Source organism: Eubalaena glacialis, chromosome 7 (genome assembly GCF_028564815.1).
Source record: "Eubalaena glacialis isolate mEubGla1 chromosome 7, mEubGla1.1.hap2.+ XY, whole genome shotgun sequence".
Taxonomy (NCBI): Eukaryota; Metazoa; Chordata; class Mammalia; order Artiodactyla; family Balaenidae; genus Eubalaena; species Eubalaena glacialis.
Window position 1 is genome coordinate 34,212,753 of NC_083722.1, and position 122,285 is coordinate 34,335,037.

At 45.2% G+C, this 122,285-nt stretch overlaps 5 protein-coding genes across 18 annotated transcripts in view; 3 read left to right on the top strand and 2 right to left on the bottom strand.

Moving 5' to 3' along the window:
- NCR2 (natural cytotoxicity triggering receptor 2) overlaps positions 1-5,708 on the bottom strand; it is a 14,199-nt gene extending 8,491 nt beyond the window's left edge. Inside the window, 2 exon segments of the mRNA XM_061197441.1 lie at positions 3,164-3,215; positions 5,599-5,708. Coding sequence (XP_061053424.1) covers positions 3,164-3,215; positions 5,599-5,708 — 162 coding nt within the window.
- Positions 5,709-35,412: 29,704 nt separating this feature from the next.
- TREML2 (triggering receptor expressed on myeloid cells like 2) lies at positions 35,413-42,447 on the top strand. Its single transcript, XM_061195067.1, has 5 exons — positions 35,413-35,482; positions 37,588-37,908; positions 40,451-40,871; positions 41,945-42,051; positions 42,353-42,447. Exons 1-5 carry the CDS (start codon positions 35,428-35,430, stop codon positions 42,445-42,447), a joined length of 999 nt encoding a protein of 332 aa, XP_061051050.1. The 5' UTR covers positions 35,413-35,427.
- A 17,723-nt stretch (positions 42,448-60,170) lies between these two features.
- On the top strand, positions 60,171-64,652 carry TREM2 (triggering receptor expressed on myeloid cells 2). Its single transcript, XM_061195068.1, has 5 exons — positions 60,171-60,225; positions 61,700-62,050; positions 63,492-63,582; positions 64,338-64,531; positions 64,614-64,652. The coding sequence occupies exons 1-5, from the start codon at positions 60,186-60,188 to the stop codon at positions 64,628-64,630; spliced, it is 693 nt and encodes a 230-aa protein (XP_061051051.1). The 5' UTR covers positions 60,171-60,185; the 3' UTR covers positions 64,631-64,652.
- A 3,985-nt stretch (positions 64,653-68,637) lies between these two features.
- Positions 68,638-73,058, top strand: TREML1 (triggering receptor expressed on myeloid cells like 1). 2 transcript variants are annotated; one of them, XM_061195069.1, is made up of 6 exons: positions 68,638-68,680; positions 68,867-69,199; positions 71,262-71,364; positions 71,753-71,838; positions 72,333-72,385; positions 72,744-73,058. In XM_061195069.1, the coding sequence occupies exons 1-6, from the start codon at positions 68,638-68,640 to the stop codon at positions 73,056-73,058; spliced, it is 933 nt and encodes a 310-aa protein (XP_061051052.1). The 2 variants fall into 2 exon arrangements, with proteins under 2 accessions (XP_061051052.1, XP_061051053.1); XM_061195070.1 differs by lacking the exon at positions 68,867-69,199.
- Positions 73,059-80,422: 7,364 nt separating this feature from the next.
- LOC133095216 (adenylate cyclase type 10-like) lies at positions 80,423-119,538 on the bottom strand. 13 transcript variants are annotated; one of them, XM_061196254.1, is made up of 32 exons: positions 119,382-119,538; positions 118,352-118,456; positions 115,761-115,799; positions 114,901-115,044; positions 110,370-110,575; positions 110,000-110,090; positions 109,815-109,903; positions 109,017-109,091; positions 108,176-108,297; positions 103,422-103,498; positions 103,128-103,317; positions 102,583-102,638; positions 101,729-101,882; positions 101,379-101,568; positions 100,088-100,174; positions 97,807-98,078; positions 97,144-97,283; positions 96,338-96,463; positions 93,874-94,143; positions 92,688-93,017; positions 90,405-90,468; positions 89,000-89,219; positions 88,533-88,658; positions 86,025-86,197; positions 85,336-85,492; positions 83,731-83,935; positions 83,545-83,641; positions 82,974-83,092; positions 82,576-82,693; positions 81,761-81,959; positions 81,033-81,240; positions 80,423-80,511 (listed from the first exon to the last, which is right to left on the bottom strand). In XM_061196254.1, the coding sequence occupies exons 1-32, from the start codon at positions 119,536-119,538 to the stop codon at positions 80,444-80,446; spliced, it is 4,674 nt and encodes a 1,557-aa protein (XP_061052237.1). In that variant the 3' UTR covers positions 80,423-80,443. The 13 variants fall into 13 exon arrangements, 12 of the variants coding, with proteins under 12 accessions (XP_061052237.1, XP_061052233.1, XP_061052232.1 ...); XM_061196250.1 differs by having other exon boundaries at positions 97,144-97,268; positions 109,017-109,208; XM_061196249.1 differs by having other exon boundaries at positions 109,017-109,208.
- Positions 119,539-122,285: the final 2,747 nt, after the last annotated feature.

Genomic DNA, 122,285 nt, shown 5'->3' on the forward strand with positions numbered 1-122,285 from the left:
ACTCTGGACCTGAAGGATGCAGCCCCGCTCGACACGCAGCCCCCGGTCTCTGTAGAGGCTGCTCCTCTCATCTGTGCCCACCTGCCCCTTCCCCACCATGACCTGCCCCTGGGGGAGGAGCTGAGAAGGCCTGGAGGAAACTGCGGTCAGGAGATGGGCTGTCCCCTTTTTCTCGTCTTCCTCTCTCTGTGCACTGCTTGGCCCAGGCTCTGCCCTCCTCTCTGGGGAGTCATGCTGAAGGTGGGTGATGGGCTCAGGGGCACTTAGAGGACTAAGAGACGTCAGCTCCATAGGCCCCCAGGGTGGTCAGAATCTTCATGCCTGGCCGGGCCTGCCTGGTGGGTCGAGAAGGTTTTATGGGTGCTGGAGGGGAAGGGAGAGGGGAGGCAGAGATTGAATTCCAGAAAGAAAGTGTAGGAGCGTCCCTGGCGAAGGAGCAGGAGAGGGGAGCTGGGAGTAAAGAGATCAGGGGTCCTCAGAGGGGCTGGTGGGAGGGATGGATCAGTTGTCATGGGTACGGAGAGGGGGGAACACAGGAGCCAGGGGACCTGGTATCACCTCTGCACCCTCAACTGTCCACCTGGGGACACTAGAGAAACATTGGTGTAATTAATACATAAACAGATGAAAGACCCTAACATCCTTTTCTTTAACAAATGTTAGCACTTTTTTTTTTTTTTTTTTAATTTATTTCTTTATTTTATTTTTGGCTGTGTTGGGTCTTCGTTGCTGTGCACAAGCTTTCTTTAGTTGTGGTGAGTGGGGGCTACTCTTCGTTGCGGTGCGCGGGATTCTCATTGTCGTGGCTTCTCGCTGTGGAGCACGGGCTCTAGGCGCGCAGGCTTCAGTAGTTGTGGCTTGTGGGCTCTAGAGCTCAGGCTCAGCAGTTGTAGCGCACGGGCTCAGTTGCTCCGCGGCATGTGGGATCCTCCCAGGCCAGGGCTCGAACCCATGTCCCCTGCATTGGCAGGCAGATTCTTAACCACTGCGCCACCAAGGAAGCCCCATTAGCACTTTTAAGATTGAATTTTATTTATTTATTTATTTGGCTGCACTGCATGGCTTGTGGGATCTTAGTTCCCGGATCAGGGATTGAACTCGGGCCCTCGGCAGTGAAAGCGCGGAGTCCTAACCACTGGCCCACCAGAGAATTCCCTAAGATTTAATTTTAAAAAGATGCAATTTACAAAGAAAGAGAAAGAGACGAGAGAGACAGAGAGAGAGAGAGAAAGAGAGAGAGAGAGAGAGATTGATAAGGACCACGGACCTGTGCTGTATGGATGTGTAATTCCAGTTGTGGCCACTGGGGGCTCTGCAGCCTAACACCTGCGGTGGGAGCTCTTGGTACAGAGTTAATGACGGATGTGGGAATTTGAACCTGTCTATCAAGAGGACTTGATTCTAAGTCCACTGCTTTGCCTTGGACCCCTGACTCGTGCTCCCCTGCTCCCCACTCCGCCTCGGTGCAGTGGCCTCTTCCTTACAGTAGGAGTGAGCAGAGACCAAGGGCAACGGGACAGACAAAAGGAGGACACAATAGGGACATTGGCTGTGAGTGCCCGAGGTCCACAGGTGGGAAAGCAGGATGGAGCTTTAGAGCTAGGAGAAACCCTGGGAACAGCGCCAAACACCCTCTTGCACAATGTTAGTTTCCAAGTCGTGTTCCTGGGCCCTCTCTCTTAATTCCCACAATAGGTTCGTGAAGAAGGTATTGCTTTTCTTTCTCACATAGGAGGCGCAGAAACACCAGTGATCTGCTCAAAGTCGGATGGTAAGGTAGTGATGTAACCAGACCAGGCCACCTGACTTCCGGCCAGACCTGACTTTCAGCTGAAGTCGGGCCCACAGACAGGACAGGAAATATAATCACATGGCACATGCATCGAACCCCCTCTATGAACCTAATTACACACCACACGGAGGAGGTACCCTCCTGAGGGGAGGAAGGGGGCTCTGGTTGGCATGAAGGTGTGTCAGGGTGTGAAGCAACTCTTTCCCACTCCGATTTTCCCCTTGTCTGGCCACTGTGACCGCTGGGCAGGGCCATCTCCTTCCGCAGCCCCGAGATCACTCTTTGCCCAGGTTCTCCTATCTCTGTGTTCCCCCAGCCTGCGATCGGCTCTGAGCTGTTTTCTGCTGTGTCAGTGTGGGTCCTTGCTCCCCAAAACAGGAAGTTCTCTGAGGGTGGGATCTGCTCTTTCTCTGCACAGTGGCCTCCCCACCAGTGTGAGTGGGGTGAGCACCCTCCGCAGAGAGTGGGGGGCTTGGGCACCCCAGGGAAGGACTCTGCTGGAACAGTCTGAATCCTGGCCCTCCTCTGGCAGCTGGGATCTGGAGCCCCAGGTATGGGAGCTGGAGGGAGGGGAGCCTGGGCTTAAGGTGGGGCTGGCCCCCCTCCCAGGGGCTCACAACAGCCCCCGGCACAGTTTGAACTTCTGCAGAAGGGGCTGGCATGTCACTGTGTGGGATTTGGGGCTCCTTCAGAAGTGTCCTCAGGAGATGGGGGCAAGGAGCCACTCTCACACTATCAGGGCAAGATACAGCCAGAAGTCCTGTCAGAGGGTGTGGGGCTTGGGGGCCTTGGACCCTCTGTCCACCTTCTGAGAAGGGAACTCAGGAGTTCACACCTTCTCCTCCCAACCTCACTGTTCCCCACGCAGGAGCCTGGAGAGATTTCTGGGAGAGCCGATATCATGTTCCCAGGGAGTTCATCCCTACCTATCTCCCAGAACGGGTCTGGGCACAGGTTAGAGCTCAGTTTCTCTGTCTTTAAAATGGGCATATTCTGCCTTTTCTCCCATCCATTTGGGTTACCCACTTACCTCCCTTTGGGGCTTCCTACCTGTGCTCCCTGCTCTGGGGACCCTGCAGGGGACCTCAGCAGCCCAGGACACTGAGGCTGAGTGGATCTAGGTTCCTTTCTCCCCACCCCCCCTCCTTGATCAACACAGATGGTGCTGATCAGGGACAGCTCTGATTTCACTCCAGGTGGACCTGAGCCCACACCCACTAGCTTAGCTCAGCATTGGCTCAGTGTCTTCCATATTCTGGCAGTTAATATTCATCAGCCCTTCCATTCTTCTGAGAGTTCTGTAAGGTGGACCTCGGAAGTCCCATGGTTACCAGTGAGGAAACTGATGGAATGTGTGCCAGGCTCACGTACCCAACTGTCACCCTCACAGCCTGTGCTCTCCAGCACCTGCCCGCAGATGGGCCTCGAGGTGGGAGCTCAGTGTGGGTGGGTCGGATGGGCCCTGATCATGGCAGAGCCACAGGAGCAGGCTGGGAAGCCTGGGCTTCATGGGGGAAGCACTTGGGAGCCACGGTAGTTCTTGAGGAAGGGAGTAAGGCTGCCTGCAGGACAGGTGGCTCTCACTATCTTTGATGAGGACCCAGGGAGGAGGAGGTGGGAAATCCAAGGATCTGACCTGGACACATCTGCAGGACTTGGGGGCAGAGTGAATAGAAGCAATAAAGGAATGATGTATATACAGGTTTGATTGATTGTTTTAGAATGTGAGACAAGACATCCAGGTTCTAGCTCAATCAGCCCCAATCACTCATATATCATAGTGTACAGTCCAGTTTCAAAACTTCTGTTGCTATTGAATGATTAGAGTGTCTATTTAGTATACTTGGTCCCATTAGTCACGTGTTTTGGGGGATGAGAGTGTATAAGCATTCTGGAGCTCTCAATCTATGAGTTAAACTTGTATCTTGATTTCAATTAAAGGAGCCCATTTTGCTCTCCTAAGCAGTGAAGCTGTTCATATAAAGCCAGACGTGTATAGGAAAAGGTTGCAGCATTCCTGCAGTAGATAAACACCATTTAGGGTTTCTATATTTCGCTGTTACTTTTATTAATCTTACATGCCACTCTGAGCAGAGCACAGCCGAACCCAGCTTAGAATAGCTGACCCTAAGCCGACTCACAGATGCATGAGGAAGAATAAATAAAAGTCGTCTCAAGCCCTGAGTTTTGGGGTAGTTTGTTATGTAGCATTATTGTAGCAATAGCTGACTGAAATACCATAGCAGTTTTATCAATTCATCATAGGTTCACCTGAGAGTAACAAATAATAATAATGATGATAATAATAATAATAATAATGTTAGGCAACACAGTTTATCTCTCTCTCTCAAAAAAAAAGATTAGAGAGAGGGAATCCAAGCCTAGCAAGTTAGCTCCAGAACGCCAGCTCCAGAATCCTTCCATCTTATTGCTCGACCATGTGGGACATCTATTCCCAAAGTTACCACATAGCCCTATATGGCTGCTAGGGCTCCAGCCATCACATGTTCATGCTAGGCAGCAGCATAGAGGAAAAAAAGATAAGAGAAAAGAGATTATATCAGGAAGGTTTCCACAGGGTGTTATGGAAAGCACAGAAGACACTTCTGTTTACAAATTATTGCCAGATCTTAGTCACAAGAGCACACCCAGTTTCAAAGGAGGCTGCAGAACTTAGCCTTCGGTGGGGACACATTGCCATAAAGATAAATTCAAGGTTCTTTTACTGGGGGTGGGGGAGAAAGGAAAACACTTTCTTTTTCTTTTCTTTTTTTTTTTTCCTGTTCTTGGTACTCAAATATTCACTCTATCAACTTGCAAAATATTATGTTTTGTTCAATTTGAAAACCCACTATATTGAAAGTACAAGTGTGTGCAAGTGAGAACGTTCCAGTTGCCCATGAATCCCAAGACGTGGAGTGCCTGCAGTTGTGTCTCGGCTGTTCTCCAATGGGATAGACGGATGGAGTGGGGGGGTCCTGGGCTTCCCAGTGTTTAGTTCTGCCAGGTGCCTGGGGGCACAACCAACCGGGTCCAATTTAGGTAAAATCCTTAGTAGCTTTAACACATTGTTTCATGTTTAATGACATCACAGTCGTGCCCACTACAGTGTAGAAGGGAAATGTAATTTGTATCCAACACTATATAGTGCCTTTGCCTGCTGCTCACAAACCTACCCATCAAATAGACTATTAACAATTAAATTATATAGTCATTGGTATTTTGGTATTTAATATTGTGCCATACACCTTGGGGTGGGTTATAGTGGTGGTAAGTAGGGCAGTTGGTTGGTGGCGGGGGTGGGGGGGTGGATGGCCTGGGAATGCTTTACATGTTTGCTGTTTATTATAACGAATCCAAGCTCACGCTATCTGAAAATCGGCACGAGACCCATTCTCAGGAGCAGAGATAGCCAGGGAGGGAGGTGCACCTGCGTCATTTCAACCACACACCCTCCAGGCCGTGAGCTCTCTGCTCTCCCTGGGAACCAGAGGAGGGTAGGGGCTGGTCAGGCCCCCTGAGCCCCAAGCAGCCTTGAACCTGTCCTTTTTCTGGGGTATTGAGGGTGCAAGGAAAGCCAGGGATAGGGAAAGAAGGAGCACAGAGAGGGGAGAGGAAGTACGTGCTTGGGTCGGGGGTGGGGTGGGCAGTGGGACCCAAGAAGCAGCCACAGTGCCTGGGCTGCCAGGCTGGGCAGGGCTGAGGCCCCTGCAGGGCAGAGATGCTCTCAGCAGCTGGAGATCCCCTGGGGGGGCTCCCACTCTCCCTGCTGCCCACAGAACCCGCCCTGCAGACCTCACACTCACTCAGTCAAGGCCTTTCCTTTCTCAATCTTGCCCCTTGATGTGCTGGGGCATCTGGGCAGCATCACCCCGTACTCCACTCTACACAGCCCAGCCCAGGGTGACGGCACCATGGCCCCGGAAGCCTCACACCTGCTGCTGGTCCTGCTGGTGCTCCTGGCCGCGGGCGAGGAGACAGTTGAAGGGGCAAAAGGAGGTAAGGACAGGTGTGATGGGGTGGAGGGAATAGGTGAGCAGGTGAAGTGCTGGCGCCCGAGGGCCATGTGGGGTCAGGTTTGGGGTGAGGGGATGTCCCATCACTCAGCCTGACCTGAGGGCTTATTTCTTCAGGTTCCTGGAGACAGAGACTAGAGGGGTAGTGGATTCGGAGGAAGCTGGTGGGGCAGAGACTCTCCAAGAGCTGCAGGTACTCAAACAAAATAGAACATTTGTATAAAGCCAAAATCTGGCGTAGGAAAAAAGCATCTAAGTGCATCTGGTTAGTCTCCACTTCCAAGCCCAGGACATTGGCCCAGGACTCTCGCTACACGATCCGGGATGACCCTAGCTCTGGCTTCACTAATGTCACCATGGCTGAGCTCAAAGAGAAGGATTCAGGAAGCTACCAGTGTGCAACCAAGGGTTCCAAAGGTGGCACCATTCTGTACAAGAAAATCCACCTGCTGGAGTCCCCAGGTGAGCTCTTTGCTGAGGGAAGAGGCCTTCCTGGGGCGTCCGGGGACATAAAGCCATGTACCCCTTCCCCAGCCTCCCTTACCCCAGATCCCACCAGCTCCCTGCTCCCTCCCATACTGACTGTGGGCAGTTGGGTCCCCAGTCCCCAGATTCAGGCTGGCACCTCCATCCTTGGGTGTCCTGGCCCAAAAGGTAGAAGCTATACTGGGGGCCCACTGGGTGTCCACACGCTGGCTCAGACACAACCTCAAACCCCTCTGGAGCTGGCTATCCCGTGTGGGCACAGTCGGGGTCTGGGTGAGGCCCTACGGCCTAGGGTCTCCTGCAGACTGGACATTCTGGTTGTTTCAGCCCTGGGTCTGAGGTAAGATCAAAAGGAGCTGGGCCTTTGGGACATGTGCCTGTGCTGTCTCTCCACAGGAGCCCCCTGAGCTCTCCCTGCCTTTGGGGGGAACTCAGTCTCGGGCTTCTCTCTCTGCCCTGGCCTCCCCCAGCCCCTGCCTCGCTCTTCCCACCAGCTCTGGGAGAGGGTCCTCCCCCAGGGACCCTGAGGGGCTGGCTCTCGCCCCTCCCCCTCTTCCTCTTAGGACTTTGGGGGCTAGCCCACTCTCCCTCTGGGGACTCTGGGTGGTCATCACCTTCTCTGTGTGGTCATCATTCACACTTGTTTCTCCAGTGAAAACCAGTCCAGTCCCCATCAGCGACTCTGAGCACAGGTAGGTCTGGGGTCTTACCAGAAGGGAGGGGTCTTGGAAGGGCTGGACAGGTGACTTGTATGGCCTCTGACTCAGGAAGGGGGAGACCGGGGGCAGGCATAAAGGTCTGAAAGGGGTCCCAGGTCTCAGCTCAAAGCTGGGCTGGCAGGGGAGAAAGAGGGGCTCTAAACTTCCTGCACGATGGAGCTGGGAAACAGCTACGTGTCAGGAGTGACAGAACTTCCATCGTGCTGATTTCATGCACGAGGGAGATGAGGTTTGTCCCCAGTCACTTGGCTACTTCAGGAAGATTCTCCGTGGGCACCTTGGGTAGTGCCCCCCACCCCCCAGGTTTGCTTATTGCAGATCTGGGTGTCTTCCACCTGTATCCCAACTGGTCTGCTTGTACCTCTGGCCCCAGTGGCTTCTGCTCTCATTCCAGTCCCATCTGTCTGCCACCACCCCTCTTGGCAGGGTCATTCCTGTTCCCATGACCAGTGGACTCTGGTCCCTTCTCGGTCCCTTAGAAGCCTCTGACTCTCTTAGGATGCCGGGTTCCCCCAGACTGGGCTCAAAGCAGCTTATTCCCCACAGGTCGGAGGAACTCTAGATATTGCCCCACATGCTGGCACCTTGAGCCCACTGCTCCTTGACCGTGGTCTGGGCGGGGCAAGTACAGAATCAGGCTCCAGCTCCACGAGTCCCGGGGCCTGGACTCGGGGAGTGCCAGAGGCAGTGATCGTCCCAGCCAGGGTCCTCCCTGCTTCTTCTCCTTCTTCTCTCCATGGATCCAAGACTCCTTCTCCTCTGGCTTGGCTGCCCCCAGACACCTGATCGCCGTGCTGTGTGGACTCCTCGTGGCCAAGAGCCGGCTGCCGTCAGCTCTGCCTGTGCTTCTGTGCTGCGGCTGTCGGGTGAGTGGCGTGGGTTTGGCTTGGGCGCAGAGGGCAGGGTGATGGCCCTGCTGGGAAAGATGGTCGGCAGGAGGGAGCGAGGCTGCAGTCACAGAGGTGAGGTTTCAAATTGTATTAGATCCTGATTGGAATATCCCAGGGCTCTGCCCATCTCTGCCTGCTTGTTTGCTTGTCATAAGCCACCAAGGTCCTTTACCTCCAAACTCTCAGGTCCCTTGTCCAAACGTAGCCACACCCACACAGACACACGCTCATCTGTCGTTCACTCCTTCAGTACAACATCTGTTCAGCAGGGGTCAGCCCCTCAGGGAATGATGGAGAGGCGGAGTGGGCTCAGAAAAGGGGCAGGACCAGGCAGTGCATACACTTGAAGAAATCCCTTCTCATTCCCCAGGGCTGGAAGAACACTTTGGGTTCTGAGGTTTCTGATGCCACCACACCCCCCGCCATGCAGCCCAGGCCCCAGGAGCAACACCCACCTGCCCACATCAGCTCTTGACCTCCATGACGACTGTGATCCTTCCTGAGGAAAGGGCTGTTCCGTGCCTGGGGAAGATGCCTCCCAGCCCCTGGATCCACTGCACTGTAACGCAGACCCACGCCCATTGGGACCACTCCCTGTGCATCTGGTCCCATGCCCCAGCCTCTTTCTCCCCAACGCTAGAATCTTCCTTCTCCAGGGCTCCTTCTCCTGCTTTTAGGTTCAGAAAGCACCCAGACCACCACCTCCATCAGCTCTGGCTCCCCTCTGCCTCTCCCTCTCTTCCCTCCTTTTCCTCCACCCAATTCAGGCTTCTCTACCTCACACCATATACGTGTGTCTCTCCCTTACTGGTCCCTTGCCCTCAGCCTCTACCCCCCTAGGGGGTCTACAAATGGCCACTGGTCCATCCATCCCTCCTGGGCAGAGTCTGACATTGCCCACCCCCCTCCCCTTCCCCTGCAGAAAAAACCTGCTGGGATTTCTGCTCCATAAGAAATCCGTTTCAGCTTCATCAAGGCCTGGCCTGGTGTGGCGTCTCATCTCCCGCCTCCAGCACAAATGAGCCTCTTCAAACTCAGAGAAAACCCCAGTCTCGGAAAGACAGGTGGTGTATGTTTCCCGCACATCCAAGCATGTGGGGGAGAAAGGCCCAGGCCCACTGGTGTTTCTCTCTTCCCACCCCCAATCTTTGAAAATGGCAGAAAACAAATTGAAAAAGAGGGTAAATCCAAGTTAAGAAGACTGACCATCAACAGATTCAATTTCTGAGGGTTAAAAATTAAGATCAGAAAAATTAGAATGTCCAGACCAGAAGGCTCAACAGCCCAAGATACAAGCAAGAGAATATGCCCTCCATTCCCCTCGAGGAAAACCAATAGCATTGCTACCGAGCCCAGGGTCAGTCTGCTCACTGAACAGACAAGGTGCTGGGGTAAGGAATAACGATTTTATTCAGAAAGCTGGGAGTCCAGGAAGAGGGCAGACTAATGTCCTGGAGAACCGTCTTATCCAAGTCATAATTCAAGCTTCTTTTACACTAAAAAAGGGGGGAAGGGTGGCTGGTTGCTGCAAACTTCTTGTCAGAATCCTTCGTTCTTGCAGCTGTGCCCCTAGGTCAGGTCAGGATGTTACTATAAATCTCCAACAAGACAAATGTTATTCTCTGTTCTGCAACTTTTTTTTTTTTAACATCTTTATTGGAGTATAATTGCTTTACACTGTTGTGTTAGTTTCTGCTGTATAACAAAGTGAATCAGCTATATGTATACATACATTCTCATATCTCCTCCCTCTTGCATCTCCCTCCCATCCTCCCTATCCCACCCCTCTAGGTGGTCACAAAGCACTAAGCTGATCTCCCTGTGCTATGCGGCTGCTTCCCACTAGCTATCTATTTTACATTTGGTAGTATGTATAAGTCCATGCCACTCTCTCACTTCGTCCCAGCTTACCCTTCCCCCTCCCCACGTCCTCAAGTCCATTCTCTACGTCTGCGTCTTTATTCCTGTCCTGCCCCTAGGTTCTTCAGAACCATTTTTTTTTTGGATTCCATATATATGTGTTAGCATACGGTATTTGTTTTTCTCTTCCTGACTTACTTCACTCTGTATGACAGACTCTAGGTCCATCCACCTCACTACAAATAACTCAGTTTCGTTTCTTTTTATGGCTGAGTAATATTCCATTGTATATATGTGCCACATCTTCTGTATCCATTCATCTGTCGATGGACACTTAGGTTGCTTCCGTGTCCTGGCTATTGTAAATAGTGCTGCAATGAACATTGTGGTACATGACTCTTTTTGAACTATGGTTTTCTCAGGGTATATGCCCAGTAGGGGGATTGCTGGGTCGTATGGTAGTTCTATTTTTAGTTTTTTAAGGAACCTCCATACTGTTCTCCATAGGGGCTGTATCAATTTACATTCCCACCAACAGTGCAAGAGGGTTCCCTTTTCTCCACACCCTCTCCAGCATTTATTGTTTGTAGATTTTTTGAAGATGGCCATTCTGACCAGTGTGAGGTGATACTTCATTGTAGTTCTGATTTGCATTTCTTTAATGATTAGTGATGTTGAGCATCCTTTCATGTGTTTGTTGGCAATCTATATATCTTCTTTGGAGAAATGTCTGTTTAGGTCTTCTGCCCAATTTTGGATTGGGTTGGTTTTTTTTTTGATATTGAGCTGCATGAGCTGCTTGTATATTTTGGAGATTAATCCTTTGTCAGTTGCTTCATTTGCAAATATTTTCTCCTGGCGCTCCCCTGCTCTGCTGCAGACCAGCCCTGGCTGAGCTCCCTGTCCGGCCCGGGGAGGTACCAGCATCAGAAGGAGCTCTGAGCCCGGAGGCCTGGGCCCTGGTGATGCCACTAATTCACTGGGAAACCTTAAGAGAATCAACGAGACTCCCCGTGCCTCAGTTTCCTCACCGTGAAAGGGGATAGTGACAACTGCTTCACAAGGAGTTTGTGGAAATCAGATTAGACCAGTGGTAAAATAGATAGCTAGTGGGAAGCAGCCGCATAGCACAGGGAGATCAGCTCTGTGCTTTGTGACCACCTAGAGGGGTGAGATAGGGAGGGTGGGAGGGAGGGAGATGCAAGAGGGAAGAGATATGGGGACATATGTATATGTATAACTGATTCACTTTGTTATAAAGCAGAAACTAACACACCATTGTAAAGCAATTATACTCCAATAAAGATGTTTAAAAAACAAAAAACCAAACAGAACCAAAAAAAAACCCAAAAACAAAAAACACTGATGCCTGGTCCCACCCCACTGGGATCATTTCATTGGTCTGGGTCTGGCATTGGCGTTGGCATCTTCTCACACTGCCCAGGTGATTCTAAGGTGCAGATAAGTTTGGGAATTGCAGAGTTAGATACTCAGGTGACCAGGTTTTGGAAACTCTGAAAGCTGAAAGTTTGTTTTTAACTCTTTCTCCTAAGGTCCCTTTTTTTTACTACCTTGTTTTCATAAATTTCAAATTCCGTCTTCTCTCTCTTTGTATCTTCCTAGCTCCTGCATAACCTCTCGAAATGGAAAATGTAGATTTCCCTGACAATCTGAACTCAAATTACTCAACTATGCACTCCTACCACCTATAATGTAAATAAACCTGTGATGTAAAGACACATGAAATCATTAGTTAGCCTGAGCTGAGGGCTTGTTTCCTAGGCTCCTGGGTGGTGTGGGCAGTGCAGAGCCAGAAAGTTGTGAAATGCCAGTTCTCTTCCCAGGAAGGTGAGTATAAGAACAAAACACAGGAAAAAAAAAAAAAAAAAAACAAAACCCAGAGTAAAGAAGTGGTTCTAGGTCATTGTTCCAGATTAGTCACCAGTTCCAGCCCCCAGGAAATGGCTCAGAACTCTCCATATTTTATCTGGGACAACCTTGCTGCTGAGGAGGATGACAGACTCCAGTGGGAAGGAGAGACTTCAAGGAATGAAAAGGGACCTGGGCCAGGAAGAGGGTCTGATGGAGGAGAAGGCATGGAACAGGGAGTGAATGAACTTCACATCCTGAATTCCCCCCTCCTTCCCCTGCTCAAAAATAAACAAATGAGACCTACGGAAAATTAAAAGCTTTTGCAAAGCAAAGATAACTACAAACAAGACAAAAAGACAACCCTCAGAATGGGAGAAAATATTTGCCAATGAAACAACAGACAAAGGATTATCTCCAAAATATACAAACAGCCCATGGAGCTCAATATCAAAAAACAAACAGTCCAGTTAAAATATGGGCAGAAGACCTAAAGGAAGGAAGACATACAGATAGCCAAAAGGCACATGAAAAGATGCTCAACATCACTAATTATTAGAGAAATGCAAATCAAAACTACAATGAGGTATCACCTCACGCTGGTCAGAATGGCCATGATCAAAATATCTAGAAACAATAAAGGCTGGAAAGGGTGTGGTGAAGAGGGAACCCTCCTGCACTGTTGGTGGGAATGTAAATTGATACAGCCACTATGGAGAACAGTGTGGTGGTTCCTTAAAAAACTAAAAATAGAACTACCATATGTCCCAGCAATCCCACTACTGGGCATATACCCTGAGAAAACCATAATTCAAAAAGAGACATGTACCACAATGTTCATTGCAGCACTATTTACAATAGCCAGGACATGGAACCAACCTAAATGTCCATTGACAGATGAATGGATAAAGAAGATGTGGCACATATATACAATAGAATATTACTCAGCCATAAAAAGGAACAAAATTGGGTCATTTGTAGAGACGTGGATCAATCTAGAGACTGTCATACAGAGTGAAGTAAGTCAGAAAGAGAAAAACAAATATCGTATATTAACGCATATATGTAGAACTTAGAAAAATGGTACAGATGAACCAGTTTGCAGGGCAGAAACTGAGACACAGATGTAGAGAACAAACATGTGGACACCAAGGGGGGAAAGCGGTGGGGAGTGGGGGTGGTGGTGTGATGAAGTGGGAGATTGGGATTGACATGTATACACTAATATGTATAAGATGGATAACTAATAAGAACCTGCTGTATAGAAAAATAAAATTCATGAGCAGTCAAAAAAGAAAAAAAAAAAGGCACTAATCCCATTCCTGAGGGCAGAGCCCTCATGACCTAATCATCTCCCAAAGACCCCCACCTCCTAATATCATCACCTTGGAGGTTAGGATTTCAACATATGAATTTTGGGGGGACACAAATATTCAGATTAATAATAGCAGCAATAGTTGTAGGTAGTGGTAGCCTGACCTTGGTAGCGGTAGGTAGTTTGACCCAGCATTACTGTCTAGCCCATTATTTGGTATTCCATGGAGGAAGGTATCCCAGGCCTGGGTGGATAAACTAGTCCCTCAGTAAAGTTATAGAGCCCTGCTGTGTCCAGCTGAAAACACAGACCTGGATCTTCTTACTTCCATTCTACTTGGCCCTCCCATCAGCAAGGCTCCATTGGACCAGACCAGAAAGTCATTCCAATTCTAGGTTCAACACCCAAGAGTGTGATTAAAACTTTTATCCCTGTAATCCAAGGGTTCTCAGCCTCAGCACTACTGACATTTTGGGTGGGATAAATTTTTGTCATGGCGGCCGTCCTGTGCATTGGAGGATGTTTACCAGCATCCCTGGCCTCTACCCATTCGATGCCATTAGCACCCCCCTGCTCCTTGTTATAACAACAGAAAATGTCTCCAAGCATTGCCCAATGTCCCCAGGGGGAAAACTGTCCCCAGTAGAGGGCCACTGCTGTGACTCCTTGACATCCTATAATATTTAGAACTCTTTTGGATGCAAGCAACATAAACCCAACTAAAGTAAAAATAGGAGGGGGGATTTATTGGCTCAGGCAACTGGGAAGTATGAGGGGTGCTGGTTTGGAGCACAGCTGAGTTCCTGCCTCAGATAATGTTGCCAGGTCTCTCTCTGTCTTTCTCTCTCTCTTTTCCCCTTTCTTTCTTTGCCTCTGCTTGGCCTCATTCTCAGGCAGACTATTTCCTCACAGTGGAAATGTAGCAATTGAAGTTTCACATCCCACTGACCAATCAACACAGCCAGAAAGAGCTTTTTTCTCAATAGCTGCAGCAGTCTCAGGGAGGATTCTGATTGGCCCAGCCTCAGTCATGTGCCCATTTCTAGGCCAATCAGCATGGCCAGGATGATGAGCTTCTTTGATAGGCTAAACCTGTGACTGTGTGTCCATCCTGGAGAATAAGGTCAGCCCCATCAGTAAGGCTACATAGGATGAGAAAGGTGAGCACCCTGAGAAAGAGGTGCTCTGCTACCCAAGGAAGGGAGAGAGGAGAACCACACAGCCAGACATCAATGTCCACCATGTCCTTGAGATGGCTTCCTCACCGTTTTTCCAATAGTCTCTTGAACTGATCTCTCTCCCCTGACTTAGATGAAGTTCCTCTAGCTGTTCAGTGGAATTACTCTCTGCTAGTAGCATGTCTCCACATCCACTCTGCACTCTGCACATCCTTCTCTATAATCTTTCCCTCCCATCATGCCCTTGTTACTCATGGTCTTAGCATGCATCCCAAGCTCTGTCTTTATTCAGTAAATTTCTTCCTCTCAAAAACAATCATTTATAAAAGTTGATTTGCACAAACCATATGCAGTCTAGCTCTTGTAGTAAAAAAACCCCCAAAAAACACAAAAGCTCCATAAAACTACTCACAGTGATAAGATCTGGGGTCTAGTGCTAACTTGCAGGGAAAGTTGCATCTTCTCGGGAGATCTTGAGGATCTTGTCTGAAAATTGGGTGATTGAACAAGTAAAAGAGGTGGCTCCTCTTTCTTTTTTTCCAAAGAGAGAAAAGCTATTCTTCACAGAGCCTAACTCTAATTCTCTGCTTACAGAAATCCAAGCTGCCTCTGAACTACCCGAGGAAAAGTGTACTCTAGCAGAGGGGCAGACCTTGAAAGTGGGCTGTCCCGTCACCCACGACACGGATTCCAACAGCCGGAAGGCTTGGCAGAGTCTGAAAGATAAAGGGGAGGTCCAGACGCTGGCAATCACAGAGAGAGTCTCGGGGGAGTTCAGTCAAGTCCAGGTGGGCAGGTACTTCCTATAAGATGTCCCCAGTGAGAGCATGCTGCACGTCCGAATGACCAACCTTCGAGTGGAGGACACAGGACTGTACCGATGTGTGATCTACCAGCCTCCCAAGGACCCCGTCATCCTGTTCTACCCTGTCCACCTGGTGGACCAAGAGTGAGTAACCTGGGGGTGGGGGGTTGAGGGTGGGGAGAGCCAGGACGGGTGGGGGTAGAGCAGTGGTGGTAGCACCAACGGGGCTGTGGCTCAGGATTTCTAGAAGCCTGTGCTCCCCCAGAAGCTCCTTGTCTCTCATTTGAGGTCCTCGAGAGACATTTGGTCCAACAGTAAGAAGGAGCTTCTTTGTATGGGATTCCTCTTGGGGAGTAGAGCCTAACGTGCTGTGCTGTTGTAGGAAGTGGGTGAAAGGTGAGCGGTGGATTTGGGACAATTTAGTCTCATTCTTCAGGTCTTCATGTAGAAGTCACTTCCTTGGGAAGCCTCTGTGAGTCCCCTCCCCCTCCTAAGGATGCATTTGAGGGCCCTCCTGTGTGCTTCCAAAGCAGTGCTCCCCAGACCTCACTGTGGGCATGAATCACCTGGGGATCTTATTTCAAATGCAGACCCCGATGCAAGAGGTCTTGGGTGGGACCTAGATTCTGCATTTCCGATCTCTTTGCAGACAATGCTGATGCTGCTGGTCCATGGCTCCCGTCTTGGGTAGCAAAGCTCCAGAGCTCACTCTATGCCCCCTTTCATAGACAGCACTATTTCACTGGGTTAAGTAGTGGCCAGTTCCCTTATCTGTCTCCCCATTCATATCTGAGAACCATGAGGGCAAGACCTGTGCCTTGTTCGGCTCTACATTCCTAGCAACTAATGAAGTCCCTGGCACACAGTAGGGCCTCCGTAGATGTTGATTGGATGAATTAAGGAAAGCAAATTAGAGGGAGGCAGGTTCAAATTCCTAGCACCTGTGGAATTCTAAGCCTAAGGAAGACAAGATACATATGCAATGTATTAATAAAGATAACTGGTAAAGCAATATGCCACAGGTACAGGTGAGTGCAAGGCAGAGAGAATGGTATAAGGTAATCAGGGAATTATTCTTGAAGAAGGTGGGGGCATATGGATTGGTGAAGAATAGTAGGCAAGTGCATTTCTAAGGACATGAATAGCCTGGAAATTCCTTTCTTGTTCCCTATCCCCCTCCCTCCCTCTTTCCCACTCTTCTTCCCTTCTTCCCTCTCTCCTTCTCTCCCTCTCTTCCTTCTTTCCTTTTTACTGTCTCTGACCCAGACAGATGCCACACTATTTCTTTAATTTTAGCAAAAGGAAACCTTGCTGCATGAATGGCCATGTTCATTTCCCTCCTGAGTTCCATTTACCCTACCACTCATCCATCCATTTGTCCAACCACCCAATGTGCCTTCTTACAGATCCTTCAGGTTCCCCTGCCTCAGGTGAGAATCCTACCCAGAACTTGGCTCAGATTCCCACCTTTCCTCCTATCACCACCAAGAACTGGAGCAAGCTCCATCCCAGCCCCAGGACTGTGACCCAACCCCTCCCCATGTCAACTACCAGCGTCTCCTCTCCTGGCCTCCAAGTCACCCCCCACAAATGTGACAGATGTCACCAGGTATGGTTTCCAGGTCTCTGGGCCCCTGGTTTGGACACCAAGCCCTTTGATTCCCAGTCCATGTGCTGAGAGTGAGGGATGGGAAGGGTGCAAGGCAGGGGTGGACTTGAGTCATCTCAGTTTGGTGGACCTTCCCAGGGGAGGAAGGAGGTGGTGCTGGAGTGAGGAGGCAATGATATGGCTGCCACTCTCCCCATGGTTCCCCTCTGTTTTGCTTCTTGCACGCCAGAGGAGTAAGAGAGGGAAATGGCATCTTTGCTGAATTCCAGTGGCTCAGCCAACCCTTGATGGTGTAGTGGAAAAAGAGATCCTGGATTCTAATGTCAGTCAGACTGACTGAAAGTGTAACTCTGGGCCAGTCAGGAGCCCTCTCTGGCTTCAGTTTCCTTGTCTCTGCAGTAGGGTGGGGTGGAGCTAGAAAAACCAGAGCTGGAAGCGACAATCTAGCCAAACAGCTCTGAGCAGCTGCTACGTGTAAAGATTTCCTGGACTGTTAGCTTTGGCTTTGTTTTTTCTGTTTAATATTGATGCATGTGACCTACTGCAGACCAACAGAATTAGAATTTGTGGAGGTGGGGCCGGTCTCAGTATTTTTTCTGAGATCTTCAGGAGACTTTTTTAATGTGCAGGCAAAGCTAAGAATCGCTACCTTTGCATGCACACCCGTCTATGCAGTTTATTATTAAATGTTGATTTATGTTAGAACATGTTTATCATTAAATATTGAATTAACAGAGAAAGAAATATTCTTCCATATTCCCACTAATCTATCATGTCTTTTTTTCTCCGTCTTCTCTTCTAGTTTTTATTTATGCTTATACATATTTTAACATAGCAATAATTCTAATTATACACATTTTCATTATTTTTCTGTGCTAAAACTGTTCTCCAATGTTGCTACCTAGTCTTTGTAATTAGAATTTCAGCATACTTTTTTATCAATAGAAAGCCATATATAATCATTTGCCTGTTTTTAGACATTGAGATTATTTTCATTTTTTGTAGTATTGATAACTCTGAGATGAACATATATTTGCAGATGTCTTTTTCTTTTTTCTTTTTAAAAACATTTATTTATTTATTTATTTTGGCTTTTATTGCTTAATTTTATTTTATTGCTTTTATTCCTTAATTGTGCTTGATTCTATTTCCTGGTTACTTCTCTATTCTTTCCACTTTATTTTAATCTTAATCCATGGGGGGGGGTGTTATTTTACTTTATGGTATAAATTATAGAACAAATGCCTTTTTCTTCATCTTGTTATCCAGATACCACAAGACTATTTACTAGACAATTCTTGCTTACCTACTGGGCTACCGATTTCCTTAGATGCTAAATTCTTAGATATCCTTAGATCTATATCTGGACTTCTATTTGTTGCCCTGCTGCCGATTTCTCTTTTTGACCCTCTGTCTCTATAGATTAATTGTGCTCGAACCTATTTCCACATCTGCTGAGTCTAGATAGGCCAAGTTTCCTCACTCATTTGCATCTCTTTCTTATGGTACCTACTGACATTTACCCAGGACTTTTAGAATCATGTTGCTAAAGTCTATAAAAATTCATGATGGGATTTTGATGAGGATTGGATTTTTCTCAGTTTATAGATGAGGAAACTGAGGCCAAAGGGGTGAGGTGACTCTCCCAGGAAGTAGGTCCTGATGCTGAGAATGGAAACCAGGTTTCCTTGCTCTGGGAGCCCTCCCTCTCTCTGCTGCATCACAGCAGGAAGGAGCCTCGTCAGCCTGCCCTTTCTCCCTGATGCCTCTCTGGACATGGACCCTATGCTCTCTACTGAGTATATTTCTAATCAGTAGTTTTTTGTTTTGTTTTGTTTTGTTTTAAATTAATTAATTAATTTATTTTTGGCTGTGTTGGGTCTTTATTTATGTGCGAGGGCTTTCTCTAGTTGCGGCAAGCGGGGGCCCCTCTTCATTGCGGTGCGCGGGCCTCTCACTGTCGCGGTCTCTCCCGTTGCGGAGCACAGGCTCCAGACGCGCAGGCTCAGTAGTTGTGGCTCACGGGCCTAATTGCTCCGCGGCATGTGAGATCTTCCCAGACCAGGGCTCGAACCCGTGTCCCCTGCATTGGCAGGCAGATTCTCAACCACTGCGCCACCAGGGAAGCCCTAATCAGTAGTTTTAAGCAATGGAACAAGCTAAATGCACAGGACAGGCCCAGCTAGTACGGGGAAAGGAAGGATGAGAGCAGATGAACTAAGGGGCGTGAAGGACTTTTGCAAACACTCAAGTGTGCAGGAGCATCTGTGCCAACAGCAGCACTGAATCTCCTCTCTTCCCCAGGGCCCCTGGGACCAGCATTGTCATTCCCGTGGCACGTGGACTCCTGAGTAAGAGCCTGGTCTTCATTGCTCTGTTTGCTGTCACGCAGAGGTCATTTGCATCCTAGGCGCTGGAACCCACGAGAATGAACTCTGACCTCCATCCACGTCCATCTGGCAGTTGTGTCCAAAGAGGAGTGTGAGGGGCAGGGGATGGGGTAGGGGGTCAATGACATGAGTTGAAGCTGTAGCACAGGTACTTTCTAAGGCTCAGGATCCCACGTTCTTGGCCCTGCTAACTCCCCTTATTTCACTGATAACCTTGGGTGTGTGCTTTGCCCCCTCACAAGAGAAGCTACGGCCCCAAACGTGCCATTCCACCAGCAGCTCAGGGTGTGCATTAAATACACTGCCCAATGCTTTTCACTGTCAATGTCTTATGGGGGTCGTGAGGCACAGAGGGCACAGCTGCTAACTCTGCCCTGGTCCTTGCCCTGGACCACAACATTTTGGCCTGTATTGGACAGAATTCCCACTAGAGAGCATCCTGTTTGCCCGACTGCCAGGGCCGTCCTCTCCTCTACAATCAGATGTTTACGTTTCTCCCCTTAATTTATGGCCCTTTCCAACACTCCCAGAAAAGACTGTTGAAAACCACGGAACGAAGAGAAGATGAGATGCCACGGTGAGGATTCCATATTTGGGAAAGGGGAATACTGGGAGGATGAGCTAGGATCCAAGGCATAGGACGGAAAAGAGGATATCATTTGTCTACTGTGTGCATTTATTGTGTGCGTCATCAGGGATGCATTTTGCCACTGGATCCTCAGAACAACCCCATGAAGGCAGAGAAGTACGTGGCTGGAAGGAGACCACATGAGAAGTAAGCCTCCTCTTACTGGCAGGAACAAAAACTAGAGCTCCTTTACTGAAGACCAAGCACCTCAAAGCCATAGAGAATGGAATAACCGGGAGACTGCTCTATCTAAATGTTTCTTCCTTGTCCCACACGAGGGGCGGGGATGGTGGGTTACCGGCTCTCACCGGTTAGGCTCCTGGAGGCTGTCCCCCATGTGCACTGCTAGTTCCGCCCCTGCCTTCCTCCTCATCTCTCTCTGTTCCTATAACTCCCCTTTCACTCCCAAGCTCTTCCATGAAATAAGTGTCCAGGGCCACCAACAGATTTAAATCACTAGTTTCTGATTTTCTGACTCTAAAGGGGAAGAAGGGGCCTTATTAGTGGGGAAGAGATGATAGGTCCTTCCATTCCCATTCAGGAACGGCCAAGGCCAATGTCATCCTAAATTCCCCAAGAGAAAACACACTCTACCACCCACAATCCATCTTGTGTTAGGAAAACATATTCTTACCATCAGGTCGCCCTTCCCCTACTCCTGTGAAATAAGTACCCTGAGAGCTAAGGTACAGTCTTCCCCTCCCTGACCCCACTGCCATCATATGAGGACTTCTTCACCAACCTGGGGACTGAACCCTCCAAGAGGATGGCACTGACCCCAGACAGATTATCTCTGATCATCCAACTGAGTCCATTAGAAGGTGATGAAGGGAATTCATGTCATCCTGGTACCGTGGTGAGAATCTTCTGAGAAGCACTGGATCCAGAAGCTGTTCAGCTCAGCACATCTATTGATATTTTCCTGGCCAAGAGAACCCAGCCACACGGAGGCTGTAAGTGCATGGCATGCAGTGTTTGCTTTCTGAGGTGGCTTGTTTGGGACCCACATTTTAGCAGTTCCAATGCCTCCCCTGTTTGTGAAGTTGACAAAAAAGGCCAGGGCGAGGGAGGAACCACCGTTAATTGCTCTCTAGGAGAGGCAGAGCACTTTAGGGCAGTCTCTCTCAAACTGTAGTCCTTAGGCCACCCACATCGGATACTCCTGGAGCATTTGTTTAAAATGCAGATGCCTGGGGTCCCCCCCCAGACCCACTGAATCATAGCGCGGGCTGTCTCTTGGTGGTTCTCAAGCTTGTTTGGGAGACAGGGTTCTAAGGAGTCATCGTGCTCCTTTCCAAACACCACGACACATTTATATATTCATCCTGAGTTAACCAACTGCATGATTTGGTGTGCTTGTGTGATTAATTTAATTATAGATGAAATAATACTTCAGTTCAATATATTAAACTCGCCTGAGGAATTACATACACTAAATTGGAAGGCAAATGGTTGTACTGGACGCTCTCCTGTTTGCACCATCAGGCCCACTCTCCATCCTTTTCCTCCCTGGTCTGTTCCTGGGAACTGACCAGGCTCCCTTTCCCACCAGCTTCTGGTTGGGTTTGGCCAGTAGGCAGCAAGAAAGAAGGACAGGGGATGGAAAGAGAATGAGGTCAGAGTTTTTATCCTCTGGGTTCCTTCTCCGAGGAGAGGCACGAGGGGCCCTCAAGGCCCCTTCAAGCCTCGCATCAAACAGCTGTTATCTTCAAGTTTGGGCAACTGCTCCGGTCCCTTGATTTTAGGCCACGGCAGGTGGTAACTCACCACTGCTCCAGCCCCAGCGGACTGCAGCCTCCCTTAGTGATTTCCCCGAATTCTACCCACACTTTCATTAAACACTTCTCAGTCACCTGTTTCAGTGAGCCACCTCTTTCTTGCTGGGACCTTGACCTACACAGCAGTATTATGTGGTTAGTTACACAGGCCTTGGAATTAAACAGGACCCAGGTTTGAATCCCAGCTCTGCCACATCCTTGACATATGTCTGATCTTGAGTAACTCGGTTAATCTTGCTAGGCCTCAGCCTGGAGATATTCCTCACTGCCTCAAAGGGCATAATAACCAATACAAGTCATGATTCTTGATGCTACCAACTGAATCCAATCCTGGCTAGCAAAGGAATTTAGAAGGATATTGGTAGCTCACAGAGTCGATGAGAAGGCTGAAGGACCCGTTTTAGAAAATGGCAGAAACCAAGTTATAACTTGAGACAGTCCAGTGGTGTTGCCGTTGTCACTGCCCCTGTACACTTGAAGCCACCAAGTACTTGCCACCATACTATTCCTGGACTCTCAGTGCTTAGATTGCCTCTGAGTAAGTCACTTACAACTGGCCCTGCATCTTGTATCACACCCCTAGGATCCAGAATCCTGGGCAGAATCATGCATTCGGCCATACTTAGGTCAAGTCACATGTCTGTACCATAGGTGCCAGGGAGAAGGGGCAGGAGAAATATCTGCCTCCATGCTCAATAGAAGGGGAAGTAGAGCTCTGAGTCCTGGTGAGACCCACACATTGGGGCATATCCCCCAAATGGAAAAGGTATTGGGTGCTGGAGAGCCAAAAGATGACAAATATTCATTACACAATCCCAAAGCTGACAGAATTAAATGAGATAACCTGAGTAAAGCACCTGGCACACAGTAGAACTTCAATCCATGCAGGTCACTCCTAGTGCTGTTATAATTGTGGTCTCCAAGCTCATGCCTAGACTAGGAGCTCAGGGAAGTACACACCTCAGACACAGGGAGAGCACCTGAGGAATGCTTTGGGGCCCACCTGACTCATACAGAGCTTTTACAGGTATCCTCTGTTTGAACCACTTGCTTCAGAATCACCTGGGCTGCTTGTTAAAGTGCAGGTTCCTGGGCCCTCTCCAGACTTACCAAATCAGTATGTCTCGGGTGGAGCCCAGGCACGTGTATGTTTGCCAGGCTTCCCGAGTGATTCAGCCATATGCCCATCCTTGGGAATTGTGGTGTGGCATAACATGGAAGATGGTGGGTCATCAGGAAGGCTTGACTCGGGCCTCGAAAGGCAAGTCAAATCTGGATGCACAGTGTCAGGCAGGCAGGGATAATGGTAGGAGGGGTTGTGGAATGTAGTGGTCAGTGGTCAATGATGAGAATGTCTTGGTGGCCTGAGGAAGTGAGTGGAGCAGAGGTGGGACATCAGATGGGTGGGTCTAGACTTGCTCTGGTGGAGAACGGGGAGCTACTGAGTGTTGCCCAATTGGGCTGTGACAAAATGAAAGCAGGAGGGAAGATGTCACAAGGGCAGTGATCTCTCTTTTCTCCTTCTTCTGCATTTTCCTGAGTTGCCCCCTCTCATCACATTTTCCTCAGGGTTTCTCAACTGCAAACTGACAACCAAGCCTCTCAGGGAAGATGGAAAACACACAAGTGGGGCAACATCCTCCAGTAAATGGAAAAGGCACTGAAGCGACTGGCACACAGTGGGTCCAGGGAGCAGGATGGAGTGGAGGGGAAGGGCTCTGGGGGTGGCCATGGCTACTGCTGCTGCTCTAGGTCTCAGGTAAGGAGAGGCAGGGAGAGGGATGTAGACGGCCAAGGGGAGGTACCTACTAAGAGGGGTTTTCTCTCATTTCTTAAGGAGGGACTGGAATGAGATCAGGGTATGTACGTGTTAGAGACAGGAAAGCAAGAAAAGAAGGTCATGAATACAGACTGTGCTGGTTGACCCTGTCCCATCAGGGATTGGATGATGAAATAGAAGGTGGAGGTTCTTCTAGAGCATCTTGAGGTTGAGAAAATTATGTGAAGTCAAACAAACAATCTCTCATCGCTGTGCTGATATCCTGGGAGATGTAAAGAAGTGTAAGGCAGTCTCCCCCTAAAGGAATCAGGCGCTAAGGTATAGGAGCATTAATAGAGGAAAAGGCAAATAACGACAAAAGGGCCAAGCAGCAACACGAAGGCAAAACTACGGTGGAAGTCACTCTGGCAAGCCACAGAGATGGGATGTGGAAAGAAGGTAAGGGCAGACAGAGCTGGGTTCAAATCCTATCTCTGCCATTTTCTACATATGTGACCTTAGGAAGTCCTCTCTCCTCTTTGAACTTCATTTTCCTCATTTGTAAAGAGTACCTACTCAGAAGTATTCATTTGTAAATGGTACCTACTTCAGAGGGTGTCCTGAGAGTTTAAAAGCAGACTGATGTAAACTACTGGCTCAGGATTTACAGCACAGTAGGTGGCTAGTAAAAGTTATAGTGGATGATGATGATGTACCCAGGTGTAGGGTGATCAGTGGTATTGAGGGTTGAGAGGAGAAGGAGATTAGTGCCAGCGGACCTGTTCAGGTATACTTCCCATGCTTTTCTTTTGTCTGTATCTGAAGATGGTATTTAAGCCAGAGTTCTAAACTACCTTGGGGAGCTCCTCATTTTACCCTGGGTATTTCCCACATATACATGAGGTATACATGTTTAAATGCTTCTGTTTGTTTTTCTCTTATTAATCTTCTTTTATTACAGGGATCTCAGCCAAGAACTCAGAAGGGTAGAGGGAAAATGATTTTTCCTCCCCTACATCTGTCAACCTCTAGCTTCCTTCCTCCACTGAGGTCTCTCCAACTTCAGGCAGCCTTTTTGGACCAGATCTATGAAACCTATGCTGGTGGTTTCACATATGTGCAGCCCACATCTGGTCCATGGGACGTACCCATTTCATTCACCCCAGCAAACCCATGGAGCCCTGGTGGAGCTCCATGCAGCCATCTTTTCTTCACTCTACCGTGGGGACAGCTAGCCATTGGCAGTCTCTGCCCATGGTAGTTCTCAGGTTTGAGTCAGACTCCAATCTGCTGTGTCCCCCAAACTCCAGGGGACGCTTAACAAGCTCTCCAAGTTGTGACCCTGAAACCCCTCTCCCTAAGCTTGTGGTAAGGGGCAGGTGTCCACTCCCTTCTGCCCCCAGGGTCATAGGACACCAAAACTGTCTCTAAAAATCCTCTCCTAATCTTCAAAATCCCCACAACTTTATATCCTTGATGTGGGTAAGGTTTAGATACCTTTTTGCGTGTGTTACACTGGTCTCCCAGCTCACTCTGGAATGTGGCATCTATTTCCTTGGGACTTGCATTAGTCAAGGTTCAGTTGCAGACAACAAAATCCAATGTACCTATGTTAAGTAGAAAGGGATCCTTTTAAAATAGAATATTAAATGGTTTACGGAATCAGATCCTACTCTGAGCTTCCAGGAATAACTGTCAAAGCCACACTACAGGGTGGGGAGATTAAGGGGCCACTGCTCTTCCCACAGTCAGGACTCTGAAGAATCAGTAAACTTTGCAAATCAGGAAGCTTCTGGCATAGTTTCACCAGACCCACCCCATGTCAGCCACACTCTATACCACCAAAATGGATGCCTTTTTTCCTACTTAACTCGGTTCCAAATTTGTTTCAGACAAATGCCTTTGATTGGTAAAGCCTAAATTATCTCTGGAGCCCTAGCTGCCAGAAAACCTGAGAAATGATTGTGCAGACCTTTCATAATAAAGAGGCCCATGAGAAGGAGGTGGGAATGGAAGTTAATTCCACAGCATCTGCCCAAACAATCTCAGAGAAAACTGAGATGAAAATAGTTCAAATTTTAAAGATTTTCTTTCTTGCTGTCAATGAAAGACAAATTGAGTGGAAAACAAACACCCACTCTTTGTTGTGTTATGGCAAATACCTTCTTTTATCTATTATAGAGTTATGTTATAACAGCAAGTTCCTATTCACCAAAAATAATATTTTGGATATTATTATATGCTATATATCACCCTCAAGCCATAAAAAGATACAGACCCAGAGAATAAATTCCAAAATTTATGGTACTTTTCTTGGAAACTTCAGTGTGTTCTAAAAAATGACTCCTATTTCCCATCAATCTACTTTATTCTATTCCTGGGATACTGACATGATCACTCATTGTGCAGTGACATTTGGAAAATTCAGCTTCCACGGCAGTCACAAAAGTAAAAATAGTTCCACTTTAGCATCCTGTAAATTGAGAGTTTTCAGAACTTCATAAAATCAGAAATGAGTACTTTAGGAACCAAGTGCAGGTCTTTTGGGGTAGGGGTTGCTGCTTCTACCAATTGGGGCTATTATACTGTGATCCTTCCTCAATCTTAATCCAGCCCCGTCTTTGAAAGACTTGCCTTGAACCAAACTTCCCAGTACATTCGGACCTTGCCTTATCTAAGACGGTCTCAGAGCTCTGTTGAGGCTGAGTTCTCCTTGACCTCTGTGAGCAATAAGTTCAGCTTTCTCTTATCAACACGTTGTGCTGGGGATATTTGAGAAGCCACATTGGACAATGTAATTAAATCCATCCATTTCCCCCTTATGACTTATGCTTTGGGATCTTAGTTAAGATGTCCTTCCCAATCTGAAGCACAATAATATTCTGAATAATTGTCTTTTAGACAATGTATGAAGATATTCGCACACATTACCTTCTCTTAGCTTTACAGTTTTGACACAAACAGGACACAACAAAGAAATCTGCCCCTTAGGATGGCGGCAGGGTCTTGTTAAAGTCCATCTCCGTCATTTACAGCTGTGCTAGTACTCTAGCCATTAACCACATGTGCCTATTTGCATTTAAGTTAATTAAAATTAAACGAAAAATAAGAATTCAGTTCCTCAGTTGCACTTGCCTCATGTCGGAGCTGAACAACCACACATGGCGAGTGGCTACTGTGCTGGATGAGCAGGTACAGAACATCTCCATTATTGCAGGAAATTGTGTCAGACAGCACTGCTTTCTGTATTTCTGTTTCAACATAACTGGCCGGCTAACAAAGCTTTCAGTTCCTTGTTATAAATTTAGTGTCTTATTAATACAGATTAAAACTTTTTATAGCACACTGTACTTTCACACCTGGGTAGTTTGCTTTAGCGTTTCCATTTAACTAAAGCAGATTTTCCTCTTAGAGAATCACACTTCTGATTTTTTACTTTCCTTTCTCAGAGAAAGGGTTTATATTATTTTGGTGCTTCAATCCTTTTGCCCTATTCCCCCCAAGTCTCCTCCAAAGCCTTCTTGTCCTCGCACAAAGCAAGTGCAAGCGCGGCCCATTTGGATGGATGAGGGGGATACACTGCCGGAAGCCAGGGTGCATGGGGCCTGCTCGGCAGTGGGCAAAGCGCTGGGGGGCCGGGTGTTGGACAGGGTCCAAATGCCCAGCTCGGCTTTGATATCTGTCTGTGAAGTCTGTGAAACGTGCGCAAGTCCCTGGCCTGCTCTTCAGCTCAGCCTCCACAAGAAAAAAGGCTGGAGACCCGCTCTGGTGTCCCCTCTGCATGCGATCAAGGCACATGCGTGAACAGCGATGCAGAGTTGAGCAAAGCAGGGCTCACGCGGTTAAGTTAAGCCCCCTTGGCCCTCGGGGGACTCACAGGCTGTCTAGAGAGGATGGAAGAATGTCCACAACAGGGTGGTGACACAGCACAGAATCAGGGCCAGAGTGCAGCCAGACGCTACGTGCTCAGGGCAGGGTCTGATGGTGGCTGCAGGCTGGAGTCCTCTGCACCAGCTTCTTGCAAGAGGGCCCCCTTGTGGCCCAAGACAAGTGAGGCTAGTTGGGGAGTAGCCCCCGGAGGCATTCCAGGGGCTGGAGAAGTGGACAAGCTCCAGCAGCCTGAGGCACGACCAGCATGGAGTGGGACCGTAAGGGGACTGGACACCCCGGTGGCTAGAGACAGGGTGGGCACAGATAATGGGGTCTTAATGCAGACCCAGGCCTCTAACTGAGCAGAGAAGTCCAGTTAATGCAGGGCAGCTGAGCACTCTCGTGAGATCAGTAAGCAAGACACACAGTCAGGGACAAGTAGCTGTAGACCCCTCCCCACTTTGTCCCCTCTTCTCTGGGCTGCCTAGTGACCACTTGGCTTCCAGGTCTCCTCGTTACTTTCCTCAGAAACTCCAGCTTCCCAACTCCTCTCTCCTGTTGTCACCCTTCTCCCTGGGGCTCCTGGAGGCCCAGCTCCACAGCAGGACCAGGGCAGGGAGACTTCTGCTCATTTTAGGGAGCTGAGATAATTACGTTACCTGAACAGGACACTGTGAATACCAAACACACCCAGGGAGAGCTGGGTTATAACCAACTGGGAAAAACAGTGAATTCAACACCCACTGGAATGTATGCCTGACCGGTGTGCAGTGCAGCAAACCCACCTCAGGTAAACTAGTCACTGAAAATGACCCTAATCGGTATTCTTTAAGCCTAATCAAACTAAGTGTTTTAAAAATGTTTTCTTTGTTAGTTATCAAGTACTTATAAATATTTTGTACAAATAGTCTCTCTCCCTTTTTAAGTGAAATTTTTTGTTTTAGAGTAGTCTTAGGTTTCAGAAAAATGAGGATATTACACAGAGTTCCCATATGTCCCACACCCAGTTTCCCTTATTGCTAATATCTTACATTAATATGGTACATTTGTCATAATTACTGAACCAATAATGATATATTATTATTGACTAAAGTTCGTACTTCATTCATATTTCCTTAGCTTTTACCTAATGTCCTTTTTCTGTTCCAGGGTCCCACCCAGGACATCTCATCACATTGAGTCTGCATGTCTCCTTAGATTCTTCTTGGCTGTGACCATTTCTTAAAATTTCCTTATTTTTGATGGTTTTGACAGTTTTGAGGAGTACTGGTCAGGTATTTCATAAAGTCTTTCATTTGAGAGTTGTTTGATGTTTTTTCTCATGGGGTTAGGGGTTTGGGGGAGGAAGACTGCAGGGGTAAAATGCCGTTCTCATCACATCATATCAAGGGTTCATGCTATCAATGTGATTATCACTGTTGATCTTAACCTTGATCACCAGGCTGAGGTGGTGACTGTCAGTCTCGTCCACCATAAAGTTACTCTTCCCCCCTTCTCCATGCTGTCCTCATTGGACACTATGGATGGCCCACACTTAGGGGGTGGGGAGTTATGCTTTCCCTCCTTGAGGGCAGAGTATCTACATAAATTATTTGGAATTCTTCTGCATGGGAGATTTGTCTGTTCTCCCCCATTTATTTATTTATTCAATCATTTCCTAGGAACCATCTTTACAGTTCCTCGAATTAAAACTTTGCCCCCCCCAAACCTCCCAGGGTGGAAACACATCATTGACCTCCCCCATGCCTGGAACTGGGGGTCCCTGTATTGCCCCGGGGACCAGAGGGACTCAGGACCCAGCTCAGGCCACCAAGGGCCCCCTGGCCACTCATAGGCAGAGCACAGAGTGAAAGAAAAGAGGAACAGCCTCTTATTTCACCACGGTTTCATTTTGGGCATCCTCAGGCTCCCCCAGCAACAGTGAAGGAGTGTGATGGGGTGGAAGGTGTGAGCTGTGGAGAGGGGGAGGAGTTGGGCCACAGGGAGCAAGTGAGGCTTTTTTCTTTTTTTAAATTTTTTGGTCGTGCCACGTGGCATGTGAGATCTTAGCTCCCCGACCAGGGATTGAACCTGCACTCCCTGCAGTGGAAGCGTGGAGTCTTAACCTCTGGACCGCCAGGGAGGGCCCAGCTTTTTTCTTTAAAAGCATATTTTTTTGAAGTATAGTTGATTTACAATGTGGTGTTAGTTTCAGGTATACAGCAAAGTTATTTATATATGCTGGATTCAAGTTCTTTCTCCCAATCCATAGCTTGCCTTTTTGTTTCCTTAAATATGTGTTTGATGGGCAAAATTTTAATTTCTCATTAAGTCTAGCTAATCAAAATTTGGAATTTTGTGGTTAGTGTTTTTTGTGTCCTATCTAGAAAACATTTGGCTAGCCCAAAGTCATGAAGATACTCTCTAATGTGAGGCTTTTTTCTTTTTTAAAATTTTTAAAAAGAGGAACAGCCTCTTCTTTTCCTCTAGAATGACATTCTAGAAGCTTTATAGTTTTAATCTTTACATTTAGGTTTATGGTCCATTTTGAACTAATTTTCATATATTATATGAGGTTCACTTTTGTCCTTGATCCAGTTGTTTAAGCATCAATTTTTTAAAAAAATTATTAATTAATTTATTTATTTTTGGCTGTGTTGGGTCTTCGTTTCTGTGCGAGGGCTTTCTCCAGCTGTGGCGAGCGGGGTCCACTCTTCATCACGGTGCGCGGGCCTCTCACTGTCGCGGCCTCTCCCGTTGCGGAGCCCAGGCTCCAGACGCGCAGGCTCCAGACACGCAGGCTCAGTAGTTGTGGCTCACGGGCTTAGTTGCTCCGCGGCATGTGGGATCTTCCCAGACCAGGGCTCGAACCCGTGTCCCCTGCATTGGCAGGCAGATTCTTAACCACTGCGCCACCAGGGAAGCCCAAGCATCAATTTTTTAAAAAGACTTTTTTTCTTATTTAATTACCTTTAGCAAACATTGATTTACTGTATATGTGGGCCTATTTCTGGATCCTCTAATTTTATTCTATTGATCTATTTGTCCTTACATGAATACCACGCTGTCCTGATTACTGTAGCAAATATTTACATCAGATAATATAAGTACTTCAACTTGTTTTTCTTTTTCAAGATTGTTTTGGCTATTCCATAACCTTTTCATCTCTGTATAAATTTTAGGATCATATTGTCAATTTCAACAAATAAAATATCTATTGACTGATGAGTGGATAAACAAAATGCATATCCATACAATGGAATATTATTCAGCTATTTAAAGGAATGAAGTACTGATATAACGTTGCAGAAAGTACTGCTACAACATGGCCGAATCTCGAAAACACTACCCTAAAGGAGCTGATCACAAAGCACCAATACTATATGATTTTGTTTTCTTGAATTGTCCAGAATAGGCAAATCTATAAAGGTAGAAAGTAGTGGTCGCCTGGGGCTGCAGTGTGGGGAGAGGCAGGAAAAAGGAGAGTGATAAGCTGGAAAATGGCCTCCCCAAGGATATCCACATCCTAATCCCCAGAACCTGTGAATGTTACCTCATATGGCAAACCAAGGGTCTTTGCAGATGTGGTAAGTTAAGGATTTTGAGATGGGGAGATTATCCTGGATTATGTGTCTGGCACTAAATGCAATCACATGTATCCTTATAACAGGGAGACAGAGGGAGGTTTGAACACACACAGAAGAGAAGGTGATGCGGAGATGGAACAGAGAGATTTGAAGATGCTGGCTTTGAAGACTGGAGTGATACAGTCACAAGCCAAAGAATGTTGGCACCCACTGGAAGCTGGAGGAAGCAAGGACTAGATTCTTCCCTAGAGTCTCTGAAGGGATCACAGCCTTGCTAATACCTTGATCTTGGATCAGTGATACTGACTTCAGACTTCTGGCCTCCAGAACTGTGAGAGAATACATTTCTATTGTTTTAAGCCACCACATTTGCAGTAATAGGAAACTAATACAGGATGTGACTGCTAATGGGCGTGGGGCTTCATTTTGGGGTGATGAAATGTTCTAAAACTGGACTGTGGTGATGGTTGTACAACTCAGTGAATATACTAAAAACCACTGAAGTGTATACTTTAAATGGGTCAATTTTATATTATGTGAATTATATCTCAGTAAGACTGATATAAGATGTTTGTGGGGACTTTCCTGGTGGTGCAGTGGTTAAGAATCCGCCTGCCAATTCAGGGGACACGGGTTCGATCCCTGGTCCGAGAAGATCCCACATGCCGCAGAGCAACTAAGCCTGTGTGCCACAACTACTGAGCCTGCACTCCAGAGCCCGCGAGCCACAACTACTAAGCCCATCTGCCATAACTACTGAAGCCCCTGTGCCTAGAGCCCGTGCTCTACAAGAGAAGCCACCGCAATGACAAGCCCGCGCGCCGCAACTAGAGAAAGCCTGCGCGCAGCAACGAAGACCCAATGCAGCCAAAAGTAAATAAATAAAATAAATAAATTTATTAAAAAAAGACATATTAGACTAAAGAGCCCTCAAACTCATTAAGAAGAAAACAAAAAAAAAAAAAGAAAAAATCTGAAGAGACACGTCTCAAAGAAGATATGTTGATGGCAAATAGATACAATAAAATATACTCAGTATCATTAGTTATTGGAGAAATGCAAAATAAAATCACAATGAATACTACTACACACTCTTAGAATGGGAGAAAAAATACCTGACAACAATAAAATGCTAGGAAGGATAGGGAGCAACAGGAACATCAATGCAAACGCGAAACGGTGCAGCCACTTTGAAAAACAATTAGTCAGTTTCTTTAAAATTAAACATAATCTTACCATACAACTCAGCAATTTCACTCTAGGTATTTACCCAAGTGAAATGTAAACCTATGTTCACACAAAAACCTGTGTATAAATATTTGTAGTAGTTTAAAAAAATTTTTTATTTATTTATTTATTATACAACAGGTTCTTATTAGTTATCTATTTTATACATATTAGTGTCAATCCCAGTCTCCGAATTCATCCCACCCTCACCCCCCTGCTTTCCCCCCTTGGTGTCCATACGTTTGTTCTCTACATCTGTGTCTCTACTTCTGCCTTGCAAACCAGTTCATCTGTACCATTTTTCTATATTCCACATATATGTGTTAATATACGATATTTATTTTTCTCTTTCTGACTTATTTGGAATAACCCCAAGCTGGAAACCAAATCTGATTGCCCCTGAACTGGGAGGGATATGTATAAACAATTGTGATACATCCATACAATGGGGTCCTGCTTTGAAGTAAAAAGAAACAAAGTACTGATATACTCAACACATAACATCTCAAATGCGTCATACTAAGTGAAAGAAGCCAACTTAATATGCTTGGCTGGAGAAAAGGGAACCCTCCTACACTGTTGGTGGGAATGTAAGTTGGTGCAGCCATTATGCAAAACAGTATGGAGGGTCCTCAGAAAACTAAAAATAGAGTTGCTACATGATCCAGCAATCCCACTTCTGGGCATATATCTGGACAAAACTATAATTCAAAAAGATATATGCACCCCTATGTTCATAGTAGTACTATTTACAATAGCCAGGACATGGAAGCAACCTAAATGTCCATTGACAGATGAATGGATAAAGAAAGTGTGGTACATATATACAATAGAATATTACTCAGCCATAAAAAAGAATGAAATAATGCCATTTGCAGCAACATGGATGGAACTAGAGATTATCATACTAAGTGAAGTAAGTCAGAAAGACAAATACATATATCACTTATATGTGGAATCTAAAATATGACACAAATGAACTTATCAACCAAACAGAAACACTCACAGACAGAGAACAGACTTGTGGTTGCCAAGGGAGAGGGGGTTGGGGGAGGGATGGATTGGGAGTTTGGGATTAGCAGATGTAAGCTATTATATATAGAATGGATAAACAACAAGGTCTTACTGTATAGCACAGGGAACTATATTCAATATCCTGTGATAAACCATAATGGAAAAGAATATTAAAAATGTATATATGTATAACTGAATCACTTTGCTGTACAGCAGAAATTAACACAACATTGTAAATCAACTATACTTCAATAAAAAAAATAAGCTACACACTGTACCAGTTCATTTTTATAACATTCTGGAAAGGGCAAAACTATAGAGGGAAAAAAAAACCCAGATCAGTTTCCTAGGAACTGAGGGTAGAGCAAGGGGAAGACTAAAAAAGGACACGAGGAAACTTTGGCGGGTAATGAAACACTTCTATATCTTGATTAGGGTGGTGGTTACAAGTTCCCATGGGTTTCGCAAACTCCCAGAACTTTCTACTGAAAAGGGTGAATTTTACTCTATGTAAATTAGACCTTAATTTCTTTAAATCCAAAATAGAAAGACACAAAAATATCCTGCCATGTTAAATTATTTTGTATATAAAAGCCTAATTAACGTATACACATTTTTAGAGATTTTGATAAATCCTTCCAAATTTCCCTCAGAAACATTGGATCCAGTTTATACCTCTCTGTCAATGGAATGAGAGCATTTGGGTTTTTATATCCTTATCAACACAGCTATCAGTGACTGCACTTTTCACAAGGCCTCACTCAGGGCTAGGGACACAGCAGGGATTTAATAGAAGCATTTATTCCAAGCACATGAAGTCCCCACAAGAGATAAATGAGATTTTCCCCGAGTCCCGAAGCCATTTACGGTTCTGATGGAGGAAAGAAAGGAAGGAAGATACCATGTGTGTTGGGAGGAGAGACAGCCTCTGAACTCAGGGGTCTGAGGAGCAGTGTTAAACTGGGGGAGAATACGAAAAAGGAAGGGTGAATAAGGAAAGCATACTATATCTTATGGGGTCTGAGAGGTCTGAAGTGACAACTGTATCTCATTTCTATACCCCAAATGCCCAGCACCAGGCATAGCACGTAAGACTGTAAGAACAAACAAACTGATGAGTGAATGAATGAATGTTGAGACTAAAATTTGGGATCAGCAAAGATAAAACTTCCTTGCTTTGGGATTTGGGGGTTCAAGCTCAGTTTAAGACTGTGGCCACGCAAACTTGAGGACGTTTTACTCCGAGTTCTATCTAAGGAGAATAAAGTCGGCATAGGTGAGTAGGGGGAGGGCACATAGTCATGAGGGTCCACCTGGGTCCCCACGCGCATAGGAGCCTACGACACAACTCCTGGATGTCAGAAGTCTATCCTTCTGATTCTCAGCCCTGGGCACTGAGTGAAGGGTGGGGTCTTGGGCCAAATGCTGGGTCATTTTAGCTGGAGCTGGGCGGCTGTATAGGAGAGATAGGGTTGGTTGAGAGGAAGTTGAGTGCGCATGCCTGTGTGCTGGCTGGGGGCTAGAGCAGGGGAAGAAGGGGCAGGGGGCGTGGTTTCTGGAGAAGAGGTGGGGGAGGGGAAGCATTGGGGCTGCTTTAGGAAGGCTGCAGCAGGGAGCCGGAGTCTGGACAGAGCTGGTGGGTGATTAGAGATGTTGGTAGGAGAGGCAGAGAGAGGGAGAAAGGTAAGGAGATGTGAGCATTGAAAAGGAGAGGCAGCTGCCGCTTGTGTAAGTATGAGACAGTGCGTGAGTGAGTGTGTGTGTGTGAGTATGAGAGAGTGTGTGAGTGTATGTGTCTGTGTGTATGAGAGAGTGTGTGAGTGTATGTGTCTGTGTGTGTGTGTGTGTGCGCGTGCACGCATACGTGAGTGCACAGGGGCTCCTCCCTGAACCCAAACTTTATGCTCCGAGTCTTACAATTTGCATCTTCTTTTCTCCTGTCACTCTAACCATGACAAAAATAAGGTGGCATTTGAGCATGTAAGGGGTTATTTGCAAGTGTGAGCATGAGTGACTGTTCTGACCAGCCAGGAGCCTGGGAGAGAGAGAGGCAGAGTGCCAGAACGAACGCACACATGCACGAATAAGTGCATGAATAAACAAATGGGAGTTTACAAGAAACTCCCTGTGAATGTGGGTTTGTGAAAAACGTTCAGTCTGAGATGCCCCACCCAAGCCCCATAGCCTATATCTCTGGGTCTCTGAGCCCAGAGAATTCCAGGGAAGTCTGTGCCTGAGGTCCTAGAAACCTCACACTAGCCCCCTAGATGAATAACTGGCTTCAGAGGATGGCATTCCTAATGGACCAGATTCCAGGAGGGAATCCAAAGAGGGTGAGGAGTCTTCTGACCCTGAGAGCCCTGCCTGGGCTGGGAGGCCCCGGACCGGGTGGAGCAGCCACACCTGCCTGAAGTTTTGAGTAAGAGGGGGTGGAAACTGCACCAGCACCGCCCTCTCGCAGGCCCTGCAGGCCCCTGCGGTCTGCTGGTCACAGTGGGTCCCACAACTTCCTCACTTCCCTAAATGGGCAACTTCATATTTAGAACCCCAGGTCTTCCCTGGCAGCCCCAAGTGGCACGTCCAGCATAGGCCTGGGGCCCTAACCTTGGACCCCTGCCCCCTGCTGGACTTGTGCCCGTCCCCACTGCACGGAGCCATGGCTCCCACCTTCCTGCTGCTGCTGCTGCTGTGGCTCCAGGGCCCTGTCGCAGGTGAGAGGGTGGGTGGGTGGCTTATGGGGGAGGGAATGGTCTGTTCCTGGACCCCCTTCCTGCTTTTCCGTGCTCAGTGATCTTGTGGGGTTGGAGGAGGAGGCGGTCTGGCTGACCTAGTAGCTCCTTACCAGAGACCAGTGAGAAGGTTCCCTCCTAGTATCTGGCCCCGGGCAAAGCTAACCCAGGCCTCACAAACTAAGATAAAGCTCTGGACCCTCTCTGCATGGGCCCCTTTATCTGCCTGTCTTCCTCAGGACCTCTGACCAGGGCCACTCCACTTCCTCACACACAACAAGCCCTCGTCCCTTGGCCTCTGTCGGGAAAGCCCTGTTTGGTTCCTATGGGAATCATTACCTTACGTGTGTGCGCTTTGAACTTGCTTTCTCTTGGAATGTTGATGCCACAACCTCCGTCCCTACCCCCTGTCCTGGGGTGGGGGTAGGGAAACAATCCCTGAGGCAATCTCTCCCACCCCACAGCTACTAAATGCTCCTTGAGGGGGCCTCACCCAATCCTGCCTTGCTCGCTGCCATGACAACCAAGTTACCATTTCCTGTTCAGTTCTGGGCACCTCCTGTGTGAGGGGTGGAAGGTGGGCACACATAAACACAGTGCCCTGGAGACCCGTTCCAAGGTCGCCCTATCTGTATGCCTCTCCCAGAGAGACCCGCTTTTCCAGGGCAGAAGAGTGTCCCCTGGGGTCCCCCAAACCTGCCACCTGCCAAATAATTGAGTTGGATCATTTAACTTGCATGGGACAAAGTGATACGAGAGAGGGCGTTACCTTACTCCAAGCCTCAACTCTAGTGGCAGCTGGGTTGGGAACTAAGGTGGATGTCTGGGGTGCTGGGCCCTTGGCTATCACAGCTCTGGGTTCCATTGGGAAAGTCTGGAGCAACCTGCATTTGGGAGAAGGAGACGTGCACTGAGCATGTACTACATTCAAGGCACTGTCCTGGGGCACAGTTCTCAGAGCCAGCCAGAGACAGATAAGAAACAGAGACATTAAGTGATCTGCTCACATGGTTAGTCAGTGGTAGAACCCGAGTTTTAACCTATGTTTATTTAGACTCCAAAATGCTGTCCACTCTGTCCTGCTGGGGAGAACTGTGTGCGTGTTTGCAGAAGGCTCGGAGGGTGTTAGAGGAGGAAATGCCAAGCTGAGGGTGGGTAGAGGGCTGGAGGGCCCTCACTGCAGCTTTCTCTCTCTCCCTGTCCCCTGATTCACCACCCCAGCCTTAGTTCTACCCTCTCCCCATCAGACCATGGGTTATGAAGCTCACTGACCACATCTTCTTCCTAGGCATAGAAGGCAACATATGAACAGTGAATAATTGTAGAATTCTTTGGTTTACACTCCATTGGGAGTGTATATAAATGTCTGGGGATATCGGATCTATGGGTTTTAGGTAACTAGAATATTTTAAAATTAAACATCACCTAGAATGAACTCAGACAACTTGCTATTTAAAAGGTGACTAGAGTAAACCTGTTTGTGAAACAAATAACTACTCTTAATATTTTCAAAGATTGAATTTTCTTATCTCCCTAAGTTCATTGTGCTCTGGAATTTCAGAATGATGACTTGCGTTTGTGTCTGTGTCTCTGTCTCATTGAGGGCAGGACCTGACTCTTTCCCACAAGACCCTGAAGACAGGGCTTATTACTCTCCCATCAGACTAGAAAATGCCTCAAAGAAAACGGCTGCGTCTGCTGAAGTTCCCTGAGTGTGAGGGCTGAGTTTCCTTCATTAGACTAGGGGCTCCCTGTGGGCTAGGCCTGTGTCTCCACCATCAGACTGGGAGTCCCCGGAGGGCTAGCCCTGTATCTTCCTCATCATTTTAGGATTCCCCAAGGGCACAGGACTACTGTCTCCCCCATCAGTCTGGGAACTACAGGGCAGGGCTAGTGTCTCCTCCAACAGACCAAGAGCTCCCTGGGGGAGGAGCCCGTGTCCCCCTCCATCGGAGTTGGGCTGTATTTCTTCTTCACACTCTGAGTTCCATGACAGCAGAGAAATATCCACCTCCTCTCCCTTCACCACGAGCTTCGAGTTTCAAGATGCTTCCTTCCTCCTTTCTCAACAAGTCGTGTCTCCCCAGGTGCCCCTGTCGAGAGCGTGTACTCCAAAGTGCGGCACTTTGAAGGGGAGACTCTCTCTGTGCAGTGCTCCTACAAGAGCCGCAAAAACCACATAGAGGGTAAGGTTTGGTGCAAAATCAGGAGGAAGAAGTGCGAGACTGTGTTCACCCGTGTTGGGGTGCAGGGGCCGCGCTATTTGCTGCAGGACGATACCCAGGCCAAGGTGGTCAGTATCACCATGGCGGCCCTGAGGCGCCAGGACTCGGGCCGGTACTGGTGCATGCGCAACAGCTCTGGCATCCTCTACCCTCTGATGGGCTTCCTGCTGGAAGTGTCTCCAGGTGAGCAGGCCTGCTGGGGCACTGGGATGCTGGGGGGGTGTCCTCCCCGCCCTGTACTCCACTGACATCAAATATAACAATAATAATAATCCATCAATAGGCATGATGTACAGTGGGGTTTTCACAGTTCCTTTACAGACACCTTCATGGGCATTCTTGTCACCCTTTTACAGATGAAGGAAATGAGATCTAAAAAGTCCTTGCGGCTCTGACTTTGTCCAGGGTCACAGAACTAGCAAGTGGACGAGATGAGATTAGAACTCAGGACTCTCTGTGCTTGTTTTATTCAATCATCTGTTCAATATATATTCACTGAGCCCTGATTCTGTGCCAGGCACTATTCTAGGCTCTGAGGATACAGTGGTGAGCAAAACCGGACCCATTCCTACCCTATGGGAGGTGACAGGCAATAGCACATTGTCAGATAAACAGTTGCAGATAACAATAAATGTTCTTAAGAAAATAAAACAATGTGATGAACTAGAAAGTTCAGTGGTGGGGGGAGCTACTGAATTAGTGGGGAATCAGAGAAGACCTCCCTAAGCAGATGACATCAAGCAGAGCCTGCGTGTGATGAGAGCTTTCTAGCCCTGTTGCAAGTGGGTGATTCAAAGGGCTTTCCAGGTGGGGAGAATTGCATGTACAAAGTCCCTGAGGTGAGAAGAAGCTGGTCCATATTGAGTGTGGGGCAGAGTGATAGAAGATGAGGTTGGACAGGCAAACAGCAGCCCTAAAGTCCATGATTTGGGGTTTAAGTTTTATCCTAGGTAGAATAGGAAGCTATGGGAGAGTTTAGAGGAGGTGATATTGTGCCTTGTCTTTAAGATTATCAAAACTCTCCCTTGAGTATAGAAAAAGAGAGGAGGGCCAAGAATGTAGCCCTGCGCTCCTTCCACATTTATAAGATGGGAAAGGGTGAGGAGCCAGGCAAAGAGCCTGCAGAGAGCAGCCAGTGATTGTGAAACTTATTATCCACCCTTCCCTGTTCCCCTAACCCAACTGCATCCCCATCTTCTGTTGGGTCTGAGCTAGGGTAACTGCTGTCTCTAAGATATGGAGCAAATCTCATTCCTTCCCTCTCAGGTTCTGATTTAGCCCTAGGGAAGTAGTCGAAACCAGTTTATTGAAGTCTTAATTTGTAGGGATACAAACATGAAATGGTTTTATTTTTCCCTTAGTGTATCTCTCTGTTGTACTATGTCAGATCTCACTTTCCATCTCTTAACCACAGTTTGGGGAGATTCCAACTTTGCAGACCTTTTCAATTATTAGGAAATAAAAAATGCACAGGCAATTAAAAATGCGAATCTTCTAGCAACATATGCTCTTCCAGTCCCCCGTGAAAACCAGGTTTATGGCCCCAGGCACTTGAAGTGGAGAAGGGGGACTGCTGCTGTCCAACTCCCCCTCCTTCATCTCAGGAGGTAGGGAAGGGGTGCTCCTCTCCATCACCTCCTCCTGGTCCTGCCCCTCCCAACCCCTTGGTATATTGAGGCAGGGATGAAGGAGAGGGAAACGGTTGTGTGACTTCACTGACCCTTGTAGCAGGTCTCTCTCTGTTGGATGTCACTCCTTTTCTGCCCACTCTTAGATCCTCTGTGGCCAAATGCTGGCTCTCCCAAGGCACCTGTGTATGAGTTCTTTGAAAGGTCCTTTGGGGGTCTTCACACTGCTGAGTAGGATGATGTGGGAGATCTGGCTCCAGATCAGCCCCTTCCCCCATCCCCACCCTCACCAATGCCACTTGTTCTGGTTCCCTTGCCCAGAAAAATGGGCGCCTTCCATGGTGACCACCTGGCCCTCAGGAGTGCATCCTTGCATGCGTAGTAGTGGGATGCAGCAGCAGCTAGCAGCAGCCCTCTCCCCCTCACCATCCCTCTCTCTTTATTTTCCTGTTCCCTGATGAGAAAGACTCAACACTGCCTTCTAGACTGAGCCCTCACAGCTCCTACCACTCCCTCCTCTTCCACCATCCAAACTCCAGCCTTTTTCTAGAAAATGGGATGATAAAGGCCTGAACTGATGCATGAGGGTGGCAGGACCAGTTCTTGTGTCTCTTAATAAGCCCCCAAGGAAGGCACCCGGCCCCGCTGCTCACGGCATTCTTTGGGATCTGGGCCTTTGATGCTTCCTTGTTCTCATCTCTGGATCCCAGCCGCCAATCATGTAGCAACTGGGAAAGTTCATGTTCAACGTCAGAGCAGAGAAATCTCTGACTTACAGGAATGAGGAAGGTCCAGGAAGTGACAAGAGAGATGGGGGTGGGGAGGGAAGTGTCTTCTTGGCCCAGGTGGCCTGACGGGGGACACTAAAAATTTTGTGAAAGACTCTTCCTTCTTTCCTGTGCCTACTTCCTCCTCCCTGACCTCACCCTCTGAACAAGCACACACCTGGTCCCTCAGCAGAGCAGAATCCTAGGTCCAAGGTCAAGGAGCAAGACAAGGACAGGTCCTACCCAGACAAGTGTGTGGGCTGCCGGGAGCTGCTTCCAGCACCAAGGCCCCCGACTCAGTCCCACTTTCCTCCCTCTCTCGTCCCTCAGCCTCCACGACCAAGAGAAACACTCCTCTTACGAAGCTGCCTACCATCCTCCAGAGTGGAACTGTCGTCACAGCAGGCCCAGCCCTCACCTCAGGCCCTGATGCCCCTTTCACCACCAGCACGACGGTGTTCACACCTGGACTCCTCACCTTGCCTAGATTCTTGCCCTTCCCTGCCTCAGGGAGCATCAGACTGACCTCTGTGACGGGCTACGGCTTCACTGGCGCCAGCCCCTCCACCACGGGGCCCAGGAGGACCATAGGGTCCCAGACAGTGACTGCATCTCCCAGCAATGCCGGAGCCTCCGCTGCTGGCCCAGCCTCCACCCCCACTAAGGCTGGGCTCCTGTGCACCATGGGATCGCCCACCACGGGAATGTGCCCCACTGGCAGGTCTCTCCTCAACCAATTATCCCCCAGCAGGTACCCGGGGGGCCTGGGTTGAAGGCCATTTTCCCAGACATGGCAACAGTTCTTGGTGCCTGAAGAGACCCCAAGGTGAAATGTTACAGCAGACCAGCCCCTTTCGCCCACCGGGAACTCAGTTTGGCCTGTTGCTGAATGGGAGGTGGGAGAGGGAAGCTGGGATGGACATGGGACAGAAATGATGGCAGTGGGAAAGAAGGTCAGGGGCTGGGTCAGCATAAGAGTCTGTGGATGAAGAGGAGAGGGTAGGGACCAGACAAGGGGAGCAGCCTGGGGAGTAGGAAGTGGGAAATGGGGACACTTTAATTTGGGTTCCCTGAGGAGTGGACTCTGAGACCAGGATTCACATTGTATTTGGAACACTGGAAAGAGCATGGGGAAGTGAGACAGGGAAGGGAAGGCAGCAGATAGAGAACTTACTGAGGCTGGTTATCACTGTGGGCAGCAAGAGCTCAATCCCATTGGGGAGACTCTAGGGTCCAGTGTCTAGCAGCCACCTGGAGGACAAGGGAGCTGGGGTATTTATACACCCACTCTCTTGGTTATTGGTAGAGGGCTGCCTGCCATGTGTGGCATGGAGAGCGCCAGTGACCAGAGAAAGCCCCCAGGCCAAAAAATTTTTAAATGGAGTTGCTGAGGACTGGTGTACATGGAAGTGATACAGCAAGGGAATATAGGCAGGGCACCTATAGCATCTGTTCCAGAGGACAAAGGTGGGAAGTGCCATCCTCAGTCACCATGAGGAGAGTAAGAACGTTGGTCTCTTCTGTCACAAATGGGGGCCTCTTAGAGCCCTTGTCCTCAGCAGATTTGGGGGAATAATGGAGGAGAGGTACTAAAGTGGAGAGATGCTTCCCTTTGCTGGGGGCAGGGGGCTTCATCCCCTGACCTCTGAGCACCTCACTTCCTTCTCCCACAGGTGGGTCCCCAAGGAAGAGAGGCCATCACTCCCCGCGGGGACTGGCAGGTTTCCCCTGGTCCCACTCCTCTCGCGTGGTGTGCAGAAAGACGTGGGCCAGGGTGGGGCACCCTGGTACTCACCTCCTCCGCACTCTGTCCTGTCTCCGCAGGCACCAGGACTTCTATCCTGCTGTGCTCGTGGGGGTGCTGGCCTTGCTTCCAGTGCCTGTGATGCTGATCGTGGTCTATGGGTTCTGGAAGAAGAGGCACATGGGAAGTGAGTAGCGCCCACCCTCCTGGCCCCCCGAGGACAGAGCGCTGGGGGGTTTGACACCCTTTCCAAAGTGCCTGACTGCCCTTGGTCCCCAGGCGGTGTGTCCTCGCCTGTGTCCAGTCAGGAGGACCGTACAGCACCCAGGTGAGGGAGGTGGGTGGGCAGGCAGCGACAGCTTAGCGTAGCCTTCTGGGGCTGAGCCAACGGGAAGCGGAGGGCAGAGGCAGAGGGGCTGGGCTGGCCCAGGAGCTGTGGGTGGTGAGCAGGAGGACCGCCCTCTTCATCTCTGTCCCCATCCTCGCAGGCTACAGCATGTGCCGTGATCCTGCCAGATCCTGGAGGGACCCATCCACAAGACCGGAGCCTCCGTGGAAGCCTGCTTGGTCTGAAGCCACTTAACTGTATGGTGGGGGGGAGCTTCTCCCAGAGGGGTCCCGGGAGACCAGAGGAGGAGTGAAGATGGGGACCTGTCTGGATCGGAGCCAGGCTGGGGATGAGGACTGTGCAGCGCTGGACTCAGGCCTTCCCAGAACCGGAGGCTGCACTGCATCCGCTCAGTTCCCCTGGGCTGCCCGGAACCTGGCGGGGGGCAGGGGGCAGAGCAGGGGGCACCAGGCGGGAAGTCCCTGGGGGTGGGGGGGAGCCACTGAGGTGAGTCTGCTGAGAGCCACAGACTCCTGGGCCCTGGCTGGATGGCAGAGAAGCCCCAGGTGTGCTGTTTGCAGACAGAGACCTCAGCTCCCATCAGCCTTGGAACCTCTTACTATCAAGCTGATGGGGGGAGGGGTGGACAGCTAGGGCTGCCCTCTCCCCACCCGGGGCTCTGTCCTCAGTTTCCCTCTGCTCTTTTCAAGCGTCCCCATGCCCTTGGGGGAAGAAAGAGTCCCAGAAACAGCCCGTGTCCCAAGGGTCCCACCCTGGAGGAGAAGAAGGAACAGTGGCTAAGAGTTGGGGGTCAACAAAGGTGTTGGGGATCCCAGAGCTGTCCAAGCCCCCCAGCCCCTGGGCCAAGTGTCCTCTACGGGGCCTCTGGATGGGCCCTGATCTGACTGTGGCTGCTTGTCCCTCGAGTCCTGGGAGCCAGCAGAGCCTACACTCCCGCTGCTGTTGCCTGCTGGCTGGCGCCTCCAGGGAAAGCTGTGACCGGGCAGCTGAGAGCCCCTCACCCGCAGGACCAGCCTGTCCTTAGACTTGCATGCAGAGGCTGATCAGGGCTCTCTCCCCCAGTTCCCACACCCTGGCTCCGGGTCTGAGCTCCTGAAGAGAACAGGGGGCCCTTGAGGGTCCACTGGAGGGGAGGCCATGGCTCAGAGAAAGGGGGGGTCACCTTCCCTCTGGGGACTTATTGTCCCCTGGAAAGAGAGGACCCACTGGTGACACAGCAAAGACAACTCAGAGCTGACCACAGCCTGGAGGACTGCCTGGGCCGGGAGGGGCAGGGAGGATGGAGCCAAGGAGCCTGGGCCAGGGGCCCAATGGCCAGGGGCGTCTGCCCCTGCCTCACTGGCTCGTGCCTCAGAGTTGGCTTCTTCTGCGGCGAAGGCTGAAGAATATGGACTGGATTCCTCCCCTAGGGAGGGGTATCCACCAGCCTGGAGCCACTGGAATGAGAGACTGGGGGTAGATGTGGCCTCTCCACTCTTGGCCTTGGGACACAGCCCTCCCAGGTGGGAGATCAAATGTCACAGTCAGGGGAGTGACACAGCTGGGGCCTTGGTGGGCAGCCAGCCTGCAGGTGCCACTCCAGGATGGAAGTGGGGAGAGAGGAAGGGGCAGGGGGCAATCCTGGGGGACAGCAGGGAGGCAGCACCTCTTTCCTATGTCCAGGAGAAGGCACTAGAGGGGAGACTCAGACTGAGGAACTGACAGACCTGGTGCCAGGACACACGCACACACACACACACACACACACACACACACACGGCGATAACCGTCCTCCTGATCCCGGTGTGTAACCAGGACGAGGTTTATTCTCCACCCTAAAACCACACGCTGACGGCCCTGCCCCGGCTGAGAGCGGGATGTTGGTGGGTGCAGAGGCTCAGGACCGGGACCCAAGGATGCCACCTGTCACTGTGGGACCCTGTGCAAGTCACTAACCATATTGGGCCTCATTTTCCCTCTCTTGTGAAAGGGGACACTAATTCCTACCTCTCAAGACTGTTCTGAGGATAAAATGAACTAACACGAGCCTCATACACTGAGTAAAAGCCTCATGCTGCTTGGTCCTCCAGTTCTTGTCCAGGTCTAATGCTTGTCACATTCTACTTTTAAAACCATCGGATCCTATTTCTCTGTTTTGTACTTGATGCGAAGGGGCTGGGGCGGTGCAGGGGGACACGGTCTGGGCCCAGGAGGTGGGTCTGGGCCCAGGCAGAGGCCTTTGTTACCTGATGTCATGCCGGGTAGCTGTTAGGTGGACCGACCATCCTTATTTGCCCAGGATGAGGGGCTCCTGGAACCAGGCAAACTCCCACCCGTGGAGCCTGCTCCCATGTGAATCCATGGTAAGGAAGGACACAGGGTGCTGAGAAGGAGGTGCAGACTCCGTCCCCAGCTTCCCAGCTCTTATGCGCCAGGGTGGCCTCTTTGGACCTCCAGGCTCCAGGACATTTTACCCAAACCCTGGCTCCTTACATCCTCCTTTCTGTTTGCCCTTCTCCCCGGAGCTCCAGGGGTATCCAGATCCCCAGCAGATCCAGGGCGGGCAGGTGCAGGGCAGGGATGGGTATCAGGCCAGGGCTGCTATTGCCTTTGGTGGACGAGATGAGGAGTCTTCCTGAGCAATGGCCTGAGACTATGGGACATACCTGCGAAGGGCTTCCTGTCGTGGCCAAGGGAAGGAACAAATACAGGAAGCCCAGCACCCACGGGATGTTCACTCTGTGAGCCCTGATCTGATCCCACAGGACACATGTGTTCTTGCTGTGAGGCCAGCAGGCAAGCCTGAGGTTCACAGTCCCAATGGCTGCAAATGTGCTTTTCACTCTGCATCACCCTGGGTGGGTGGACGCTGCTCTGTGCAGCCCGGCTCCTCCTTCAGGCTGATGGGCTTCTTGCCCCTGTGCTGGGAGTAGTGAGGGAGGAGGCAGCCTCGTGCCTGGGACAGACCCTTCCCAGGGCAGCCCCCCTACCCCCACTGATTGACGCAGGGGGTCTGAAGCCCCGGCACCCCCTGCCACCTTGGCAAGTTCTGAAGGGTATCCCATCTCCAGAATGGCTCCCAAAGTGACCTGAGCTTCCTGTGGCCCAAGGGCAGCCTGACTTCTCCTGCCTGTCCTGCTTCCCCTGCCCTTCTTTTCCCCAGCCTGGTCCCCGAGCACTTTAAACTTCCTGGTGCTAATCGCTGCCTCAGAGTCTGCTACCGACAAGCCCAATCTGCCCCTCTGCTTGTTTACAGGGTTGTCTCATTTCTTTGTTGTTTCTCTATTAACCATAAACGGCCTGTGACAATTGTTTTTCTGTAGCTCATATAAAAACAATTTAAGAAAATGTGTTTGATTAGTGTGGCCTTTCAACAAACACTATGGAGTGACTATGGCAGGCTGGGAGCTGGGGCACAGGGATGACCTGAGGGGCAGAGATCCTTTCTCCTCCTCTCTCCCTCCCCCTCCTTCTGCACCCATCTCCCCCTTCCCCTCCCCTCTGATGTTCCTGCCCCCAGCTTTGTTCTCTCCCACCCTTGCCAGGGACCCTCCATGCACCTCCATTCCTGGAAATAACTCTCCATCTCCCTTCCCCTCTTCCCTCAGTCCCCACGGAACTTCCCAATTCCCAGGCAGGCCTGGGCGGGAAGTCTCTGACCCCTGGGGACCTTGGAAGTGTCCCCTAACTCTGTCATTCACCTTCAGCCCCTGCTTTTCTTCGGTGGGTAGGAGAAAGTTGAGGCTTGGGAGGAAGTGGTAGGAGAGAAGGGAGAAAGAAGGAGGAAAGGTAGTTCTTAATTTGTTACCAAGTCCAAGCTCGTACTTCTTGCCACACGACAGGCCAATCCATGGAGAGACAAGTTGTTGGGACAAGGAATAGCGATTTCATTTGGAAAGCCAGCAGACAGAGAAGATGGTGGATTAGCGTCTCGAAGAACCACCCTAGCCGAGTTAGAATTCAGGCTTGCTTTATACTAAAAGGGGAGGGGGTGTGGCCAGTGGCTGCAAACTTCTTGGTGCCAGCCAGACCCTGGAGGGGATGTGATAATCCTTTGTTCTTGTAGTTGTTCAGGTAGGTCAGGTCACCATGTTCCTGTAAATCTCCAACGAGACAAATGTGATTCTCTGTTGTGCAACTTTGTATCTCTATATGAATGGAAAAGTGTTATACCTTTAAAGGTCAGAGCCTCCAGAATGGGCTATTATGTATATTTCAGGCTATAGACAACATTCTTAACTCCAAGCAAAAGCAATAGAATACAAAGGTGAAAGTAAAAGAAACAGACCCAATATGGAGTCAGATTTGTTCTTCTCTATTACAATTTCACCATGGTTTCCTCCTGGGCTTTTATGGCTTTCTCCACCCCAGAGGGAAGGAGAGAGGCTGACGGGGAAGAGGCTCGGCACAAGAGAGCCAGAGTCCCCTGGAGCCTTGATCTAGTCTCAGATGTAGCACCTGCAGCTGAGGGTCCCACCTATAGGCCAAGGTCTCCCCCTCTTCTCCAGGCAGGCTTCGGTGGATGGGCTGAATCCCCCTGGCTCTGGGTTTCTCTCCTCAGGGGCTTCCCTGCTCCCTTGCTTCCCTCCCCCCATCCCAACTCAAGAAGAGGGCCCATGGCCTGGGAGGCCACATACCTGCTGCCACCTGTCCTGCTGGTGCTCTTGGCCTCAGATGAGGGGCAGGCGAGGAGGGCAGAGGGAGCAGGGCAAGAGGAGGGGCAGATGGCTAAGTGAGATAGGTATGAAGGGGGCTACGGGGAGGAGAGGGAAGGGGCAGGGTGGCACTGTGGCCAGAGGCCGGCTCTGGGGCTCATTCCGAGTGTAGACACAAAGAGGGTGGCTCCCTGCAGGGGGGAAGCCCTCATCTCACAGCCCTGCAGTGGCGGTTGGCGGGGCTCCCTGACCTGAGGGTTTATTCTCAGGCTCCTGGGAACAGAAGCCAGAGTTGCTGTGTAAACTAGAGGACGAGACAACTCCGTGAGATGCTGGTATCCACCCCAGCAAGGCTTAAAGATGAAAACCCACGCAGGGAAATATCAGCACATAGTTGTACTGTATTAACCACCATTCCAGGCTCTGGACAAGCCCCAGTAGCTTTGATTCTCTAGCCAGGATGACCTCAGCTTGGGCTTCTTCATCATGGCTGAACTCAGGGCAAAGGACTGGGGGTTCTATTGGTGTGGAATCTACGAGTCTTCCAGGAACTCTGGTCTCAGAACCATCTGTCTGGTATATCCCAGGGTGAGTTCCTTTCCTCCTTTTGTGTGCCTCTCAGACTTCCTGAATCACAAGATGTTAGGGCTGGAAAGGACCCTAAAAATCACTTCCTTCAACCGTTTCATAGCTGAAAACTAGGGCCCCTTCCCCAAGGTCTTTGGTTGGTCAGGGGCAGAACCAGCACCAGAACTCAGGCCTGCTAGCTTTCGGTAGGTTCTTCTTTTCCCATCACACACATTTCTCTGAACCTTTTTGTCGCTACCAACAGGACTCCTCCATTGATGTGTGATGATTGCAGAGCTTCCTCAGGCTTGAACAAGACTGGCTTATTGGTCCATTCCCAGGCATCCCTACCCCGACCCTGACCCCCAACTTTCTCTCAAAGGGCTGTGCTCGAGATGGGTCACAGGTAGCTGGGTGGGGGTCAAGAAATGTGGACAGACAGGAGACAGCCAGGTAGCGAGACAGACATGAGGCCCTGGGGGTGGAGCTGAGAGGCGTAGCAGCCGAGGCCTCAGAGGGCCTGGACTGGCCCCTGATAGTGAGAGACCTTACATGTCAGAGTGGGAACTTTGGGGTCATCCCTAACCCAAGGCCCTCAGTATTCCTCCTGCAAACTTCAGAGTTGCAAAGCATCCCCTGCATTCTCTGCAATGGTCAGGGCTTGAATGACACCTTCCCAGACTCCTGCCCTATGGGAGCCTGTCCAGCCGTTTGGACGCCTGAGGACCCAGATCAGCGGCTGGGTCATTCACTGCCCAAGCCTTGGCTCATTCCCTTCTCCATGTAGGGCATGGGGCTAGGCTCCGGGAGGAGAATCAAAAACCTCGAGACCCTATCCTCAGCTGGAGGAGCCCACAGCCCAACCAGGAAGACAGACAAGTAAATAAAGGATTATGATGCAGGGTGGTAGGTAACATCATAGAAGCATGTTGGGTGGAGGTCCAGTGAAGAGAGGAACAGGTTGATGGAGAAAGCCAGGGTTTGGACTCTCCTGGGGGACTCCCCAGAGGAGGTGACACCACCTGGGCCTTGTTGGATGAGCAGGAATTTATCCAGGGGAGACAACACAGGTTGGGAGGGTAGAGGGAGCCATTAAAGGTTGAAAGTGCATGACATGCTCAAATGAAAACAGAAGAGACTATAGAACACATCCAATATACAAGTGACAGTGTGATGCCTAATCTAAAATTGTGGCACTTCACAGTGAAGGAAATCCAACACTACTGAGCATGACAGCTCCATTTATCTGCAGGGCCATGTGTGGCCTCCTCTTACCCAGGCCTGGGGACTAGAAGTGGGGAGCCCTGGAGTGTGGAGCAAATAGATAGGAGTGCTCCCCTCCCTGTCACCTCCTCCAGCTTCAACACTGCTCACCACCAGGAGCACCAGGAGGACCACTGGTGCCATCAGTCCTGTCATTGACAGGCACTGTCCCCTCACCCCTGTCCTCTCAGCCCTTCATTTCCTCCCACACACTGCTGACTGTGCCAAATGCCTCCAACTACCACATTCCCATGGATACCTGGCTCTTGGGATGAAATGGAGTCAGACAGTTCGTTTCCGGTCACTTCACCTCTTTGAGCCTCAGTTTTCTCATCTGCAAAATGGGACCAATAACATTCCCACCTTCATCTGGGGTTCTTACCTTTGGCACTATTGACGTTTGGATATTATTCTGAACATTTCTTTGTTGTGAGGGCCCATCCTGTACATTGTAGGATATTTAGCAGCATCCCTGGCCTCTACCCGTTAGATAGCAATAGCACAAATACCCCCAGACTGCACAGCTGTGGCAACCAAAAATGTCTCCAGACATCGGCAAGTTTGTCTTGCGGGACACAACCTCCCCCAGTTGGGAACCACCATTTTACAGGGTTGTTGTGAAGATTAAATGAGATCATGGACTCAGAGGGCCCAGTGCCAGGCATGTGATCAGGGCTGCTTCTTTCTCCTCCTCCCCATTCCAGCCCTTCTCTATCTTTCAGTACAAGCAGGGGAGCTATCCCAGAGCCGCAGGGGTCTGGGGAAAGGGCACACTCTGTGGTTACTACCACCTATGGCCAGATTTCTTCTCTAACCCCGCCTGATGGTTTCCAGGTGGATGATGACAGCGGAGGTGGCACAAGTGAGAGTCACTCACCCCGCCTTCCTCCTGGAGGAAGACCTCATCCTTACACACCTGCCCACCGGACCTCAGACCACCCTCCCTTCTCCTCTCCAACCCCTCACTCCATTTCTGGCCATGACACAGGTCCTATGGGCAAGGCTGATGTCTCATTATGGCTGAGGGCAAGCAAGGTCCTGTCTAACAAAAACATTCCCAAACGAGCTATCTGAGCAGGAGGCAGTGAGATTGCAGAAGAGCCTGCGTGACTCACTGGGATTTTTGCCCAGGGGGCTCTAGCATCTGGTTGGCAGCTGGATTCGATGACCTTTTACGTCACCCTTGAGAAGTGATGAATCTGCAATTCCAAGTAATGTTTCCCATGATGTGGCAGGACATCACCCTTCTGCCCACATGGCCTGGAGTTCCCAGAGTTCTGAGTCATTCCTTGGGGGCACTTCTGTCTCTGTGTGTGACCATAGAAAAAAGAATAGGTGAACATACATCAAAATATCACTACGATTACCTCTGGGCAATGGGATTAGAGGAGGGAAGGAAAATTCCACTCAATAAAATGAAGAGGACTGGCTCTGGAGCCAGATTACGTGGATCTAAATCTAACTTCTACCTTATATGAGCTGTGTGATCCTGGGTAAGTTGTTTAATTTCTCTGGATCCCAGTTACCTGGAACAATAATATTATCTACCTGATGGGTAATAAGGTAACATATGTAAAGTATGTGTTTGCCTAGCACATAGTAAGCACTCAATAAATGTTAGTGTGTTTTAAGAGGAGGGATTATGGACATCTTTTACCTTTTTAGAGTGAATTTTCATATATTTTTCTGATAAAAATTAACTGAATATAGTTTTTAAAAGATTTTATAAATGCTGAATACATTTTACATAGTTATTCTTGTAATAGCCATAATCTCCCTTTAAAGCTGGGCACCACCTAAGTGTGGCAGCTGATCCTGGAGGAAATTGCATGTGGCTTGAAGGTATGATGTTTCAACTGCACAAGAAGTGTTTACCAAGTAACTGTTGATATCATTTGCTGTGTGTCATCTACTTAGTAAGCACGGTTAAATCTTGAGTCTTATAATTTCAATACTAGGTCTTTAAAAATTACCTAATTTTTCTAAATTGAGACTTTAAAAATTCTGCTAAAAATTTTTTTTCGAAACGAGCAAATTTCGCAGCAACTAATTTGTCTTTAGGACTATTTTTGCTTTCTACTCTAATTAAGGCACAAATTATTGCTCCAGAACTCCTGCGGATGTCTCAAAATTTAGAGTAATTTTAAAAGGGTCTCATGGCCAGATAATGTTAGGGAGGGCTGATCTAGATGCACATTGGTTGCAAGATTTATTTCCTTGTTGATCCCTGATTGCCCAACATGCTCTGGGTGTAGAGGGAAGGACTTGTGACCTAGCTTAGACCAGGGCATCACAGGGAAACAGTGCCACCGTGTGGGGTCCAGCCTGTGCTAGAGGTGGGAATCAGCCCCTCCCTGGAGAAACTTTTTCTTTCTTTTCAGAAAGGCTGCAATTCTCTAATAATTCTCTTTCATTTTTAAGGCATTATGCATCTGACTATGGCAAGACCAATTTCAGTTGGCAGATCTCTGTGGTCAAAGCCTGGCCTGATTTCTACCCTGATGGGCATTCTGACTTCTCAACTCGATCTTGGACCAGAAGCCCAAGTGTGCCTTTCTGGATGAGATGGCCAGATATGTCCCAGACTTTCTCTAATGACTCATTTGAGGGCCTCCCTTCACTCCCCAAACCCAGGTATTAACCTTCTAGAATCCAGCCACTACAGATTTTACAATATCAACATCACTTCCACATCTAGCAACAAAGAGACACTGCCTCTTGTTTATTGCATCTCCCTAGCACCTGGTGTGGTGCTTGGCATATGGTAGGTGCTTGGAAAATATTTGTAGAATAAATGAATGTGCCCCTGAGAAGAGTGCTCCAGCCTCTCCCATTCCCTTCTATAAGAGGGAAAGGAATGCCAAGAAGGAGGGGGCATTTGTAGGCCAAGTTCCCTTCCAGGAACAGATGGCTTACACAAAAGGGCTGAATTATCAATCATTTTAACAGGGTTCTTTACAGAAGAGTGGGCAAGGATAAGGGAACCAGTAAGGGAAGGGATCGTGACGTATCCAAAGACAGGGAGCTGTTAACACCCCCACACTTGAAAGAGCAGGGAGAAAAAATTGTGTTATTGGAACTGAGTGAGTGCCAGAGCCATGGAAGAGGGGCCACCAGTAAGAGCTGTAGCTACAGAGGAAAGTAGCCCCTGTTCAAACCACGGCAGACGTGGAGGGAGTAGGGGGAAGTAAAGAACCCAACTTATTTCTCCTCCTGGCCTCCAAACTCTTGCCAGTATCTTCCCTTGACTCGACCCATCAGTAAGCCAGTAGGCTGGGAGCCTGGGGGATGCAGTCCAGAGGGGATCAGTCTCCTTGGGACAGAGCAGGACTAAGCAGAAAGAACACGGGTTGGTGGAGGGGGCAGGAGAGGAGAATAACCAGCACAGTGGTCAAGGATGTCAAAGGCAGCAGAAAAGCCAAGAAGGGGAGGACTGGGAGGAGGCCACTTGTGACTTCTAAGGATCAGATTCAAAGGCGCAGTTGAAGAACATGAACAGCAAAGCCATCTCTAAAATTTTTTTAAAATAAAAGAAACACAAGATAGAGAAGCAAGAAGAACTACAATTCTGCAGCCTGTGGAAGGAAAACCACATTCACAGAAAGAGAGACAAAATGAAAAGGCAGAGGACTTTGTACCAGATGAAGGAACAAGATAAAACCCCAGAAAAACAACTAAGTGAAGTGGAGATAGGCAACCTTCCAGAAAAGAATTCAGAATAATGAAGTGATCCAGGACCTCGGAAAAAGAACGGAGGCAAAGATCAAGAAGATGCAAGAAGATGCAAGAAATGTTTAACGAAGACCTAGAAGAATTAAAGAACAAACAGAGATGAACAACACAATAACTGAAATGAAAAATACACTAGAAGGAAACAATAGCAGAATAACTGAGGCAGAAGAACGGATAAATGACCTGGAAGACAGAATGGTGGAATTCACTGCTGCAGAACAGAATAAAGAAAAAAGAATGAAAAGAATTGAAGACAGCCTAAGAGACCACTGGGACAACATTAAACACAACAACATTCGCATTATAGGGGTCCCAGAAGGAGAAGAGAGAGAGAAAGGACGCGAGAAAATATTGAAGTGATAATAGTCGAAAACTTCCCTAACATGGGAAAGGAAATAGCCACCCAAGTCCAGGAAGCACAGAGAGTTCCAGGCAGGATAAACCCAAGGAGAAACATGCCAAGACACATAGTAATCAAATTGACAAAAATTAAAGACAAAGAAAAATTATTAAAAGCAACAAGGGAAAAATGACAAATAACATACAAGGGAACTCCCATAAGGTTAACAGTTGATTTCTCAGCAGAAACTCTACAAGTCAGAAAGGAGTGGCATGATATTTTTAAAGTGATGAAAGGGAAGAACGTACAACAAAGATTACTCTACCTGGCAAGGATCTCATTCAGATTCAACAGAGAAATCAAAAGCTTTACAGACAAGCAAAAGCTAAGAGAATTCAGCACCACCAAACCAGCTCTACAACAAATGCTAAAGGAACTTCTCTAAGTGGGAAACATAGAGAAGGAAAGGACCTACAAAAACAAACCCATAGCAATTAAGAAAATGGTAATAGGAACATACATATCGATAATCACCTTAAATGTGAATGGATTAAATGCTCCAACCAAAAGACACAGGCTCGCTGAATGGATACAAAAACAAGACCCATATATATGCTATCTACAAGAGACCCACTTCAGACCTAGGGACACATAAGGACTGAAAGTGAGGGGATGGAAAAAGATATTCCATGCCAATGGAAATCAAAAGAAAGCTGGAGTAGCAATACTCATATCAGAAAAAATAGGCTTTAAAATAAAGAATGTTACAAGAGACAAGAAACAACACTACATAATGATCAAGGGATCAATCCAAGAAGAAGATATAACAATTATAAATACATATGCACCCAACATAGGAGCACCTCAATACATAAGGCAACTGCTAACAGCTATAAAAGAGGAAATCAACAGTAACACAATAATAGTGGGGGACTTTAACATCTCACTTACACCAATGGACAGATCATCCAGACAGAAAATTAACCAGGAAACACAAGCTTTAAATGACACAATAGACCAGATAGATTTAATTGATATTGATAGGAAATTCCATCCAAAAACAGCAGATTACACTTTCGTCTCAAGTGCGCACGGAACATTCTCCAGGATAGATCACATCTTGGGCCACAAATCAAGCCTCAGTACATTTAAGAAAATTGAAATCATATCAAGCATCTTTTATGACCAAAATGCTATGAGATTAGAAATCAATTACAGGGAAAAAAATGTAAAAACACAAAACACAGGGAGGCTAAACAATATGTTACTAAATAACCAAGAGATCACTGAAGAAATCAAAGAGGAAATCAAAAAATATCTAGAGACAAATGACAATGAAAACACGGCGATCCAAAACCTATGGGATATAGCAAAAGCAGTTCTAAGAGGGAAGTTTATAGCTATACAAGCCTACCTCAAGAAACAAGAAAAATCTCAAATAAACAATCTAACCTTACACCTAAAGGAACTACAGAAAGAAGAACAAACAAAACCCAAAGTTAGCAGAAGGAAAGAACTCATAAAGATCAGAGCAGAAATAAATGAAATAGAAACAAAGAAAACAATAGCAAAGATCAATAAAACTAAAAGCTGGTTCTTTGAGAAGATAAACAAAATTGATAAACTTTTAGCCAGACTCATCAAGAAAATGAGGGAGAGGACTCAAATCAATAAAATTAGAAATGAAAAAGGAGAAGTTACAACAGACACCACAGAAATACAAAGCATCCTAAGAGACTACTACAAGCAACTCTATGCCAATAAAATGGACAACCTGGAAGAAATGGACAAATTCTTAGAAAGGTATAACCCTCCAAGACTGAACAAGGAAGAAATAGAAAATATGAACAGACCGATCACAAATAATGAAATTGAAACTGTGATCAAAAATCTTCCAACAAACAAAAGTCCAGGACCAGATGGCTTCACAGGTGAATTCTATCAAACATTTAGAGAAGAGCTAACACCCATCCTTCTCAAACTCTTCCAAAAAATTGCAGAGGAAGGAACACTCCCAAACTCATTCTATGAGGCCACCATCACCCTGATACCAAAACCAGACAAAGATACTACAAAAAAAGAAGATTACAGACCAATATCACTGATGAATATAGATGCAAAACTCCTCAACAAAATACCAGCAAACAGAATCCAACAACACATTAAAAGGATCACACACCATGATCAAGTGGGATTTATCCCAGGGATGCAAGGATTCTTCAATATATGCAAATCAATCAATGTGATACACCATATTAACAAATTGAAGAAGAAAAACCATATGATTATCTCAATAGATACAGAAAAAGCTTTTGACAAAATTCAACACCCATTTATGATGAAAAACTCTCCAGAAAGTGGGCATAGAGGGAACCTACCTCAACATAATAAAGGCCATATACGACAAACCTACAGCAAACATCATTCTCAATGGTGAAAAACTGAAAGCATTTCCTCTAAGATCAGTAACAAGACAAGGATGTCCACTCTCACCACTATTATTCAACATAGTTTTGGAAGTCCTAGCCACAGCAATAAGAGAAGAAAAAGAAATAAAAGGAATACAAATTGGAAAAGAAGAAATAAAACTGTCACTGTTTGCAGATGATGTGATCCTATACATAGAGAAACCTAAAGATGCCACCAGAAAACTACTAAAGCTAATCAATGAATCTGGCAAAGCTGCAGGATACAAAATTAATGCACAGAAATCTCTTGCATTCCTATACACTAATGATGAAAAATCTGAAAGAGAAATTAAGGAAACACTCCCATTTACCATGGCAACAAAAAGAATAAAATACCTAGGAATAAAACTACCTAAGGAGACAAAAGACCTGTATGCAGAAAACTATAAGACACTGATGAAAGAAATTAAAGATGATACCAACAGATGGAGAGATATACCATGTTCTTGGATTGGAAGAATCAATATTGTGAAAATGACTATACTACCCAAAGCAATCTATAGATTCAGTGCAATCCCTATCAAATTACCAATGGCATTTTTTACAGAACTAGAACAAAAAGTCTTAAAATTTGTATGGAGACACAAAAGATCCCGAATAGCCAAAGCAGTCTTGAGGGAAAAAAACGGAGCTGGAGGAATCAGACTCCCTGACTTCAGACTATACTACAGAACTACAGTAATAAGACAATATGGTACTGGCACAAAAACAGAAATATAGATCAATGGAACAGGATAGAAAACCCAGAGATAAACCCACGCACCTATGGTCAACTAATCTATGACAAAAGAGGCAATGATATACAATGGAGAAAAGACAGTCTCTTCAATAAGTGGTGCTGGGAAAATTGGACAGCTACATGTAAAAGAATGAAATCAGAACACTCCCTAACACCATACACAAAAATAAACTCAAAGTGGATTAGAGACCTAAATGTAAGACCGGACACTATAAAACTCTTAGAGGAAAACATAGGAAGAACACTCTTTGACATAAATCACAGCAAGATCTTTTTTGATCCACCTCCTAGAGTAATGGAAATAAAAACAAAAATAAATGAATGGGACCTAATGAAACTTAAAAGCTTTTGCACAGCAAAGGAAACCATAAACAAGACAAAAAGACAACCCTCAGAATGGGAGAAAATATTTGCAAATGAAGCAACGGACAAAGGATTAATCTCCAAAATATACAAGCAGTTCATGGAGCTCAATACCAAAAAACAAACAACTCAATCCAAAAATGGGTGGAAGACCTAAATAGACGTTTCCCCAAAGAAGACATACAGATGGCCAAGAAGCACATGAAAAGCTGCTCAACATCACTAATTATTAGAGAAATGCAAATCAAAACTACAATGAGGTATCACCTCACACCAGTTAGAATGGGCATCATCAGAAAATCTACAAACAATAAATGCTGGAGAGGGTGTGGAGAAAAGGGAACCCTCTTGCACTGTTGGTAGGAATGTAAATTGATACAGCCACTATGGAGAACAGTATGGAGGTTCCTTAAAAAACTAAAAATAGAATTACCATATGACCCAGCAATCCCACTACTGGGCATATACCCAGAGAAAACCATAATTCAAAAAGACACATGCACCCCAGTGTTCATTGCAGCACTATTTACAATAGCCAGGTCATGGAAGCCACCTAAATGCCCATCGACAGACGAATGGATAAAGAAGATGTGGTACATATATACAATGGAATAGTACTCAGCCATAAGAAGGAATGAAATTGGGTCATTTGTAGAGACATGGATGGATCCAGAGACTGTCATACAGAGTGAAGTAAGTCAGAAAGAGAAAAACAAATTCCCTATATGTGGAAACTAGAAAAATGGTACAGATGAACTGGTTTGCAGGGCAGAAATAGAGACATAGATGTAGAGAACAAACGTATGGACACTAAGTGGGGGAAGCGGCGGGGGGTGGTGGTGGGATGAACTGGGAGATTGGGATTGACATGTATACACTGATGTGTATAAAATGGATGACTAATAAGAACCTGCTGCATAAAAATAAATAAAATAAAATTCAAAAATTCAAAAAAAAAAAAGAAATACAAGATAATAAAAGAACACCAATTGAAGGGGAAGCAGAGACAAACAAGGGGTTTTCAGGACAGGTGAGACTGTGCCCATGTGAACATGGAGGAAAAAATGGCTCTGGGGGTGGGAGGGCAGTAGAACTTAAAGATACTGGAAGAGAGAGGACATAGGTGAGAAAGCAAGTTCCTGGGGATTGTCAAAGGCAGGGAGTGGGGGAGAGAGAGACAGAAAGAGAGAGAGAGAGAGAGAGAGAGAGAGCAGTCATCTTGGAAAAGGAAAATGGAAATCTGGGATGGACATAGACAGGAGGAAGAAAGAAAGAATTTAGAGAAAAATATATTGAAGAGGGAGGAAAATAATGGCAGCTACTTTTTTTGAGCACTTGACAATGTGTCATACACATTTACATACCCAGATAGTGAAGCCACCCGGAGAGTTAGGAAACCTGCCCAATAGCTAGTAAATAACAGAGCTGGGCTTACTCACCGTAAGAAGCAGAGCCTGTGTGCTTAACCCTTACTCTGTAGTTTCAGTTTCTGTCCCACTCAGCCTACCAATCCTACACTCTGCCCCATGCTCAGGCTAGACATCTTCCCCTGCCCCTGCCAGATCTGGATCACTCCTGATCCAATCAAGTGGCAGGTGAGATTCCCTACACCTATGATGCCTTTCACCAGGTTCAGTGCCTGGGTCCCTTCATCTAAGCTCCGGTGTTCTCAACCAGATCTTCCCTTTGGCTGGACATCCTGCCTCACTATGGCCCCTGGACAGGGGTTGAGATCTTTAGCTTAGAAAATATGAGATCTTAATAATGGGAGAATGGCCTCAGCTGGAAGTGGCAGAGAGTGACAATGCAAATACAAAGAGAGAGGTGGGAGCACGTCAAGTCTGTGAGGGATCAGAAGTGAGAGAGAGTTTGGGGCTGGAAGGCAGGGGTTTGGATCCAGGAAGATGAGATCGAGCAAAAGCAGGACAGGACCAAAGAGGGAAGTGGGAAAAGGAAATCTTAAGTGGCTGCTTAGCAGCAGATGATGTTTGTAGGCTCTAATGTTTGTGGTTGGTGGTCCCAGCTAAGGGTGGAGTGGGTACCACAAGTCACTGTCTCAAGCCCACTTCTCAGGCAGGGCTGGGCAGGGGATTTCCCAGGTTGGGTTGATGGTGTGCCTGGATAGAGTTTGAGTTGTTCCAGTTTTGAGAGGCTTATTTCCCTGCCAGTTGTTGGCAGCCACACCCTTCCCCAGCCCAGGGCCTGTCTGGGTGCTGGCCATGGTCCTGACCAGACCCTTGTACTTCTCTGGCCGCCCAGGTTGGCGAGAGTGGGGATGGAAGGATAACAGAGAATCTGAAAGAGGGTGAGGATGTTCACATATGTTGATCTTGATTTATTTCTAGGGAAGGAGGGGGAGTAGAGCTGTGTATTTGAGGATAGTGATGATTTGGAAGAGCTGCTATAGGCAGTTTACTAGGAAACTTCCAGACATTCTGAAAAGGATTACCCAGCAGCTGTGAAGTCTTAGCCAAAGTTAGACATCAGGAGTATATCATGTGTCCAGTCATGCCTCTGGTTCTAGGGCTTCCCTCAGCAACGGTCACCACTGTATCCAGGAACACTGAGGCTCCAAGAGACCTGAGTTCTCCATCACATACATGATAGTTGAATAAATGCATGCATCAGTGAATGATGGCATTCAGCTGGAATGATGTAATAGAGGGGAAAAGATCTCTGGGCCCAAGTGTGAAGTGGCAGGTATCTTTGAACTCAGATTTAGCAAAAGGAAAGGAAGGACCCTGTGCCTGGGAGTGGGGTGGTGCAGAAATGTTCCTATGCTCAGACATGAGAATTAGGGGATTGAACTACAAATCAGCACAAGCTAAGAGAAGAGAGAGTTTGATGTGCACATGCTGTGAATTCATATGCATGAATTGGCAAAGATTTCTTGGTGCCTGCCCTTTGCTATGAGGCTTAGAGGAATAAAAAATACCCTTTTCTCAGGTAGGAAGGATGTGAGAAGAAGAGGTCAGAATGGAGCATAAGTGGGACAGAAAGTAAGATAAAGATGCATGGGATTTCTGAGCTCTGCTTCTGCCTAAGATACAGAAAGCTAGAAACATTTAAAATAGCACCAAAATCATGAAATACTTAGATAGAAATTTAACAAAATATGTGCAAGATTTGTATGCTGAAAACTATAAAATATTGGTGAGAGAAACCATAGAAGAAATATGTCCACAGATTGGAAGACTCAATAGTGTTAAGATGTGTAGTTCCCTCCAAATCGAGCTATAGATTCAGTGTAATCCCATCAAAAGCCTAGCAGGCTTTGGGGAGAGTGTAGGGGGGAGAAATTGACATACAGTGTCTAAAATTTACATAGCAAAATTACTAGAACAGCTAAAACCATTTTGAAAAGGAACAATGTAGTTGGATTACTCACATCACCTGATTTCAAGACTTGTTATAAAGCTACAGTGAGTAGTCAAGATGGGGTGATATTGGTAAAAGGATAGACACATAGATCAATGGAACAGAGTAGACAGTCAAGAAGTAGACCTACATGTCAAGTGATTTTCAATAAAGATACTAAGGCAATTGAATGGAGAAAGGGTAGTCTTCTAAACAACTGAGAAGGCTGGTACGGGCAGGACAGTGGGCTGTCCTCTTGGAGGTCTGGGATTCTCAGCACCCCGCTGCTGGGCTGCAGTGGTGGCTCCTCCTCTCCTTTCCTCCCCCACCCCACTCCCCCTCCTTGAATCATAAAGCCAGATCCCAGTCCTGATGATTGCTCAACCTCCAGGAGCCAGTTCCTGTGGGCAGCGCCTGACGAGCCTGACCCTCTCCTTTCTGCAGTTCAAGGGAAAGACGAGATCTTGCACAAGGCACCCTGCGTCTGTCCTCCACAAGAGAAGGGTGACATGGAGCCTCTTGGGCTGCTCATCTTGCTCTTTGTCACAGGTAGGATTCCCTCCCTCCATTGCCTTCTTTCCCTCTCCTTCCTTGAGTATATGGCAAGTGGGTGGGTGGGTAGGGAGCACTGAGCCAAAGTGTGAAGATGGCTGAAATTCTCGGCATGTCCTGCACCCCCTCTTCTCACTGTGCCCCATATTCTTCATCATCTCCCTCTCCCCCCAGCATCAGATTCTTCATGTACGTGGAAGTGTCAGAGGCTGGTGGATTCGGACACCTAGAAAGGGAAGGAGGTCTGATGGTGGCATCTCAGGCACTAGCTAGTAGTTGGGGGAAGTTTTGGGGGGCACTGGTAAGAGCCCCTAAAATTATGAACCACTTAACTAGCCCCAGAAGAGTAGCAGCGTGGGAGGGAGAAAAGAACCTGGTACTGGCAATCTGCATCTTTGGGGTGCCCCTCCCATGCTCTGAAGGTCCTCTTGTCCTCAGCCCTGGGTGGGAGGTGAAGGGGCTGAAGATTTTGTGATTGAGCTGGGGGGATTGGCACCCCAGATTCTTGCACATGACGGCCTTTTCTCGTTGGGGAAGGGTGCCTCTTGCTCCCCCAGAGCAATAGGCATACCTGGGTGAGAGGAGAGACTGTTCCAATGGAGCTGGAGCTTCTTGGCTGGAGGTGGAGTAGGGGAAGAGGGATGCATTGGCCTGCCCAAAGGCAGAGGGATGGACTGGGGAGTATGGAGGGGGCACTGCTCACCAGGTCTCTCTGGTTCCAAAAGACAGGCCACCAGCTCCCCAATCCTTTTTACAAGTTTCTGTCACCATGTGGTTGAAGATGTGGTTGAAGAGAGGGGAGGCTGAGGCAGAGGGCGCTGGGTGATTCTCTTATAGCCCCTGCCCTGGCAATAGACTGGCACTCTAAGCCCACCCCAAGGAGGGTCCCTAAAATAGCAGCCTCATGTCTCTCCCAAAATAGTTCTGAGACGCATCCCTCCTGAAAGGGGAACAAAGACACAGAAATAGGGAAGCTGGAAGCTAAAGGTCAGAAAGAGGAGAATGCAGTGCTGGTATGAGCGTGGGCAGCTGCAAAGTAGCAAGGATGGCGGGCGTGGGGAGGGGGTGCCCAGCCCCACGTGGGAGCAGCCCCAGGCCTGAGAGGGCCACTGGCCCTGCTCTCTTGAGATGGAGGGGGAGTGGGGAGGGCTTGATTTCATGTGACAGGAAGAACACGAGCGGACTAGGACTGGAGGGAACTTCAAGACCAAATGTCTCTGGAAATAGGCCCAGAGAGGGTCAGTTATGTCTCTAAAGATGTCCAGCAAGTCCATTGGTGATAAAGCCAGATCCAGGACCCAGGTTTCCTGGTTTCCAGCTTCCTATAAACACATACCTGGGTTATGCCACCTTCTCCCAACTTGTGTAAAGACCTGAGTTCCTTAAGTGCGGGATTTCTGTCTCTTCTGTTCAGTGAACATAGTAGGTGTTCAATAGACACTTGGTAAGTGAATGAATGTCTCCTCCCCAGAGCTGTCCCGAGCCCACAACACCACGGTGTTCCAGGGCACGGCAGGCCGGTCCCTGAGGGTCTCCTGCCCCTACAACTTCTTGAAGCACTGGGGGAGACGCAAAGCCTGGTGCCGCCAGCTGGGTGAAGAGGGCCTGTGCCAGCAGGTGGTCAGCACTCACCCCTCGTGGCTGCTGTCCTTCCTGAAGAGGCGCAATGGGAGCACGGCCATCATGGACGATGCCCTGGGTGGCACACTCACCATTACGCTGCGGAATCTTCAAGCCCACGACGCTGGCCTCTATCAGTGCCAGAGTCTCCATGGTAGCGAGGCCGACACCCTCAGGAAGGTCCTGGTGGAGGTGCTGGCTGGTGAGTGGGCAGCTGACTGCACCCTGGCCTGCCCTTGGGCCTGGGGTCGTCTTTAGTGTCTGAGCACAGGACCACCCTCAGGGCTTTCGGGGACCCTGGGAAATCCCACAGTGTGGATCTTGTCCCTCCCCACCCCACAACTCAGGGTCAACTCAGGGTCACTGTGGATGGTTGTGCAGGTTGCTAACTGCACAAGGGGGTCACAATCCAGCCCTGCTGTCTCTCTCCAGGCTGTGCTCCCTGGTGGAGGACTGCATCACTTGCAGGAAGGGTACAGTTCTCTAATTTGCACAAGGCACCTTATGAGCTAGCTGTGGTCCTGCTTCCCCCAAACAGCTTTATCCATTTGGCATCTGGTTAGGATGTGAGCACTGAGGTGGTCCTTAAGGAGTAGGAGGACATTCATCTATTCCTTCACTCAACCACCGAACGGACCTACCAACATAGATTAAGCACCAACCTGGTACAGAGAAACAACCCTAGAAAGGAACACTGCTGTGACCCTGGGCAACGTGCTTCTCCTCTCTGGGCCTCCATTTCCCCATCTTTAAATGGAGGTGGCGGTGCCTGTGCTGCTGACCCCACAGGGCTCCCATGAGACACAAATGACATGACAGAGTTAAAAGTGCTTGGGGTCAGTGACAGCCGTTGCCCCAGCCTCCTGCTGCTAACTGCTTGGGATCCTCATTTCAGGCTTGACTAGGTGAGATGGGCAGTGGTGGGGTCCTTCTCATCCCTGAGCTTGCACAGGGGATGCCCTTCAGGAAAGCTTTCTGTCTGTGTCTCCAGAACGTGGTTGTGTCCCAAAGGAGAACAAATCTGAGGTTACGTATCCCTTTTCTGACTCTCCCCTTGTCCAACTCCTCTCCCCAACATGGCCCCTTATCATGGAAATGAAGGTTGAAAGTAACATTCGTCTAAGGTGGGGAGGGTAGGGGACACCGCCTGCCTTAGACCCCAAACCCTACCTCCATGGGAGTAGGGGGTGAGGACACACAGATTTTCAGCCCTATCAGGGTCTAAGGCTCAGCTGACTCCCAAGAGGATAGCAGGAAAAGAATAACAACAACAACAACAATAACAATAATCCATAGCTGGTATAGGCAGCTTGACTGTTCACACAGGACTTTCAAAAACACCCATTATTTCGTTTGATCTTCCCAAAGACCCTGTGTGATGGGAGGGTGGGAGTTGCAGTTACTGAGCTCCTGTGAGGGGATGGGCACTACACAGGATGCTCTCACTGTATCCTGCAACACTATTATTAAGAAGGTGTTCCTAATTGCTCCACTTTACAGGTGAGGAAACTGAGGCTCAGAGAGGTTAACAACTTGATCCACACAGGGCCATGTCCCAGAGAGCCTCACCCCACCCAGAGGGGTTCTCCCCACTGTGGCATCAAGGAGGGGGGCTAGAAGCTCACAGGCTCTGTCTCCCACAGACCCCCTTGATTACCAGGACCCTGGAGATCTCTGGATCCCTGAGGAGTCCAAGAGCTTTGAGGATGCCCACGTGGAGCACAGCATCTCCAGGTATAGTGACAAGTCTTTCCTAAAATCCCTGGGCAGACCTCCACCCTGCAGAGCCAAGGCATGGGGTGGCAGCTGGGGGGCGGCATGTGCCAGAAGTACAAATTCCAAGGCAATTAGAACACTAAAGTGTCTGCATATGATCTTGTCTAAACACCCCTCCAACCAGCCAGTGTGTGTTGGTATGACTGTGCCAGTTGTTAAAATACTGCAAAACTTCCCTAACAGTTTGTAAGTAGCTGCTGCTCCAAGACTCCTGAATGGTCAGCCTCCCACCCCCTCCCCTGGCAGCCCTCAGACATCTCCACAATTCAGCAGCAATGAAAGTTTTAGTATTTTAGTACAAAACTGGTACCCTCAGACCCCTGCTTCCCTGATGGGACCAGAATCAGTTCCGACTGGTTCTTGACTGGTGTTTAAACACTGTTAGTATAACCATGAAGTGCACATGTGCATGTGGACACACACACACACACACACACACACACACACACCATACCACACCATCATGCAGAAAACTGCTCAGCAAGGGAGGTAATTGTTTAAAAGCAGTCAGCAGGCAGATCCATGCCTGGAACTCAGGTCTCCTGACTACAGGCTCCCCCAAGCCCCGCAAAGCCTCATCCAGGGATGGTGCTGGATGGGGAGATATCCTCAGCCCCCGGAGCTCCTGGTGTCTCCCCATTCTGTCTATGAGGGCAGATTCCAGTCTGTGGGTCCCCTCATGGCCTCCCACATGTCCTCTTTTTTTCTCCAAGGAACCTTTCTGATGAGGAGAGCCCCTTCCCACCCATTTCCATCCTTTTCCTCCTGGCCTGCATCTTTCTCAGCAAGCTTCTAGCAGCCAGCGCTCTCTGGGCTGCAGCCTGGCATGGGCAGAAACGGAGGACACCCCATGCCAGTGGGCTGGACTGTGGCCATGACCCAGGTTACCAGCTCCAAACCGTGACAGGTGAGCTTGGAGAGCACGGTGGCGGCTGGGGGCTGGTGAGGTGGGGCTGAGAGGGGCCGAGTGAGTACTCTCTCTGTTGCAGAGCTGAGAGACACGTGAGAGGAGGACCCACGGTGGAGGAGAGGCCCGGGAGAGGTCTGCACGGACCACCCCAGCCTGCTGCACACCCGCCCCTTGGCCACCAAGTCTCCTGGTTCTACTTTCGCGAAAGGCCACTCTGCCTGTACCCTGCTTCTCCTGGCCCCTGGAAGCAGGGATTTGTGCGTGTGCATGTGTGCATGTGTGTGTGTGTGTGCATGTGCGTGTGTGCATGGGAGGTGGGAAGGACATCTACCAACTTCTGGACATTGGACATTAAACACTCTCACAAATAAATCCAAGACTTCATGTTTAACTGATGGTTTAGGGTGTCATGAAGGTCTTCACTTTTGCTACAGGGCTAGGAGAGTGAATTCAGATGAGGAAAAGATAAAAGGTCTGGCTCCTTGGGGCCTAGGGTCTTAGGATATCATGTCCCTCCATTCCCACAGGCTCCAAACTGGCCAATCTTTTTATTCTTCTCTCTCCCTCCCAGAGATCTGATTACCAAGCCCTGCCTCCTCCTGTGGAATTTCTCTAGCATCCTCTCCTCTCCTCCTCCTGCCTCCTGTCCATCAGTTCCCTAGGATTACTGCTGGGCCCCCTTCCTCCCTCCGCCCCCCTCAAGTCCATCAATTCCCAGCTGACTCAAACCTCTAGCAAACCCAGAGGTTTGCTTTTATCATGTTACTCCGCCTCCGGAGAAATGGCAAGGGCTTGGGTTGCAGAGTGCAGCATACCAGAGCTGGGGACTACTGGTGCAAGCCCCTTATCCTGTGGAAGGGAAACTGAGGCTCAAAAGGGAAAGGATTTACCCAAAGTCCCTCGTAGAGCCTGGAAATCCTACTTTCACTTGGCGTTCAAGATGTCCTTCCCTCTAGCTCAATCCTACTCATTTATTTGTATATTTATTCAATAAATATTTTCTGTGCCAGGTACTAGTCTAGGCATTGGAGACACAACAGTGAACAAAACAAGCGAAGATTTCTGCCCACACAGAGCCATGTTCTAGTGGGAAGAGAGCAGACAAACACAGTAAGTCAGTCAGTCAGATGGTTAGGAGTACGGGGAGTGCAGAAGGCATGGGGGATGACGCAATTCTGAAGAGTAGTCAGAAGGCACCACTTTAGAAACACTTTGAGGAAGCAAGGGGGGAAGAGTATTCGGGGCACAGGGAACAGCCAAGGCAGCTCAGGGAACCTCATCTCTCTCTTTAACACACACATGCCACCTGAGGTGGAGCGAGGAGAATGGGATGGAGACTACCCTGAGGGTGGGTTGCCCCGAAGAGGAGGAAACAAGTTGGCCACATCCTCAGGTTCTCTGTCCTGGGCCTCAGAGAGGTGGAAGCCCAGGAGCCCCTCTGGCCATGGCCACACGGGGTTGCGTTGCCCCCTAAGCTGGGTGTGGGTACCTGGGGTTTTGAATCACTGGGAAGGAGCCCATGATGCAGTCCTGTGTTCCAGCCTCATGTCAACACATCACTCCACTAATTGCAGTCCTGCCCCAGCCCTGTCTCACCCACTCCCTGCTTAGGATGCTCCACTGTCTCTGTCCTCAGCTCCAGGACTCTGGTCCAGTCTGTGTTTCCCTGGTGTCCCTGACTCAGCGGCACGTGAAACTTCCCCATCGGGTCCTGGGGCAGTCGTCTCCTTCCTGCAGACATAGGCACAGTCTAGGAGCCAAGGCTGAGCAGAGCCCAAACTGAGCCCCCTGCACCTCCCTCACTCCCGCCCCGTCTGGGCACCGAGGGTGATGAGATGGAAGGGGAGGCTCCAGGATGTGCCTGGTGGTGGAGTGCCGCTGGAACTTTCCTCCTCTTGGGAGCTCAGCCTTTTCTCCTGCCTGCTCTGCCATGTCAGAGACATCTACCCTGGGATTCAGATTGCCATCGGGATCCCCTGCCTTGGACTCTCTGGAGTGCACACTGAACAGAAGGGGTTTTCCAATTTCAAGTTTGCCTCCTACTAAGAAGATGTAAGCAAATTCCTTAACTCCTCTGAGCCTCAGGGTCCTCACACGTAAAAACAAACAAAAAACCCAACACCAAACCAAAACAAAACAACCCTACTTTGGTGGGTATTTATGCGATTGAAAGGAATAACATTAAAGTCCTGGCCAGATGTCTGGCACATAGTAGGTCCTGGATAAGCACTGGCTTCCTTCCTCTTCTCTAATGCCCAGTGATAGGACACCTCCCTGGATCCTGGCCACCTCTGTCCTAGGCACCCAGCAGGGACTGTATCTGTTTTAGGCACTCAGTAAATATTGAAGAGCGGTCTCCTGCTCACACAACGCTCCCACGTGGCTTGTTAGTGTGAAAATAATTTTCTTGTAAGGAAATCAAAGAAAGCCTGATACATATTGGCAGGACAGATATACATACTTCCATATCACTCACTGGGGAGACCCATCTGTCCAGTTAGCCAGAGACTCTGCCAGTGTTAGCACTGAAAGTCCTGTCTCCCGGAAAGACCCCCAGTGCCAGGTAAACAGGGACAGCTGGTCACCCTATCACCATGTCCATGAGGCTCAGCTTAACACAGAAGCCGGCTTTCTCAGGCTCCTGCTCCCAGTTTCCCATTCTCAGCTCCCTTGCTCCTGGAGGAAGGAGAGAGGCAGAGAGAGGGGAGGAGGAGAGAAAAGAGGACAGAGGAAGGAGGGAGGGTGGCTTTTTCATGCCCCTTTCCAGGTGTGACCATCTAGGTCAGAGCAGTGTGCCCTCCCAGCCATCCCCACCTTGACTGCTCCTGTCTCTCTGAGCACTGGTGCTCCCCCGGTGTCAGCAGGTTTATTACTCACATTCCATGCAGGATCCCCAAACCCCAGTTCTGCACAAGGTGACGTGAATGAGGGCCAGATGTTCCCTGTGCAGGGAGTGGGTTTGTGTCATAGGACAGGAACCCCAAATTATGAGACTTGGAGCTTATATAGAACATCTGGCACGTTGGTCCTTCTTCCTCTCTGGAGAGAGAGAGAGAGATCTTTACTCTGGAACATGAACTAATCTTCTCCAGGGAGGGAGGGGAAGGATGGAAGCAAATCTCTCTGGAGCTGACACACTGTCTCTAACTCCCAAGGCATGTTTGCTCTTCAATCGCCCTGGAACAAAGCTTGGTCAGTGCCCTTTCCTGGGAAGGCCCGAAAATGTTCATAGAGAACTGTCTCCTAACAGAGAGGATAATGCATTCATGAAACAAAAATAATATGCTATAAATAAGAAATGCTTGGAGAATAAAAAAATCTCTAAGTTAAAAGCACTAAGGGATAAAAATCTGAAGGACAAGGAGAGAAGGGATGGAAGAAAAAGATGAGGATATCTTCTAGGAATCAGAACAAAAAGATGGAAACTGAGAGAGAAAAGCTATGAAGATGAGATGAATACATGAGGGTCAATATCCAACTAATTATCAAAGCAATAACGCAAGTCCTAGAACTGGAGCATGTGGTCCACACTCAAAGTGTCTAGGGAGCGCCCATCTGAGGGAATGAAGACAGGCCAGCCCAGGGCGCACCATCAAGGTGGGGCTTCCTGGACGATCTCCTGAGAGCTTGGGTGGGGCACTCACACAGAATTTAAAAACAAGATGGCCTCGGGCCATGAGAAGGACACTTCACGTCCCTCCTTCACAGCTCTGCATCATCGGATTCTATATTTGGAATACCCTGAAGATCATCTTCCCCCTTTCTCTAATGCTCTCTGGTTGTCACAATCCTCCTCCCCCTCTTCATTCCTTACGGAGTTGGGGGGGGGGCAGGGGCAGGCTCCCAGTCTTCTGTTTTTCCTTGGGCCTTCTCACCCTACCTTGCCCATTCCTACCCTCAGGGATAGTTCCTGAGCACTGAACCAACCAGGGCTTGGAAGAGCTCCTTCTCCCCACCCATGGAGGGGCCCACCAGTGCCTGCTTCCCACCCCATGGTCACTGAGAACCCCACGTGACTGTCTGAGGCAAAAGTTTCCTGCCCCCAGGGGAATGCTGTGTCAGTGCCCAGGCAAGCCCCAGAGCTGACATCTCCCTGCCCAGCCATGGGCCCCAACCTGCTCCTGCTGCTGTTCCTGGGACTAGCAGGTAAGGTTCAGAAGGAGCTGCACTCTGGGCCCCATATACCCCGCTCCATGCCCAGGAATAACTGGCGTTACCATGGCAACAATAACATGTAGGCCCAGAAGGTGGACCTCTAGATCCCTGTGCCCCTACGCAGTGGGTGGGCCAGGAGGTGCCCTGTCCAACATCCCTGCAACTTTCCTTCCCTAGGCCAGGGCTCGGCCGGCAGCCTCCCTGAGGTGCTGCAGGCGCCTGTGGGGAGCTCCATCCTGGTGCAGTGCCACTACCGACTCCAGGATGTCAAGGCTCGAAAGGTGTGGTGCCGGTTCCTGCCTGAGGGATGCCAGCCCTTGGTGTCGTCAGCTGTGGAACGCAGGGCCCCAGCCAGCAGCCGCGTATTTCTCACTGACCTGGGGGGTGGCCTGCTCCAGGTGGAGATGGTTACCCTACAGGAGGAGGATGCCGGAGAGTACGGCTGTGTGGTAGAGGGAATCTCAGGGCCCCAGACTGTGCACAGAATCAGTCTGGATGTGCTCCCTGCAGGTGAGTTATCCCAGCCTGGCCACCACCGCTCTAACCTGCCTTCCTGCCCCACCAGCTGCTCTTGGGCCCTTGGTGGGTAGGGGCCCTTGTGGGGGAGGAATTGGGAGCAGATATCCTTTTGACAGCTCTGCAGGGAACGGAAACCAAACTGGGTGAGAAGTCTGAGATAAACCAGCCACATAGCAGTCCCCTTTCCCCTCCCGCACAAGTGGGTCTCCCCACAGGAAGGCAAATTCTCTTTCCCCACTCAGGGCCTTGGCCTCCTTGTCCAGCATTTTCAACATACTTGATGCTATTATTTTGCTTAGAAATGTTTTAAACAAAGTTTTAATTCAGACATATCAACTGGAATTAATTTTTTTACATCTTCCAGGTTTTTATTGCTGTAATAACAAGTCTGATGGCTTAAAAACTATTGAATTTATATCTAATTTAATTTTATAAGTCTTCCCTGAGCATCTAGTATGTGCCTCACCTACAGGCAGGGTACATTCAATGCCTGAATTCCTTCAACTCATTCAGTTTTAAAAACAGAAAAAAGTGTCAGCAATAGTTAATATTATAGGGTTGAGAATAGTTAATATTCTCAACTCTATTTTCAGTATAGAAACTATTTTCACAGGTTTCATTTTCACAGCCTATAACTTTCTCATGTCTAAATATTTATTGAAAGTACATTTTAAAGTATTAAATTTTTTCCAGAAAAATAGGATATTGTTAAAAAAAAAAATGTTCTGTTGGGAACATGGTCAGCTACCTGAGGAAGCAGAAACTGTCCTACCTTGCACTTATGGATGCTGACATTTTTTTCATTTTCAGGTCTTCCTTTTTCAAGTAATTTGTGCCAAATGCCCAAAATAATGAAATTAAGAAAGGCATTTTTCCTTCTCTCAGTTTTGTCTCCATCTTTTAATTACGAGGATGGACTAAGCTGTCATTAGAATCCCTCTTGAGTCCACAATTATTATTTATATTATAAATATACTTCTGTTAACCCTAGTCATCCTTTGTTCTCCTTCTTCCTTGACACTAAGGTTTAGTAACTCAAGGTTAGAACTCCCTAAATGGCAAGTTGTGACAAGACAATGCACTGGGAATAGGTGGCAGGGAGACAGGTACCTGCAGTGGGGCAGGTGCTGGGGACTCCAACAGCTGTAGAGCATGGATGTTCAGGCAGGCAGGTAGAGCACAGTATCCAGGGAGGATGTGGGTGATTTAAAAAACTCCAGGAGATCAGGACATATACAGCAAGATTGGGGCCATAGCATCTCCAGTTCCTGGATTGGAATGGGTTGGGTAGTGGGAATGGTGAATCTCTAACACGGCAAGACTCTCCTCTCAGAGGGTCTAGAAGGACTGCCCGGGTTCCCAAGACAGATCCTCAGGCCCAGAGAAACCAACCCTGAGTCCCACAGACAGAAGCTGAGCATGTTGTTAGATGACAGAAACCTTGTCACAAAACTGAGTCTCAGGGTCCAAGCAAGGCTCTCAGCAAGGATCAGTTGGCATTGTGTCATATCAGGGCAGACCCTAAGTTCCTTAGCTCCTGAGTGCAGAGCTTGGGGTGGGGCTCAGCCAGCCTGCAGGGGCGGTCACAGGGTTGCAGGTATGTGGAGAGGTCTAGCAGGCTGGGCTGAGGTCCCTTTGGAGAACAAGTGATGAGAGCCAGGAGCAAGGTCTCCAATGAGATGAGTGAGGTTGGGTAGGGAGGTGGGCACAGATTACCCAGTAGGGTTTCTGCATAGTCTGAGCAGCCTGGGTACAGGGGGAGCAGGTGAAGGAGAAGAAATGCAGGGGGGGAGGGTTGGGAGCTGGTGGTAAAGGGGAAAGTGAGCATATTCACAACCAGATAAAGACATAAAGAGGCCATTCCCTGACCTCCAGAATGAGAGGCCCCTAAGGAATATCCCAAGCACCCCTTCTTTGTGTTCCTTACTTGGGACTTCTCCTTCCTCAGCTCAACTCCCCCAGTCCCTCAGATCTCAATAGGCCCTTGAACCCTGCTCACAATGGGTATGTTCTCATTAAGTATTTCCTTCTGACTCAGCTCCTGGCCTGAAAGAGGATGACGAGGAGACCCATCAGGTCAGGAGTCTGGCTGACATCTCCTCTTCAGATCCTGTAGGCAGTGCCAGCCCTTTGGACCCCAGCCAAGATAAGAAGAGGTACTGACAAGAACTGTATTTGGGAGGCTGGGAAGGGGTGGTGGTGAAGATACAGCTTGTTTAGAGCCCCAGACTAAATTGAAAAGAAACTTTATGATTCTTTCCACTCCTGGGGAATTTCTGACCAGGCAGGTAGGCAGACAGACAGACATACCTCCCTATCCCAGTTCAGCACTGACCCCTTCATCCCAGATCTCCAGCCAGGATACCCTGACAGTGTGTCTCTCTGCCCTGCCTGAGTCTGTCCTCCTTATTCCATTCCAAAAATCTCTTTCTCCAACCATGGCTCACCAAGAACTGCACCTCTGTGCCACTTCTCTAGGATTCCTGGCAAGCAGCTCCCTGCCAGGTTCAGGGCTAAGCTCACCTACTCCTTTGTGTCTCTCAGCAGACCCTTGATTTGGGGTGCTGTGCTCCTGCTGGGCCTGCTGGTGATGGCGGTGGTGCTGTTTGCTGTGATGGCCAAAAGGAAAGGTAGGTAGCTGTCCACCTGCCTATCTCAGAATGGCCCCCTAGTCCTGTATCAGCCAGTCTTGCATTCAAGGCTGAGAATCTAGGTCTGCTCCCCCTACAGATGGGCTTCAGTAAGGGTCCCCAGACCCTAGAATTCCCATGGCTGAGGGGTAGAGGAGAGCAAAGAGATTCAGTGGGAGGCGGCCTGGGGAGAAACAGGAATTGGAGAGGGTGAGACAGTGGGATTGGGGACAGGTGACTGGAGGAGGTGGGGGATTTCGGGAGATGGACTGAGTGTTGAGGCAGGTTGAGGGGAGCTGTGGAAGCAGTAAGTGGGTGGGGGGAGAGTTAGGGCTGGCTGGGGGCGGGGGCTGGGGAGATGGAAAACTTTGCTGGTGGGAGTGGGGAAGGTGAGTATGGGCTAGGACGGAGGTTTCCAAGGTTTCTGAAGGGCGTGAGGGGGGCACTGAGTCAGCACAAGAAGCAGACTGTGCTTCTGTCCTCTGTCCTGCCAGGGAACAGGCTTGCTGCCTGTGGACGATTTCAGAGCAGTGGAGTCTCAGGCTCGGTAAGAGACCTCTGCAGGCCCCCAGCCAAATTCCCCAGACCCTCCCTCTGCCACAATCACTGAGAAGTCCCAGGATGATGGGGTGGAGAAAAGACTGGGACCCAGTAGAGGTCCAAACCCTCTTCCTAAATGCTGTAAACTTGGCAACAATGGTCTCCCACCTTCCCACCTTGCTATCCACCTTCCCAGATTTGTGGAGAAACTTGGGGCTTGAAAATCTTCAAAGTGAAGCCTTCTTGCCCACTGACATACTCAGGATTGAAGAGACAGATCCAGCCTGGTCCTAGGTTCCCATCTAAGGGAACTGGGGCAGAGGGAGGCATTTTCTCTTTGCCTGATTTGCCTGCTTTTGTTACAGGCCCCCTCCTCAGTGGTCCACCACATCAGTGACTCTGGACTGGCTGTTGACTTGCCATCAGATGTACCATATGTTAGGCTCGACTCGCCACCTTCCTTTGACAATAACACCTACACCAACCTTCCTCTTGATTCCCTGTCAGGGAAACACCCACCCCCAGCCCCATCCTGTTTGCCCCCTCTGCCTCCTAAGGCTGAGATCTGCTCCAAGCCTGTGACATACGCCACAGTCATCTTCCCTGGAGGGGACAAGAGTGGAGGAGCCTCCTTCGAGCCAGCCCAGGATCCACCTAACAGCGAGATTCCACCCAGCTAAGCTGTTCACCATCCTGTGAACTCACAGAGATCATCCCCAGGGTTCTGTGTAGCCATCCACGCAGCCTGTGTCCTAGATCCTTAGGATATCAGAGCAACTAGGGTCTTTAGGATCTGGTCTAATATCTTGACTTTTCTCACCTGGTAAGTGATACTTGGAACGATTGAGGTGTCTGGGGAAGCCCCCCACGCTAGTTCCTCTGCCATTACACCACAGGGTTAAATAAACTCTAAATGATAATATATGAGCTCTTGATGCTTGAGGGGGAAGGAAAGGGCCCAAGTTTGACTTCACATGGCCCGAGAACTGAAAAGACTGGTCCAGAGTTCGTGTTGTATGATCTCCTGCCTGTTCTGCTAGCGGGGAAGTGGTTTCCCTCCCTGGTCAGAATACTGCACACAGTTTGAATTAAGGGGCATCAAGAAGACTTCTTCAAAAGTATTTCGTGTCTTTATCAGGATACCTGAAAGTATAGAGTCATTTGCTTGAGTCTAGAAATCTCTTCTGCTTTCTGCTCTATACCTTGTAAACAAGTGACATCTTATGATGTAACAACATATGGTGGGAGAAGGGGGATAATAATTAGTTAAAGGAGATTCAGGACAGATGGGGTATGAGAGATGGAGTTGAAAAGAAACAGGAGTAAGATCAGAAACTGAAATAGATACCAAGCTTACTCCTTGGCAGGACAAAGGATTTTCAAGCACCAGGAAATAAAAGAACTTTGCAGACATCAGTTTTACCAGAGCTGGCTCTTTCTCAACTGGGTGATCATCTGGTAGTTCTGTTCCCTTTGGCCTGAACTCTGAGGCTGGGACGAGTCCAGTGGAAAAAGGGCATGGGGGTGAGGGGAGGAGGAATAAATGGTAAGGGTATGGCCATGGTTAAGTGTAAATGAAAGCTAGTCCAGGCTGGGGATAGGAGGCCCTTTAAGGTTTCTGCCATGATTTCTTCTCAACTGTTCAGTTTGAAAATATTTGCCCATACTGAGATGAGAGACTTAAATGGAGAAGATGAGGTGCTCAGGAACCCAGTCTTTTATAATCATGGAGAACTAAGCAAAAAGAGGTTTTCGCCATCTGGACCATCTGGAAGGGCCCTAAGCTTGGTCTAGGTGTCTGAGGAGAAGGAACAGGCAGGGACTGTGTAAGTCTAGTGATGCTATTTTCAGGAAGCTCTGGCAGGATGTTTTGAGCTTCCTCTGATAGAGTCTCAGCCTGTGACAGAACCTAAATTTACTCTGTCCCTTAGGGAGGCAGGAGCTGCCCACCAATCAACTAAGCCCTCATTTCCCCTGGCTAAGATGACTGGGGACTTGCCTGGTGGGAAGGCAAGGTGGGGGTGAGGGAGGGCAGGAGAATGTGGGGGAAGGGCAGAATAGGTCTAAAAAGTACCCCTCTGGGAGAAACTTACCCTGGTCTGAATGTAGTTTGAACTTTTTAGAACGTGACAGAAGTAAAGGTATATTTAACAATACAAAAGAAAATACTAAGATAATCAATTGGCTGGTAGAGAAGAGGGAAGGAGAAATATATTAATTCCATCATTGCTTTGGTTGGTATTCATAGACTTCCAACCAGAGTCATAGGTATAAAAGTAACTTCTAAGACGAAAATACTAAACTAAATTTCATTATAAGAAACACAAAAACAAAGCAAAGAAAATGCAGGTGACATGGTGAGATGACTGCTTCATATCAGAACCTTTGGAATTCAGTTAAAGAAGTTCTCAGAGGAAAATTCACACCCTTAACAAGAATTAAGCATCTTACTCAAATAGCTAGTTAATTTTAAAGGAGAAAAATGACATAACTAATACATAAATAAAAGAGCTTATTCTTTGAAGTAAAATGAAATAAAGTGTTAGCTATCTTTACTCAAGAAGATGGATGAAATAAATGACAAGGGGGAAATCATCACAGATATAAACACAAGGAAAAAAAATAACAAGATTATTTTGTGCTGGTGGTGGTGGTAGAGTGGGAATGACTGTAAAGGGGCCTGAAAGAACTTTTGGGGGTGATTAAATGTTCTCTATCATGTTTGTGGTAGTGGTTACATGGGTGTATACATTTGTCAAAACTCATCATTTAAATAGGTGTACTTTACTGCATGTAAATTATATTTTGATAAAATTTATTTTAAAAAATACTTGAAAGGTCATTGGGGAATAGTTAAAATAATCTTAGAGGAAAAAAATCTTTAAAGTATTACACAAAACTCAGCAGCCATAAAAGAATTCATAGATACATTAAAACTGACACATTAGGATAAATTAAAAAAAGACTGATACTTTTCCCTTTATGACAAAAACACCATAAACAAAAGTAAAAACACAAAATGAAGAAAAATTTTGCAGCTCATACAAAGGCAGATGGCTCATTTCCCTAATCCCTACAAATCAACTAGAAAACAAATACTTAATAGAATACAGTCACAGGATACATACCTATAGCTCACACAAAAAGAAATATAAACATAATAAAGATGTTTAACTTCATCTAAGGGAAATACAAATTAAAAGTACATTGAGGGCTTCCCTGGTGGCGCAGTGGTTGAGAATCTGCCTGTCAATGCAGGAGACACGGGTTCGAGCCCTGGTCTGGGAAGATCCCACATGCCGCGGAGAAACTAGGCCTGTGAGCCACAACTTCTGAGCCTGCGCGTCTGGAGCCTGTGCTCCGCAACAAGAGAGGCCACGATAGTGAGAGGCCCGCGCTCCGCGATGAAGAGTGGCCCCCACTTGCCCCAACTAGAGAAAGCCCTCGCACAGAAACGAAGACCCAACACAGCCAAAAAGAAATTAATTAATTAATTAATTAAAAAAACAAAAAAGTACGTTGAGAGTGATTTTAAAAGAAAGTGGTTAGAGAAATCTGAAAATTCTCTCCTCCATAAAAGAAACAAGAAAACTGGCAAAAACAGAATCAACTTTTTCAGAACTCTGGAAATTAACAATGGCTTGCATCAATCCAAGGAGTATTTACTCAAGAAAAATGGCTTTCCCCTGCCCCTATTTGATTTAAAAGACAACTTCATTAAGCAATAATTATATACCCGTGTTGATGGGTACACCATTTATTAAGATGTAACTTTTATGACAATAACAATATGAAGAAGGGGGGAGGGAATGGGGCTATATTGTATCAGTTTTTGTATATTATTGAAATTAAGTTGGTATTAATCTGAACTAGATTGTTTTAAATTAAAATGCTAACTGTAATCCCTACAGCAAGAAAATAGCACAAATTATATAGTAAAAGAGATGACAAGGGAATTAAACTTAACTCATTTAATATAACAAAAGACAGTGAAGGAATAGAGGAGAAAAAAAGACATAAGACAAGTAGAAAACAAATAACAAGATGGAAGACATAAATCTTACCTCACCAGTAATTATACGGAATGTAAATAGATTAAACATTCCAATTAAAAGGCAGAGATTGGCAGAATGGATTAAAAAACACATGATCCAACCATATGCTGTCTCAAGGAGACAAACTTTAGATTGAAAAACACAAGTTGGCTGAAAGTAAAAGAATGGAAAAACATAAAGCATGCAAACTAGCTATAAAGCACTGGAGTAGCTATACTAATATCAGACAAAATAGACTTCAGGACATAAATTGTTACTAGTGATAAAGAAAGGACATTCTATAATGATAAAAGACTCAACCCATTAAGAAGATATAACGATGATAAACATATGGGTACCTAACAACGGAGTTTCAAAATACAGCAAAAACTGATAGAACTGAAGGGAGAAATAAAGAGTAATGGTTGTAGACTTCAATATTCCACTTTCAAAAATGATAGGACAAGTAGGTGGAAGATCAGCAAGGCAAGAGTAGACATGAACAACACTATAAACCAACTAGACCTCACAGATAACTACACAACACTCCACCCAACAGCAGCAGAATACACATTCTTCTCAAGTATACATGTAACAGTCTCCAGGATAGACCATATATTTGACCATCATCAAGTCTAAATAAATTTAAAAGGATTGAAATCATACAAAGTATGTTTTCTGACCATAATGGTATGAAATTAGAAGTCAATAACAGAAGTAAATTTCGGAAACTCACGAATATGTGGAAATTAAACAACTCACTCCTAAATAACAAACAGGAAAAAGAAATCACAAGAGAAATTAGAAATACTTTGAAATGAATGAATATAATTTCACAGCATACCAAAACTTAGGTGATTCAGCAAGTCAGTGCTTAGAGGGAAATTTATAGCAGTAAATACCTATATTAAAAAAAAAAAAAAAAGAAGAAGAAAGATCTCAAATTAACAACCTAACTTTCCACCTCAAGAAACTAGAAACAGAAGAGCAAACTAAACTCAAAGCAAGTAGAAGGAAGGAAATAATAAAAATTAGAGCAGAAATAAATGAAATAGAGAACAGAAAAACAATAGAAAAAAATCAGCAAAACCAAGAGTTGTTCTTTGACCAGATCAACAAAATTTACAAACCTTAGCTAGATTGGACAAGAAACAAAGAGAAGACGACTCAAATTACTAAATCAGGAATGAAAGTGGAAGGAGAACTACTGACCTTATGAAATAAAAAGGATTATAAGAAATATTATGAACAACTGTATACCAACAAATTAGATAACTTAGATGAAATGGACAAATTCCCAGAAAGACACAAACTACTGACACTGACTTAGGAAGAAATAGAAAATCTGAATAGACGTATGCCAAGTAAAGAGGTTTAATTAGTAATCAAAAAACTTCCCAAAAGAGAAGCCCATGCCCAGATGGCTTCACTGGTGAGTTCTACCGAACACTGAAAGAATTTTAAAACCAATCCTTCACAAACTCTTCCAAAAAACAGAAGAGGAAGGAATACTTCCCAACTCATTCTATGAGGCCAGTTTTACTTTGATACAAAAACCAGACAAAGAGATCACAAGAAAACTACAGATCAACATTCCTTATGAATGTAGATGCAAAAATCTTCAACAAAACACTAGCGAATAGGACCTAGGAACAAATAGAAAGGATTATACACCATGACAAAGTGAGATTTATTCTAGGAATGCAAGGTTGATTCTACATTTGAAAATCAATACGATACACCATATTAATAGAAAAAACCCCCCAAACCACATGATCACTTCAATGGGTGACGGAAAAAGCATTTGACAAAACCCAACACTCTATCATGATAAAAACACTCAACAAACTAGGAATAGTATGGGATTTCGTCAACCTGATAAAGAACATCTATAAAAAATTCACAGCTAACATCATACTTAAAGGTAAAAAACTAAAAACTTTTCCCCTACAGTTGAGAACAAGACAAGCATGTCCACTCTTGTCACTTTTATTCAACATTGTACTGTAGGATCTAGCAAGTGCAAATTAGGCAAGAAAAAGAAATAAAAGGCATCCAGATTGGAAAGGAAGAAGTAACATTATCTCTATTCGCAGATAACATGATCTTGTATATAGAAAATGCTAAGGAGTGCACCCAAACCAAAAAAACTTAGAGCTAACAAATGAATTCAGCAAAGTTTCAGGATACAAAACCAATATGCAAAAATCAGTTTTATTTCTATACTTTAGCAATGAACAACCCAAAATGAAATTAAGAAAACAATTCCATTTATAATAGTACCAAGAATAATAAAATTATTTAGGTATAAACTTAACAAAAGAGGTGTAGGATTTGTGCATTAAAAACTACAAAACATCACTGAAAGAAATTAAAGAAGACCTACATATATGGAAAAGTTATGCCACTTTCATGGATCAGAAAACTTAATATTGCTAAGACAGCAATTCTCTGCAAATTGATTTATAGATTCAACATAATCTCTATCAAAATTACAGCTCTCCTTTTTGTGGAAACTGACAAGCTGATCTAAAAGTCATATGGAAATGCAAGGGACCCAGAATAGCCAAAACAATCTTGAAAATGAATAATAAAGTTGGAAGACTCACACCTCCTGATTTTAAAACTTACTACAAAGCTGCAATAATCAGGACTGTGTGTACTGGCATAAGGATAGACACATAGGCCAACGGAATAAAATTGAGAGTTCAGAAATAAACTCATACATCTAATAAAACCATACATCAATGAGAGTGTTCAGTCATTTAAATGGGGGAAAGAATAGTCTTTTCAATAAGTGGTGCTGAGAAAGTGTATATCCACATGCAGAAGAATGAATTTGGAAACTTACCATTCACTATATGCAAAAATTAACTCAAAATAATCAAAGACCTAAATAAAAGCTAAAACTATAAAACTCTTAGAAGAGAACAGAGAAAAAAAATCTTTGTGGCCTAAGGTTGGCAATGGTTTCTAAGATATGATACCAAAAGCACAAGCAACCAAAAAACAAAAACAAAACAGATAAACTGGACTTCATCAAAACAAAACACTTTTGTGCTGCAAAACAGTACCATCATGAATGTGAAAAGACAATTTACAGAATGAGAGAAAATATTTGTAAATCAAATCTGGTAAGGGTCTAGTATCTGGAATATATAAGAAACTCTTCAAGCTCAACAAAAAGGCAAATATTCCAACAACAAATGGACAGAGGATTTGAATAGACATTTCTCCAAGAAGATATACAAGTGGCCAATAAGCTCATAAAAAAATGATCAACATCATTAGTCATTAAGGAAATGCAAATCAACACCACAATGAGATACCACTTCACAATCACTAGAATGGCTATAATCAAAAAAACAAATAATAACAATTGTTTGTGAAGATGTGAATAACTGGAATCCTTACACATTGCTGGTGGGAATGTAAATGGTACAGCAACTTTGGAGAACAATTTGACAGTTCCTTAAAGAGCTAAACAGAGAGTTTCTGTATGACCCAACAATTCCATTCCTAGGTATATACTGAAGAGAACTGAAAACATATGTTCATACAAAAACCTGTACACAAATGTTTATCGTAGCATTATTCATAATAACCAAAAAGTGGAAACAACCCAAATATCCATTAGCTCATAAATGCATAAACAAAATGTGGCATATCCATAAAAAGGAATGTTATTCAGCCACAAAAAGGAATTCTACAACATGGAAGAACCTTGAAAAGATTATGTTAATGGATCTCACCTTATTATATAAGATGGAATCAGTTCATCTCAAAGCCTCCCTGGCCTCCGGTCTAGCTCTGATTCTAATTTCTGCCATAGTTGCATTCATGACTGTTAAGAGTTAAGAAAGATCTAAGTTTCATGCTTTAGAAACACAGGCTTTTATTTTGACAAAGATACAGATAAAGGCTAGCATATTTAATATGTATACTATACAGTATCTTAAAAAGGAGACTTGGGGGCATATCTTTGTATTACATGTAATAAAAGAATCATGGTCCCTTCAGATGATTTTTGTTTAACATATACATTCTTGAATTTCTTCTTCATCTTTATTCTCCTTGACATCAGCCACTCTGACAAATCCTGAAAATAGGAACATAAAGAGTAATACAAACACAAAGAATTTCCTCAGCAATTACAAATTTAACTCATGGCCTGGAATAGGAGGAGATTTGCTGGGCCCTAAAGCAAGAAACCATATTCTTTCCTCTCTTTTACTTGCCCATATCTTATCATTTACCTCCACAGACATTACATTGTGGTTTCTAAGGCCTTCTTTCTCCCTTAGTGACCATCCAGCTACTCCAAGGGAACAATCTATTTGTTTAAGCTGGGACCAAGGAGGAACTTCCTATGCCTAAGGGTTATAGATGCTGAAACAAAGGGTCAAGAGAGGCTCTTACACTGTTGAACAATATAAGGGGTCTCTGTCTAGGCTGGGTCCGGCACTGTGAGAGAAGGACAATTACCTCTGGAGCAAGGACTAATCCTAATATCTGTCTGTCCCTTCTTATTTGGAGGTACAGTCTTTGACTGCTTGTGAGTAAGAATCTGAGACTGTTCTTTATGTCTCTCAGACAAGGGTTCCAGGAAGGAATGCTTACTCTGCAAATTTCCTTCAAAGGAGTTATTTTCCTCCAGGAATTCTCCCTCTATCCAAATCCTGGTCAAGCAGGTGTCAAAAGGTCTGATGATGTTAGTCAAGGACATGGACTCTCTCTTTCCGTATCTCATTACAGAGGCTTTAAGCTCAGAGACCCACTGGTGATAGACAGGGCAGGTCACACATCGAGAGAAGAACTCCTTAAAGTACTGAAAGGAAGCGAAGGTTCATTAGCTCAGGGATTAGTACCTTCTTTCCTCCACTCCACTCCATCAGAACTTACAGCAGTCCCCACTCAGCATACTCACTCAGGGCTGGGGTAACAGAAAGGAGTAAAGTAGGCCCAGATGGTAAAGTAGGCCCAGAAAGTCTGTTTTGAGATACAGAGGAACTGGAATGTTTTAGACTCAGAAGGCAGGGATGCAGGGAGATGTGTCAAACTATAGACTGAGCCAGAGTGGTCCATTGAGAAGGGCTAAGTGTTAACATTTTAATGGTACTGGGTAGTAGCTGTGCAAATCCAGAAAGTTAAGGAATCCAGTCCTGACCATGCAAGAATATCTGGGAGGATACATGAGGTAGGTGGAAAGACTTTCTAGGTGGAGTAAAAACAGGGTTCAAGGGGGAAAAAGAGACAGAGGCAGCAAGGAGAAGAGTAAGGGAGAGATGCAGGTGGCAGAAAGAGTACCATAACTTAGGTGTTAGTTGAAGGGTAACGGAGACAGGTACCTTGAGGGTTTGGCGGGGAGTCTCTGAGGGAGTATGCGTGAAGACACCCTGTGGTATCTTCTGTAACATTAGCACATGGCACTCTAGGAATCGGACAAAGCCATGTGAACCAAATAGTGAGGCATTGGTTCTTTTCACCAACTGGCGAGCCTTGGAGAAGTGGTGCTCAAATAGCTTCCACTGTGAGTCCTGGGCAAACCTGAAAGGGAAGAATCACAGCTCTCAGCTCTCTCCCCTGCTTACCAACCATGGCTCTTTCATAGAACTGTCACTTTTTTAAAGCTCTAAGATCTCCTGGACAGTCAGAATTGTGATTCTGGTAAGTGGCCAAGGCTACTAACTCACATGTAAGGAGACTTAAAAGGAAACCAATGATATTCAGCCTTGCCATGGGTTATCTTGCACTTAAATGTAACTCTAAACCAAACCCTTGATCTATAAGCCCAAACCTGTTAAGGGACAAGAAGAACCCTACAAATAAGATGGGGGGTAAATGGGAGGTGAATGGTCTTTAGAAGTGGGTTGGATGAGAGAAGCCGCCGCAATGAGAAGCCCACACACTGCAATGAAGAGTAGCCCCCACTCGCTGCAACTAGAGAAAAACCGCACGCAGCAACGAAGACCCAACACAGCCAAAAATAAATAAATAAAATAAATAAATTTATTAAAAAAAAACAAAAACAAAGAAGTGGGTTGGAGATGTGGAACAGTCCTGCCTGGGAGGGCAAAAGGCAATAGTTTAAATGAGTTCATGGTGTCTTCAAATTTCTACCCTTTCCCACAGCCCTGAGTAACACGCTGGTACCCCACATTACCACATGGCCAGAGAGGAGTGGACCCCCAGCATGACATTGCTCTGAGAATTTAGAATGCAGCTGTGCTCATAATGTTGAATGAAATGCAGACATTCCCCAAAGGGCCGACACAGCCATCCTGTGGACAGAGAAAGTAACCAAGTTAGTATAAGTTGTCCATGTAGGAAGTGGTATAGAAGGTGTGTGGTACAGGGGAGGAGACAGCACCTGAAAGGCAGACATCCCTGAAAGGCAGACATCCCTGAATCACAACGTGGTTCCTAGACCTTAAGGAACCAGAAGCCAGGAGCAGAGGCCATGCCTGAGGGACAGGCTCATGACTGCCTGTGTTCCAAACCCAGGACCCCACCTGAGGTCTGAATCCCTCAGGAGTACAGCAGAGCCCGGCACAAATTTACCTTTTCCATAGAGCAGCAGATCTAAGCAAGCAGAATAGAAGCAGGCCAGGCCAAGGACATCATGACCCTGGGAAATGAGCGCCCACTGACTCTCCAGCACATGGACACACAGATCAAATCTGCCAAGAAACAGAGCCACTGGGACCAGCTAGAGAATGGGGAGGACAGTATAGGAGAGGAGGGAATCTTACACCTTCAAAGCAGCCTAATATCCCCTAAATCTCCTCTCCATAACTCTATTTATATAGAGAGCATCTGTGCCTGGGATCAGACCTGTCTCTAAGGCAACGGAAGTGGGAAAATGACTCTGAGACAATTTCCAGGGTCTTGATCAATTACCTACCTCCCTGCAGAAAAATGGGGGAAAAAAGGAATATCTGGTAGCTCAGACTCTGCATTTCTACTCCTGACCCCTCAAACTTAAGACAATGCTTCCTGGAGTGACTAGAGAAGTGACAGTCCTGGCTGTGGAGAGGGAACAGTTTCTCCCTCTCCACTCTAAGCTTCTCTGGAAGATCATACCCTCCCTTCTAAGGCAACAAATACAAAGGACAGAAAATGATCTTAATACTTTTTCTTCAGAAATGCAGATCTGAAGAGAACTGAGAGAACCAGATTCTCCAGAGCTGGTTTCTTGAGGTGTCTGCATATCTCACGAGCTTGAAAACCTAAGGAGGTTAAAGAGCATCATGTGAGGTCTAGAGGTGAACCTGGCCTCTCTAAAAGCCCTAGACCCACCAGCGTCAGGCCCCATTACCCAGCCTGATGGAGAAGTCAAGATGGCCGAGGCAGAGCTTGGTGTAGGCCAAGGCCTGCATGAGCTGGGCTGTGGCCAACAATCCCTCCCTGGAGAACCAACATAGGCTGTTCTTCTGAATGGCCATCTGCTCACAATGCAGCCACTTCTCCTTGTCACCCATGTTCTGGGAGAACTGGGAGAGGGCCACGTAGGTAGAGACAACCTGCAGGGCAACAAACATGGGGTAAATATTCTGACTGTAAAGTCAGGCTGCATCTCCATCTCGTCCCTTTCCTGCATAAGAGCCCCCTGCGTGCTTTGCTGCTCACTCAGTCAGCACTCCTGGGGGCCCCACCACTCACCTCAACTCCAGCTATGAAAACACACTCCTTCTCACCCCTGCACTTCTAATTTGATCATTCTCACTGCCTGTTCTTGAAACAAACCACTTTCTCCATCTGCGCCTCTTGTTTCTCCCCAATCCAAGACTTTCCCCTTCAAAACGCTGGCCAAACTGCACCTCTTCTATGTTTTCCCTAATTAAGTCCTCTGATTCTTGCCCCTTAGAACTCTTCAGAACTGCTGCCTAGATCTCTGTTATGAGTTGCGTGCACATTTGGCATCATTGATGACACTCTTGAAACACCGTGTTCGTTAGGTTTCCAATAGAATAATCTTATTAAAATATAAGCAGACTTGGTCACTCCACTTCTAGGAAGCCACTAACAGCTTCCCACCTTCTTTAGAGTAAAAGCCAAAACCCCTACAGTGGCCTACAAGGCCTGCACCATCTCCCATCCCCCTCCCTAGACTGACTCATCTCCTGGCTCTTCCACCTCTCCTCCCTCCCCTCTAGTCACACTGCCCTCCTCACTGTTCCTCAAACACAGAGGGCGTGCCTTGTGCATTCGCTATGCCCTCTTCCTCTCCACCCTTCTCCCAGATAGCCATGTGGCTTACTTTCTCATCTCCTTCAGATAGTTGCCCACATGCCACCTGCTCAGTAAGGCTTTCCCTACCATCTTATTAAAATTGCATCCCCACCCCCCGCCCCGCAGCCAGTTCCCAGAACTCCATGCCCTCTGGTCTTCACGTAATTTTTCTTCATTGTATTTATTATCACCTAACATACGACATATTTCACTTATCTGTTTCCCTGGAACCAAGATCAGTGCCTGGCACAGAATAGGTGTTCGTCAAATATTTGTTGAACAAATGGATAAAAGAGAGATATAGACAGATGGACACTAAAATTAGGAAGACATATTTCCCTTTCTTCTTTTTTCCTAAGTCAGCAATTCTGATCCTTTTTTTAGACCACTGGCTTCTCTGAGAATCTGATGAAAGCTATGATCCCTTCCCTACTTCCTATCACTTCCCAAATGCTCTTTTGAACACACACACAAAAGTCAACATTCATTTCAGAGAGTTCACAGATAGCTTCGTACCTGGAAGCCCATCTATAAACTGCAAATTGAGAACCCTGCTCAAACCCAAATCAGTGGTGTCCTGCTAAGTCTGGGTTACTGTGGAACCACACTTAACCAGGGACTTGGCAGGGTCTCTCCCCCTAGCATTTTAGGTTTCTGCGTGAGGACAGAGGTAAACCAAGGGCTGGCTTACCTGGGCTTCACTGGCAGACTCCTTGGCTGAATTCTCCTGCATAACAGTGGCCAGGTAGGCAAACCTGCGGCTGCTGGCTGTGGCCTCCAGGTTGTACAGCTGCCAGAGCAGGGAGAGGCATTGCACCTGCTGCTGCAGGATTGCCAGCTTCTTCTTACTGGTGTGAAGCAAAGGGTGGTTAGCGTGCCCTTATTCTTCACCAGTGTCCGCTATCCTTCCCCACAAGAAATCTGAGTCTACTCACCCAGACTTTCAGACTCAGAAAGGTTCCTGGGATCCCACTACTTCTAACCCAATATGCCTTTTAAATTCATCCCTCTCGACCAGAGAAAAAGTTTTCAAAGAGGTTTTTTAAAAAAGGTTTCATTCTTTGAATTGCTCTTTTGGTTGAATACATTTCCTATAAATTATTATAGCTCAATAACCAGGTAGCAATTTAGTATTATGTGTATATATATCAGAGAAATAATATTGATATTAAATTGCCATATATGTGTATGTGTATCTTTATTTGAAAGACACAGGATAGTACCATACTCCAAAAACAAAAGAAGTCCTCATTCAGCTACAATGAATTGGCTGTAAAAAGACCAGTCTTTATAGTCAAATAGGCAAAACTCCAGGCTGGGTCCTAGTTTAGTTCTCTGTGGCCCTAAATGGAAACAGGACAAGTTGGCTAGGCTTCTCACTTCTCACTAGGATTGTCTGGGGGTTGGCTCAGGGAACAGGAACGCCAGCATTTCTCTAGGAATGTTTGGAAGATGACACCAAACCAGGTCCAAGGGAAATTCCTTTTCAGCAGACGAAGGGCTTGCCTAGCCAAGTTTTTGGCCAAGGTGATCTGTCCCATGTTGAAACAGACCTGGAGACGGTAAAATGAGAAACAGTAATGTAAATGTGGGAAGAGTATTAAGGACAAGGTTCTAGATGTAACACACTGGCTTTTATTTTGGAATGTGTACTTGGGGCCCTTGAGGTGCTAGAGTGAGCTGAGTTGGAGCAGAGCCTGGCCACGGTACCAGGCACCAGTAGGGCCACGAGCCAAGTAAAGGAGTGAGAAAACAGAATTACGGAGAAAGCACTCTCCTTTCTCATCTCCCACACATTTGTCAGTGAGTAGTAGAGGAAGGCTATGATTTAGAAAGTGATGCTCCTAGACTCAGATGGGATTATCATTTGGGCAGAGACTGAGATGCTTCAGATGCCATGGAAAGCATCTGAGATATCACCAAATCCCGTATCCCTCTTCATAAACAAGTTGTACCACCATAGTGCATTTGAGGGTAGGATCTGAGGAACTACCTTGAGGTTATCATATACCTGCATGTTCTATGGCTAAATCCTCCAAGAAAATGATAAAGTCTATGGTAATTTCTGAACAATCTTAGGAAGACTGCACAATAATTCTTTCTTATAAAGGGAAAGAAATAATTATTTAACTTTGCTCCAAAGACCTTTTGGTTGAAACACAAATAATGCAATACCTTGGACAACTCTAATATTCCCTTTGGTGTTCAAAGGCATTATACACATTAGGTTTACTCTCCTAACCAAGGTTATCTTAAGGTTCACATTGAAACTAGTTTTTATTTATTTATTTATTTTATTTTATAGCTCAGCTCTCTAACAAAACATCCCCCATGGTTTTATGAAGTCATCATTTATAAACTGATAAATAATCATTCTAACACATTTTGTTCTGTTGGATTTAACAGTAATGAGGCTGGGAGAAGTTGCTGTTATGAGTTATTCATACAGAATAAGTAAGTTTACCCCTATTTGTCCTTTGAAAATGGAATGTCTCATGGCATGCTTTCCCCAGAGTTTCTATTTGATATACAAATCTCATTCCCTGGGGAAATTTGTTATAAATGATATAGAATGATCTACAAGGTATATTTATTTATTTTTAAAACAAGATGTGGAATGGAGTATAGAGAGCTCCTATTTGTATATTACAAAGGAAGGGGAAAGATTATATACATTTATGTATGCTGAGCCCCTCTGGTAGAATACATAAAGAGAGGACACAGTGGCTCACTGGTAGGGCTGTGGGGAGAGACTTTGAAATGTATGTTCTTTTTTTCCTTCTAGCTTTATTGAGACATATTTGACATATAACACTGTGTAACTTTAAGGTGTACAATGTGATGATTTTTTTAATTGAAGGATAACTGACATACAACATTGTATTAGTTTTAGGTGTATAACATAATGATTCAATATATGTATATACTGGAAAATGATCACTACAGTAAGCTTGATTAACATCCATCACCACATATAGTTACAATTTTTTTTCTTGTGACGAGAACTTTTAAGGTCTACTCTCTTAGTAACTTTCAAATATACAGTACAGTATTGTTAACTACCGTCACATGCTGTACATCACATCCCCAGAATTTACACCTTTTGACTTACCTTCACCCATTCTGTTCACCCCTGCATCCCCCTGAATTAGTTTATATACACTCCAGTGAGCAAAGGACATGACAGGCAATTCACAGAAATAAATGACCAATAAACATTTAAAGAAGACTTATAATATCTGATGTTGGTAAGGATGTGAAGAAGTGAGAAAAACTCAAATTCATATAATACTGTAGTGGACAATTTGGCATTATATTTATTAATTGTAAAATCATTCATATTGTCTGCCTTAGCATTTCCACCTCTGGAAACCTCTCTTACAGAAACACTCTCACAAGGGAATAAAGACATATTTACAAAAATATTCACTGTAGAAATGTTTATAATAACCCCAAATTAGAGACAACCTAAATGTACATGAAGAATGGAATGGTTAAGTAAATTTGATATATGGATATAACGTAGTACTTGGCACCTGTAACTATGATTGGATGTATGCCAATATGCAAATATGTTCAATCTGTATTTTTAAGAATAAAAGCCAGATGCAGAAAAAAGACAATGTAGAATTATGATTCTATTTTAAAAATAATGGGAAACAATAATGATATGACTATGTGTGTATAGCTGGTGGAATTCACACCAATTATTAACTATGCTGGGGGTGACATGGGATTAGTAAGTGCTCTTTGACTTTCTACATGTATTTCTGTTTTGAATTTGAATCACATTTATAATTGTACACAAAAAAAGAGATTTTAAAGGAAATAACAGGATATTCCTCAAGGAGAAACAACCCAAACTTCAAGGTTACCCCCTGCCCTCACCTCTGACCGAAGACAGCAGAAAGTGGCCTCCTCAAACTGACAGATCTTCACCTTGTGCTTTTTAAAAAACGAGAATGCTGAGGGTTGGCCCAGAAGGCTGCTTGCCTTCCTCAAATAAAGGAAGGCCTCCAAACAAGACAAGGGATGGAGAAACTGGATTAGGATTTGGATGTTGCTAAGCGTGTGACTGGGGCGAGGGCTAGATCAAGGTTATGATGAATTTGAACTGGGGCAGGATTTAGTTAGAAATGGGGAGCTGGACTGTGTGTGCAGGAGTTGGGGCAGGGCTGGCAGCACATGGTGCTCCTTCACTCCCACTTCATATTTTCTCCTAGACCCATTACAGCTCCTTTCTCTCTCCCACTTTCCTCCGCTTTTCATTGCAAGTTACCTGATGGTAAGAAATCCCTATCAAATTCCCCTAGTCATAGGGCTCAGCTCAGGGGCAGAGAGCAGAGCTTGCTCACCATGTAATTATCTGACAGGTCCAAGGAGGCAGCGGCAGCCTCCAGCAGGTAATAAAACGCACAAGTGGTTTCTCCAATGACCAGGCAGTGCTGGGTGAGAGGTGACAGCACTAACTTCAGGACTTCCTTACAGTGGCAGGGCTTCGTGGTCAACATGTCTTTCTCGGGGCTGGTCTGAGCCAGTTTCCTGTTCAGTTGATCCAGGAACTCCTCCTCTGTTCTTTGTGGAGAGAAGATGAAGAGCTGAGAGTGGCCACACAGTAGCCACTCTTGCTGAGGCATTACCAGGTCTCAAAGCCACTTTGCCCAGGAAGCTTTCCTTTATAATTCATTAATTCTATGTCTATCTTTCTCCTCCATCGCTCCATAAGGTTTTGAAAGTCAGGGACCTGGTCTATAATGGCAAAGCCAAAGTACCTCACAAACTAAAGGAAACGACCACACCTGAAGAGTAAACTAACACTGTTACATGAAAACATAAAAATGATACAAAGCAGTAAGTAATAATACCTTTATCTATTAGCACATTTGAACTCCATCATGGCATATTTGAATATTATTTTACACACCACCACCACCTTATCCTACAATAACGCTGCCATTCAGGTAGGCAAAAATTACCTCCCTTTTACAGATGAGGAAATTGAAGCTCAGAGAGGTTAAGTGACTTATGTATGACCTCACAGCTGAGTAGAACCAAAACTAGAGTTCACCTTTCTGACTACTAGTCCAATGCACTTTCTACAGGCACCACGAGTTCAAAAGAGGTCTGATCTTTCTGAGATAGAATGATTGAAGAAAGTGGGAACTGAGGAGGGCTTTGAAGGATGGTGAACATTCTGTTAAGTGGAAGGATGTGGATGTCACTGAGTATTTTTAAAAAGGAGAACTGTGTGAGCAGAGACACAATAAGTGTGGGGGTGATTCATGTAGAATATAGATTTTTGTTTGAAAACTGAAGGAAATCAGGTTGGATAAATATAATAGGAAACTCGAGAGTGGCTGGTGAATTCAAGGTAGGAACATGTAAAATTGATAAGATAGGCATTGGAAAGCCAGGAGGTACATGGTTATGAAATGTAAAATCATTTTAATATCATCTGGGCTCAAAAATAATTGAGAAGGCAAATTTATAGCTGAAAAAAATCTGCTACATGTACAATACATTTGAGAGCTATTAAATAAAGTTTTTCTTAATCACTAAAAAATAATTTCCCTACAAACAATCAAAAATTGCCTTTCTGATTCTCTGTTAACTTGAATTTTGGGCTGAGTACAAGAGTCACTACTCCTGGGTGGTCAGATGCCTTCCTTGTCTGCAGGTAAGGTGAGTGCCCTAGTTTAATGGTTATCTGTGTCTCACTTCCTGGCCTCCTCCACGCCCACTCTCAGCATCTCCATCTACCTGCAGTGTTCCCTTGTGAAGGCCTCCTGACTTCTGGGTGATTTTGTCTGGAACTGAAAACTGTCTGTAGGGAGAAAGAGATGATTATCTTTAATTGCCCATATTTGTATTAACTGAGAATACTTAAAATTCCTGACTACCTTTCCACTGCAGCTTAGTTCATGACCTAATTGCCTCCCCCATTATAAAAATGATAAGTTTAGGTTTAAAATTAGCCTTACACACAAGATTAGCATGCTAATTTTTTCCTTAAATGCAACTATTTGTGATTCAAATAGTAACTCCTTTCATTCTCAAACTTCCCAAACCAATTCCTAATTCTGTTTGCAAACGAAATGAATAAAGAGTCTGTCCATCTGGTTTGATGACTAATTCTAATAGTAGAAATCCAAGAATATATCTAGATCAGATTTACGACTAGATGGGAGCAAACCACAGATCCTAAGACCTAGTGAAGAAAATCATGAGGGCACACATCCCACCAGAGTCACAATGACCAGCAGAGGTTTCCAGCTTTATCTGGGTGGCCTTAAATAACCTTTATCCTCTAGATTTGCCTTTTCCTCTGCAGCTGTCTTCTGACCAAAAAGCAAAGACTGGGAATGATGCGGGGATGTTACCTATTTGGGCTCAGGAGCACAGGTGGTGGGATTGAAAAGGAGTCTAAGAGAATAATTATAGGGAGGACTTGTGTTAAGTAAAAGGACTGGCTCTCTGATTATTTAATGATGTCACCTAAGGTAAGGTAAAGTAAGGCTAAGGTAACTAAGGAAACTGGAATTTGGCAGCACTACTGCAATGCACAATTCTCAGGGCATCGCCATATCATAGCCATGTGAATAGCACCCTCTGTTCTGCATGGTCATGCACAACGGCCCTGGGTCTGAGAAGCCTCCTCAGGGTTCGGCTGTGCTGGAAAGGTCTTGGGCCTCTCTCACAGCTGGACTGACCAGGCTGTCGAATCTACAGCTGACAGTGACCTCTCAAAAACAGAAGGCCATATAGGAAATATGAATGATAGTGTGATTTCTTCATAATACCAACCAGGACATTTACTACTTTCCTCTTTTCCCTCAGAAATTACAAAAGTGCAAATGACTGTAGAGCTCATCAGCCAGTGACCAATTTCTCCAAGTTACTGGTCCACCTTCATAGAGTCATAAGAATGTTATGGCCAGAAGAGGTAGGATCATAGATCAACATCTTCATTTTAGTCTTTTACTACCACCGATTCACCATCTCTCCCATATCCCTCTCCCCTGCCAACACCAACACCAACTTCTCTTTTATCAAAGTAGAAAAAGAGAAGATTTGCCTGGGTCTTGACAGCTGTCTTCAAATATGAATGAAGGCACAACTCTGAAAAATGAGTGAAAAAGCTGCAGGAAGGTAGAGTTCACCTTGATGAAAGAAGCTTTCTAACAGCTACTGAGAATGAAATGGGATGTCCTACAAGGTAAGCTAACTGAAGATGGTAAAACAAAGAGGGTGAACTCTTGGCCCTCAGCAGTGAAATCATGGAGTCCTAAGCACTGGACCACAGGGAATTCCCGAGGGTGAACTCTTATCTGGGATGTGGTAGAGGGCTATAGGCTTTGGGGAACATCTATCCACTAATCCAAGCTTCTTTAAGTAGCTAACTCCACTTATCCCTCAAATCTCACTCAAAGGAGAGTCTTATCTTACTCATTTCTCAGGCTGGGCTAATGGCCCCTTCTCTAGGTACCCCAACTCCTATGTAGTCCATCTTCATCATCTTTATCATGCCATATTGGAATTCTCTATTTATATGTCTGTATCACCCCCCAAAAACTGATAATTTCATTTTGTATTATTAACACCTAACTGCAGCATCTGATACACATAAGGGCTCCATATATGTGTACTGAGCTGAATAATTACTGAGCTGAATAATTATAATAATAAAAACAATAACTAAAACGTACTGAGCACTAACCATGTGCCTGGCACTATTCAAAGCACATTATATATTTTAACGCATTTAATCCTCACAACAACACTATGAAGTGTGTATTGTTATTTTCCTCAATTAACTGAGGTTATGTAACTTGCCCAAGATTGCCAACCAAACCAAGAATAATCTCTAAAGTTCCTTTTAACTCTGAGATCACACTTTTCTTATTTCTGGTACTTCAGTGAGAAATGGCTCTCTCCACCTATTTTTCTCTTTTAATCTGATTTCACCTCTTGAATAAAGAGCTCCAAGTACACGAATAAAGAGAAGTGCTGCCCACGTGTCCTCTTTCTGCCCCCTAGATTTACCTTGGGGAGAAGGCAGCTGCAATTTGTCTGTGATCACTTGTGTTAGTATCGAGCCAGTATCTTTGTAGCTACAGAATCGGGAGGTCCCACTGGAGCTCTTAGTAGAACAGATGGCAAAACGGTGGAAGGGGACAAAATCCCCCCCATGACAGCTCCCACAGCGGCAGGCCAAATCTCGAAGAAACCAGGCACATTCAAGGTGTAGGGCTGTCTGTTGTGCCTTGGGCCACAGCTCCCAAGCCGCTTCCTGCAATAGAGGCACTCCAAATTCTAGCACCTCGGTTTGAGGTAGGGATAGTTCCTCTTGTAGCCTGAGAGGAGAGCCAGCATCTGAAATATAGGAAAATCTAAATGAGAGTCTCCCTTAAAGTCCTTTTATGCTACCAGGTAGCAAACTCCCAAGCACATGCTGCTAGTGTATAAGAAAATTTCATTTATAATTCCTATTTGGTATTATGGCTTCCTTTGTATAAAGAATTTTATACCAATCTGAGAGTGATATTGACCATATCTAGTATAAAGTACAACAGGGAAGAAATGATTAGTGGTAGAGAACTACATTGGATAGATTTCTTAGTTTTTCCTCCTAAATTGAGCTTTTTTACTACAAATTATTATAAACATCAAATAATCAGGAAGGCTCTGCTCAAATATATGGTCCAAACATATTTCAAAGTCAAAGGGAAATTATTTGTGGATTATATATGCTTTGGGTAGCCTATGTCACAATTTTATTCTTTTTTGTGGAGAATATGAGATTGCAGCTATTTAATTTATATCTTGCTTTGTTCATATCTGTTTCAATATCACATGTGTTTAACGTCCTTGTGAATTTCTAAAATTAGAAACAGTTTATCTTATTTTCTTATTATTTATCCCAAGAAGCCAATAAAAGACTATGGCAATATTTTCTGAACCAAAAATCAAAATACAAATACTTAACACATGGGGTTAACATGGAGCTGGAATTCTTGAAATTAAGACAATTCTGAAAAATACAGGCTATTCATTCACTATAACTATGGCTCTTCCATGATTAAAATAATTAATTTCCCCAATCTCTTAGACATAAGCTTTAAGAGACTGAGGCCCATGATATATGATATTGATACTCTTTCTGAACACAGATACCCTCACCCAAAGCTCTCTATTCAGTCCTGAAAACAAGGGAGCAGCTCTTCCTCACCTGACTTTCTCTCCTCTTTGGTTTGTTCAATAATCTCGATAGAGGAAGGCATTAATATTGGCTCAGCAGGAAGGTCTTGGCTCTTGCTGCACCAGCGGAGCACATGTATATCCACAAGAGCCCTCAGTACCTGAAGTAGTTTATTTTTACCCCAGCCAGGCAGGAGGTGCTGCAGCAGATCTATGTGGAAGGAGTGACCAATGACTGCAGCACACTTAACCAGCAACTGTTCCCCTGGGCTCAGTTGATCCAGTTGGTTCACTGCTATTTCTGAAGAAAAAAAAAATCTGCAATGAACAGGCTTTCTACAAACATAGAATACACTGTGTTAATAATCTGTTCATTCAAAAAAAAAAAAAAAAGGGCTTGCTTTTTTGTCCATCTGTTCTCTACTCAGCCAAATCTCTTGAAAGAGCCTTATCTCCATGTCCTCTTTTGTCTCCATTCCCCATTCATTATTCAACCAACAATCAGGTTTTCAGCACAACACTGAAACTGTTCCTCATGGTCACCAAAACCTTTTGCTGGCAGATCCATTTTCTTCTTACTTTCAACTAAACATGGAGGCTGGGCTTCCTGGTCCCAGAACTCTAATTAGTATAAAGATCTTAACTCCAAGCATTTTAGTAAATCTCTCCATATTCTGACCCATATATTAAAGCAGTTGGTATTGAACCAGTAAGTCACCAAGCCCAAAATCTTGGAATAAATCTAAACTTTACCCTCTCCCTCACAACCAACTTGTCACCCATTCTCTTTCTAAATGTTCTTGAATATATTTCCTCCTAAACGATTTTAGTATAAGCAGTCATTTTCACCTGGATCACTACACTACCCTGTTTTGAACATCTCCAATTTCCTCTCTTTCTTATCTCAATAACACATTAACTAGTGGTAGAACTGTACACCTAAAGTACAAATATAGTCATGTCAGTCCCCTTCTTAAATACTTTTATAACTTACATGGCCTTTTACCATGTAGCTTTGGCCTTTCATTTAGACCAAGGCCTTGCTGACTGGACTGTTCATTTTAGCTTATGAGTTAAATCCTTTTTCCTTCCCTGTGGACAATACTGATCTTGGGTTAACTTTCTAGCTGTTTCCTAGGATCCTTATAAAATTAGAATGTCAGCTGAGTTACCAGGTAACACTGCTTATGCAAAGAGTGATCCCTGATTGGAAACTGAATTTGGACTAGGAAAACTGAATAAGCTACAAATACCTGGTGGTAAGCCACAGCTTTGGGGTTCCTTGAGTGTAGTAATTCTTGTAACAGGTCACAGTGCCTAGAAACTATGCCCACAGGGCTATTATAAGAGATACCAGTTCCTTGTTGGGAAATGGGGCATCTAAGCACCCATCCATCATGGTCTCATCCCATCACATGTAAGCTATTCCTTGAGGCTCCAGAGAATAGCAGTGGGAACTGCTGTGAGGACCCCCACTGAAGAAAACCACTTGCTGCTGTTCTGCTACAGTGCTGTGTTTCCTGACCTGTACACGTCTAAGTTAGTAAAGCCAACGCCAAGTGTGGCCTATCACAGTTGTAGGAATATGAACTGTGAACATTATAAGTGAACAGCTTATAATAGCTAACAGTCATTGACTATTTATTATATACCATGATTTATTTCATTTAATCTTCAACTACCCCCATGAGGTAGGGGCTATCATTATCCTCATTTGAGTGATGAGAAGACTAAGGCTTAGATAAGTTTATCTAACGTTTCACAGCTACTAAGTGGAGGAAGCAAGGGTACCCAGGTTTTTCTGATGCCAGAGCCCTGGCTCTTAATTACCAATGTGTTCTGTACTGTTGTTTCACATGTGTGTCATATTCTCAGTAAGACCATGCCTGACTTGAAGGCATGCTTATCCATCATAACATTCCTCAAGAAGGTTTAATAAAGTACCCTGGCCACCAAACATTCGAACAGAACATTAAAAAAACCCTCCTCAGCTCTAAAAAGAACACCGTCTGTCTAATTATGCCTACCCAATTCTGATGACTTTATTCTTTATCTCATCAGTCATTATAAACTTACTTTGCACTCTTTTTATTAAACCCCTGCTATGTCCCTAATACTGTCTCTTCACCAGCACCATGGATTTTCCTAAATCTCAGCAGCATTATCTCCCTTGCTTACTGTCTCCTCCAGCACAGGAATATGCACAAAGGGAAACTCAGGTCATAGTTTTTATTAAACAACTAGAAAACTTTCCCAAGTTATCAGTCAGCCTCAAAGAGAACAGTGGGCTCACTTACATAAAACATTACTCAAGTAGCATTACAAGTCTTTAAGAACTCTTCGGGCAGTGCCAGAATTTATTTCTGGAAGGCAGGTTTCTTTTTTGAAGAAATGAAGCTAGCATGATAATGAGGGATCTATACTCAATCACCCACCAAATTACTAAGTGCAATGACACCTGTAATTGATTCACTTGAGGTCTTCAAGGGACCTGCCTTTTAATAACGGTGGAAGAAGCACTGTATCCAAGTTCACATCATCCTTGACTGTGCAGACATAAAGTTCCTGGTCTTCAGAGCTGGCAGGAGAAATACTATACATTGTGGATTTCATGGCATTGGCTGTAGACAAAGAAGACTATGACTGAGGAAAACACCATGCTCAGTGACTGTAGTTTTAAAGGCACAAAAACACAAAAATTTAGTCAAGAAACTGAAAGGATTAAGATAAATGGAGCATACACGTTTAAAGTGGTTTACCCCACCCATCCTGCCTGTTCTCTCATTTTCTCTTAAAAACGAACAACAGTTTCTGTAACACACGGTGCCTAACATTCTCACTCTTCCTGTTTACCTTCCAATAGCCCTCTCTTCTATTACATCACAGCTCTAGGATGCCTTTCTAGATTTACACATACTTCTATCTCTTTCTTCCTCCCTTCTCCCCTCCCCCATTCAAACCGTCAAGTCATCTTTCTCATCAGTAATGTGCAATTCTCTATTAGACTGTCATGTTTATCAATCCTCTCTGATGTTTATAAATCCTATTTTCCTATCCCTGCCTCCTAGGCTGCTCAAAAAGGAACTAAAGTAGATTGACTCAATTACTTTATGAGGCAGGTATTTAGTGTTTTCAACACAGCTGCATATTATTTGTATAGTACACTTAGCCAGGAAGGCCTAATCTTGCTTATGATGTCAGCAGGGAAGAGGCACATGCCTAATTAGGACCAGGTGATGTCATGTTCAAGAATGAACTCCAGCAGTGGGATCAGGGTAGAACCCTGGGAAGCTCAGCTTACCTGAGAGGGTTTCCCACTTGCTGTTCTCCTCCTCCTCCTCCTTTTGGAGGTCATGAAAGAGCAATATGTTCTTAGAGAGAAGGTCCTGGCATAAGACCTCACAGTAAAGGGGGTTTCCAAAGCACCTGCGGAGAAGGTAGCTGTAGAGAGGTAAGCAGGGGATTGCTGACTAAAGATGCCCACTTGAAGAGAGCCAAGCGTAAGGGTATTTCATACTGAGGAATATTTCTTCTTTTGTTAAAGTCAGTTCTTGATGATATACACTAACAGAGGGAAGCAGCAGCACAGAAATGTAAAAAAAAGTTTCTGATTGGTTTTGGCAGTAACTTTTCTCTCAACTATTTTGCTTCTGTTGATGTTAAAAGGAACTAACATCCCCTTGCTAAAGGGTCTGGCAGAAATTGGCCTGACCACACATAATGGACCTATTAAGCAAGCCATCCAAGTCCTAACTGTCCTGTGAAAACCTGGGTGAAGAGCCCAGGGAAACAGCCCTTTACTGGGTTACTAGGAGATTGTCTACTCTTAAATCCAGTTTTGGGCCTCATCATGGTTTCTAATGCTATTCTCTCCCCCAACTCCGGTGTGAGACCTGAGCCCTCTCTTATATTATGGCACTGGCTCCTCCCTTAATGAAGTACCCAGCTAGTCCTAGCCACTCACATCTGCAGCTCTTGGGGGATGCTCACCACCCCCAGTTCCCAACATGCCATTCTCAACAGTGAGGTCGTTGCCAACTTCGAAATGGGCACAAAGATAGCCTGAGGGCTCTGCAGGAAGTGCTGGGCCCAGCCACACAGGGTGAAGGTAGGGGTCAATGTCATCACCATGATGATGGGCACACTGGAGAGCAAAGTTCCCAAAAACTCCCAGGAGGCTGCATCCATATACTGGGCCTCATCAATGAGGAAAATCAGTGGTGTTTCCCTCATTGCCTGGAAATAACAGTAAAGAAACAATGACAAGCTCTGATTAGAAATGAAGTCATCTGATTTTCAAATCTACCATGAATTTCCCATCAACAATTTAAATAAAATGTCAACAAAGGCTGGGATTTTCAGAGTGAAATGTATCCTTAGTCCAGGTAATATTTTACTTTATAAATATAAAATACAGCCTATATATCTAATTCCTAAAGAAATGTACTGAGTTTCTTTGAACAAGAAAATACTCTGAGATATGAAATAAGCATCAAAATATTCTCCAAATCAAACTTGAAGCTTTCAAATATTTCATTTTAGCAAAAGATTCAAACTGTGTGGGAATTCACAGTTTTAAACCAGTAATTTCCAAACCAGGCTGCACATCAGAATTACCTGGGAGTGCTAGCTAAAGCTACCAATTATAATGCCTACTCATGTAGACGTTAAAAAAAATGTATTCTCTTTTATCCACATTCCCTACTCCCATTCCATTCCTCACTGCCACAGGTAACCATGCCAATGTGTTTATCATATTACCTTCTGCTTGTATTATGCTCTTATAAAATGTGCATTGTTGTTTTGTCATGTAAATTGTTTTTATGTAAATGGTACTGTATAACAAGTCTCATTATTTCTCTTTTTACTCAGGATTTAAAAAATTGGTTTATAATATTATACACTTTTTATGTGTACAATATTATATTTCAACTTCTGTATACATTACATTATACCATCAAAGGTATAGTTTCCATCCATCACCATACAGTTGATCCCCTTTACCCATTTTGCCCTTCCTCCACCCCCCATCGCCTCTGGTAACCAATACTTAGTTCTCTGTATCTATGTGTTTGTTTTCGTTTGGTTTGTTTGATTTTTTTTTTTTTTTTTTGATGTGGACCTTTTTTTTTTTAAGTCTTTACTGAATTTGTTACAATATTACTTGTTTTATGTTTTGGTTTTTTGGCCATGAGGCATGTGGGATCTTAGCTCCCTGACCAGGGAAACCTGCACCCCCTGCATTGGAAGGTGAAGTCTGAACCACTGGACCACCAGGGAAGTCCCTGTTTGATTATTTATTTACTAATATTCCACATATGAGTGAAATTATATGGTATTTGTCTTTCTCCATCTGATTTATTTCACTTAGCATGGTACCCTCAAGGTCCATCCATGTTGTCACAAATGGCAAGATTTCATCTTTTTTTTTATCCACCTATTCCACTACTGGATATTCATCGGAAGAATATAAAAACCCTAATTCAAAAAGATATATGCACCCCTGTGTTCACTGCAGCGTTACTTAGGAGAGCCAAGATTCGGAAACAACCTAAGTGCCAGTCGATGGATGAATGGATAAAGAAGACGTGTCGTATACATATACACAATGGAATGTTACTCAGCCATAAGAAAAGATAAAATATTCAGGATTGTTTTTAGATTACTCCATGTTGCTATGTTTTCATCTACTGCCTTACTTCTAACTTCTGCACTATATACACTCCATAGTGTTCATCTATGAATTCCTGCCAACACCTCCCTAACCTCCACAAACAAACACTGCAATGAACAGACTCCCTGGGATATATATCCAGGAGTGGAAGTGCTAGGTATAGAGGATGAATGTTATTAAAATTTGACTAGTTACTTCAAGATAGCTTTCCCGAATGGCTACATCAGCATCTCCTCGTACAGATTCTTGACTCTGTAATCCTAGGTTGGGGCCTGAGTATCTGTATTTTTAATAAATAGGAGGTAAAATAGCTATCAACCTGCATCCAGAAGCTACTGTTCTAAGTTCCTAAAATTTCATTAAGAAACAGGATCAGGAAAGAGCAAAGACCTTTCCTTGTATGCTGTGCTGTAGGATGGATTCAAGGTTAAAGGTAGATACAAACAATGAAGATATCAATAAATAGGCAGGCCGAGAAATGGCCAAGTGAAGGTAAGATGTGGATAGATTGAAATGAGCATAAACCATCTCCACATATTAAGAGTTAATGGTATGTAGCAAAAGTACCCACCTTCTGCAGCACTTGAAAAAAACATGCTTTAACCTTCTTTTGTCTGGTCAGGTCATCCATGTGCGAAACTTTGAAGGATAAGGGAAACTGACCGGGAAAATTATTCATATATTATCATTCAAAATGACAATCTAATAAAAATACACAGGTTCTCAAAAGGGAACGGAAAATTATCCTATTTTGAGTGAGAATGGATTTCTACAGGATTAGGCATAGGGTTACAAATACCAATCCAACGTCAATATACAGTTCAGAGGGTGAGACTGAAAGTCCACTGGTGGTTAGAGAGATAGTTCCTTTCCATACTGGACTCTGGCAAACCCTTAAAGGATCATGACTAAGGAATAAAGTGACAGGTCAGAGTTAGCAATGTCACTTTGGACAACTCCAGTACCCCAGTTATTCCAAGTATACCAGAATGAATGTGTGCATGAGACTTGTGAGAAAGAACTGCAATGGACATCTCCAACACTGTGCTAGGCTAAGGCACATGAGCTACGATGGACCTGAGAGCCAAAGTGAGGCTACTCCTTGACCACTTCGGCCAGGGCCCCAGGTAAGGCCTGTCTTAAGACAGGGCTATGCTGAGGGACTGGACAGATTTTTGTTTTCTCTATTTTTCATTAGATACAATGCCCTGCATGCTGGGTAGATTAGGAGAAGTGGTGGAGGATGGATAAATGGAATTGTGGACCAGGGAATTCTTAGCCTACTCGCTATTGGGTACCACATAAATCCTAGACCACTGGAAGCTTTTGAGATTCAGATGCTGGTTCAAGTGACATACTCCATGACCCAGGAATGGAAAGGTAAGGTTAAAGAACAAAATGCTGCAACCAACTCAAGAACACATGCATATAATTGCTGGATATGCACATCTGGTCAATATCACATTGACAGATTTTAGTACTTTCACATTTACGATGCAGTCTCTTATATACTACATCCTCTAAAATCCATGCAAAAACCACATAAAGTATTACAACTGTCATTTCACAGGTGAAAAAAATTGAGGCTCAGCGAGGCCAAGTGATTTGTGCCAAGATATACAACTAGCAAGTTTCAGAGTCAGTCCTAGAATCCACTCTCCTCAAAAAGGAGAAAGCCTGGGGTCTGGTGTCAAAGACTTTTCAAATCTCAATCCTGCCACTGCTGACTGTGTGTTCTTAGGCTGTATATGTATATGTATATGTATATGTGTGTGTGTGTTTTAGATTAGAAGGCAATCCTGGGTCCAACTAGCCACCAAAAATATCAGTAATCCAGTTCAGAAAGCCACTGCCTTCGTTACCTTCACAAAGAAGAGGTCATTAAACAGGCAGTGAAGCGGTTCCTCCACCATCCCGTGGAGCTGTTTGTGGAGGCGCTCTTGCCGGTAATAGGCTGGGCACATATCAATCTCAAAGAAGATGGCCATGAGGGTCTGGATGGCATAGAAGCACTGCTTGGAATCTGCTTCCTTCAGCTTCAATGGCAACACCCTGGTGAATGTTACTATGGTCACGGGGAGTCCCCTGATCCAGAGAGGTTACTCAGTCCGCCAGCCCAAGGATGCTGAATCTAACGATATAAGAGTCTCACCAACAAGGGAAAGGAGCCCCAAGAGAAACAGACGCTAAGTCAGAAAGCAGGAGTCTTTACCTGTGCCCTTCTTTCTGGGCCAGGAAGTTTATTTCAGCCAACAGCTGACTTTTTCCACAGCCTTTTTCACCTTCGTACAGAACTGCTTGTCCCTTCTTCTGGTGCAAACTTCCCTGCTGTGCCATTCGGAAGGCTTCCAGTTCTTTCTCCCGGTCTGTAAAGAGACAAGGAGAACCTAACACTCCTGTGCTTTTTAGCAGACACTTATTTATTTGAATTAATTTGTAAAGGTAATTCTCAGAATGGCTTTTTCCCCAGAATCCTTGACAGAATTCCATTATTTGATAAGCCTTCACATCTTTTTCCAGAAAACCAACTCCGGACTATAAAGAAATGTATGCTGGGCTTGGGGGCTTGCTCCAGAGCCTACGTAATAACATTTAGAACAACTAGGCACCACATGGACGTGGGGGCTACTACATCTTCTTAGCTTTTTGTAAAAATTTCCATTATAACAATTTAGTGTTCAAAGTCTGTCACTGCTATGTGAAAATCATGGACTAATGGATCTAGATAAAACAAATATAAAGATAGGGAATATATAGTGTGGGTGGAACAGTCTCGGTGCTATTGTCACTATCTCAGGATGAGGAATTTCCCTCTAAAGATTTCTCTCTAAAGATGAGAATCCTTACAAAGATTCTTACTAAATGTTGGAACCTGAAATTTAAACATTCAACATGGAAAAGAAATGGCAAGTCCTCTTCAAAATTAACATACGTTCACTAAGAAGGTTTTTCTCTATTTTTTAATACAAGCTTAGAAGCATTTAGTCTCAAATTTTTGCTTTTTAAATCACATTTAACCATCTACAGCTGAAAACAATATGATTTAAGGTAAAAAAGAAAACTTACCTAGCAAAGAGTGATTTTTATTTCTCTCTCTGGCCAGATGTCTCTTCCCAAACATTCTGGGAAAGAGGACAAAGGGAAATGTGTTAATTAAAAACAGATTGGGATAGACAGATAATATGTTTTTAAATAGATAGAGGATGAGTTGTCCTTATAAATAAGTACTTTCAGACAACTAAAGAGGTCCAGAATTCTGTATCAAAGAGTTTTCAAAAAACTAAAAAATTTTGGAAGGGGAGAAAAACTATTTATTGTTCCAGGCTCAGGGAAGTAAATAAATTGTGAAGTACACATAGCAAAAAGAACATCTAGACTAGTGACCTATTGCTATTTTCTTCCTGTAGGACAAAAGTGGTTCACTAAGGAACTAGCTAAGAGCTAAACATAAAAGCTAAAGATCTCAGATATGAAACCCTCCTGTCTCTTATTCCATCAGGCCAGTACTAGAAGCATCTTTCTTTCTAATTTCATACAATCAAGCATTGATTATTCCTAGGCCCTGATTCTATAAAAGAGATGGGACTGAACTATCACATAATGACACTCACATACATCTTCTATGGCCAAGGTATTCATACATCTTCCCTGGGTTGGAGATGTTTTTCATCATTTTCTCTGGGAGTTTCTTAAAGTTGTAAGCAGGTAGCATAGATCTTAGATATGTTACCTCATCACAGGACACCAAACCTGGATAAGCAGTTATCATTCTTGCCACAAGGCTTACTTTTGGGCCAATAACTGTATCAGGGAGACAGAAAAGAAAAGGATGGAGAATTTTTGGATCACCTCCTTTACCTTCACCCCCTAAGTCACAGAGCTAACAGTCTAATGTCCTATTCTACCTGTATATTCGTGTCTTGCTACTGCCCCAACCATGCCACAGAATACTGGTCCACTGGTGATACTGATGGAAACAAGCCTGGGGATCAGAAAAGCAACAGTGGGTAAATATGCACTCAGAAGCCTCCAAGTCCAGCACTAGATCTGCCACTCCCTAGATCCAGAAGTCTAGTTTTAGAGCTCAGAATGCAAAAGGCCAGAGGCTGCTGTCAGTTTGCATCACATGGTGGGTACAAAGTACTGAATACTAGGGAAACAGTCAAAAGGAACAAAACGGTCCCCCTACTCTAGGAATTTTAGTTGAGGAGCTATTATTAGTAAAAACACTAAAAACACCTTATATCTGTCAGATACTCTTTATGTGCTTTTTGAAGTATTTTCAAATTCATTACCTCATCTGATTCTTTGAGGGATAATTAACAACAAACATGTGAGGTACGTAGGGCAAATATTTAAAACCCATTTGACAAAAGAAAAAAAAAAAACTGAAGGAGTTAATTAACTTTCCCAGAGTTATACAAGAGTTAATATTAGTGCCAGAATGAGAATCCAGGCCTCCTGACTCCCAGACCAATGTTATTTCCACGACACCATGCTGCTTAACATGAAACCCCAAAATGAGAAGTGGATCAACAGATCTAATACAGGGTTAATGGATCAAATAACGCCAGAATGTGAGAGTAAAGGAATACTCAGAATGTCAGGCTGCTGATGGAAGGCTTGCTGAAGCAAATTAGTCTTTGAAATAAATTTTTTAAAAGGAGTAATATTTTTTCATTCATCCATTCATGCATGCATACATTCACTCACTTAATAAGCTCTGAGAAGCATGTACAGTACCAAGTACTGGGCTAGGTGTTTAAAATACCCTGTCCCGGAGAAGTTCAGTCTGGGCTGCTGGTGGAGATTGAGGGAGGTGAAGAGATATATTCATAAGTTAGCAAGAAAATACTACATATTAGAGATCAATACAGCAATTAACAGAGCAAACAAAGGGATGCATTAACTGATACTGGAGATTAGAAATAAAGTATTCATAAAGGAGAGGACATATGATCAGACCTTGAAAGCTGAAGTACTGCCAAAGTGAGGCAACAGCATTCTGTCCAGTGGGAAAAGGCACAGGCTTTAGCAATCCTGGTGTATGTGTGCAAAACTAAGTAGCTCAAGATGGCTAGAACACAGAAGGTGTTTGAAATAGGAAGAGGTGGAAGGAAAAGTGGTCCTACCTAGGCCATGGATGGAAAAGCACTAGAAATATAAATTATTTTTAAAAAGGGCATATACTATTCCAGGTGAGGCAAAGGCTCAAAGGTGGCAATGAACAATTCATGCATAACAGAATAAGCAGATTTACTTGACTGACGTGAAAATTTCATGTGACAGATAACAAGATATACATCTGGAGAAAGAAGGTGCAATGAAGCATAATTACTTTCAAGTTAAATTTACAAATAAACAATTTTCAGTTGTTCACGGACAGCACGAAAAGTGGCAACAATCCTAACACTGCTGTCTCCCAGACCATCAAAATTTTCCTGTCTTCCTCTAAGGACAGGATTGAGGATTCTTATATTCACTCACTGGGCCCACCGCCCAGGGTGAATCAGAGACACTCAAGACAAGAACTAGGCAGTTGGTTCTGCTACCACCCCAAGAATGACTGAAAATCTGCTAATGTTTCACAATGCTTCCTTTGTCTAAAATACTCTTCCCCACTTTCTCCACCTGCTGAACGCCTTTCCTTCACAACTGGCTCAAAAATCATCTCTATAGTCAAGACTTCTCTAGTACCTCTGGGGAGAACTATTTCTTCCCATAGCACTTTTTTGTAGCTCCTATGGCGTTTTATTCCTACACTTAAGTTTCACTGTATTAAAATTAGTTGTTTACAGAGCTGAGGAGGTAGTGTCTTATTTCTCTTTATGTCCACCACACCTAGCACAGTGCCTGGCTTGAGGCTTATTCAATGAATGCTTGTTGAATGAATGCATTTATGCATGCCAGAAACTCAGCTGTTAGCAAGACTATGATAATGAAACAAGTAATACTTTTTTTCACTTGGTTATTTCTTATTTCTTTCTGTTGTACTTTATAATTCCCCCTTGCTCTTCCTGTGGTCCATGTTCCATCCTTTCCAAAAAATATTTTAAAAAGTGTTCTTCATTGAGGAAATATATATTATTTACTCATATATGTAAAGTATTTCCGGTGCTGCAAAACTGTTATGATGAGATATGGAGACTGCACTCCCTGGGTCTCAAGAATATCCTGGAGAAATAGTCACAAACCAGAAAAGCCTGATCAATCACTGGACACAGGGAATCATCTTTCTTCTGTAAAATGAACTGAAAACTGAAGGTTATTTCCTAGACTAGAAAGAGGAACTTAGAAGATGACCCAAGGTGAACAGGGAAAGGAGACATGGATGTGGTTTTGGGTCTGGATGAGGCTGACGCGATGCAGAGAGGCATGAGCAATAGTATCTGCTACCGACGCCACACAGGCACCTCTGAGACTGTCTCTAAACTTGAATTACAGGTGAAGAAGACAAGCTTCAGCATCTGGTTAGTGCAGCATTTCCCAAAATATGCTCCTTAGAACATTCATTCTTCTGGGTGTTTACAGGTCTTGGTGTTTGGTGATCAAGTAAATTTGGGAAATGTTGAATAAAACAAAATATAACAAATTTCTTTACTGTAAGACTGCTCAGAAACTTTGATGTTAATGTATATTGTGAATCTTTAAGAAGGAAATATAGTTGCATCAATTCTCAAACGTATTTGGCCATGAAAATATTTTTTCCAGGATTTTTTAAGGGACTAATGTTCTACCAAACACACTTCGGGAAATTACTAAATTAGTCATTATCTTCAAGGAAAAAAACACTGATCTGGAAACTAGCTTTTAGGATCTAACACTGTCAAACTATTTGGCTTTCCAACGTAACCTCTGGATCTTACTTTCCTTAAGTTAAGGAGGCCAAATGAGATGAACTCTTAAGATCCTATCTAGCGCTTAACATCTATTATATTCTCAACTAAAAAAGACTGAAAAGACCAAGTTATGGTCTAACAGTCATAGAAGCCATCCTTAAAGGCGTTGTAAGATAGCCTCTAATAACCAAGAAATGACTATCTTATTCAGGAGTAAGGGCTAACAGCAGGACTCTTGAAGACCAGAGGTCACGGCAAAATTTGAAAACAGAATAGACCAGCAATGAAAGGAATGGCTTAGCACACTCACACTGGAGATACAACTGGAAAGTAGGCTGTAGGAGTATCTGCAGATCTCACCGAGCCTGAAAGAAGTGCCACCACGTATCTGCTTTGGACTAAGAGTTTGAGTACCTATGAAGCAACTGTAGCATCTTTGTTATCTATAAAATAAGGAGTTGGATCAGATAATCTCTAAGTTCCTTTTCAGTACTAATGTCCTATGAGTATGCCTCTACAATGGTATCACAATAGTAATAATGCTATCCCTTTTGGGGAATATTTATATTTTATAAGAGGCAGCTGTGAGGTAATGAAAATAACACAGGATTTGAGGACAGAAGTTCTGGGTTTCATTACCAGCTTTGCTACATGCTACTAACTACTCTTCTGTGGTCTTAGTTTCCTCATGTGTAACAGATACAAATGTTCACACTGGTAGCATATACTAAAGTATTCTAAAAATGTTAAAGCATTATGTAAATACATGATATAATTTGTATTCATCTTGAATAAGTATGGCAAGCAAACAAATCTTTGACTCAGTGTTGACATGAGGAATGACCGTTTTTCAAATCTATTCATGTACACGCTTTCCTCATAGCTTTCTAGTGAAAAAAGAAAAAAGGTCATTTGAAAAATTCCAACCAATCATGTCATAGTTGCACTACAGAAAATGGAATTTTCTATAACTTCATTAGGGCTAGGCTTTTTTTTTTTTTTTTAATTTTATTTATTTATTTATTTTTGGCTGTGTTGGGTCTTCGTTTCTGTGCGAGGGCTTTCTCCAGTTCTGGCAAGTGGGGGCCACTCTTCATCGCAGTGCACGGGCCTCTCACCATCGCGGCCTCTCTTGTTGCGGAGCACAGGCTCCAGACGCGCAGGCTCAGTAATTGTGGCTCACAGGCCCAGCTGCTCCGCGGCATGTGGGATCTTCCCAGACCAGGGCTCGAACCCGTGTCCCCTGCATTGGCAGGCGGATTCCCAACCACTGCGCCACCAGGGAAGCCCAGGGCTAGGCTTTTGTAGGTGGGAGGGTGGGGTGAATATGGAGGCAGGAGATCAGTTCAGTGTGAATTCCAAAAAAAATCAACAGGACTGGGAAAGACCAAGAGTGAAAGCCAAGGAGAGCATTAACCAGCTGTGGTCCCTTCCTATCTAGGCAACTGTCCCACGACATCTCTTCCCACACCTCCCCTCCCCATAGACAGGCAGCCTTCTCGTCACGTACAGATGTATTATGTGCATATTAATTTATATGTTTGCTTGTTGCTTGAATCTTGCTATGTGTATTTTATACCTCCCCCTCTCCCACCCCACTGGACAGAAACTTATATCCATTTCCCCTGGGTATCTAGTACATAGTTCTGTACCTAGTAATTTCTTAATATATCTTGTTTTCTGACTTCCCTCAGCATGTTCCCACCCCTTTAGGCAGACTCTGGATGCCCTCAACCCCTGCTACTTGTTACTGTCTCCTACCCTGCCTGAAGAGCCCCCTGGGCCTGAGAAGCTCCTCTCTGCCCCACCTTCCTCCTCACTTGGTCTCAGCAAGATTCTCCCAGCAGAAGCTGAAGATGCTGAAGGAGCTCTCCAGGGCATGTGCACACTCATCTGGCTTCTTATCCCCAGGAAGGCCGAAAACACAGAGGAACATGCAGCCCTGAGATAAGTGACAAAGAAAGAAAAGGGAAATTGACCTGGGGAAGAAATATGGCTCGCCTCAACTGAACCAACTTCCCTAAATGAAGCCAGACCCCTTCCTGGCTAGTTTTCTATTAGGAATGTAGGAGTCTATAAGATTCATGAAATGGACGTTCTAGGCCACATCAACATGGACATTTTAAAAAAAGAAAAAAAATCTTGATTTAACTATTTAAAGAACTGAAATTTAAAACACAAGAAAAATCGATGTTAAGAACTTTTCAATAATTCAATTTCTAGTGTCTACCTTGAGCTAAGTCCATCTGCCTATATTGTCTTTACCTATAATGTCAAGTATGATACTGCTCTTTTTCAGGCTCCTAAATTACCTCAGAAGGATCTGATTATACTTACTTTACTAATAGAGACAGAAAAACATTCTTCATGCTTTCATAAGGATTTTTCAACAAGAAGAGAATAAAAAAGATATGGAGGATAACACTCAGTTACCCTGAAAATTAAACTACCTAGAACATCCCGTTCCTTAAATATTATTATTTGAAGTTTTAATGTAACATAGCTTATTACAAAATAAGAAGCAGAGAGTCTGACTTATGCCTGTTATGTGAGAGATAACATAAGATGTTATAATAATAACATAAGACTATTATAATTGTCTTAAGACTATTATTCTTCACTCACCTTTAATGTTGATATGTCAAGTTCCCTTGTACTTACCGTCTCAGACATAAAGATCCGGCTCAGCTGGCCACCCCCTTTCTCTATCACTGTGGAGATGTATAAGGCAGCCTCCTGGATAAGATGACACAAATGCAACATCCATGCTGTCTTGTGGAACTCTAGGCTGACCAAAACCATAGTCACAGTACGGAATTCGGATATATACTCCATAGGTTGGCCTTCATCAATCTACAAAGACACAGTGAGTTACCTTGACGGTATCTTCAACTTTTAGTATCATGTTTAGGCATTTAAATTCTATATTCCATGGTAAACATGAGAAAATGACTTATAGATGTCAGACATAAAACTTAAAATTCAGGTTCAAGAGGTATAGAAGATATACAACCAGTGCACTTGGAGTTAAAATTGTTGACTTTAAACCTAATTCACTGATGAAATTTGCCAAGCTTTTATATTTCCTCTCTAAGACACAGTTTGATATGTCCAATTCTATTAGTCATTATATCACTTACTAAGGGATTCACATATAAACAATCAATCAACACTTATTTACCAAGCATATACTCTATACCCTGTTTACAGTGTATTAGTTTCTAGAGGGACAAACAAACAAAAACCAAATATGGTTTCTACTTTCTAGGACTGAGAAATCTAAACTTATAAGACACGTCATCACAGTAATTGGTGCAGATGGGAAAATCTGCTAGTATTACAATGGGAAGCGGGAGATGAACTGGATCAATCAAATGGTTGTCACATTTGTACATGTACACTTGTTTACACAAACACACACACAGTCTACACACAATGACTCAAGAGCTAGGAAATAACCTTCTTTAAAAGGTTTTTCATTATGTGCTTCCGCAGGGTTTGCTCAAGTGCAGAGTCTGGATCCAACTCCAGGGCAGTTCTTAGAATGTCTGAGAGAAGGAAGACAAACAAAATGTCTCCAGCCATGTGGAAAATTAATCTTTGAAATTTTGGGCATGGGTATAATAAAGGACAAAATAACTTACCAGCACTTGTCCGGTAATGTGGCAGGTAATCGAGGCACTTGTAAAAATGCTCATCAAAATCAAATGGGTCAATGATCCGCATATCTCTTAACTATAGAAAGGAAACTGCTCAATTCTGTGCCCACCCACCAACTGGATTACCTTTGGTTCCTTAATAGAGGGGCTAAGGATGGCATCTCCCTTGTTTATCACTTATCTTTTCAGCCTTACTGTTCTGCCTCGTCTGTCTTCCTGGGAGAATATCCCTCACCTCCCTCCAAAATAAAGTTCCAGTGGTTGGTTTGGTCTGGTGTTGAGCACCGCCAGAGCACTGCCCTATGCAGCAGGAAGGCCTTTTCAGGACGTTCAATGGATGTGACCAACCTCCTACCTTCACAGCTTCATCCTCCCTCATGATTTCCACTTCAAACATGTACTGCTCACAGAGCTTCCAGCAGTTCCAGGACAAGACAATCTCATTTGCCTGAGCCAACCGCTGAGCTAACTGGACACCGTCTACATCACGCCCAGTCACCAAGAGGTACTGTCGCTGCTCGTCTCCAACAATAACTTGGGAAATCCGCCCTGCAGACAGACCTATCCAGAGAAAAGGAGACAAGTGGTGAATAGACAAACTCAGCTGGAAAACTATGCAAAGGCTGGGGTCTGGAATCCTCACATTGCTTTATGCATCACGCCAAATCTCGTTATTGCCCACAGTTGCAGAAATATTAGGTGAGCTCCCCCTCAAAAAGAATAGCTTGGGGCTTCCCTGGTGGCGCAGTGGTTGAGAATCTGCCTGCTAATGCAGGGGACATGGGTTCGAGCCCTGGTCTGGGAAGATCCCACATGCCACGGAGCAACTAGGCCCGTGAGCCACAACTACTGAGCCTGCGCGTCTGGAGCCTGTACTCCGCAACAAGAGAGGCCGCGATAGTGAGAGGCCCGCGCACCGCGATGAAGAGTGGCCCCCACTTGCCACAACTAAAGAAAGCCCTCGCACAGAAATGAAGACCCAACACTGCCATAAATAATAAATAAATAAATAAAGGGAAAACGATGGTTCAATTTAAAAAAAAAAAGAATAGCTTGCCCCAGATTTCCTTCTGTCTTAAACACACCTAGAGACAGACATTCAGATAAGCCTGAGTTGTATGAGGGAAGAAACTCTTGGATCCTAGGCATCCAAGAGTCTTGTCTCTAAATTGCTCTTCTAATGGACAGCTAGGTCCTGATGGCAGAGATCAAATGATTATGCTCAGAAACTGCTGCCACCGTGACCACACCAGCTCTCCTCATATGTAACCAGGGCTGAGTGAGTAGACAATCAGTATTTTACCACACATGGGCTTCGCCATACCCTTTATTTCTGCCTCCTGTTTTTCTTGTCCTGGGGGATTTCTTACTGCTAATAACAGCTGAAAAACGGGTTTGCTTGCCAGGGAAGAAATTACTATAACCAGGAGAAGTATGCCCTTAGGTAAGTAACCCAATCCACACTAAAAACAAGGGAAAAAGCAGTTTTAAAAGAATGGCAGAGACATATACTTTTGGCCAAGGTGCAGCAACAGGCAGTGAATTTACCTTAATGCCTGGAACAACCAAGGAACTGGAAAAATACACAAAACAACAGAAACAACAGTTTTCAAGATATTGGACATTAGGTAATTAAGGACAGTATGCTTGAGAGATGAGAAACAAACAAAGTGAACCCTCTGATACCCCAGCTCACTGCCTAGAGAGAGTTTCCAGTACACATCTCAGGGAGGGTAAGCCCAGGTGCAGCCCGGAGGATTCCCTGAGTTGAGACAGAGGTAGGAGTCTGAGGAGGCCAAGCTAGCTAGAGCTCACAGGGCACTGTGAGTGCTGGAGAGGACAGTGTGTAGAGAGAAAACTCCACAGAACTCCAGAGAACTGAGTCCCCCTCAGGTCTTTAAGTGCATCAATGTAAGGAAACAACCTGAGGCTAGGGAAAGAGCCCCTGAAAAGATTAGAGGGAACAATCTTAGTATCACACAGGCCTGGGAATAGTTCCCATTTCCACTAGCCAGAGTATTAAACTTCATACTTCACAGGACATTAGGTACAATACTCGGAAGTGGTCTGCCTCAGGAATGGGGCAAAACTAGCTCTGGACTAAACACTGCTCTGGTCCTATCCAACAAAATTTGAAAGCAAAACCTATTAAGCTAACCACATCTCAGAACTAAGTTCAAGAATATTTATAGAAATATTTAAAAATCCAGCACTCAACAAGGTTAAATTCACACTTGGCACCCACCAAAAATTACCAGGTATGCCAAGAAAAAGGAAAATATGACCCACAATGAGAAGAAAAATCAATCAATTAAGCCCAATGTAGAATAACACAGACGATAGAATTAGTAGACAGGACATTAAAAGTTATAACTATATTCCATATATTCAAGAACTAGAGAGAATACTAAACAAGTAGGGACATGGAGGATATGGTATCTTCATATGGATGAAAACCACAGGCCTGAGATGAAAAATACACTACAAAAATACACAAGAAAATATATTAGATCAAAGGCAAATTAGACTTTTCAAAATAAAAGATCTGTAAACTTGAAAACATAGCAATAGAAACCATCCAAAATGAAACACAGGGAGAAAAAAGATAGAAAAACAATGAACACAGCATCAGTGAGTCATGGGACAATTTCAAGCAGCCTAATATGTGTGTAACTAGACAGAGGAGAAGAGAGAAAAAATTATTTGAAGAAATAATGGCAGAACATTTTCTAAATTTTATAAAAACTAGAAACCTATAGATCCAAGAATTTCAATGAGTCCCAAGTATAAGAAAAATGAAGAAAACTGTACCAAGGTACATCACAATCCGATTACCTAAAACCAGTGATAAAGAAAAAATCGAAAAGCAGCTGGGGTAGAAGGGGAGGGACATTATATACAAAGAAACAAAAATATAGATGAAAGCAGATTTCCTGTTGGACATACTGCAAGCTAGAAGACAGTAGAACTGCAAGCTAGAAGACAGTAGAACAACAGCTTTCATGTAAGAGGAAAAAAATTCCTGTCAATCTAGAATTCTATACCCAGGGAAAATACCTTTCAAAAACAGAGGTGAAATAAAGATTTTTTTCAGACACACAAAAGCTAAACTAACCCATCTCCAGCAAACCCACACTATAAGAAACGTTAAAGGAAGTTCTACAAACAGACAATAATAAATGTTGACTAGGACATGGAGAAATTGGAACCTTTACACATTGCTGGTGGAAATGTAAAATGGTACAACCACTTTGGAAAAAAGATAAGCAATTTCTCAAAAAGTTAAACATGCATCTACCATTATGACTCAGCCCTTTCACTCCTAGGTATTTAACCAAGAGAAATAAATGCATAAGTCTACACAAAGACTTGTATACAGATGTTCATAGCAGCCTTATTTGTAATAGCCAAAAATTGACAATAATCCTATTGTAGATCAAAAAGTGAATAAATAACCCTAGTCAGAGAACTAAGATCCCGCAAGCTGGCCAAAAAAAAAGCAATGATAGAAAGATCTGTGGTTGCTTGGGGATGGGGAGGGGAGTAGTGGGATGGAGAGTTTATAAAGGGGCACAGGAAACTTTAGTGAGTGTTGAATATGTTCATTATCTTGATTGTGGTGATGGTTTCAAAAGTATATAAATATGTCTATGTACAGTATCAATTATGAATTATCTATCAATAAAACAAAAACCAGAAGAACAAAAAAAGGATGGTAGGATAGGAGAGATGCCATACAACTCACAATATGATTCTTCACTTCTGTTCCTCAAAATACAAACGAATAGCTAGAGCCAACTTTTGCCCTTACTTCAGAAACCCCTTGAGGTTTCTGGACTGCTGTGAAGCAGATTTTTGTATAGAGCTTCGCCTTCAATCCTGACTCTGTTGAAACTATGGCCTCTGTGTACAGCTTTTAAATTTCTGTGGCGTTATATTTTTGATAATGTAATATAGTAACATAATTAAAAAACCAAACTATATAAAGAATATACATTGAAAAGTCTTGATTCCACCTATATACCTATCTACACTATTTTCCCCCAATAGGTAACTTTTATTAGTTTCTTATATATCTTTCCAGTGTTTCTTTATACAAATATAAACAAATAAGAAAAGTTCTTACTTTTCGTCCTTACTCAAAAGGTAGCATACTAAACACAGTGCTTTGCATCTTGCTTTTTCTCATCTATATTTTGGAGATATTGCTATATCAAAACAACTTTTTTTTAAAGTGGCAGAGAATCTCATTGGGTAGACCTATTATTGTTTATTTAACCAGTCTCCTACAGAAAATTTTCAACCTTTTATCACAATCTATATTGCAATCAATAATCTTATACATATGATATTTTATAAATACTCAGGTACACCTATAGGATAAACGTTGGGGTTGAAGGATAAATGTTAGGATTGCTGGGTTGAAGAATAAATGCATTTGTAATCTTGGTAGAGATTACTGAATCACTCTCCATGGAAGTTGTACCACTGTTGACTCCCACCAGCACTGTGTGGGAAGGCTTAGGCCTCACAACCTTATCAACAGTGTGTTCAGCATCTGAATTTTTCCATATCTATGGGTAAGAAATGATTTCAATTGGTACTTTCAATTGACATTTTTCTTATTACGAAGTTGACCAGTTTTTCACAAGTTACAAGGGATGATTTCTTTGTTTATGTGTTATTTATGCATGTTCTTTGCTCATTTTTCTGTTAGAATGTTAGTCTTTTCTTGATTTCTAGGTGTTTTTTCTATGTTAGGAAAATTCACCCTTTGTCTACATGATATAAGTTGCAAATATTTTTTTCCAGGTTGTCATTTATCTTTTGAATTGCTTATACTGTTTTTTTTTTTTCCAACTGATCACTCTTTTAGTAGCTAATACCTATTTTTAGCTGCAGGTCCTGGCCTTCTCTGGTATGGTAGATCCCAAATTTCTCCTGTATCTCCAGACTGCATTTTGCCACCAGGGTAATGATGTCACTCAGTTGATTCTGTTCCACTGTCCAGAGTGCCAGGAGCACATTCCCTGTAGAGACACAGGCTGACAGAGATCAAATATCTGGATTCACTTGCCAGAGCAAAGCTCCCGATAATGCAGAAGATATCATGCAAGGTGTCAGACAAGGTTTCTTGGCCCTATACATCATACTAGGTTAAAATACGGCCTTAGATCCTTAAAACCATTCAGCATATAAAAACATGACTAAGTAGAAGCTGAAATGTTCCTAAAACCTAGGGTTATTTTTGGTACTCTTCTCTCCATCAGTATACTAACAGATCTAAGAAGTTCACAAAGTGTAGGTTTACATTCAAGTTGAATTTTAAGATTTTAAGTTTCTTTAAGTTTAAATGAAAAGACAGGCCAACTCTATGGCATATACCTGTTAATAATCCTAAGAGTTTTCCAGATAGGAGACAAGCTAGACTTCTTCCCTACTTAGCTTCTGCTATTAATGACCAAGTTTCTCATTAGTTTTCTCATGAATGCTTTATAGGCACTTATTTTCCTGTCAGTCAATGTGAACAAAATGTAAAGTACTTGGGAGCTTAATATGGACAAGGCTTTTGCATTAGACTGGGAGATCCTTTGAGGCAGAGACTGTGTCTTCCTCATCTTTGTTTCCCCAGGGCCCAGCACATACTAAATAAACAAACAATGCTGAATAAACAAACATGCCAAATTCCACCTATAGTCTTCCTCCCTTACAGTGCTTTAAATATTCAGAAAAAAATGAAAAATACCTGTGATATTTAGGATATCCCCTCCAAAACAGAGCACATCTGAAATCAAGTAAGGGAGAGAGAGGAAAATGAGTCAAAATCAGAGATATGCCAGATCATGGCAGAATAATATATGATGAAAAGAATGGCTTGCAGAGTTTTTCCTCATATCTTTTCTGGTCAATTTATTCACTCCAAGGCTTAGACTCCTTCTTCCTCTCCCCTGGCTTCTCCTCAAATCTGTCTGTTCCTATATCCATCTTCTCTAAAATGGAAGAAAAGTCCTCCTGTTATCTTCAAAGCCATCCCCCTATTCATGCTCTGCATCCTAGTCCCTCTCACCCTCCCAAGAACTTCACTCCTTTCCGTATCTTCTCTCTACTCCATCATTCCCATTAATATCTTTTTTTCTTTAAAAAAAACCAAAACACAACAAAATTAACCCACCTAGTCTTGACTCTGCCTTCTTCTCTAGATACTAGCTCAGTTTTTGTTACATTCCCAGCAAAACAATTCTCAGAAGAGCTGGCGATATACAAGTTTCTCCTCCTATCAAATTCATGCTTAATTTTTTTCCTCTACCATTCTCTTCTCAGTTTATTCCAATCTGACTTCCATTTCCACCACTTCACTAAAATGATCAAAATCATCACAGCATTCATCTTGCTAAATTCAGTATTTTTCAGACATCATTATATTTGACACTTTTCATTTTCAACCCAGCTAGAACGGCCCTCTTCTTCTAGAGACACTACTTCCCCTTTGGCTTCAGGAATACCACAGAATCCTACCTGACTGGCTGCTTTATAGTCTCTTTTGTAGGTTCTTTCTTCCTGATCATAATCCTCCCCTGGAGTTCCTTAAGCCTCAGTCTTAGGCTCTTTCTCTTCATTTACACTCTCCCAACGTGGACTCAATCAGTTCTTTAAGTAACATCTTTATGCCATCAATTCACTTTTCATCTCTAACAGATCTATTCTCTGAGCTCCAGGCTCAATCATACCTACTAACTTCATTTCTCCAGTTGACTGACTTATTAACATCTTAAACTCAATATATTTAAAATAGAACCCTTGATTTTCTCTCAAAGCCATCTTTCCCATCTTGATAAGTGACATCACCATAAATTCAGTTATGAAAGGCAAAAAACTTGAGAGTCCCTTTCCTCACCACTTCCCACTGAAATCCAACACATTAGAAAATCCTGTCTGCTGAACTGCAAAATATATTTCAAATCAGTTTATCTCGGTACAGCTCCCTTCATTGCATATATCTAGACCAATGGTTTCAACTTTTACTGCACACTGAAATTGCCTATGAAACTTTAAACATCCTTATTCCTGGGCCAAACCCAAGACATTCTGATTTAACTGGGGTGAAGCCTAGACCTCAGGATTTTTAAAAGCTTCCTAAGTAGTTATCTAATGTGCTGCCAAGGTTGAGAATCACTAACCTAGATGAAATTTCCATCATGTCTCCACAGCTGCTCCAAATGCCTCTTCCAGCTTTCATTCTTACCACCTACCCTCCATCAGATCCCAATAATACAATCTCCATGAGGGCAGACACTGTGTCTTTATTTTTCCATGTATTTCTAGTACCCAGCAGCTCCTGGTGTTATAATACACACATGATACATAATATCTATTTCTCCCTTTCATCTAAACTTGATGAGATCAATTGAAAGACTTTTTATTTTTATTTTTAAATTAAAAAAAGTTTTGGCAGTGCTGCTCGGCTTACAGGATCTCAGTTTGAACCCTGGCCCAGGGATTAAACCCTGGCCCCGGCATTGGAAGCGCAGCGTCCTAACCACTGGAACGCCAGGGAATTCCCAAAAGATTTTTTATACTTGTTCCTCAGGGGTAAGGGGTGAGTCACATAGCCACTTTATGTGGCTAAAGAAGATGCCACAAAGTAATCATTCTGGTGAATCTCAGAATGATGGACATAACTCAACAGGATACTGTCAGTACAAGAAGGGAATGTTATATTCGTACTAAAGGGTATAGGGCCAGAGTAATTTCTGTTAGGTAGACCTAACTAGACTGAAAACTCCTCTAAGAGTAGGTTTTTGCACCCCCTGCACCTATTACATTGTTACGTCACAGAGTAGGTACTCAAAACATGTTTACTGTACAAATGAAAAGGTTTTTTTTTTCCCCCAGATTAGGCAAATATCCACAAGCTTAGTATTGATACATGGCAGAAAATAAAACACCCAGTCCTACTTCACAGGATCAAAATGCAGTAATACAATGGGAAGGTGTTCTGTAAATTATATCTGATATACATACGAGGCACATTATATTACTGTTAGAAGACACAACCTGAGGAATACTTTATTTTGAAATAAAATACAAACATGCAAAGTAAAAATCAGCATTTTCCCCCCCTTTCTGAACACCGAGTCAACAGGATGTGCAACTGGGTAGAATGGCAGATACAGGCAAAGATCTAGCTCGTCAGAGGCAACCTGAAGAAAAAAAGGATGAGTGACACTAAAGGGATGTCACTTTAGTACGTCTTAAAGTGCGTCCGAGCCCCCTTCTGTTACAAACCCTCAAGAGCCCATCACCACACCTCCTTGCTCCCCTACAACGGTCACTCACGCTCCACGATGTCACTAATGTAATAACTGAAGATGTGGGCCAGTGTGTCCATGTCATGTTCCGACTTGCAGCTCAGGCTGAACCTGTCCATTAATGCTGTAAACCCTGACCAACAAAGCAAAAATTACTATGTTAGCTACAAGTCCTAAACTTTTAGGCTCTATTCCCTCCACACATCAGGCCAGTGGAACGGAAGCAGATCTTCTCAAGATGAGTAATTTCATTATCCTTTAACATGGTGTTACTTAGCAAGTACTCAGGGCCAGGCTGGTTGCTGCTGCCTCTGGGAGTCCAGAGGGCCACCCCCCCCATGTTTCTAGAAGCTGCAGATGGTGAAGATTCACCCACAAGTGCCCTTTTCATTGGAATCCGGCTACTGCTTTCCCATCATACTCTCTTAAGGCTCCCTGGCCAAGGGAACCTGTAGGATTCCCCTCTCCCCACCCACGTGAGGGATAGAGAAACCACTGACAAGCAGAATGGATGAAAGCTTTATGGAGAACTCATATGGTGAGCTCCTCCGAGGACAGGCACCCGAATCACTCATCTTCATATCCGTGACACATAAACTCCACAAATACCTGTTAAATGAACGACTCTCATAGTAGCTGCTAGGTCTCAACTCCTAGAACAATGGCAGGCACCTACTTATGGACCCAAAGAAGAAAATAACTAAACAAATAAAATCACTGGATGAAGCAGAATGCTTATTGGAAAATGCTCGGGACTGGGGAAAAACTTGGGTCCAAAGCCTGCCATATGGCCCCGAAAAGGTCCTTTCCCCTTTCTGAGTCTCAATTTCATCATCGCTGAAGTGAACTCCAGGGCTACGACAGGTCGTCCGAAAAGGCATCCTCCTGCTCCGAAAATGACCCTCAGGTTCAGGCGGAGGCGGCGAAAAGTGCAATGAAACCGTGCCTTTAGCTCGCCCCGGGGCCAGGCCCGTAACCGCCGAGGCCCCTACCAGCTGAGGCCCAACGGCCGCCCCTCCGGCAGGTCGGGAGAGCGACGCACCTCCCCTCGCCCTCACCCGTCACGTGGACGCCAAGGAGGACGCCCTGGGCCGTGGCAAGCTCGTGTTCTGATCCCCGGGGCTTCCTGAAGACCAGCAGGTCTGGAAGCAGCGCCGCCAACCGGGCCTCTACGGGCCACAGAGGCGGCGCCGCCACCCCCTTGCCCGTCGCCATAGCGGCGGCGGCAGCGGCGAAATTTTTCGCCGAACGACCGGAAACAGCGTTCCTCCGCGTAGTAGCCAATCCGCAACGACGGCCCTGACGGGTCCCTCCCGCCAACCAATCAGTGCGGGCTTCCTTGGGGCCCCGCCCACCTGTTTTCATCGCCTTTGCGCTCGCTCCGGATTGCGGGGTGGGAGGGGCGGAAGGAGGGCAGGGCGGCGCGTTCGAAGGAGCAAAGGCTGAAGTTTTAAAATCTCTTTCAGACGTGAAGCTGCTTTTACGATAAAACTGATCACCTGGGATAACTATCAATAGGGTGGTCTTTTCTTCGTATCAGTTTCTAAGGACAAGTTCCATTGGCATCTGACTAAAGCAAACTAAGGATGGTTTTTAAATTTAACACCGTTAGACTAAGGCCGTTTAACACAGGAAGCCTTTTTCCTTGTTAGGGAACTTACTCCACTTCTGTTGTCTGCCAGGACAGGTCATTTGGTCTCATGGGAGTACTCCCCCTGAGCCCTTTTTCTCACACTTCCGTGTGGTAATGGCCCATTTGAGGCTGCCGGTCTGTGGCTCAGATTTGTGAACACAAAGCAATAAAAGGACGAGCATGTTGTGGATTTTTAACAATCAGAAATGCATGTTTTTCTGCATGAATAAATCTAAAAATTACATCTTTACTATCTTTAGTTCTACAATATATCATATAACAATGCTGTTTTGTTGGTAACTGAAGGGCTAATTTTACTCATGGAATTAATTCATAGTGTTTTCATGAACACTTACAGTGGGAAGACCAAATGTATGATCAGTCCACAGGTGACAGAAAATATTTCCTCAGTAGGGTGGGAGGGCCAAAAGGGAAGGAAAAGAGATCAAGGGGAGACACAGCTGAAAGGCTGGACACTCTCAAGTTTGACACACTGTCCACAGAGCTTACATGTGTGTTTACAGAGTTCACAATATCAGCATTATAAACACAACGCAGAACCCAGGGGATATAAACTCCTCAAAATTCAAGACACTTTTAAAGCATTTTATAAATTTATTTTAAAAAATAACAATTGAAATGACATCAATGATCAATCACCTGTGCTCCCCCTACAGCTGAGGGGAAAAAACCTTTCGTATAGTTGAGTCCCAAAGGAAAATCAAGACATTATCAGGCACCCATTAGCCAGAAAAATGCTGTTGGTCCAGTGGTATAGACACTGACATGTTCAATGTACCAGTGCAATTAAAATATATATTTACAATTATCCTGCAAAAAAAAAAGCACTCAAGAAGTGAAATAACTATGCATTAAACCAATTATTCACTCATCCATTCACTCTTTTTGCATCTATGAAGCCATCACTACAGTCACAAGGACAAATGAATAAAAGAACTTCTAGTAACAAAAAAATCCAAACCTCACCCCCACTTTGTGGGTTATTATGTGCTAAAATGACCACAATAAAAGGGCCATGAGCTACCTGAAATGGCAATGACAAAATGACAACTGTATTCATTTCAAATAAAACCAAACTCAAACTCGTGAAAAAAAAAAATCCGCAACAATATGAGGTTGGTATTACTATGTACAAACTTACAGACACAAATAAATAGCATTTTAGAACTGTTGTTGGCTTAAGTACTAGAAATTAGGTCTGAGGAATTTCTTTCTGAACTCTGCATCTTGAAGGTTCCTAAACAAACCAAAGGATATAAACTCTTCATTGTTTTTAGTAATCTATCATCTGAAGAACGTGGGGCTTACTGAATAAAGTTAACACCTGAAACTCACATAAAGAGCCAGAAGTTTCTAGTGAGCCCAAAGGTCAACCCCGCCTAACATCTGCAAGCCAGGAGAGATGGCTAGATTCAAGGGACTAGGGAGATACTTCACTTCCTGCTTTCTTTGCATAGCTCTGTACCTCTGTTTTGTACCATTACAGTGATTTCCCTTTGTGATGTTTTCTTTAGAGGGTTTAATTTCTTCTCCCTCTTAATACAGCTAGAGTGAAATCAAAGAAAGAGCCAATCTCTACTCTTGGTATTTAAATCAAACCCAAATGTTCTTCAAAAGGATTATATTTTCCTTCTTTGTTTCCAAGAAAACAGCAACTCTTCTGAAATATCATCTTAGTTCTCCCAGGGTTCCAGGTCTAGAAAAGAAACTGATTACTGAGGCACAACCCACTCTGGGAGTTGTGGCCCTGTTCCTGACCCTGCAGGAATCTCTATTTCCAGTCCGCAGTTTATCCCCAGAACATGGATGCAATGTGAAAACCTTTCCGCACAATGCCTATGGAGAAAAGGGGAAACAAACGGAAACTGGCACCAAAGAATCAGCTGCCATGGGAAGAATGAGAATGTTCGCTCTCCAGGGCCAGCACAAAGCGCAGGAGTGAAGCCAACATACACCTCAAGCTCTAGCAGGCAACCTGGACTATGTCCAGGATAGCTTGATTGAACAGTGCTTTCCAGAAATTGTCAAGGACCAAATCTCAGACTTTTCCCTTTCCGTGCTTAAAAGGTTATAGTATAAATGTAAATTATTCTCTTCATCTTAATGATCCATCCCAGGCATCCATCCACTGGTGAATTGTGCTATATGACAACACGAGAGTATGTATACTACCCTTTGTCCTTCTAGACTGAAACAAACATGAACCTTTCTATTCCCCAAATGCTGTCACAAAGCATGTGATTGAAAATCTCTAGTTCTGCTCTGTTAAGGAGCTACTACAAATGCCCTCAGCACTTCAGCACAGAAG

Excerpts from the sequence above, each read along its gene's own strand:
- TREML2 (XM_061195067.1), top strand. The coding sequence starts at position 35,428 with ATGGCTCCCACCTTCCTGCTGCTGCTGCTGCTGTGGCTCCAGGGCCCT. Across the intron at positions 37,909-40,450 it reads CCTGCTGGAAGTGTCTCCAG|CCTCCACGACCAAGAGAAAC; the intron begins GTGAGCAGGCCT and ends CTCGTCCCTCAG. Across the intron at positions 42,052-42,352 it reads GAAGAAGAGGCACATGGGAA|GCTACAGCATGTGCCGTGAT; the intron begins GTGAGTAGCGCC and ends CCATCCTCGCAG.
- TREM2 (XM_061195068.1), top strand. The coding sequence starts at position 60,186 with ATGGAGCCTCTTGGGCTGCTCATCTTGCTCTTTGTCACAG. Across the intron at positions 60,226-61,699 it reads CATCTTGCTCTTTGTCACAG|AGCTGTCCCGAGCCCACAAC; the intron begins GTAGGATTCCCT and ends TCTCCTCCCCAG. Across the intron at positions 62,051-63,491 it reads CCTGGTGGAGGTGCTGGCTG|ACCCCCTTGATTACCAGGAC; the intron begins GTGAGTGGGCAG and ends TGTCTCCCACAG.
- LOC133095216 (XM_061196249.1), bottom strand. The coding sequence starts at position 119,538 with ATGGCGACGGGCAAGGGGGTGGCGGCGCCGCCTCTGTGGCCCGTAGAG. Across the intron at positions 98,079-100,087 it reads TTTTTCAAGTGCTGCAGAAG|GCAATGAGGGAAACACCACT; the intron begins GTGGGTACTTTT and ends TGTTATTTCCAG. Across the intron at positions 83,642-83,730 it reads TGACTTCTCCATCAGGCTGG|GTTTTCAAGCTCGTGAGATA; the intron begins GTAATGGGGCCT and ends TAACCTCCTTAG.
- TREML1 (XM_061195069.1), top strand. The coding sequence starts at position 68,638 with ATGGGCCCCAACCTGCTCCTGCTGCTGTTCCTGGGACTAGCAG. Across the intron at positions 71,365-71,752 it reads CCCAGCCAAGATAAGAAGAG|CAGACCCTTGATTTGGGGTG; the intron begins GTACTGACAAGA and ends TGTGTCTCTCAG. Across the intron at positions 71,839-72,332 it reads TGTGATGGCCAAAAGGAAAG|GGAACAGGCTTGCTGCCTGT; the intron begins GTAGGTAGCTGT and ends CTGTCCTGCCAG.